The sequence below is a fragment of the Phragmites australis genome, chromosome 7, assembly GCF_958298935.1.
Source record: "Phragmites australis chromosome 7, lpPhrAust1.1, whole genome shotgun sequence".
Lineage (NCBI taxonomy): Eukaryota > Viridiplantae > Streptophyta > Magnoliopsida > Poales > Poaceae > Phragmites > Phragmites australis.
This window is the reverse complement of record NC_084927.1, coordinates 1,807,174-1,951,352: the sequence shown is the minus strand read 5'-3', so window position 1 is coordinate 1,951,352 and position 144,179 is coordinate 1,807,174. Positions and strand designations below refer to the sequence as shown.

Genomic DNA, 144,179 nt, shown 5'->3' with positions numbered 1-144,179 from the left:
GTTCAAATTCTAAAGGAATAGACACAATATTTCAATTTTTTATGATCTTATCCAGAAAAAGAATGGTTCCATACATGGGCACCCTCACCATCGAGAAGCAAGAGATATCATTACCATTTTTTTTCATATCATCCTGCTCATGGACGTCTTCTAACTATTGGTCTGGGCTGTCCATGATTTTGATGGAAGCAGAGGGAAATAGTTGTAAACATACACCTATCAGCTGAGGTTCATTGAATCAATTGCCAATACAAGATTTTCTTTGGTATCTTCGTCGCAGAATGGCGTCTTCAAAATGAATCTGGGATCACACTCCATTCAGAGACCTAAACAACACCAGCTGTAATGTTTATATCAAATAATGTCTAAAGTTCCCTTTTGATACTAAAGAACTAAATAAATGTTGCGTTTTCTTTATATGGTCTCAACATTACCGCAGTTGGTGGATCCACACAATCCGTTGTGCAGCCACCAATCCTAGATCCCAAAGAACGTAAGAGGCAAAGGGAAAGAGAATGTTATGTCCAAAACAAAGATGAATTACTAAAAAATGGTGTGAAGCACGCACATGGTTAAGCCCCAACCGAACTGTGAATTCTGTGACGTGAAGAAGTTCGAGTATGAGCCTAAGGGGTTTTGCTATTGTAAAGGAAAGATCAATCTGCCCAATCCAGATATGCCACCCGAACTTATGAGGCTATGGTCAAATGCAGATTCGGACGCCAAGCATTTTTAGGACAACATTAGGTTCTTCAGTGGCCATTTCTCATTCACTTCTCTTTATTGTAGCCTTGAAAGCGAGACCACCAACATGGCAAGTAGTGGTATCTACACGTTTCGAGCTCACGGCCAAATGTACCACAACATACATTCATTTGAAACTAATGGCTTGGACCCCCAGCATCTAGAGAAGTACTTCTATGATGCCGACCCAAGTCTAGAGCACCGGTATCGATGATGACACGAGAAACAATATCGGCAAGACCAAGGAGTCATCGCGAGGTTGGTTGGCATACTTCATGACAACCCATACTCTTAGCAGTTCACGAATATGGGACAGGTCGAAGACCTTGAGGATTACCGTGTGACACTAAATCTTGATAATAGGCTCGACCAAAGGATGTATAATGTACCACTCACTTCAGAGGTGGCAGTCGTGTGGGTCAAGGATAACAAGCAATGGAAAAACTTCGACTGTAGTGTTATCCTGTATAGGAACAACAATGAGACATATGGCATCCGGTCGTATCATGCATTCTATGGCATCCGGTCGTATCATGCATGCTATGACCCTCTGTCATACCCTCTCTTCTTCCCGAGAGGCCGAATTGGCTGGCATCCCGATATCCCAAAGGTTGGTGTATCCATGGATGCGGTTAGGGCGGCTCGTGCGGCCTGTGGTAACAATAACGAGGATCCAGGTTGATATTCTCGTATAATTAATGTTTTTAGCATGGGTTTTGCCTTTGCATTCATTTATATCTCGACTAACATATGTCATCCAACGCTCCACGCAGGTTCATATAGTAGGCTGTGCGCCTCTGTGAGGGACTACTACTGCTACAAATTCAAAATGAGGCTAGGGATATTCAACCCGATATTGTTCGGCAAAAGTCTTTTCCAGCAGTTCGCGGTCGACACTTACATCAAGATTGAGAGTTCACGGCTAGACTACATATGGAATCATCAGAAGGAGATAAGAGTGGACCTCTATAAGGCTTGGTGGACATCTTTAATGCTGGAGAGAGTAGAGTGGATGTGGTCGACAAATGGACCGCGCTGGCTACATCATTTATCGGAGGACCTTAAGATAGGAGGCGTCGATGCGTAGATGCTATAACATTGGTGCGGAAGTACGGGAAGCCGGACGTATTCATCACGATGACCTGCAACCTTAACTGGGAAGAGATCATGGGTGTGCTCAAGCATGGCTAGATACCCCAGGATCACCCGGATCCCGTCGTGCGTGTTTTCAAGGCGAAGCTTGAGGAACTAAACAAATAGTTGTTTAAGAAGCACATGCTTGGTAAGGTCCAGGCCTATGTCTATGTTGTGGATTTCTAGAAGAGGGGATTGTCACATGCTCACTTCTTGCTGATCATGCAGGGCAAGTACAAGCTCATGTGTTCGGAGCAATATGATTGTATCATCTCTGCCGAGCTCCCATACAAGCAAAAGTACCTAGAGCTATACAAGATGGTTGTCAAGCACATGAGGCATGGCCCTTGTGGTGTGCTGAACTCCCAGTGCCCATGCAAAAAGGATCGTTGGTCATGAAAGAACCATTATTCGCGTCCTTTTAAAGTGGCTACCATGCAGGGCAAGGATTCCTACCCGGTGTACAGGAGACACGATGACAGTCGCCACAACGGTTCAAAAATGCTTGCTAGACAACAAGTGGGTTGCCCCTTACAACCCTTACCTCTTGCCGCTGATTTTAAAGGAGTCAACAATGTTATCATGTGCAAATTAGCGGCTGCCGTTACAACACATGAGCATTCAACTATACAGTCTAATTTGCACACACATGCAGGGCAAAGCCATCCTTCATCCCCCGATGGTACTAGACATAAAAACAGTTACAAATGAGTAGCAGATCTGCCATGTGGCAGCACAGAGAATCACTTCTTAGATCCATTGAGGTAAGCAATATCTATGCATATGCTTGATGTCATCTTGTGCAAATTTTATTTCTGTTGCAACGCACGGTTACTCAACTAGTCAGTTTAATATACAATACGTAGGTCATATGCCTAATTTGATATTAGATTTTTTTTTGAGAGGATCCATCGTAGTGGCTTAACATTGGGGCCCTTGCGTATCACCTAGGGGGCGTTAAAATACATCCTAGGCCTGGCGCACCCCAACCAAAACAAATTAAAGTTAATAAGGCCAATCCTAGTGCATTAAGCTAATACTTAGTAATAATTGACACTTTGTAAATTGTTAATGACCATGTAATTACAATGAGAGCGACCCCAATGACCTTTTTTTTTTTCTGCATCTGCACTTAAAACCAAGTGGTGCCCACAGTAGCAGCTTGCAAAATAGAGTTCGGACATGAATTTGGCACAAAAGCTAGTTTCCTTCCAAATTAGTGGCTGGCCAGTATCGCTGGCGTGATAATATTTTCCTTTTTTTTCTAAACGTACATAAACTTTGTTATTTCCTTTATCAATATATTCATCAGTAGGGGATTTCCCTTGTTCTAAAAAAGAGATGTTGAGCACTTAATTTTGGTTCATTGAGAAAAGAGCAAAGACCAATCTGTATTTGGCCACAATATTTGATTCAGTATTTTCTCTAAGGGAACATTGACTTCATTCTATTTGGCCATTGTGCTTTCTTCTCGTGACAAAAAAAAGCAAGGCGAGAAATAAAAAGATAAGTCCATTTTGCTCTAACTGGATACGTAGCATCTGCACATGGGATGAGGAGGGACAGCTGAAGGTGCTGTTTAATTAGTACCACCTCGGTCAGCTAAGGTGCTGCGTAGCCGGAGGATGCTATTAAAGAAGGCACAGCTCTCCATTACAACTCATACCTTTCTCGGCCTTTTGGCTAAGATCAAGTGTAGTATCTGTTCTTATCAGTTTAATATCTGATATGTAGGCCATGTGTCTACTTTGATATTAAATTTATTTTTTGTGGGGAGGGTCCATCACAGTGGCTTGCCATTGGGGCCCTCGCGTGTCGTCTAGGCATTGCACTACAGTCTAGGCCTGGCGCACCTCAACCAAATCAAATTAATTTTTACAAGCTATGCATTAGAAGTTTAATTATTTCTGTGTGTTACCGAAAGAGTGGGCTTAATTCAATAGGTGATAGATTACGGTATAAAACACCACGCTGCTTTCAACGTGGGGTATCACACCAAACAGAGAGAGGGAGAGGAGAGGGTAGGGAGAGGAAAGCAGTCTTGCCGGAATCCATAGTTGCAGAAGGTAACTGTGGGAACCAAAGTCCCGAATAAGGAAAGCCTTCGCTCGAAGCCGAAGGCTCCTGGGTGTGACACGTGTTTAGAGGTCAACCTTTGGCTTCCGACCGAAGGCCTGCCGCAGGCTTCGCCAACGCGGGCAGCAGGAACTGCAGACGTGCCTTCGGGCTTCGACCAAAGGTCCGTCGTGGCCTTCGCTCGCACAGATGGAGGTCATGGTCCAACCTTCGGGCTTTGACTGAAGGTACACCATGGTCTTTGGTTGCATTTCATGAAACACCACTGCAACACCATGAGTGTTTAGCCACCGGTAGACTTCGACTTGCCAGCCACCGGTAGACTTCGACTTGCCATACGAAGGGGGGCGAGAGATCATCCCCAATAGTAGCCCCCTACAGGTAAGGTTCATCTTCGATGGGCCGAGCTTGTAAACTGAAAGATGTGTCTCAACGCCGTCCCCTTCGGCCCGTCGAAGGCTTGCTTGGGGCATGTTGCATTTTTGTAGATTCCCGTCTGAACTGTTGGTTGCGGTAACAATATGAATTTTATTATTAATATTTTATTTTGGTTTTGGTATGACCATCTTGCCCCTCAACAACCGTTACGTCAATGGGCATTAAATGTCTTCGCTGGACACCGAAACGTCTTTTCAGGCTTCGTTTCGATTTCCAACGCGTCTTGTTTTAACCGCTCTCCTTTTCACTACTATAAATACAGCTGCAAGGTGATTTCTTTTTAGGATGTGCCATTGCTCAAGCTATAGCTCTCGTACGAAGCGTCGCATTCTCTTGCTTCCGAGGTTCTCACCATCTTAGATTTTTGAACTCAGCGTGATGGCACCGAAGGCTACGTCGAACCGCCCGAAGACATATTGGATTGGGCAGTCAAAAGTAGATGATGAAGTGCTAGTCGGCCTTGTGAAGGAAGGACTGATCAACGACATTTTGAAGGTTAAGCTCCCAGGGAGCCATGAGACACCGAAGCCTGCTAATGACGAAGCTGTTGTCTTCGTTGACTATTTTCGCGCAGGCCTCAGCTTCCCTTGCGATGATATGGTGACCAAGGTATTGAAATTATTTGAAGTGTACTTACACCAGCTCACGCCCAATGCCATTGTGAGGCTAGGTCTATTCGCTTGGGCTGCTCGATCCGAAGGAGTGAAAGCGTCAGCCAGGGCCTTCGCCGCTGCCCGCCGACTTCATCACTAGCTGAAGCCCGTATTCGCCCGCAGCGTGCAGAGCGAAGCACATTACGGGTGTTTAAACTTCGCTTATCGCGCTGGATTGTCCACGCCCTCCATCGTGTACAAAAATAAATGGCCGAAGGACTGGACGCAATGGTGGTTCTACCACAAGGTGGACCAACAAGAATTTCTTGTTTCAAGATGCGAAGAGGTGAAGGGGAACTGCGCCCCCGATGTGCAGTTGAAGGCATCTCAGTGGCCTACTCTTGAAGCCTTTGCCAGATCCTTACCCTTGCTACTCCGAACGATAATGAGCTTTTTGGGCTGGCCGTTTCGGATAATCAGCTGTTTGGGTTGGCCCTTGCTATCAGTTCCTTGGCTTGCTACTCTGAACTATAATGAGCTGTTTGGGCTGGCCGTTTCGGATAATCAGCTGTTTGGGCTGTCCCTTGCTATCAGTTCCAATGTTAGACCATTTTTTTACTGCCCAACTGCATGTAATCTTCCTCCCAAAAAAATAAAAATAAAATCTTCATCTCATCTTTCCATTCTCGTAGTTTCTGTTTCCAAACACATATAGCAGCCAACATTGGTCTAGTAGTAAAACACTTACCCGCATCTAGAGCAATTTCTCCATCATATGCTGCATGAAAATACAACTTTTAGGTGAAATCGATGTAAGTTGAGGTGCTTAGCCCCCAAAGCATTTCTTAATTTCAATAACCAAAAAGACAGTAGCACAAACTGCTTTTTTCCGGTGACAAACACCAACAAGCCACAACAAAAGAGATAAGTCAATCTGGTCCAGCTGGGTACGACCTGTTAACTTTTGCCAAATTCGGCCCAAGTAGCCTGTGTGCATGGTATCGGGGGTAGGAAGGGCGGTGCAGAAGAGATATTTTTATTTTTTAACCAAAAATTGTAAATATATGCACCTGTTTTTTAATATTGCATATGTAGATTCCATAGGTTGATGTGGACGCTATTGTAGCCAACTCGATAGGTCCAACGGGCGATAGATTATGGTATAAAACACCATGCTTCTTTTCACCGCGGGGTATCACACCAAACAGAGAGAGATAGTTGTCACGTTTGGGCCTACTGTTTTAGGGATATTTGTAATTTTTTACATCGGTTTTTTAGGAATAGCAGTAATTGGTGGACCGTATTTTAGGGATAGTTGTACTGGTATTTGATAATACTTTTTTACTGCAACAATCGTGGGAAGTTATGGCTGCCGACCACCCAGAGTTGCTTGATCCACGCGTGGTTGAAAGGCACCGCTCTTACCTAATCACCATTAAGGTGGCTGAGCTCCCAGTACTCTGACTTTGGGTTTCATACAAGCTCATGAGGCAACTACAGATGCCATCTTCACCGGTTGCCTACTTCTTCTCCAGCTATGATCCTATGAGTGGTTCACCATTGGCTAACTAGTATTGGATCAGAGCCCCTACGACACGTAGCCAGATGACATGGATGGACCCACCGTGGGTTCATTGTGGAGCCGATGACAAGCAAGCTATATGTTTTGAAAATGTTGAATCTATTAATTTATGAGACTAATCTACGCAGCTGTTGGGGGAAGGCCCAGACCTACAAAGGAGCCTATGTAGTAAAGTAGCCCATGTAAAGGCCCAAGGGCCTCTTTGTAATATTTGTACCCCATCGAGGGGTGGAGAGGAAGTTTCACCTCCCCCTCACCTGTATAAGGGACCTAAGGGGTCAAGGGCATGGGTTGATTCCTCCTACCTCCACTCACTCTCTTTGCCTAGAATGAACCCATTCGGCACTGTAGCTGGAAATTGTTCGAACAGTTGGCACCGTCTGTGGGATCCAGTTTCAAAGAGTGGCACATTTTATCGCATTGACTATCTTCAAACCATGTGTGCCACATATGATAGCAGGCATAGGGCTTCGACGAGCACATCGTTTTTGTCTGATGTCGTATAGCTAGTGTTGTGCGTGGTATAGTTGTTGGCTAGGGAGTGATTTCCCTCACGTTGAAGCTTAGCTACTTGCCTTGGGCTTAGCGCTAGGGTGTTAGCTCATACTGGAGGTTGTTCTAAGTAGGGCGTGCCTTTTCGTCAGTTATTCGTGCAAGATTCTTACTTCGCCCAAGCCGACTAAGACTACATCAACTATGCAGTATCTTTCACCACCCACAAACATTGGCCAAGAGGGGCTACAGGGGCCATAATAACTGATACTTTGTAAATTGTTAATGACCTGTAGTTACAATGAGAGCGACCCCAGTGACCTTTTTTTTTTTCTGCATCCGCCCTTAAAACCAAGTGCTGCACACAGTAGCAGCTTGCAAGATAGAGTTCAGACATCAATTTGGCACAAAAGCTAGTTATTCCTTCCAAATTAGTGGCTGGCTAGTATTGCTGGCATGATACATATTTTCCTTTTTTTCTAAACGTACATAAACTTTGTTATTTCCTTTATCAATATATTCATCAGTAAGGGCTTTCCCTTGTTCTAAAAAAGAGATGTTGAGGACTTAATTTTGGTTCATTGAGAAAAGAGCAAGACCAATCTGTATTTGGCCACAATATTTGATTCAGTATTTTCTCTAAGGGAACATTGACTTCATTCTATTTGGCCATTGTGCTTTCTTCTCGTGACAAAAAAAACTAAGGCGAGAAATAAAAAGATAAGTCCATTTTGCTCTACGGCCTGTTAGGTTTGCCAAATTCCGCCCAAGTAGCATCTGCACATGGGATGAGGAGGGACAGCTGAAGGTGCTTTTTAATTAGTACCACCTTGGTCAGCTAAGGTGCCGCTTAGCCGGAGGATGCTATTAAAGAAGGCACAGCTCTCCATTACAACTCATACCTTTCTCGGCCTTTTGGCTAAGATCAAGTGTAGTATCTGTTCTTATCAGTTTAATATCTGATACGTAGGCCATGTGTCTACTTTGATATTAAATTTATTTTTTGTGGGGGAGGGTCCATCACAGTGGCTTGCCATTGGGGCCCTCGCGTGTCGTCTAGGCGTTGCACTACAGTCTAGGCCTGGCGCACCCCAACCAAATCAAATTAATTTTTACAAGCTATGCATTAGAAGTTTAATTATTTCTGTGTGTTGCCGAAAGAGTGGGCTTAATAAGAGCTATCTTTGAAACTATGTTGCCTGAACATCTATTTTTGGCGGTGGGCTCAAGCTAATGAGCTTTCACTCCTAACGATAATGAGCTATTTGGATTGGCCGTTTCGGATAATCAGCTGTTTTCGCTGGCCCTTGCTATCAGTTCCTTGGCCTTTGGGACACCAAACGTTAGACCATCTTTTACTACCCAACTGCATGCAATCTTCCTCTCAAAAAAATGAAAATAAAAACTTCATCTCATCTTTCCATTCTCGTAGTTTCTGTTTCCAAACAAGTAAAGCAGCAAACATAGGTCTAGAGCAATTTATCCATCATATGCTGCATGAAAACACAACTTTTACATGAAATTGATGTAAGTTGAGGTGCTTAGCCCCCAAAGCATTTATTAATTTCAATAACCAAAAAGACAGTAGCACAAAGTACACTGAGAGTAGAATTTTCCTCATCACTCAACCACCAACGAATCACAATAACATAAAACTATTTAAAATGTGACCACAATCTTAGAGTCATTAATTTTTCTAAGAAAACATTGACCACATTTTTTAGTCCACACTGCTTTCTTGAGGTGACAAACAATAGCAAGCCACAACAAAAGAGATAAGTTAATCTGCCCCAGTTGGGTACGGCCTGTTAACTTCTGCCAAATTCGGCCCAAGTAGCATGTGCGCATGGTATCAGGGGGACGAAGGGCGGTGCTTAAGAGATATTTTTATTTTTTAACTAAAAATTGACAATATATGCATCTGTTTTAAAATATTGTATATGTAGATTCGACAGGTCGATGTAGACATCATTGTAGCCAACTCGATAGGTCCTACGGTTGATAAGTTACGGTATAAAACACCACGCGGCTTTTGCCGTGGGGTATCACACCAAACAGAGGGAGGGAGGGGAAGGAGAGGAAAGCAGCCCTGCCAGAATCCATAGTTGCCTAAGGTAAATTTTCTATCTTAGTATTTTTTGAAAAGCCAATTAGTTAGCCATCGTATCTAGTTTTAGATATAGGTTAGCTATAAAATATAGGATTTAATGATATTATACCTATGATTTTTTTTGTCTATATTTTTATAACAATGTACATGTACGGTAAGATTAGTGTTTTAGGATACTTGTACTTTTTTTATGTAGTTTTTTTTATAGTTGTAACTATTGGTCTAGTGTTTTAAGGATAGTTGTACTTTTTTATGTATGTTTTTTAGATATAGTTGTATTTTTCTATAACATAGGTTTTTAGGGATAGTTGTAACTGTTGGACCGAATATTTTTGGGATAATTGTGCTTTTCTGAAGTATGACTTTTTATGAGTAGTTGTAACTGTTGGACCTAGTGGTTTATGGATTGTTGTACCTTTTGACGTAGGTTTTTTATGGTTAGTTGTAGGCTATCGTAGCCTACCATTCCCCAACACCCGAACACTGGTGGGCTTCTGCTATGCTTGCCGCGACCTACAGGGGTTTGTGCAATCCATGCATGAAGGCAACTACAGATGCCATCTTCACCAGTTGCCTACTTCTTCTCCAGCTATGATCCTTAGAGTGGTTCACCATTGGCTGACCAGTATTGGATCAGAGCCCCTACGACACGGAGCTAGATGACATGGACAAACCCACCATGGGTTCATTGTGGTGCCGATGACAGGAAAGATATATGTTATGAAAATGTTGAATCTATTAATTTATGAGTCTAATGAGGCTAACCTACACAGCTATTGGGGGAAAGGCCCAGGCCTACAAAGGAGCCCATGTAGCAAAGCAGCCCATGTAAAGGCCCAAGGGGCTCTTTGTAATATTTGTATCTCACCGAGGGCTGGAAAGAAAGTATCACCTCCCCCTCACCTATATAAAGGAGCTAAGGGGTCAATGGGAAGGGTTGATTCCTCCCACCTCCACTCTCTCTCTTTGCCTGGAATGAAACCCTTCATCACTGTAGCTGGAAATAGTTCCAACAGTTGGCGCCGTCCGTGGTGATCTGGTTCCAAAGAGTGAGAAGGCCTTCCGACCAAACTTTAAGCCCTCAGATCTGCTAGGCTTCACTCTACTCTCACAGCTCATCTGCACGTGGGCCTTCAGACAACAAGCCCTTTGCACCATTGGGCGTTAGTCTTCGTACCTGGCCTTCGGGCCACTGGGCCTTCGGAGCAGTGGTCGTTGGCCTTTGGCTCGGTGGGCCTTCAAATCAATGGGCGTTGTCCTTTCGACTGGGCATTCGGACTACCCAGCCTTTGGACAACCACGCCAATTCCACTGCACCAATACTTTGGATTAGGCCTTCGCGAGCCAGGCGCGGGCCTTCAGAACAGTGGGCTTCGCAACTATCACGCGTGTTGCGCATTAGACAGGCTTCGGGTAGGCCTTCGGATTACGCTCGCGGCTGGTGAGGCACAGTCAATCTTCAGCTGGCGGAGTAGGCCTTTGGCCGCCGAGGCCCATCCGGTAGGACTTCGGATGGAGGCCTGGACTTCGATGGGCGACGAGAGCCTACCTTCCAGCCGGTGCGGTGAGGGCCCAGCCGAGCTTCGGCTGGCGAAGGGGCGTGGTCCACACGCTCCTTCCCACCAGATCTTTTTGTGCTAAATCCTAATAGAGAACGCACCCCAGCCAGGAACCGAGCCCTGGTCTGCACTGCGGTAGGGTGACGTTCAACCACCAGACCGCTCGTGCTTCTGTCTGTCTAGGCACGTTTTATCGCATTGACTATCTTCATAGCGTGTGTGCCATGTATGATAGCAGGCATAGGACTCTGACGAGCACATCTTTTTTGTCTGATGTCGTATAGCTAGTGTCGTGTGTGGTATAGTTGTTGGCTAGGGAGTGATTTTCCCTCATGCTGAAGTTTAGTTGCTTGCCTTGGGCTTAGCGCAGGGTGTTAGCTCATACTGGAGGTTGTTCTAAGTAGGTTGTGTCTTCGTCAGTTATTCGTGCAAGATTCTTACCGCTGGGGATTTGTTTACGTGTTGTATGGCTTCGGCTTTCAGAACACTTGAGCTAGTCGGCAAGGGAGTTTTGCCCTTTTGGGCTTCGTTAGCACGTTTTACCTCGCTAGGGACTAAGAGTGCCTGCCCCCGTACTGAAGGCAAAAGAGACCTTCGGGAACAAAAAGCCAAAGTGCTGCTTGACCTTAAACAAAGGCAGCAACCTCTCAACTTAAAACAAAAGGCAGCGGCTAAGAGTGCTTGCGCCAGCACTGAAGGCAAAAGAGACCATCGGGAACAAACGGCCGAAGTGCTGATTGACCATAAACAAATGCAGTGCACCTCTCGACTTAAAACAAAAGACATGGGCTGAGACTGTCTGCCACCGCACCGAAGGCAAAAGAGACATTCGGGAACAAAAAGCCAAAATTATGCTTGACCTTAAACAAAGGCAGCGCACCTCTCGACTTAAAACAAAAGACAGGGGCTAAGAGTGCCTGCCCCCGCACTGAAGGAAAAAGGGACCATCTGGAACAAAAAAGCTAAAGTGCTGCTTGACCTTAAACGAAAGCAGCGCACCACTTGACTTAAAACAAAAGATGGGGGCCTAAGAGTGCCTGCCTCCGCACCAAAGGCAAAAGAGACCTTCAGATTACATTAATGCATTTATGTATTTCTCCATGCCGTTGCCAGGCTCCGATCTGGAGCCGGGCAGCGGCTAAGGACCAACGGGGTCGAGGACCGCCTCTCCGGTCTAGCAATGGGCCTCACCTCCAACACATTGTCGCCAAGCTTTAGATGGGTTGCGTCTAGAGCATGGCAACGGCTAAGAACCCGAAGCGTCGTGGACCACCTCCGGAGCTTATTCCCAAAGGTTCCAGATGGACTTCATTGGGTTAGAAATCAAGAACAAATTTGAAAAAAGGCCCTACCAATGCCGAACCCAAGGAGTACACGATGGCCGAGAACGACGAGTTCGCCACTGCTTCGCCTAGCCCTCCTTAGTTACCCTACGTATCTACCGCTACCAGATTCCTGAGGCCACCTCTCCCCATGAAGGAACAAAGCTGGCTACGATCTATGTGAAGTCTTGGTCCCTCGGTCATCCGAAAAAATAGCCATCGCCTATGAAGGGGACAAAGAAGCGTGGCACATAGGCATGAAGGCACACAGACAGGTCACCTGTTTGAAGGATCCCCTTACACTTTGTCCCAAAAAGATGTACAAGGTCCAAACTATAGTTTTAACAACTCATGCATCCGGAGGATGTGTACAAAAAAGCAACACTACAAAGGCAACTATGGCCCACAACAGGGCCATAGTTGAACGGCAAGACAGGGATGTCCCATGGCTCCACCAGAAGCTCCCCCTAAGGCCACCTTCACCTCCTACGGGTCTCGGCAGGGGCCGCGCATGGAGCGGCGTACACACATCATCTACGGCCTGCCGCCACGAAAGCTGATGCAGTAGCCGACCCCTGAGCTATTGAAAGATGAAGAAGAAAGCTAAGGAGCCACCATTGGGGCCTCCTCCCCCTTCTTCCGAGCCTCCTCCCTCGCTGCCGAAGCCATCGGCTTCTCCATAGACACCTACTCCTCCTCGTTATTCTCCCTCCACAGGAGATCCCAGTCGGTTTCCTCATCGTCATCAAAAATATCGATGATCTTAATAGGCGCGGTCTCCTGAACTAGGGGTTGAGCAGGGGCAAAGACGAAAGCAGGATACCCACCAGCACCACTGCCGGCAGTCGAGATGACCCAGCCCCAGTAGAAGAAGTGGAGATCATTGACATCTCTGAAGATGATGAGGAGGAAGACGATGCCAAATTCATGTCAAGGTTAAGTGCTCGCTCGTGCGCAAGTGGTAAATCCAACTAGATGACCCCAGCATTATATCCGGGCCAAGGAGCCACATACACCCAGGAGACGAAGAGGAACCAACGTGGCGTCGATGCATGGCATCCCCCATTAATACCTGGGGGGCTGTGGCCATATCCCGGTCGTTCCGCTGACACGTGGCAACATCTCACGGCAATGCCTCATTTTCTCACACGATCGTCCCGTCGCATTAATGACCTAGACTCCTTTTGGCGCATGGTAGGGACATCGGCACAAGACCCCGAATGAACCCACACATTATCCAGTCAAAACACGCCAGTGACACATCCCATCCTACCATCCTCAAACAGGTAAACGTGGGGAGTCCCTGATCCCACACGTAATCCCCACTCTGAAAAACTCAAATGGCAAGAAGACCCATCACCAAAGAAGTCCAAAGAATCTAAATCGGCATCAGCACAGACCCCGGAGTGCATCTCCTCCACCTATTCCCCTCCGGCCTCGAGTCCCGATACCTCATATACCAACTCCAACAGGCTCCGGAGCATGCCTCCTTTGCCAATATGTCTTCAGTCTTTGACTTCAACACCGGCTGCACCTTCGACCTCAGCATAAAGCCAGGGGCATGTCGCCACCACCAATGCACCATCAGCCTTGAGCTTCGCCATCAACACCCACGGTTCCCGCCGAAAAACTTCTTGGGGACAGGGAATTGCCTTCTGGCATTCTAGTTACTATACCAGGCTGGAGTGCATTTTCCTCTATTCTTCTCACCCCTCCGAATGTCAGGTCCTGAGAATGAGGGGGTACTGTTAGGGGGAAAATAGACTAGCCTGAGGACAACGGTTGAAGATTGCTACCAAATGTTCCTCTAGAGCCTTTAGTCTCCGGACCCTAAGTAGGAGGCCCGACTTTCAGAGGCTACGGGCCCCTTCGGGCCACCTCTCCAGAACATACGTGGACTTCCCAAAACTCAGAGCTACAGCAAGCCTCTCCAGAGCCTTCAGCCTCTGGACTCTCCGCAGGAGGCCTAGCCCATGAAGGCTACGAACCCCTTCAGGCCACCCCTTCGGTGCCTATGGGCCTTCCAAAGCCTAAAGATGCAGCATGTCTCCAGAGATAATTTTAGGGAAGAAAGGACACCCCCTGCAACTAACTTAACATGAGGTGATAGGCGATTAGTGACGGTGCAAGTGGAGCTTATCCTGACACCCCAGTGCGATGAAAGTCATCCTGACACCCCCGGCAGAGTAGCGCCGGGCCACAATTGGCGACCGGCTCCCCCTCAGGGGGCATGCACCACAATAGTTACCACGGTAGATATTTATCTTCTATGTAAGGTAAAAAGTAGTTATCCAGTATAAGACCCGGTAATTCGGCTAGGTCCTATATATTTGTATATTGTGATAACTTGTACACTAAGCTACATACCACCCTATAAACAGGGGGTCGTGATCATCTCGGTATCGACGGGTCACAAGGAGAACGTTCAATACAACACAAAGGGCAACACACAGGACACAGAGGTGCACAAACACAAAGTCACGCTATGATACTACCCCTAGATCGATCCATTTTTCTACTATCAATACATTTGTGGTGTTCCTTCGTCTCAAACTTCGTCTCCAATCTTGAGTCTCCTGCTTAGAAGAGACTCTTGTTGTACTTGCCAGGGCAAGACGATCTCTTGCTCCAACAATCCCTCTCTTTCAAGGTAGAGACATTTTGTACTGAAGGTACACCATGGTCTTTGGTTGCATTTCATGAAACACCACTGCAACACCTATGAGTGTTTAGCCACCGATAGACTTCGACTTGCCATACGAAGGGGGGCGAGAGATCATCCCCAACAATAGCCCCCTACAAGTAAGGTTCATCTTCGATGGGCCGAGCTTGTAAACTGAAAGATGTGTCTGAACGCCGTCCCCTTCGGCCCGTCGAAGGCTTGCGGGGGGCAGGTTGCATTTTTGTAGATTCCCGTCTGAATTGTTGGTTGCGGTAAAAATATGAATTTTATTATTATTATTATTTTTGGATTTGGTATGACCATCTTGCCCCTCAACAACCGTTACGTCAATGGGCATTAAATGTCTTTGCTGGACATCGAAACGTCTTTTCAGGCTTCGTTTCGATTTCCAACATGTCTCGTTTTAACTGCTCTCCTTTTCACTACTATAAATACAGCTGCAAGGTGATTTCTTTTTAGCACGTGCCATTGCTCAAGCTGTAGCTCTCGTACGAAGCGTCGCATTCTCTTGCTTCCGAGGTTCTCACCATCTTAGATTTTTGAACTCAGCGTGATGGCACCGAAGGCTAGGTCGAACCGCCCGAAGACATATTGGATTGGGCAGTCAAAAGTAGATGATGAAGTGCTAGTCGGCCTTGTGAAGGAAGGATTGATCAACGACATTTCGAAGGTTAAGCTCCCAGGGAGCCATGAGACACCGAAGCCTGCTAATGACGAAGCTGTTGTCTTTGTTGACTATTTTCGCGCAGGCCTCAGCTTCCCTTGCGATGATATGGTGACCAAGGTATTGAAATTATTTGAAGTGTACTTACACCAGCTCACGCCCAATGCCATTGTGAGGCTAGGTCTATTCGCTTGGGCTGCTCGATCCGAAGGAGCGAAAGCGTCAGCCTGGGCCTTCGCCGCTGCCCGCCGGCTTCATCACTAGCTGAAGCCCGTATTCGCCCGTAGCGTGCAGAGCGAAGCACATTACGGGTGTTTAAACTTCGCTTATTGCGCTGGATTGTCCACGCCCTCCATCGTGTACAAAAATAAATGGCCGAAGGACTGGACGCAATGGTGGTTCTACCACATGGTGGACCAACAGGAATTTCTTGTTTCAAGATGTGAAGAGGTGAAGGGGAACTGCGCCCCCGATGTGCAGTTGAAGGCATCTCAGTGGCCTACTCTTGAAGCCTTCGCCAGATCCTTATCCTTTCTACTCCGAACGATAATGAGCTTTTTGGGCTGGCCGTTTCGGATAATCAGCTGTTTGGGTTGGCCCTTGCTATCAGTTCCTTGGCTTGCTACTCTGAACTATAATGAGCTGTTTGGGCTGGCCGTTTCGGATAATCAGCTGTTTGGGCTGTCCCTTGCTATCAGTTCCAATGTTAGACCATTTTTTTACTGCCCAACTGCATGTAATCTTCCTCCCGAAAAAATAAAAATAAAATCTTCATCTCATCTTTCCATTCTCGTAGTTTCTGTTTACAAACACATATAGCAGCCAACATTGGTCTAGTAGTAAAACACTTACCCGCATCTAGAGCAATTTCTCCATCATATGCTGCATGAAAATACAACTTTTAGGTGAAATCGATGTAAGTTGAGGTGCTTAGCCCCCAAAGCATTTCTTAATTTCAATAACCAAAAAGACAGTAGCACAAACTGCTTTTTTCCGGTGACAAACAACAGCAAGCCACAACAAAAGAGATAAGTCAATCTGGTCCAGCTGGGTATGACCTGTTAACTTTTGCCAAATTCGGCCCAAGTAGCCTGTGTGCATGGTATCGGGGGTAGGAAGGGCGGTGCAGAAGAGATATTTTTATTTTTTAACTAAAAATTGTAAATATATGCACCTGTTTTTTAATATTGCATATGTAGATTCCATAGGTCGATGTGGACGCTATTGTAGCCAACTCGATAGGTCCAACGGGCGATAGATTATGGTATAAAACACCATGCTTCTTTCACCGCGGGGTATCACACCAAACAGAGAGAGGGAGAGGGGAGGGGAGGAGAGGGTAGGGAGAGGAAAGCAGCCTTGCCGGAATCCATAGTTGCTGAAGGTAACTTTTCTATCTTAGTATTTTTTTTTACAATCCAGTTAGTTAGCTATCGTCTCTAGTTTTAGATATAGGTTAGGTATAAAATATAGAATTTAATGATATTAGACCTATGATTTTTTGTCTAGACTTTTATAACAATGTACATGTACGGTAAGATTAGTGTTTTAGGGGTACTTCTACTTTTCTATGTAGGTTTTTAGGATAGTTGTAACGCTTGCATCCAATGTTTTAAGGATGCTTGTACTTTTTTATGTAGATTTTTTTAGAGATAGTTATACTTTTCTACAACATAGGTTTTTAAGGATAGTTGTAACTACTGGACCAAATATTATTTTAGGGATAATTGTGCTTTTTTGAAGAATGATTTTTTTATGAATAGTTGTAACTGTTTGACCTAGTGGTTTAGGGATTGTTGTACTTTTTGATGTAGGTTTTTTAGGGTTAGTTGTAATTGTTGGACCTAGTATTTTAGGGATAGTTGTACTTTTTTATGTACGTTTTTTAGGATAGTTGTAGTTTTTTGACATAGGTTTTTTTAGATAGTTGTCACGTTTGGGCCTACTGTTTTAGGGATATTTGTAATTTTTTACATTGGTTTTTTAGGAATAGCAGTAATTGTTGGACCTAGTATTTTAGGGATAGTTGTACTGGTATTTGATAATACTTTTTTACTGCAACAATCGTGGGAAGGTATGGCTACCGACCACCCAGAGTTGCTTGATCCACGCGTGGTTGAAAGGCACCGCTCTTACCTAATCACCATTAAGGTGGCTGAGCTCCCAGTACTCTGACTTTGGGTTTCATACGAGCTCATGAGGCAACTACAGATGCCATCTTCACCGGTTGCCTACTTCTTCTCCAGCTATGATCCTATGAGTGGTTCACCATTGGCTGACTAGTATTGGATCAGAGCCCCTACGACACGTAGCCAGATGACATGGATGGACCCAGTGTGGGTTCATTGTGGAGCCGATGACAAGCAAGCTATATGTTTTGAAAATGTTGAATCTATTAATTTATGAGGCTAATCTACGCAGCTGTTGGGGGAAGGCTCAGGCCTACAAAGGAGCCTATGTAGTAAAGTAGCCCATGTAAAGGCCCAAGGGCCTCTTTGTAATATTTGTACCCCATCGAGGGGTGGAGAGGAAGTTTCACCTCCCCCTCACCTGTATAAGGGACCTAAGGGGTCAAGGGCATGGGTTGATTCCTCCTACCTCCACTCACTCTCTTTGCCTAGAATGAACCCATTCGGCACTGTAGCTGGAAATTGTTCGAACAGTTGGCACCGTCTGTGGGATCCAGTTTCAAAGAGTGGCACATTTTATCGCATTGACTATCTTCAAACCATGTGTGCCACATATGATAGCAGGCATAGGGCTTCGACGAGCACATCGTTTTAGTCTGATGTCGTATAGCTAGTGTTGTGCGTGGTATAGTTGTTGGCTAGGGAGTGATTTCCCTCATGTTGAAGCTTAGCTACTTGCCTTGGGCTTAGCGCTAGGGTATTAGCTCATACTGGAGGTTGTTCTAAGTAGGGCGTGCCTTCATCAGTTATTCGTGCAAGATTCTTACGGCTGGGGATTTGTTTACATGTTGTATGGTTTCGGCTTTCAGAACACTTGAGCCAGTCGGCAAGGGAGTTTTGCCCTTTTAGGCTTCGTTAGCACGTTTTACCTCGATAGGGACTATTTTTCCTCCCGCATGCAGTCGAAGCTTGCCACATATTTGTTCATTACTCGCATTTCATTTTACATACTTGTTTTACTTAATCAATATTCATTGTGATGTGCCAAAGCAGGGGATCTTGCATACCTGTGTCGGAGTGTTTTCGTACACATGGCTATGCATCACAGCTATATGATGAAGCACTTAATTTTTGAGCATTTGCATTGTATAGATGCATCAAATTATTTATTCTTCGTTTATATGCCAAAGCATTTAAATGCGGTAATCTACACCTTTCACTCACAGAAGTATTTATTCTATGCACATGTTTATTTTCCGCACTCTTGCATTACGTGTGCATCAAAACACTAACATTATTCGTAGGTGCTGAAGCATTTACTTTTACGTGCGTGACGCGTCTATATGCCGAAGTGCTTATTTTTAGCACATTTGTGTTACATATGCACCGAATTAGTTACTCAAATGTTACCCTTCGTGTGCTCGCTTTACATACGCGCCGGAGCACACTACTCTTTCGAATGTGCATTTGCAGGATTCTTAAGCTCTGCAAAAATATTTATTATTCATATGCAGCTCTTTACCCTTTGCATGAGGGGATTTGTTTCTCAAAGTGCAGGATATACCGTTCAGGTGAATGAATAAACGTATGAGAGCTCTTTACCGAAGTATTTATCTCCACATGCGTGCATCGCATCTACCCATCGCTTGTATGTCGAAGCGCTTATTTTTCACGTGTTCATGTTACATTTGCATCAAAATACGTATTTTTCACATGAATGCCGAAGTATTCACCATCTACCTTTGCATAGCATAAATGAGTCGAAGTACTTGTTTTCATCCTTCGCAGGTATATGCGGGTTTTCATTTTCCACTTGAGGGGCTATTTCTCCCTCCCATGTAGGTACTTACCCTTTGCATGATATTGCTCAATATTACATGCTGAAGTGTCTACTCTTCACATACTTACATCACATGTGCTCATATTGCACACGTGTCAAAGCATTTACTCTTCCGAATACGTGTACTAACCCTACACTCGAGGAACTTCATTCCTCGCTTGCAGGTTTTGGCCCTTCGTATAGGGTCTTTACCATTTGCTTGACAGTTTTAATTCTTCTGTGCATGAAAGCATCCATCATTTATATGTGTTTTATATTTTATATTGCAAAAAATACGCTTCATACATCACATTTATGTGCCGAAGTGTTTATTTTTTGTGCATTTGCATGAATACATACTTCGCGCATATATACGCTTCGCATGTTTTGCATTTTATATGTGCATCGGGATATTTAGTCTCCGTGTATACTTACTTTTCCTTTACACTTGCATTACATATGCATCGAAGCGTTTATTCTTCACACAGTTGTTGAAGTATTCATTTTCTTTACGCTTGCATTTTGTGCATTGAAGCAGCTATTCTTACCCTCTGCACGTGCGAAGCAAGTGTTCTTCAGGCACTGGCATTACATATGCATCAAAATGTCCACCCTTCGTTTGTATAGCGAAGCTTTTTTTTTCGCACGCTCTCGTTACATTTGTGCCGAAGTACATATTCTTCACATGAATGTCGAAGCATTATCTTCAGTATACTTATTACATAAATGCATCGAAGCGTTTGTTTTACGCATATGCAGATTCTTACCCTTTGCTTGATGGAATATTTATTCCCCATACACAGGTTTTAACCTTCGCATAATTATCGAGGTGCTAATCTTTATGGCGCTTGTGTTATTTACATGCATCGAAACACCTCTTCATTGTGTATACAGGTGCCTCACCCTCCGTGCGAGGGAATATTTATTCATCATGCACAGGTTTAAGCCGATGCATGAGGAGACTCGTATTGCTCATATACATGAATTTTAAATCTTTACATATGAGGCTTATCCCTCATACCGAAGGTTTTATCCTTCGCTGCAACATTTATCATTATGCAGAAGCGTTTACTCTTCGATTGTACTTTTCGTGCATCTATTTAACACATGCATAAAAGACGAGGACTAAGAGTGCCTACCCCCGCACCGAAGACATAAGAGACCTTCGGGAACAAAAAGCCGAAGTGCTGCTTGACCTTAAACAAAGGCAGTGCACCTCTCGACTTAAAACAAAAGACGGGGGCTAAAAGTGCTTACCCCTGCACCGAAGGCAAAAGAGACCTTCGGGTACAAAAAGACAAAGTGCTACTTGACCTTAAACAAAGGCAGCACACCTCTCGACTTAAAATGAAAGACGGGGGCTAAGAGTGCTTGCCCCCGCACCGAAGGCAAAATAGACCTTCGGGAACAAAAAGCTAAAGTGCTGCTTGATCTTAAACAAAGGCAGCGCACCTCTTGACTTAAAGCAAAAGACAGGGGCTAAGAGTGCCTACCCCCGCACCGAAGGTAAAAGAGACCTTCGGATTACATTAATGCATTTAAGTATTTCTTCATGTCCACATACCGAACATACAGCGATTATAATGTGTATTTCATCTCTAGAAAGGGGTGCAAAGCACCCATTGTCCTACATGACAGGAAGTCGAAGTGCCACTGGTCCTTAGGTAAAGACAACACACCAATCAACTTAAAAGGTGGGCAAAGGCCCAGCAAAGAGGACCGAGATACATTCAGCTTCAGGTAAAGGCAACGCTCTACTCAGACTTCGCTGTAGCCACGACGATTTCACCTCCGTTGACTTCGACTACGTCGACCAAAGGGGCTTCAACCGTGATGACTTCGCCTCCGTCAACTCCGACTACATCTAGAGGTGCTTTGGCCGCGACTACTTCGCTTTGGCCGCGACGGTTTCGCCTCTGTCGACTCCGACTACGTCGACCAGAGGGGCTTTGGCCACAACTACTTCACTTCGGTCGCAACAACTTTGCCTCCATCGACTAGGTGTTGACTACAGCCGCGATGCCTTTGATTTGCCAACTTTGACATTGACTAGAGGGCCTCCAACACACCACTTTGCCTTTGGCAGCTTTGACATCGATAGAGGGTCATCGTCCATGACTACTTCACCTCCGTCAACTCTGACATCAACACAGGGGCTTCATCTTTGTCGACCATGATGTCGACCAGAGGGGCTTCACTCATGATGACTTCGCCCAAGCCGACTAAGACTACATCAACTATGCAGTATCTTTCACCACCCACAAACATCGGCCAAGAGGGGCTACAGGGGGCACCCGGATTAAAGTCTCATCCCAGGTCCCAAGAGTTTGGCCAGCGCACGTAACCGAAGACACGAGGACACCATGGACTTCAATGAGCCGCGATAGTAGTCTTCAAACTCGGCTACCTACGTTGAAGCTACTTTCATCGAAGCCTCGGCAGCAGCTTTCGCCGAGCACTTCACTGAAGACCCCTTCGCCGGAATCCCCTTCACCGACCAGGATGAAGAAGAATCTTCGACTTTCGCTGAGGAGGATCACCTCCTGAAGCCGTAGTGGTAGCCTTGTCCGAGCACTTCATCGAAGTCCCCTTCGCCGGAACCCCATTCACCAACAAGGACGAATTCTGTCCCGTCTAGGATAATATACTTCTTGTGCCAGAGAACAAAGTTCCTGATGGCTTCCCCTAAAGTTGTGATCTCATCATCTAGGGGAGTTCCAGCCTACCGCAAACGTAGTTGGGAAATACCATGTCCACATGTACCTTTCTAAAACCAGTTATTACAAGGGTAGTGTGAAACATCATCCCTTTCATGCATGATAAGGCTAGTTCCATGCCAACTTCAAACATAAAACTTATAAATGGTTGATATAGCTTGCACGTTTTGGCTTCCTGAATCTCATCGATAGGATATGCCTTGTGTTCAACTTCTGGAGCAATGGCTTACCTCTTTTTAGGGGAGGCTATTCACAATGACTGTAATTTCTGATAGATAGGTAGATATCGAACATCCTATATATAAAAATTGAGATTTTATTCATCATATTTAATGGACCTATCGCCTTCCAACTGGTGACATGTTAAAAAATATTATGTTCCAATGCTCTGAAAATTCAAAACACTATCGAAATAGTCAAAAAAAATTTAAAAAAATGGTGTAGAGGAAACTATTATCTAGCTCTTAATTTTTTTTAACTCAATCAATTATTGTATAGAGACCATTGCACTATTGTCGATGGCACCCTGTTGCATTGGTTATTTCCTAGTAAGGAACTTCATGATGGCCTTCGAATATTGGTAAATGACAAGGGTTGTCAGTATATGTCCAAGTGCATTGTGGAAGGAGGGGTTGCTGATATATATGTAGAAGATGTCTTTGTGCAAGCACTGTTAGATGAGGATGAGGGCCGAGGTGTTGAGGCCAGTGGCTTTAAGGATGAATGGAAGAGATGTCTCAGTGAAAATCAGATGAAAGTGATTACATGGTAGAAGAAATAGAGGCTGTACGTAATATTGTTGTGTATCCTACTGAAAGCAAAGATGAGATAGAGAAGGAGATAAAGACGCTAAAGGAGTTTTACAGTAGCCCAAGCAAGATGGGGAAGGAAGTAGTGGCAGAAGTTGCACAAGAAAATGATGAGGAAGTAGAAGACAAAAGCTCAGATAATGAGTACATGCCAGGAGATGCAGGGACATCAGATGCAAGAAGGAGGCATATGATATTTTGAAGAAATTCAGAAGGATGAAGAGGCAAATGAAGAATGGCCAAGCTGCGGATTTGGATGATGTTGTGCTAGATGGATTTACACGAAATACAACTAGTTCTGTAGGCATAGAGATTGATGATGATGGGAACGGCACCCCATATGACGACTCTAGTGATGAAGAAATGTCTTCGGAGGAGGTGGACAGTGAAGGGAATGTTAGGAAAATGAATGATGGGTACCTAACGTTTAACAAGAAGAATGCAATGCCCATATTTAGCTTAGGCATGAAGTTCAGTGGCAAGAAGCAGTTCAAGAAAGCAATAATCAAGTATGATTTGGCTGAGAAGAAGGTCATTAATTTTGTGAAGGATGAGCTAGGGAGGGTGAGGACAAAGTGTGATTGGGCAGGTTGTCCCTGGGTTTGTTTGCTTTCAAAAAACTCGAGGATTGATAGTTGGCAGATAGCTACTTTGAGAGATGAGCATGCATGCCCTCCAAGAAGGGATAACAAACATGCTACTTCTAGACGGATAGCTAAGAAGTATGAGAAGTTCATTATGGCTAACCTCATGTGGAAACTCAGTAGCATGAAGACAACTATCCAGGAAGATATGTTTGCTGATGTGAGCTTGTCAAAGTTGAAGAGGTCAAAATCAACAGTGATGCAGAAGTCTTTGGATGCAACCAAGGGTCAGTACCAAAGGATGTATGACTACCAGCTAGAGTTATTGAGGAGTAATCCTTGCAGTATAGTAATAGTGACAAAGGAGCCAGATATGGAGTAGATAGGAGAACCTTGCCTTGTATTTTCATGCTTTGAAGTAGAGGTGCTGGGTGAGTCAAAACCCCAGTCTTTTCAAACAAGTAACAAATGAGCTATGGTTTAGGCATTGCACGTATTTGGGGATAACAAAGGGATTCCTTTCATCTATTTGCTTCTGACTTTAGTTCCATAAACTTCCTAGTGTACAAACTCTCAATGTTTTTTTTAATTCAATCGGTGCTCTGTATTTCCCTGCTCCTTTGCAATTTGATCTCTTTACTTCTGTTATGTTCAAAGAAATTTCATGCCATTGTGTGTGTTCCACGCGAGGATTGACTTCATAATTTGACAAGGAGGGGAAAGTGTTAAAATTAGAGATATCTCTTTACCTTTGCAACTTTGTGTGCCACAATCATCATCTGATTTACACATACAGCTATTGTTTCATATGAGTGTTTCGTAGCGCATAATGTCCAATATAGGTGAAAGGTTCTGTCAGGATTATGCAAACACCGCAATCAGATCAATAGGCTAATGGCAATAATCGAGTCTATTATCCAAGAATTCCTTGAGAATTCACCATCTTTATTTGTCACGTACTGTTGATACAATTTGGTTTGTAAGCACTGAGCAGTAAGTAGTGCCTTCATTCCATCTCCATGGCTGGTGATGCACATTCATGTTCTCCATCATTTAGATGGCAGTGGCGCAATCTTGAGTGAGTCTTGAGTGTTGATACATGATCAAAGTGTTGAACAGAAACAGCAAAATAATGGTGTGAGTATTATTGGATAAGCATATGGCGTGAGTATTATTTGATAAGCACTCCAATTCAGTTGTGCTTCATGTCTAATTTGGTAATGAGCCCTTATGGTTCGAATTCTAAAGAATAGACACAACATTTCAATTTTTTATGATCTTATCAAGAAAAAAGGATGGTTCCATCCATGGGCCTAAGGGGTTCTGCTGTCGTAAAGGAAAGATCAGTCTGTCCAACCCAGATATGCCACCCGAACTTACGAGGCTATGGTCAAACGTAGATTCGGATGCCAAGCATTTTCAGGACATCATTAGGTTCTTCAATGGCCATTTCTCATTCACTTCTCTTTATTGTCGCCTTGACAGCGAGACCACCAACATGGCAAGTAGTGGTATCTACACTTTTCGAGCTCACGATCAAATGTACCACAACATACATTCATTTGAAACTAATGGCTTGGACCCCCAGCATCTATAGAAGTACTTCTACGATGACGACCCAAGTCTAGAGCACCAGTATCGGTGATGCCACGAGAAGCAACACCGGCAAGACCAAGAAGTCATCGCGAGGCTGGTTGGCATACTTCGTGACAACCCATACTCTTAGCAGTTCAGGAGTATGGGACAGGTCACAGACCTTGAGGATTACTGTGTGACACTAAATCTTGATAATAGGCTCAACCAAAGGATGTATAATGTACCGCTCACTTCAGAGGTGGTAGCCGTGTGGGTCGAGGACAACAGGCAACGGAAAAACTTCGACTGTAGCGTTATCCTGCATAGGAACAACAGTGAGACATATGGCATCCGGTCGTATCATGCATGCTATGACCCTCTGTCATACCCTCTCTTCTTCCCGAGAGGCGAAATTGGTCGGCATCCCGATATCCCAAAGGTTGGTGTATCCATGGATGCGGTTAGGGCGGCTCGTGCTGCTCGTGGTAACAATAACGAGGATCCAGGTTGATATTCTCGTATAATTAATGTTTTTAGCACGGGTTTTGCCTTTGCATTAATTTATATCTCGATTAACATATGTCATCCAACGCTCCACGCAGGTTCAAATAGTAGGTTGTGCGTCTGTGTGAGGGACTACTACTGCTACAAATTCAAAATGAGGCCAGGGATATTCAACCCGATATTGTTTGGCAAAAGTCTTTTCCAGCAGTTCACGGTCAATACTTACATCAAGATCGAGAGTTCACGGCTAGGCTAAATATGGAATCATCAGAAGGAGATAAGGGCGGACCTCTATCAAGGCTTGGTGGACATCTTTTATGCTAGAGAGAGTAGAGAGGATGTGGTTGACAAACGGACCGTGCTGGCCACATTGTTTATCGGAGGACCTCAAGATAGGAGGTATCGATGCATAGATGCTATAACATTGGTGCGGAAGTCGGGAAGCCGGACGTCTTCCTCACGATGACCTGCAACCCTTACTGGGAAGAGATCACGGGTGTGCTCAAGCATGGCTAGATACCCCAGGATCACCCGGATCTCGCCGTGCGTGTTTTCAAGGCGAAGCTCGAGGAACTAAACAAATAGTTGTTTGAGAAGCACATGCTTGGTAAGGTCCAGGCCTATGTCTATGTTGTGGATTTCTAGAAGAGGGGATTGTTGCAAGCCCACTTCTTGCTGATCATGCAGGTCAAGTACAAGCTCGTGTGTCCGGAGTAGTATGATTGTATCATCTCTGTCGAGCTCCCAGATAAGCATAAGTACCTAGAGCTATACAAGATGGTTGTCAAGCACATGATGCATGGCCCTTGTGGTGTGCTGAACTCCCAGTGCCCGTGCAAAAAAGATCGTAGGTCATGTAAGAACCATTATTCACGTCCTTTCAATGCAGCTACCATGCAAGGCAAGGATTCCTACCCGGTGTACAGGAGACGGCAATGACGGTCGCCATGCAACGGTTCAAAAATGCCAGCTAGACAACAGGTAGGTTGTCCCTTACATCCCTTACCTCTTGCGGCTGATTTTGGAGGAGTCAAAAATGTTATCATGTGCAAATTAGCGGCTCCCATTACAACACACGAGCATTCAATTATACGGTCTAATTTGCACACACATGCAGGGCAAAGCCATCCTTCATCCCCCAAAGGTACTAGACATAAAAACAGTTACAAATGAGCAGCAGATCTGCCATGTGGCAGCACAGAGAATCACTTTGGTATTAGATTTTTTTTTTATATTAGATTTTTTTTATATTAGATTTTTTTTTGAGAGGATCTATCATAGTGGCTTAACATCGGGGTCCTTGCGTATCACCTAGGCGGCGTTAAAATACATCCTAGCAGCTATTCTTACCCTCTGCTCATGCGAAGCAAGTGTTCTTCAGGCGCTTGCATTACATATGCATCAAAATGTTCACCCTTCGCTCGTATGGCAAAGCTTTTATTTTTTGCGCGCTCTCCTTACATTTGCGCCGAAGTACATATTCTTCACATGAATGTAGAAGCGGCTAACAGTGCTTGCGCCAGCACTGAAGGCAAAAGAGACCATCGGGAACAAATGGCCGAAGTGCTGATTGACCATAAACAAATGCAGTGCACCTCTCGACTTAAAACAAAAGACAGGGGCTGAGACTGTCTGCCACCGCACCGAAGGCAAAAGAGACATTCGGGAACAAAAAGCCAAAATTATGCTTGACCTTAAACAAAGGCAGCGTACCTCTCGACTTAAAACAAAAGATAGTGGCTAAGAGTGCCTGCCCCCGCACTGAAGGAAAAAGGGACCATCTGGAACAAAAAGCTAAAGTGCTGCTTGACCTTAAACGAAGGCAGCGCACCACTTAACTTAAAACAAAAGATGGGGGCCTAAGAGTGCCTGCCCCAGCACCGAAGGCAAAAGAGACTTTCAGATTACATTAATGCATTTACGTATTTCTCCATAACGTTGCCAGGCTCCAGTCTGGAGCCGGGTAGCGGCTAAGGACCAACGGGGTCGAGGACCGCCTCTTCGGTCTAGCATTTGGCCTCACCTCCAACACATTGTCGCCAAGCTTTAGACGGGTTGCCTCTGGAGCATGGCAACGGCTAAGAACCCGAAGCATTGCGCACCACCTCCGTTGCTTATTCCCAAAGGTTCCAGATGGACTTCGTTGGGTTAGAAATCTAGAACAAATTTGAAAGAAGGCCCTACCAACGCCGAACCCAAGGAGTACACGATGGCCGAGAACGACGAGTGCGCCACTGCTTCGCCCAGCCCTCCTTAGTTACCCTACGTATGTACCGCTACCAGATTCCTGAGGCCACCTCTCCCCATGAAGGAACAAAGCTGGCTACGATCTATGTGAAGTCTTGGTACCTCGGTCATCCGAAAAAATAGCCATCACCTACGAAGGGGACAAAGAAGCGTGGCACAAAGGCATGAAGGCACACAGACATACGGTTACCTGTTTGAAGGATCCCCTTACACTTTGTCCCAAAACGAGATACAAGGTCCAAACTATAGTTTTAACAACTTGTGCATCCGGAGGATGCGTACAAAAAAGCAACACTACAATGGCAACTATGGCCCACAGTACGGCCATAGTTGAACGGCAAGACAGGGATGTCCCATGGCTCCACAAGAAGCTCCCCCTAAGGCCACCTTCACCTCCTACTGGTCTCGGCAGGGGCCGCGCATGGAGCGGCGTATGCACATCATCTACGGCCTACCTCCGCAGAAGCTGATGCAGTAGCTGGCCCCTGTGCTGTTGAAAGTTGAAGAAGAAAGCTAAGGAGCCACCATCGGGGCCTCCTCCCCCTTCTTCTGAGCCTCCTCCCTCGCTGCCGAAGCCATCAGCTTCTCCGTAGACACCTACTCCTCCTCGTTGTTCTCCATCCACAGGAGATCCCAGTCGGTTTCCTCATCGTCATCAAAAATATCGATGATCTTAGCAGGCGCGGTCTCCTGAACTAGGGGTTGAGCAGGGGCAGAGACGAAAGCAGGATAGCCACCGGCACCAGTGCCGGCAGTCGAGATGACCCAGCCCCAGTAGAAGAAGTGGAGATCATTGACATCTCCGAAGACTATGAGGAGGAAGACGATGCCACATTCATGTCAAGGTTAAGTGCTTGCTTGTGCGAAAGTGGTAAATCCAACTAGATGACCCCAGCTTTATATCCGAGCCAAGCAGCCACATACACCCAGGAGACGAAGCGGAACCAACGCGGTGTCGATCCATGGCATCCCCCATTAATCCCTGGGGGGCTGTGGCCATATCCCGGTCGTTCCGCTGACACGTGGAAACATCTCACGGCAACGTCTCATTTTCTCACACGATCGTCCCGTCACGTTAATGACCTAGACTCCTTTCGGCGCATGCCAGGGACATCGGCACAAGACCCCGAATGAACCCACGCATTATCCAGTCAAAACACGCCAGTGACACATCCCATCCTGCCATCCTCAAACAGGTAAACGTGGGGAGTCCCCGATCCCACACGTAATCTCCACTCTGAAAAACTCAAATGGCAAGAAGACCCATCACCAAAGAAGTCCAAAGAATCTAAATCGGCATCAGCACAGACCCCAGAGTGCATCTCCTCCACCTATTCCCCTCCGGCCTCGAGTCCCGATACCTCATATACCAACTCCAATAGGCTCCAGAGCATGCCTCCTTTGCCAAAACGTCTTCAGTCTTTGACTTCAACGCCGGCTGCACCTTCGACCCCGGCATAAAGCCCGGGGCGTGTCGCCACCACCAATGCACCATCAGCCTTGAGCTTCGCCATCAACACCCACGGTTCCCACCAAAAAACTTCTCGGGGACAGGGAATTGCCTTCGGGCATTCTAGTTACTATACCAGGCTGCAGTTCGTTTTCCTCTATTCTTCTCACCCCCCCGAACGTCAGGGCCAGAGAATGATGGGGTACTGTTAGGGGGAAAATAGACTACCCTGAGGATAACGGTTGAAGATTGCTACCAAATGTCCCTCTAGAGCCTTCGGTCTCCGGACCCTCAGTAGGAGGCTCGACTTTCAGAGGCTACGGGCCCCTTCGGGCCAACTCTCCAGAACGTACGTGGCCTTCCCAAAACTCGGAGCTACAGCAAGCCTCTCTAGAGCCTTCAGGCTCTGGACTCTCCGCAGGAGGCCTAGCCCGCGGAGGCTACGAACCCCTTCAGGCCACCCAAAGCCTAAAGATGCAGCATGTCTCCATAGATAATTTTAGGGAAGAAAGGACGCCCCCTGCAACTGACTTAACACAAGGTGATAGGCGATTAGTGCCGGTGCAAGTGGAGCTTATCCTGACACCCCAGTGCGGTGAAAGTCATCCTGACACCCCCGGCAGAGTAGCGTCGGGCCACAATTGGCGACCGGCTCCCCCTCAGGGGGCATGCACCACAATTGTTACCATGGTAGATATTTATCTTCTATGAAAGGTAAAAAGAAGTTATCCAGTATAAGACCCGGTAATTCGGCTAGGTCCTATATATTTGTATATTGTGATAACTTGTACACTAAGCTACATACCACCCTATAAACAGGGGGTCGTGATCATCTCGGTATCGACGGGTCACAAGGAGAACATTCAATACAACACAAAGGGCAACACACAGGACACAGAGGTGCACAAACACAAAGTCACGCTATGATACTCCCCCTAGATCGATCCATTTTTCTACTATCAATACATTTGTGGTGTTCCTTCCTCTCAAACTTCGTCTCCAATCTTGAGTCTCCTGCAAGACGATCTCCTCCTCCAACAATCCCTCTCTTTCAAGGTAGAGACATTTTGTACAGGAAGGTGCGTATGGAGACTTACCTTTTGAGCCAAGGAAATGCAACATGGGAGATTGTGGATTCAAATTATGAGATCCTTGCTGCTCATACTTCTTAGGCCCAAATTGAACAATATGAAGCCAACAAAAGGCTAGAAATATACTGTTCACCAGCTTGAGTCGTAATTAGTTTGACAGAGTCCAGCTCTTCCATACTACTAGAGAGATTTAGACCACTCTTACCGTCTTTCATGAGGGCACTAACCAAATCAAGGCTCAGCGCCAGAGCACGTACAAACAAAAATATGAGATGTTCATGTATGGCCATGGTGAGTCTTTGGATGCACTGAAGGCCTTTTTCAACCAGCACTAAATGAGTATTTTGTAGTAGTGATGAGGACTTGGCATTGATCGTGGAGAAGTTCACCCACTTCTACAACAACTGACAAGATCGGAGAAGAGGGGGCTCTCGCACATGTTATGAGTGTGGTGACACTACTCACTTCAAGGTAGTCTACCCCAAGCTCAAAAAGAGGGAAGACCGTAACCATGACCACGACAAACACATGAAGAACAAGAAGTATTTTCTCAAGAACCACGACAAGATGGCCAAGAAGGCGGCCAAGGCGGCATCATGAGCATTTGTGGTAGTGCTCAGCGACTTCGACACGTCCTCAAGCGAGGATGAGAGCTCAGAGGAGGAGGAGCCATCCATAAAGAACAAGAAGAAGATCAAGGACTTCACTGGCCTTTGCTTCATGGCGGACAACAATGACAATGACCCTGAGCTTGATTCTTCCGAGGTATCATGGCGGACAACAATGACAATGACCCTGAGATTAATTTTTACAAGCTATGCATTAGAAGTTTAATTATTTCTGTGTGTTGCCGAAAGAGTGGGCTTAATTCAACAGGTGATAGATTACGGTATAAAACACCATGCTGCTTTCAACGTGGGGTATCACACCAAATAGAGGGAGAGGAGAGGGTAGGGAGAGGAAAGCAATCTTGCCGGAATCCATATTTGCAGAAGGTAACTGTTGGAACCAAAGTCCCGAATAAGGAAAGCCTTCGCTCTAAGGGAAGCCGAAGGCTCCTGGGTGTGTGACACGTGTTTAGAGGTCAACCTTTGGCTTCCGACCGAAGGCCTGCCGCAGGCTTCGCCAACGCGGGCGGCAGGAACTGCAGACGTGCCTTCGGGCTTCGACTGAAGGTCCGTCGTGGCCTTCGCTCGCACAGATGGAGGTCATGGTCCAACCTTCGGGTTTTGACTGAAGGTACACCATGGTCTTTGGTTGCATTTCATGAAACACCACTGCAACACCTATGAGTGTTTAGCCACTGGTAGACTTCGACTTGCCATACGAAGGGGGGCGAGAGATCATCCCCAACAATAGCCCCCTACAAGTAAGGTTCATCTTCGATGGGCCGAGCTTGTAAACTGAAAGATGTGTCTCAACGCCGTCCCCTTCGGCCCGTCGAAGGCTTGCGGGGGGCAGGTTGCATTTTTGTAGATTCCCGTCTGAATTGTTGGTTGCGGTAAAAATATGAATTTTTTTTTTTTTTTGGTTTCGGTATGACCATCTTGCCCCTCAACAACCGTTACGTCAATGGGCATTAAATGTCTTCGCTGGACATCGAAACGTCTTTTCAGGCTTCGTTTCGATTTCCAACATGTCTCGTTTTAACCGCTCTCCTTTTCACTACTATAAATACAGCTGCAAGGTGATTTCTTTTTAGGACGTGCCATTGCTCAAGCTATAGCTCTCGTACGAAGCGTCGCATTCTCTTGCTTCCGAGGTTCTCACCATCTTAGATTTTTGAACTCAGCGTGATGGCACCGAAGGCTACGTCGAACCGCCCGAAGACATATTGGATTGGGCAGTCAAAAGTAGATGATGAAGTGCTAGTCGGCCTTGTGAAGGAAGGACTGATCAACGACATTTCGAAGGTTAAGATCCCAGGGAGCCATGAGACACCGAAGCCTGCTAATGACGAAGCTGTTGTCTTTGTTGACTATTTTCGCGCAGGCCTCAGCTTCCCTTGCGATGATATGGTGACCAAGGTATTGAAATTATTTGAAGTGTACTTACACCAGCTCACGCCCAATGCCATTGTGAGGCTAGGTCTATTCGCTTGGGCTGCTCGATCCGAAGGAGCGAAAGCGTCAGCCAGGGCCTTCGCCGCTGCCCGCCGGCTTCATCACTAGCTGAAGCCCGTATTCGCCCGCAGCGTGCAGAGCGAAGCACATTACGGGTGTTTAAACTTCGCTTATTGCGCTGGATTGTCCACGCCCTCCATCGTGTACAAAATAAATGGCCGAAGGACTGGACGCAATGGTGGTTCTACCACATGGTGGACCAACAGGAATTTCTTGTTTCAAGATGCGAAGAGGTGAAGGGGAACTGCGCCCCCGATGTGCAGTTGAAGGCGTCTCAGTGGCCTACTCTTGAAGCCTTCGCCAGATCCTTATCCTTTCTACTCCGAACGATAATGAGCTTTTTGGGCTGGCCGTTTCGGATAATCAGCTGTTTGGGTTGGCCCTTGCTATCAGTTCCTTGGCTTGCTACTCTGAACTATAATGAGCTGTTTGGGCTGGCCGTTTCGGATAATTAGCTGTTTGGGCTGTCCCTTGCTATCAGTTCCAATGTTAGACCATTTTTTTACTGCCCAACTGCATGTAATCTTCCTCCCGAAAAAATAAAAATAAAATCTTCATCTCATCTTTCCATTCTCGTAGTTTCTGTTTACAAACACATATTGCAGCCAACATTAGTCTAGTAGTAAAACACTTACCCGCATCTAGAGCAATTTCTCCATCATTTTTTGTCTAGACTTTTATAACAATGTACATGTACGGTAAGATTAGTGTTTTAGGGGTACTTCTACTTTTCTATGTAGGTTTTTAGGATAGTTGTAACGCTTGCATCCAATGTTTTAAGGATGCTTGTACTTTTTTATGTAGATTTTTTAGAGATAGTTATACTTTTCTACAACATAGGTTTTTAAGGATAGTTGTAACTACTGGACCAAATATTATTTTAGGGATAATTGTGCTTTTTTGAAGAATGATTTTTTATGAATAGTTGTAACTGTTTGACCTAGTGGTTTAGGGATTGTTGTACTTTTTGATGTAGGTTTTTTAGGGTTAGTTGTAATTGTTGGACCTAGTATTTTAGGGATAGTTGTACTTTTTTATGTTCGTTTTTTAGGATAGTTGTAGTTTTTTGACATAGGTTTTTTTAGATAGTTGTCACGTTTGGGCCTACTGTTTTAGGGATATTTGTAATTTTTTACATTGGTTTTTTAGGAATAGCAGTAATTGTTGGACCTAGTATTTTAGGGATAGTTGTACTGGTATTTGATAATACTGTTTTACTGCAACAATCGTGGGAAGGTATGTCTACCGACCACCCAGAGTTGCTTGATCCACGCGTGGTTGAAAGGCACCGCTCTTACCTAATCACCATTAAGGTGGCTGAGCTCCCAGTACTCTGACTTTGGGTTTCATACGAGCTCATGAGGCAACTACAGATGCCATCTTCACCGGTTGCCTACTTCTTCTCCAGCTATGATCCTATGAGTGGTTCACCATTGGCTGACTAGTATTGGATCAGAGCCCCTACAACACGTAGCCAGATGACATGGATGGACCCACTGTGGGTTCATTGTGGAGCCGATGACAAGCAAGCTATATGTTTTGAAAATGTTGAATCTATTAATTTATGAGGCTAATCTACGCAGCTGTTGGGGGAAGGCCCAGGCCTACAAAGGAGCCTATGTAGTAAAGTAGCCCATGTAAAGGCCCAAGGGCCTCTTTGTAATATTTGTACCCCATCGAGGGGTGGAGAGGAAGTTTCACCTCCCCCTCACCTGTATAAGGGACCTAAGGGGTCAAGGGCATGGGTTGATTCCTCCTACCTCCACTCACTCTCTTTGCCTAGAATAAACCCATTCGGCACTGTAGCTGGAAATTGTTCGAACAGTTGGCACCGTCTGTGGGATCCAGTTTCAAAGAGTGGCACATTTTATCGCATTGACTATCTTCAAACCATGTGTGCCACATATGATAGCAGGCATAGGGCTTCGACGAGCACATCGTTTTAGTCTGATGTCGTATAGCTAGTGTTGTGCGTGGTATAGTTGTTTGCTAGGGAGTGATTTCCCTCATGTTGAAGCTTAGCTACTTGCCTTGGGCTTAGCGCTAGGGTATTAGCTCATACTGGAGGTTGTTCTAAGTAGGGCGTGCCTTCGTCAGTTATTCGTGCAAGATTCTTACGGCTGGGGATTTGTTTACATGTTGTATGGTTTCGGCTTTCAGAACACTTGAGCCAGTCGGCAAGGGAGTTTTGCCCTTTTAGGCTTCGTTATCACGTTTTACCTCGATAGGGACTATTTTTCCTCCCGCATGCAGTCGAAGCTTGCCACATATTTGTTCATTACTCGCATTTCGTTTTACATACTTGTTTTACTTAATCAATATTCATTGTGATGTGCCAAAGCAGGGGATCTTGCATACCTGTGTCGGAGTGTTTTCGTACACATGGCTATGCATCATAGCTATATGATGAAGCACTTAATTTTTGAGCATTTGCATTGTATAGATGCATCAAATTATTTATTCTTCGTTTATACGCCAAAGCATTTAAATGCGGTAATCTACACCTTTCACTCACAGAAGTATTTATTCTATGCACATGTTTATTTTCCGCACTCTTGCATTACGTGTGCATCAAAACACTAACATTATTCGTAGGTGCTGAAGCATTTACTTTTACGTGCGTGACGCGTCTATATGCCAAAGTGCTTATTTTTTGCACATTTGTGTTACATATGCACCGAATTAGTTACTCAAATGTTACCCTTCGTGTGCTCGCTTTACATACGCGCTGGAGCACACTACTCTTTCGAATGTGCATTTGCAGGATTCTTAAGCTCTGCAAAAATATTTATTATTCATATGCAGATCTTTACCCTTTGCATGAGGGGATTTGTTTCTCAAAGTGCAGGATATACCGTTCGCGTGAATGAATAAACGTATGAGAGCTCTTTACCGAAGTATTTATCTCCACATGCGTGCATCGCATCTACCCATCGCTTGTATGTCAAAGCGCTTATTTTTCACGTGTTCATGTTACATTTGCATCAAAATACGTATTTTTCACATGAATGCCGAAGTATTCACCATCTACCTTTGCATAGCATAAATGAGTCGAAGTACTTGTTTTCATCCTTCGCAAGTATATGCGGGTTTTCATTTTCCACTTGAGGGGCTATTTCTCCCTCCCATGTAGGTACTTACCCTTTGCATGATATTGCTCAATATTACATGTTGAAGTGTCTACTCTTCACATACTTACATCACATGTGCTCATATTGCACACGTGTCAAAGCATTTACTCTTCCGAATACGTGTACTAACCCTACACTCGAGGAACTTCATTCCTCACTTGCAGGTTTTGGCCCTTCGTATAGGGTCTTTACCATTTGCTTGACAGTTTTAATTCTTCTGTGCAAGAAAGCATCCATCATTTGCATGAATACATACTTCGCGCATATATACGCTTCGCATGTTTTGCATTTTATAAGTGCATCGGGATATTTAGTCTCCGTGTATATTTACTTTTCCTTTACACTTGCATTACATATGCATCGAAGCGTTTATTCTTCACACAGTTGCTGAAGTATTCATTTTCTTTACGCTTGCATTTTGTGCATTGAAGCAGCTATTCTTACCCTCTGCACGTGCGAAGCAAGTGTTCTTCAGGCACTGGCATTACATATGCATCAAAATGTCCACCCTTCGCTTGTATAGCGAAGCTTTTTTTTTTCGCACGCTCTCGTTACATTTGTGCCGAAGTACATATTCTTCACATGAATGTCGAAGCATTATCTTCAGTATACTTATTACATAAATGCATCGAAGCGTTTGTTTTACGCATATGCAGATTCTTACCCTTTGCTCGATGGAATATTTATTCCCCATACACAGGTTTTAACCTTCGCATAATTGTCGAGGTGCTAATCTTTATGGTGCTTGTGTTATTTACATGCATCGAAACACCTCTTCATTGTGTATACAGGTGCGTCACCCTCCGTGCGAGGGAATATTTATTCATCATGCACAGGTTTAAGCCTATGCATGAGGAGACTCGTATTGCTCATATACATGAATTTTAAATCTTTATAGATGAGGCATATCCCTCATACCGAAGGTTTTATCCTTCGCTGCTACATTTATCATTATGCAGAAGCGTTTACTCTTCGATTGTACTTTTCGTGCATCTATTTAACACATGCATAAAAGACGAGGACTAAGAGTGCCTACCCCCGCACCGAAGACATAAGAGACCTTCGGGAACAAAAAGCCGAAGTGCTGCTTGACCTTAAACAAAGGCAGTGCACCTCTCGACTTAAAACAAAAGACGGGGGCTAAAAGTGCTTACCCCTGCACCGAAGGCAAAAGAGACCTTCAGGTACAAAAAGACAAAGTGCTACTTGACCTTAAACAAAGGCAGCACTCCTCTCGACTTAAAACAAAAGACGGGGGCTAAGAGTGCTTGCCCCCGCACCGAAGGCAAAATAGACCTTCGGGAACAAAAAGCTAAAGTGCTGCTTGATCTTAAACAAAGGCAGCGCACCTCTTGACTTAAAGCAAAAGACAGGGGCTAAGAGTGCCTACCCCCGCACCGAAGGTAAAAGAGACCTTCGGATTACATTAATGCATTTAAGTATTTCTTCATGTCCACATACCGAACATACAACGATTATAATGTGTATTTCATCTCTAGAAAGGGGTGCAAAGCACCCATTGTCCTACATGACAGGAAGTCGAAGTGCCACTGGTCCTTAGGTAAAAACAAACACACCAATCAACTTAAAAGGTGGGCAAAGGCCCAGCAAAGAGGACCGAGATACATTCAGCTTCAGGTAAAGGCAACGCTCTACTCAGACTTCGCTGCAGCCACGACGATTTCACCTCCGTCGACTTCGACTACGTCGACCAAAGGGGCTTCAACCGTGATGACTTCGCCTCCGTCAACTCCGACTACATCTAGAGGTGCTTTGGCCGCGACTACTTCGCTTTGGCCGCGACGGTTTCGCCTCTGTCGACTCCGACTACATCGACCAGAGGGGCTTTGGCCACAACTACTTCACTTCGGTCGCAACAACTTTGCCTCCATCGACTAGGTGTTGACTACGGCCGCGATGCCTTTGATTTGCCGACTTTGACATTGACTAGAGGGCCTCCAACACACGACTTTGCCTTTGGCAGCTTTGACGTCGATAGAGGGTCATCGTCCATGACTACTTCACCTCCGTCAACTCTGACATCAACACAGGGGCTTCATCTTTGTCGACCATGATGTCGACCAGAGGGGCTTCACTCATGATGACTTCGCCCAAGCCGACTAAGACTACATCAACTATGCAGTATCTTTCACCACCCACAAACATCGGCCAAGAGGGGCTACGGGGGGCACCCGGATTAAAGTCTCATCCCAGGTCCCAAGAGTTTGGCCAGCGCACGTAACCGAAGACACGAGGACACCATGGACTTCAATGAGCCGCGATAGTAGTCTTCAAACTCGGCTACCTACGTTGAAGCTACTTTCATCGAAGCCTCGGCAGCAGCTTTCGCCGAGCACTTCACTGAAGACCCCTTCACCGGAATCCCATTCACCGACCAGGATGAAGAAGAATCTTCGACTTTCGCTGAGGAGGATCACCTCCTGAAGCCGTAGTGGTAGCCTTGTCCGAGCACTTCATCGAAGTCCCCTTCGCCGGAACCCCATTCACCAACAAGGACGAATTCTGTCCCGTCTAGGATAATATACTTCTTGCGCCAGAGAACAAAGTTCCTGATGGCTTCCCCTAAAGTTGTGATCTCATCATCTAGGGGAGTTCCAGCCTACCGCAAACGTAGTTGGGAAATACCATGTCCACATGTACCTTTCTAAAACCAGTTATTACAAGGGTAGTGTGAAACATCATCCCTTTCATGCATGATAAGGCTAGTTCCATGCCAACTTCAAACATAAAACTTATAAATGGTTGATATAGCTTGCACGTTTTGGCTTCCTGAATCTCATCGATAGGATATGCCTTGTGTTCAACTTCTGGAGCAATGGCTTACCTCTTTTTAGGGGAGGCTATTCACAATGACTGTAATTTCTGATAGATAGGTAGATATCGAACATCCTATAAATAAAAATTGAGATTTTATTCATCATATTTAATGGACCTATCGCCTTCCAACTGGTGACATGTTAAAAAATATTATGTTCCAATGCTCTGAAAATTCAAAACACTATCAAAATAGTCAAAAAAAATTTAAAAAAATGGTGTAGAGGAAACTATTATCTAGCTCTTAATTTTTTTTTAACTCAATCAATTATTGTATAGAGACCATTGCACTATTGTCGATGGCACCCTGTTGCATTGGTTATTTCCTAGTAAGGAACTTCATGATGGCCTTCGAATATTGGTAAATGACAAGGGTTGTCAGTATATGTCCAAGTGCATTGTGGAAGGAGGGGTTGCTGATATATATGTAGAAGATGTCTTTGTGCATGCACTGTTAGATGAGGATGAGGGCCGAGGTGTTGAGGCCAGTGGCTTTGAGGATGAATGGAAGAGATGTCTCAGTGAAAATCAGATGAAAGTGGTTACATGGTAGAAGAAATAGAGGCTGTACGTAATATTGTTGTGTATCCTACTGAAAGCAAAGATGAGATAGAGAAGGAGATAAAGACGCTAAAGGAGTTTTACAGTAGCCCAAGCAAGATGGGGAAGGAAGTAGTGGCAGAAGTTGCACAAGAAAATGATGAGGAAGCAGAAGACAAAAGCTCAGATAATGAGTACATGCCAGGAGATGCAGGGACATCAGATGCAAATGAGGAGGCATATGATATTTTGAAGAAATTCAGAAGGTTGTAGAGGCAAATGAAGAATGGCCAAGCTGCGGATTTGGATGATGTTGTGCTAGATGGATTTACACGAAATACAACTGGTTCTGTAGGCATAGAGATTGATGATGATGGGAACGACACCCCATATGACGACTCTAGTGATGAAGAAATGTCTTCGGAGGAGGTGGACAGTGAAGGGAATGTTAGGAAAATGAATGATGGGTACCTAAGGTTTAACAAGAAGAATGCAATGCCCATATTTAGCTTAGGCATGAAGTTCAGTGGCAAGAAGCAGTTCAAGAAAGCAATAATCAAGTATGATTTGGCTGAGAAGAAGGTCATTAATTTTGTGAAGGATGAGCTAGGGAGGGTGAGGACAAAGTGTGATTGGGCAGGTTGTCCCTGGGTTTGTTTGCTTTCAAAAAACTCAAGGATTGATAGTTGGCAGATAGCTACTTTGAGAGATGAGCATGCATGCCCTCCAAGAAGGGATAACAAACATGCTACTTCTAGACGGATAGCTAAGAAGTATGAGAAGTTCATTATGGCTAACCTCATGTGGAAACTCAGTAGCATGAAGACAACTATCTAGGAAGATATGTTTGCTGATGTGAGCTTGTCAAAGTTGAAGAGGTCAAAATCAATAGTGATGCAGAAGTCTTTGGATGCAACCAAGGGTCAGTACCAAAGGATGTATGACTACCAGCTAGAGTTATTGAGCAGTAATCCTTGCAGTATAGTAATAGTGACAAAGGAGCCAGATATGGAGCAGATAGGAGAACCTTGCCTTGTATTTTCATGCTTTGAAGTAGAGGTGCTGGGTGAGTCAAAACCCCAGTCTTTTCAAACAAGTAACAAATGAGCTATGGTTTAGGCATTGCACGTATTTGGGGATAACAAAGGGATTCCTTTCATCTATTTGCTTCTGACTTTAGTTCCATAAACTTCCTAGTGTACAAACTCTCAATGTTTTTTTTTTAATTCAATCGGTGCTCTGTATTTCCCTGCTCCTTTGCAATTTGATCTCTTTACTTCTGTTATGTTCAAAGAAATTTCATGCCATTGTGTGTGTTCCACGTGAGGATTGACTTCATAATTTGACAAGGAGGGGAAAGTGTTAAAATTAGAGATATCTCTTTACCTTTGCAACTTTGTGTGCCACAATCATCATCTGATTTACACATACAGCTATTGTTTCATATGAGTGTTTCGTAGCGCATAATATCCAATATAGGTGAAAGGTTCTCTCAGGATTATGCAAACACCGCAATCAGATCAATAGGCTAATGGCAATAATCGAGTCTATTATCCAAGAATTCCTTGAGAATTCACCATCTTTATTTGTCACGTACTGTTGATACAATTTGGTTTGTAAGCACTGAGTAGTAAGTAGTGCCTTCATTCCATCTCCATGGCTGGTGATGCACATTCATGTTCTCCATCATTTAGATGGCAGTGGCGCAATCTTGAGTGAGTCTTGAGTGTTGATACATGATCAAAGTGTTGAACAGAAACAGCAAAATAATGGTGTGAGTATTATTGGATAAGCATATGGCGTGAGTATTATTTGATAAGCACTCCAATTCAGTTGTGCTTCATGTCTAATTTGGTAATGAGCCCTTATGGTTCGAATTCTAAAAGAATAGACACAACATTTCAATTTTTTATGATCTTATCAAGAAAAAAGGATGGTTCCATCCATGGGCCTAAGGGGTTCTGCTGTCGTAAAGGAAAGATCAGTCTGTCCAACCCAGGTATGCCACCCGAACTTACGAGGCTATGGTCAAACGTAGATTCGGATGCCAAGCATTTTCAGGACATCATTAGGTTCTTCAATGGCCATTTCTCATTCACTTCTCTTTATTGTCGCCTTGACAGCGAGACCACCAACATGGCAAGTAGTGGTATCTACACTTTTCGAGCTCACGGTCAAATGTACCACAACATACATTCATTTGAAACTAATGGCTTGGACCCCCAGCATCTATAGAAGTACTTCTACGATGACGACCCAAGTCTAGAGCACCAGTATCAGTGATGCCATGAGAAGCAACACCGGCAAGACCAAGAAGTCATCGCGAGGCTTGTTGGCATACTTTGTGACAACCCATACTCTTAGCAGTTCAGGAGTATGGGACAGGTCACAGACCTTGAGGATTACTGTGTGACACTAAATCTTGATAATAGGCTCAACCAAAGGATGTATAATGTACCGCTCACTTCAGAGGTGGTAGCCGTGTGGGTCGAGGACAACAGGCAACGGAAAAACTTCGACTGTAGGCCTTCGGATCGCGCTCGCGGCTGGTGAGGCACATTCAATCTTCAGCTGGCGGAGTAGGCCTTTGGCCGGCGAGGCCCATCCGGTAGGACTTCGGATGGAGACCTGGACTTCGATGGGCGACGCGAGCCTACCTTCCAGCCGGTGCGGTGAGGGCCCAGCTGGGCTTCGGTTGGCGAAGGGGCGTGGTCCACACGCTCCTTCCCACCAGATCTTTTTGTGCTAAATCCTAATAGAGAACGCACCCCAGCCAGGAACCGAGCCCTGTTCTGCACTGCGGTAGGGTGACGTTCAACCACCAGACCGCTCGTGCTTCTGTCTGTCTAGGCACGTTTTATCGCATTGACTATCTTCATAGCGTGTGTGCCATGTATGATAGCAGGCATAGGACTCTGACGAGCACATATTTTTTGTCTGATGTCGTATAGCTAGTGTCGTGTGTGGTATAGTTGTTGGCTAGGGAGTGATTTTCCCTCATGCTGAAGTTTAGTTGCTTGCCTTGGGCTTAGCGCAGGGTGTTAGCTCATACTGGAGGTTGTTCTAAGTAGGGTGTGTCTTTGTCAGTTATTCGTGCAAGATTCTTACCGGTGGGGATTTGTTTACGTGTTGTATGGCTTCGGCTTTCAGAACACTTGAGCTAGTCGGCAAGGGAGTTTTGCCCTTTTGAACTTCGTTAGCACGTTTTACCTCGCTAGGGACTATTTTTCCTCCCGCATGCAGTCGAAACCTGGCACATATTTGTTCATTACTCACATTTCATTTTACATACTTGTTTTACTTAATCATTATTCATTGTGATGTGCCGAAGCAGGGGATCTTGCATACCTGTGTCGGAGTGATTTCGTACACATGCCTATGCATGCATCAAATTATTTATTCTTCATTTACATGCCGAACCATTTAAATGCGGTAATCAACACCTTTCATGCATACAACTATTTATACTACGCACATGTTTATTTTCTGCAAGCTTGCATTACGTGTGCATCGAAGCACTAACATTATTTGCAGGTGTTGAAGCATTTACTTTTATGCGCGCGACGTGTCTATAAGCGAAAGTGCTTATTTTTCATGCATTTTTGTTACATATACACCGAATTAGTTACTCAAATATTAACCTTCATGTGCTCACTTTACACACGCGCCGAAGCACACTATTCTTCCGAATGTGCATTTGCAGGATTCTTAACCTCTGCAAAAATATTTATTATTCGTATGCAGCTCTTTACCCTTCGCATGAGGAGATTTGTTTCTCAAAGTGCAGGATATATCCTTCGCGTGAATGAATAAACGAATGAGAGCTCTTTACTGAAGTATTTATCTCCACATGTGTGCATTGCGTCTACCCATCGCTTGTATGTCGAAGCGCTTATTTTTCATGTGTTCGCATTACATTTGCATCAAAACACGTATTTTTCGCATGAATGTTGAAGTATTCACCTTCTGCGTTTGCATAGCATAAACGAGTCGAAGTACTTGTTTTTATCCTTCACAAGTATATGCGGGTTTTTATTTTCCACTTCAGGGGCTATTTCTCCCTCCCAAGCAGGTACTTACCCTTTTCATGATATTGCTCAATATTACATGCCAAAGTGTCTACTCTTTGCATACTCACATCCTATGTTCTCGTATTGCACGCGTGCCAAAGCATTTACTCTTCCAAATACGTGTGCTAACCCTTCGTTCGAGGAACTTCATTCCTCGCTTGCAGGTTTTGGCCCTTCGTTTCAGGTCTTTACCCTTCGCTTGAGAGTTTTAATTCTTCGGTGCATCGAATCATCCATCATTCATATGTGTTTTATTTTTCATATGGCAAAATATACGCTTCATACATCACATTAATGTGCCGAAGTGTTTAGCTTTTTGTGCATTTGCATGAATACATACTTCACGCATATATACACTTCACACGTTTTTCATTGTATAAGTGCATCGGGATATTTAGTCTCCGTGTATATATCCATCGAACGTTTATTCTTTGCACAGTTGCCGAAGTATTCATTTTCTTTACGCTTGCATTATGTGCATCGAAGCAGCTATTCTTACCCTCTGCTCGTGCGAAGCAAGTGTTCTTCAAGCGCTTGCATTACATATGCATCAAAATGTTCACCCTTCGCTCGTATGGCAAAGCTTTTATTTTTCGCGCGCTCTCCTTACATTTGCGCCAAAGTACATATTCTTCACATGAATGCAAAAGCATTATCTTCTGTATACTTATTACATAAATGCATCGAAGCATTTGTTTTACGCATATGCAGATTCTTACCCTTTGCTAATGGGAATATTTATTCCCCATACACAGGTTTTAACCTTCGCATAGTTGTCGAGGTGCTAATCTTTATGGCGCTTGCGTTTTTTAATGCAACAAAGCACCTCTTAGTTGTGTATACAGGTGCCTCACCCTCCGTGCGAGGGCATATTTATTCATCATGCGCAGGTTTAAGCCTTTGCATGAGAAGACTCTTATTGCTCATTTACATGAATTTTACATCTTTGCAGATGGGGCTTATCCCTCATATTGAATGTTTCATCCTTCGCTGCTACATTTATCATTATACCAAAGCGTTTACTCTTCAATTGTACTTTCCGTGCATCTATTTAACACATGCACAAAAGACGGGGGCTAAGAGTGCCTGCCCCCGTACCGAAGGGAAAAGAGACCTTCAGGAACAAAAAGTCGAAGTGCTGCTTGACCTTAAACAAAGGCAGCAGACCTCTCGACTTAAAACAAAAGGCAGCGGCTAAGAGTGCTTGCGCCAGCACTGAAGGCAAAAGACACCATCGGGAACAAAACGCCGAAGTGCTGATTGACCATAAACAAATGCAGTGCACCTCTCGACTTAAAACAAAAGACAGGGGCTGAGACTGTCTGCCACCGCACCGAAGGCAAAAGAGACATTCGGGAACAAAAAGCCAAAATTATGCTTGACCTTAAACAAAGGCAGCGCACCTCTCGACTTAAAACAAAAGACAGGGGCTAAGAGTGCCTACCCCCGCACTGAAGGAAAAAGGGACCTTCTGGAACAAAAAGCTAAAGTGCTGCTTGACCTTAAACGAAGGCAGCGCACCACTTGACTTAAAACAAAAGATGGGGGCCTAAGAGTGTCTGCCCCCGCACCGAAGGCAAAAGAGACCTTCAGATTACATTAATGCATTTATGTATTTCTCCATGCCGTTGCCAGGCTCCGGTCTGGAGCCGGGCAGCGGCTAAGGACCAAGGGGGTCGAGGATTGCCTCTCCGGTCTAGCATTTGGCCTCACCTCCGACACATTGTTGCTAAGCTTTAGATGGGTTGCCTCTGGAGCATGGCAATGGCTAAGAACCCGAAGCGTCGCGGACCACCTCCGGAGCTTATTCCCAAAGGTTCCAGATGGACTTCGTTGGGTTAGAAATTTAGAACAAATTTGAAAGAAGGCCATACCAACGCCGAACCCAAGTAGTACACGTTGGCCGAGAACGATGAGTTTGCCACTACTTCGCCCAGACCTCCTTAGTTACCCTACATATGTACCCCTACCAGATTCCTGAGGCCACCTCTCCCCATGAAGGAACAAAGCTGGCTACGATCTATGTCAAGTCTTGGTACCTCGGTCATCCGAAAAAATAGCCATCGCCTACGAAGGGGACAAAGAAGCGCGACGCAAAGGCATGAAGGCACACAGACATGCGGTCACCTGTTTGAAGGATCCCCTTACACTTTGTCCCAAAAAGAGATACAAGGTCCAAACTATAGTTTTAACAACTCGTGCATCCGAAGGATGCGTACAAAAAAGCAACACTACAAAGCCAACTATGGCCCACAGCAGGGCCATAGTTGAACGACAAGACAGGGATGTCCCATGGCTCCACTAGAAGATCCCCCTAAGGCCACCTTCACCTCCTACGGGTCTCGGCAGGGGCCGCGCATGGAGTGGCGTACGCACATCATCTACGGCCTGCCGCCACGAAAGCTGATGCAGTAGCCGACCCCTGAGCTGTTGAAAGATGAAGAAGAAAGCTAAGGAGCCACCATCAGGGCCTCCTCCCTCTTCTTCGGACCCTCCTCCCTCGCTGCCGAAGCCATCGGCTTCTCCATAGACACCTACTCCTCCTCGTTGTTCTCCCTCCATAGGAGATCCCAGTCGGTTTCCTCATCGTCATCAAAAATATCGATGATCTTAACAGGCGCGGTCTCCTGAACTATGGGTTGAGCAGGGGCAGAGACGAAAGCAGGATAGCCACTGGCACCACTGCCGGCAGTCGAGACGACCCAGCCCCAGTAGAAGAAGTGGAGATCATTGACATCTCCGAAGACGATGAGGAGGAAGACGATGCCATATTCATGTCAAGGTTAAGTGCTCGCTCGTGCGCAAGTGGTAAATCCAACTAGATGACCCCAGCATTATATCCGGGCTAAGGAGCCACATACATCCAGGAGACGAAGCGGAACCAACGCGGCGTCGATGCATGGCATCCCCCATTAATACCTGGGGGGCTGTGGCCATATCCTGGTCGTTCCGCTGACACGTGGCAACATCTCACGGCAATGCCTCATTTTCTTACACGATCGTCCCGTCGCATTAATGACCTAGACTCCTTTTGGCGCATGCTAGGGACATCGGCACAAGACCCCGAATGAACCCACGCATTATCCAGTCAAAACACGCCAGTGACACATCCCATCCTGCCATCCTCAAACAGGTAAACATGGGGAGTCCCTGATCCCACACGTAATCCCCACTCTGAAAAACTCAAATGGCAAGAAGACCCATCACCAAAGAAGTCCAAAGAATCTAAATCGGCATCAGCACAGACCCCGGAGTGCATCTCCTCCACCTATTCCCCTCCGGCCTCGAGTCCCGATACCTCATATACCAACTCCAACAGGCTCCGAAGCATGCCTCCTTTGCCAATATGTCTTCAGTCTTTGACTTCAACACCGGCTGCACCTTCGACCTCAGCATAAAGCCAGGGGCATGTCGCCACCACCAATGCACCATCAGCCTTGAGCTTCGCCATCAACACCCACGGTTCCCGCCGAAAAACTTCTTGGGGACAGGGAATTGCCTTCTGGCATTCTAGTTACTATACCAGGCTGGAGTGCATTTTCCTCTATTCTTCTCACCCCTCCGAATGTCAGGGCCAGAGAATGAGGGGTACTGTTAGGGGGAAAATAGACTAGCCTGAGGACAACGGTTGAAGATTGCTACCAAATGTCCCTCTAGAGCCTTCGGTCTCCGGACCCTCAGTAGGAGGCCCGACTTTCAGAGGCTACGGGCCCCTTCGGGCCACCTCTCCAGAACATACGTGGACTTCCCAAAACTCAGAGCTACAGCAAGCCTCTCCAGAGCCTTCAGCCTCCGGACTCTCCGCAGGAGGCCTAGCCCATGAAGGCTACGAACCCCTTCAGGCCACCCCTTCGGTGCCTATGGGCCTTCCAAAGCCTAAAGATGCAGCATGTCTCCAGAGATAATTTTAGGGAAGAAAGGACACCCCCTGCAACTAACTTAACATGAGGTGATAGGCGATTAGTGCCGGTGCAAGTGGAGCTTATCCTGACACCCCAGTGCGATGAAAGTCATCCTGACACCCCCGGCAGAGTAGCGCCGGGCCACAATTGGCGATCGGCTCCCCCTCAGGGGGCATGCACCACAATAGTTACCACGGTAGATATTTATCTTCTATGTAAGGTAAAAAGTAGTTATCCAGTATAAGACCCGGTAATTCGGCTAGGTCCTATATATTTGTATATTGTGATAACTTGTACACTAAGCTACATACCACCCTATAAACAGGGGATCGTGATCATCTTGGTATCGACGGGTCACAAGGAGAACGTTCAATACAACACAAAGGGCAACACACAAGACACAGATGTGCACAAACACAATGTCACGCTATGATACTCCCCCTAGATCGATCCATTTTTCTACTATCAATACATTTGTGGTGTTCCTTCCTCTCAAACTTCGTCTCCAATCTTGAGTCTCCTGCTTAGAAGAGACTCTTGCTGTACTTGCCAGGGCAAGACGATCTCCTGCTCCAACAATCCCACTCTTTCAAGGTAGAGACATTTTGTACTGGAAGGTGCGTATGGAGACTTACCTTTTGAGCCAAGGAAATGCAACATGGGAGATTGTGGATTCAAATTATGAGATCCTTGCTGCTCATACTTCTTAGGCCCAAATTGAACAATATGAAGCCAACAAAAGGCTAGAAATATACTGTTCACCAGCTTGAGTCGTAATTAGTTTGACAGAGTCCAGCTCTTCCATACTACTAGAGAGATTTAGACCACTCTTACCGTCTTTCATGAGGGCACTAACCAAATCAAGGCTCAGCGCCAGAGCACGTACAAACAAAAATATGAGATGTTCGTGTATGGCCATGGTGAGTCTTTGGATGCACTGAAGGCCTTTTTCAACCAGCACTAAATGGGTATTTTGTAGTAGTGATGAGGACCTGGCATTGATCGTGGAGAAGTTCACCCACTTCTACAACAACTGACAAGATCTGAGGAGAGGGGGCTCTCGCACATGTTATGAGTGTGGTGACACTACTCACTTCAAGGCAGTCTACCCCAAGCTCAAAAAGAGGGAAGACCGTAACCATGACCACGACAAACACATGAAGAACAAGAAGTATTTTCTCAAGAACCATGACAAGATGGCCAAGAAGGCAGCCATGGCGGCATCTTGAGCATTTGTGGTAGCGCTCAGTGACATCGACACGTCCTCAAGCGAGGATGAGAGCTCAGAGGAGGAGGAGCCATCCATAAAGAACAAGAAGAAGATCAAGGACTTCACTGGCCTTTGCTTCATGGCGGACAACAACGACAATGACCCTGAGCTTGATTCTTCCGAGGTATCACCTTCCTACAACTAGCTTTCTATTCAGGTCGATACCTTGAATGATGCACTTGTTAGCCAGGTTACATTGCTCAAGAAAGCGGTTCTTGAAGTCAAAGAAATCAAGTCTAGACTAGAATGTTCATCTTCTGAGCTTGAGTTGCTTATGTCTAGAGCCAAAGATGAAGAGTGTGATAGTTGCATTGTGGTCATAAGTGAGCTTGCTAAGCTTCAGACTTTACATGTGCCACAATTGTATGCCATCTCTAATTGATCGATGTTTATATACTACATAGGTAATGGATGTCCAAACCAGTCAAAACACATGGCCGCTTCAGGGATTGAACATATCATGGCATCATCATGAGAAATCTTAGCTATCAAAAGATAACCAAAAGGAACGATATGTGAACCAAACCGGATGGGCCTCACCTATAACACTATGACATCTTGGGCTTGCTGATATGTTCGGCTAAATAATTAGAATGCCCACGTAAGGAACGGGGTTGTTTAATTATTTAGTACCACATGGAGCACCATCACACATTCCAATTCATTCCTTTTCTCGGTCTTTTGGCTAACATCAGGTGTAGTATATGTGTTCTTATAATTTTAATATATGATAAGTAGGTTATTTGCCTACTTTGATATTAGATTTTTTTTTTAGGAGAATCCATCATAGTGGCTTAACATCGAGGCCCTCACATGTCACTAGGCGTTGCAATACAGCCCAACCAAAACAAATTAAAGTTAATAAGTCTATGTCTTAGAAGCTTAATGAACTCCATATGTTACACGAAAGAGTGAGCTTAATAATAATTTTTTTATATATTTTTTACTTTTTTATTTAGCGGAATTAGATGCCCATTTCAAAATAAACCCCTATCGCCCGTTCAGGTATAAACCTCACCCGTTCAGTGGGGAAAAATAAATCTCGCCGTCTAGGAGGGCGATCAATATCATCGCCCAATTAGAGAACAAGGAGAGTCCGCCTGACCTACCACCGCGGTTTGCACGGCGGCCATCGAGGCCAAGAAATAGACCTTCTATTAAGAGGGTGAGATTTATAAAAATCCGCTCTCCTGGTGGGTCTGGGAAACAAATCTCCCACTGAGAGGGTGATATGTAATCATCGGGTTCTTTTGACCCTGGTGACTTAATGCTAATCCTAGTGAATTATGCAAATACTTAGTAATAACTGATACTTTGTAAATTGTTAATGACCATGTAGTTACAATGAGAGCGACCCCAATGACCTTTTTTTTTTTCTGCATCCGCCCTTAAAACCAAGTGCTGCACACAGTAGCAGCTTGCAAGATAGAGTTCAGACATCAATTTGGCACAAAAGCTAGTTATTCCTTCCAAATTAGTGGCTGGCTAGTATTGCTGGCGTGATACATATTTTCCTTTTTTTTCTAAACGTACATAAACTTTGTTATTTCCTTTATCAATATATTCATCAGTAAGGGCTTTCCCTTGTTCTAAAAAAGAGATGTTGAGGACTTAATTTTGGTTCATTGAGAAAAGAGCAAGACCAATCTGTATTTGGCCACAATATTTGATTCAGTATTTTCTCTAAGGGAACATTGACTTCATTCTATCTGGCCATTGTGCTTTCTTCTCGTGACAAAAAAAAAAGCAAGGCGAGAAATAAAAAGATAAGTCCATTTTGCTCTAACTGGATACGGCCTGTTAGGTTTGCCAAATTCCGCCCAAGTGGCATCTGCACATGGGATGAGGAGGGACAGCTGAAGGTGCTGTTTAATTAGTACCACCTTGGTCAGCTAAGGTGCCGCTTAGCCGGAGGATGCTATTAAAGAAGGCACAACTCTCCATTACAACTCATACCTTTCTCGGCCTTTTGGCTAAGATCAAGTGTAGTATCTGTTCTTATCAGTTTAATATCTGATACGTAGGCCATGTGTCTACTTTGATATTAAATTTATTTTTTGTGGGGGAGGGTCCATCACAGTGGCTTGCCATTGGGGCCCTCGCGTGTCGTCTAGGCGTTGCACTACAGTCTAGGCCTGGCGCACCCCAACCAAATCAAATTAATTTTTACAAGCTATGCATTAGAAGTTTAATTATTTTTGTGTGTTGCCGAAAGAGTGGGCTTAATTCAACAGGTCATAGATTACGGTATAAAACACCACGCTGCTTTCAACGTGGGGTATCACACCAAACAGAGGGAGAGGAGAGGGTAGGGAGAGGAAAGCAGTCTTGCCGGAATCCATAGTTGCAGAAGGTAACTGTTGGAACCGAAGTCCCGAATAAGGAAAGCCTTCGCTCTAAGGGAAGCCGAAGGCTCCTGGGTGTGTGACACGTGTTTAGAGGTCAACCTTTGGCTTCCGATCGAAGGCCCGCCGCAGGCTTCGCCAACGCGGGCGGCAGGAACTGCAGACGTGCCTTCGGGCTTCGATTGAAGGTCCGTCGTGGCCTTCGCTCGCACAGATGGAGGTCATGGTCCAACCTTCGGGCTTTGACTGAAGGTACACCATGGTCTTTGGTTGCATTTCATGAAACACCACTGCAACACCTATGAGTGTTTAGCCACCGATAGACTTCGACTTGCCATACGAAGGGGGGCGAGAGATCATCCCCAACAATAGCCCCCTACAAGTAAGGTTCATCTTCGATGGGCCGAGCTTGTAAACTGAAAGATGTGTCTCAACGCCATCCCCTTCGGCCCGTCGAAGGCTTGCGGGGGGCAGGTTGCATTTTTGTAGATTCCTGTCTGAATTGTTGGTTGTGGTAAAAATATGAATTTTATTATTATTTTTTTTTTTGGTTTTGGTATGACCATCTTGCCCCTCAACAACCGTTACGTCAATGGGCATTAAATGTCTTCGCTGGACATCGAAACGTGTTTTCAGGCTTCGTTTCGATTTCCAACATGTCTCGTTTTAACTGCTCTCCTTTTCACTACTATAAATACAGCTGCAAGGTGATTTCTTTTTAGCACGTGCCATTGCTCAAGCTGTAGCTCTCGTACGAAGCGTCGCATTCTCTTGCTTCCGAGGTTCTCACCATCTTAGATTTTCGAACTCAGCGTGATGGCACCGAAGGCTAGGTCGAACCGCCCGAAGACATATTGGATTGGGCAGTCAAAAGTAGATGATGAAGTGCTAGTCGGCCTTGTGAAGGAAGGATTGATCAACGACATTTCGATGGTTAAGCTCCCAGGGAGCCATGAGACACCGAAGCCTGCAAATGACGAAGCTGTTGTCTTTGTTGACTATTTTCGCGCAGGCCTCAGCTTCCCTTGTGATGATATGGTGACCAAGGTATTGAAATTATTTGAAGTGTACGCCCAATGCCATTGTGAGGCTAGGTCTATTCGCTTGGGCTGCTCGATCCGAAGGAGCGAAAGCGTCAGCCTGGGCCTTCGCCGCTGCCTGCCGGCTTCATCACTAGCTGAAGCCCGTATTCGCCCGCAGCGTGCAGAGCGAAGCACATTACGGGTGTTTAAACTTCGCTTATTGCGCTGGATTGTCCACGCCCTCCATCGTGTACAAAAATAAATGGCCGAAGGACTGGACGCAATGGTGGTTCTACCACATGGTGGACCAACAGGAATTTCTTGTTTCAAGATGTGAAGAGGTGAAGGGGAACTGCGCCCCCGATGTGCAGTTGAAGGCGTCTCAGTGGCCTACTCTTGAAGCCTTCGCCAGATCCTTATCCTTTCTACTCCGAACGATAATGAGCTTTTTGGGCTGGCCGTTTCGGATAATCAGCTGTTTGGGTTGGCCCTTGCTATCAGTTCGTTGGCTTGCTACTCTGAACTATAATGAGCTGTTTGGGCTGGCCGTTTCGGATAATCAGCTGTTTGGGCTGGCCGTTTCGGATAATCAGCTGTTTGGGCTGTCCCTTGCTATCAGTTCCAATGTTAGACCATTTTTTTACTGCCCAACTGCATGTAATCTTCCTCCCGAAAAATAAAAATAAAATCTTCATCTCATCTTTCCATTCTCGTAGTTTCTGTTTACAAACACATATAGCAGCCAACATTGGTCTAGTAGTAAAACACTTACCCGCATCTAGAGCAATTTCTCCATCATATGCTGCATGAAAATACAACTTTTAGGTGAAATCGATGTAAGTTGAGGTGCTTAGCCCCCAAAGCATTTCTTAATTTCAATAACCAAAAAGACAGTAGCACAAACTGCTTTCTTCCGGTGACAAACAACAGCAAGCCACAACAAAAGAGATAAGTCAATCTGGTCCAGCTGGGTACGACCTGTTAACTTTTGCCAAATTCGGCCCAAGTAGCCTGTGTGCATGGTATCGGGGGTAGGAAGGGCGGTGCAGAAGAGATATTTTTATTTTTTAACTAAAATATGCACCTGTTTTTTAATATTGCATATGTAGATTCCATAGGTCGATGTGGACGCTATTGTAGCCAACTCGATAGGTCCAACGGGCGATAGATTATGGTATAAAACACCATGCTTCTTTCACCGCGGGGTATCACACCAAACAGAGAGAGGGAGAGGGGAGGGGAGGAGAGGGTAGGGAGAGGAAAGCAGCCTTGCCGGAATCCATAGTTGCTGAAGGTAACTTTTCTATCTTAGTATTTTTTTTTTACAATCCAGTTAGTTAGCTATCATCTCTAGTTTTAGATATAGGTTAGGTATAAAATATAGAATTTAATGATATTAGACCTATGATTTTTTGTCTAGACTTTTATAACAATGTACATGTACGGTAAGATTAGTGTCTTAGGGGTACTTCTACTTTTCTATGTAGGTTTTTAGGATAGTTGTAACGCTTGCATCCAATGTTTTAAGGATGCTTGTACTTTTTTATGTAGATTTTTTAGAGATAGTTATACTTTTCTACAACATAGGTTTTTAAGGATAGTTGTAACTACTGGACCAAATATTATTTTAGGGATAATTGTGCTTTTTTGAAGAATGATTTTTTTATGAATAGTTGTAACTGTTTGACCTAGTGGTTTAGGGATTGTTGTACTTTTTGATGTAGGTTTTTTAGGGTTAGTTGTAATTGTTGGACCTAGTATTTTAGGGATAGTTGTACTTTTTTATGTACGTTTTTTAGGATAGTTGTAGTTTTTTGACATAGGTTTTTTTAGATAGTTGTCACGTTTGGGCCTACTGTTTTAGGGATATTTGTAATTTTTTACATTGGTTTTTTAGGAATAGCAGTAATTGTTGGACCTAGTATTTTAGGGATAGTTGTACTGGTATTTGATAATACTTTTTTACTGCAACAATCGTGGGAAGGTATGGCTACCGACCACCCAGAGTTGCTTGATCCACGCGTGGTTGAAAGGCACCGCTCTTACCTAATCACCATTAAGGTGGCTGAGCTCCCAGTACTCTGACTTTGGGTTTCATACGAGCTCATGAGGCAACTACAGATGCCATCTTCACCGGTTGCCTACTTCTTCTCCAGCTATGATCCTATGAGTGGTTCACCATTGGCTGACTAGTATTGGATCAGAGCCCCTACGACACGTAGCCAGATGACATGGATGGACCCAGTGTGGGTTCATTGTGGAGCCGATGACAAGCAAGCTATATGTTTTGAAAATGTTGAATCTATTAATTTATGAGGCTAATCTACGCAGCTGTTGGGGGAAGGCTCAGGCCTACAAAGGAGCCTATGTAGTAAAGTAGCCCATGTAAAGGCCCAAGGGCCTCTTTGTAATATTTGTACCCCATCGAGGGGTGGAGAGGAAGTTTCACCTCCCCCTCACCTGTATAAGGGACCTAAGGGGTCAAGGGCATGGGTTGATTCCTCCTACCTCCACTCACTCTCTTTGCCTAGAATGAACCCATTCGGCACTGTAGCTGGAAATTGTTCGAACAGTTGGCACCGTCTGTGGGATCCAGTTTCAAAGAGTGGCACATTTTATCGCATTGACTATCTTCAAACCATGTGTGCCACATATGATAGCAGGCATAGGGCTTCGACGAGCACATCGTTTTAGTCTGATGTCGTATAGCTAGTGTTGTGCGTGGTATAGTTGTTGGCTAGGGAGTGATTTCCCTCATGTTGAAGCTTAGCTACTTGCCTTGGGCTTAGCGCTAGGGTATTAGCTCATACTGGAGGTTGTTCTAAGTAGGGCGTGCCTTCGTCAGTTATTCGTGCAAGATTCTTACGGCTGGGGATTTGTTTACATGTTGTATGGTTTCGGCTTTCAGAACACTTGAGCCAGTCGGCAAGGAAGTTTTGGCCTTTTAGGCTTCGTTAGCACGTTTTACCTCGATAGGGACTATTTTTCCTCCCGCATGCAGTCGAAGCTTGCCACATATTTGTTCATTACTCGCATTTCGTTTTACATACTTGTTTTACTTAATCAATATTCATTGTGATGTGCCAAAGCAGGGGATCTTGCATACCTGTGTCGGAGTGTTTTCGTACACATGGCTATGCATCACAGCTATATGATGAAGCACTTAATTTTTGAGCATTTGCATTGTATAGATGCATCAAATTATTTATTCTTCGTTTATATGCCAAAGCATTTAAATGCGGTAATCTACACCTTTCACTCACAGAAGTATTTATTCTATGCACATGTTTATTTTCCGCACTCTTGCATTACGTGTGCATCAAAACACTAACATTATTCGTAGGTGCTGAAGCATTTACTTTTACGTGCGTGATGCGTCTATATGCCGAAGTGCTTATTTTTTGCACATTTGTGTTACATATAAACCGAATTAGTTACTCAAATGTTACCCTTCGTGTGCTCGCTTTACATACGCGCCGGAGCACACTACTCTTTCGAATGTGCATTTGCAGGATTCTTAAGCTCTGCAAAAATATTTATTATTCATATGCAGCTCTTTACCCTTTGCATGAGGGGATTTGTTTCTCAAAGTGCAGGATATACCGTTCACGTGAATGAATAAACGTATGAGAGCTCTTTACCGAAGTATTTATCTCCACATGCGTGCATCGCATCTACCCATCGCTTGTATGTCGAAGCGCTTATTTTTCACGTGTTCATGTTACATTTGCATCAAAATACGTATTTTTCACATGAATGCCGAAGTATTCACCATCTACCTTTGCATAGCATAAATGAGTCGAAGTACTTGTTTTCATCCTTTGCAGGTATATGCGGGTTTTCATTTTCCACTTGAGGGGCTATTTCTCCCTCCCATGTAGGTACTTACCCTTTGCATGATATTGCTCAATATTACATGCTGAAGTGTCTACTCTTCACATACTTACATCACATGTGCTCATATTGCACACGTGTCAAAGCATTTACTCTTCCGAATACGTGTACTAACCCTACACTCGAGGAACTTCATTCCTCGCTTGCAGGTTTTGGCCCTTCGTATAGGGTCTTTACCATTTGCTTGACAGTTTTAATTCTTCTGTGCATGAAAGCATCCATCATTTATATGTGTTTTATTTTTTATATTGCAAAAAATACGCTTCATACATCACATTTATGTGCCGAAGTGTTTATTTTTTGTGCATTTGCATGAATACATACTTCGCGCATATATACGCTTCGCATGTTTTGCATTTTATAAGTGCATCGGGATATTTAGTCTCCGTGTATATTTACTTTTCCTTTACACTTGCATTACATATGCATCGAAGCGTTTATTCTTCACACAGTTGTTGAAGTATTCATTTTCTTTACACTTGCATTTTGTGCATTGAAGCAGCTATTCTTACCCTCTGCACGTGCGAAGCAAGTTTTCTTCAGGCACTGGCATTACATATGCATCAAAATGTTCACCCTTCGCTTGTATAGCGAAGCTTTTTTTTCCGCACGCTCTCGTTACATTTGTGCCGAAGTACATATTCTTCACATGAATGTCGAAGCATTATCTTCAGTATACTTATTACATAAATGCATCAAAGCGTTTGTTTTACGCATATGCAGATTCTTACCCTTTGCTCGATGGAATATTTATTCCCCATACACAGGTTTTAACCTTCGCATAATTATCGAGGTGCTAATCTTTATGGCGCTTGTGTTATTTACATGCATCGAAACACCTCTTCATTGTGTATACAGGTGCGTCACCCTCCGTGCGAGGGAATATTTATTCATCATGCACAGGTTTAAGCCTATGCATGAGGAGACTTGTATTGCTCATATACATGAATTTTAAATCTTTACAGATGAGGCTTATCCCACATACCGAAGGTTTTATCCTTCGCTGCTACATTTATCATTATGCAGAAGCGTTTACTCTTCGATTGTACTTTTCGTGCATCTATTTAACACATGTATAAAAGACGAGGACTAAGAGTGCCTACCCCCGCACCGAAGACATAAGAGACCTTCGGGAACAAAAAGCCGAAGTGCTGCTTGACCTTAAACAAAGGCAGTGCACCTCTCGACTTAAAACAAAAGACGGGGGCTAAAAGTGCTTACCCCTGCACCGAAGGCAAAAGAGACCTTCGGGTACAAAAAGACAAAGTGCTACTTGACCTTAAACAAAGGCAGCACACCTCTCGACTTAAAACGAAAGACGGGGGCTAAGAGTGCTTGCCCCCGCACCGAAGGCAAAATAGACCTTCGGGAACAAAAAGCTAAAGTGCTGCTTGATCTTAAACAAAGGCAGCGCACCTCTTGACTTAAAGCAAAAGACAGGGGCTAAGAGTGCCTGCCCCCGCACCGAAGGTAAAAGAGACCTTCGGATTACATTAATGCATTTAAGTATTTCTTCATATCCACATACCGAACATACAGCGATTATAATGTGTATTTCATCTCTAGAAAGGGGTGCAAAGCACCCATTGTCCTACATGACAGGAAGTCGAAGTGCCACTGGTCCTTAGGTAAAGACAACACACCAATCAACTTAAAAGGTGGGCAAAGGCCCAGCAAAGAGGACCGAGATACATTCAGCTTTAGGTAAAGGCAACGCTCTACTCAGACTTCGCTGTAGCCACGACGATTTCACCTCCGTCGACTTCGACTACGTCAACCAAAGGGGCTTCAACCGTGATGACTTCGCCTCCGTCAACTCCGACTACATCTAGAGGTGCTTTGGCCGCGACTACTTCGCTTTGGCCGCGACGGTTTCGCCTCTGTCGACTCCGACTACGTCGACCAGAGGGGCTTTGGCCACAACTACTTCACTTCGGTCGCAACAACTTTGCCTCCATCGACTAGGTGTTGACTACAGCCGCGATGCCTTTGATTTGCCAACTTTGACATTGACTAGAGGGCCTCCAACACACAACTTTGCCTTTGGCAGCTTTGAAATCGATAGAGTGTCATCGTCCATGACTACTTCACCTCCGTCAACTCTGACATCAACACAGGGGCTTCATCTTTGTCGACCATGATGTCGACCAGAGGGGCTTCACTCATGATGACTTCGCCCAAGCCGACTAAGACTACATCAACTATGCAGTATCTTTCACCACCCACAAACATCGGCCAAGAGGGGCTACAGGGGGCACCCGGATTAAAGTCTCATCCCAGGTCCCAAGAGTTTGGCCAGCGCACGTAACCGAAGACACGAGGACACCATGGACTTCAATGAGCCGCGATAGTAGTCTTCAAACTCGGCTACCTACGTTGAAGCTACTTTCATCGAAGCCTCGGCAGCAGCTTTCGCCGAGCACTTCACTGAAGACCCCTTCGCCGGAATCCCCTTCACCGACCAGGATGAAGAAGAATCTTCGACTTTCGCTGAGGAGGATCACCTCCTGAAGCCGTAGTGGTAGCCTTGTCCGAGCACTTCATCGAAGTCCCCTTCGCCGGAACCCCATTCACCAACAAGGACGAATTCTGTCCCGTCTAGGATAATATACTTCTTGCGCCAGAGAACAAAGTTCCTGATGGCTTCCCCTAAAGTTGTGATCTCATCATCTAGGGGAGTTCCAGCCTACCGCAAACGTAGTTGGGAAATACCATGTCCACATGTACCTTTCTAAAACCAGTTATTACAAGGGTAGTGTGAAACATCATCCCTTTCATGCATGATAAGGCTAGTTCCATGCCAACTTCAAACATAAAACTTATAAATGGTTGATATAGCTTGCACGTTTTGGCTTCCTGAATCTCATCGGTAGGATATGCCTTGTGTTCAACTTCCGGAGCAATGGCTTACCTCTTTTTAGGGGAGGCTATTCACAATGACTGTAATTTCTGATAGATAGGTAGATATCGAACATCCTATAAATAAAAATTGAGATTTTATTCATCATATTTAATGGACCTATCGCCTTCCAACTGGTGACATGTTAAAAAATATTATGTTCCAATGCTCTGAAAATTCAAAACACTATCGAAATAGTCAAAAAAATTTAAAAAAAATGGTGTAGAGGAAACTATTATCTAGCTCTTAATTTTTTTTTAACTCAATCAATTATTGTATAGAGACCATTGCACTATTGTCGATGGCACCCTGTTGCATTGGTTATTTCCTAGTAAGGAACTTCATGATGGCCTTCGAATATTGGTAAATGACAAGGGTTGTCAGTATATGTCCAAGTGCATTGTGGAAGGAGGGGTTGCTGATATATATGTAGAAGATGTCTTTGTGCAAGCACTGTTAGATGAGGATGAGGGCCGAGGTGTTGAGGCCAGTGGCTTTGAGGATGAATGGAAGAGATGTCTCAGTGAAAATCAGATGAAAGTGATTACATGGTAGAAGAAATAGAGGCTGTACGTAATATTGTTGTGTATCCTACTGAAAGCAAAGATGAGATAGAGAAGGAGATAAAGACGCTAAAGGAGTTTTACAGTAGCCCAAGCAAGATGGGGAAGGAAGTAGTGGCAGAAGTTGCACAAGAAAATGATGAGGAAGTAGAAGACAAAAGCTCAGATAATGAGTACATGCCAGGAGATGCAGGGACATCAGATGCAAATGAGGAGGCATATGATATTTTGAAGAAATTCAGAAGGTTGAAGAGGCAAATGAAGAATGGCCAAGCTGCGGATTTGGATGATGTTGTGCTAGATGGATTTACACGAAATACAACTGGTTCTGTAGGCATAGAGATTGATGATGATGGGAACGGCACCCCATATGATGACTCTAGTGATGAAGAAATGTCTTCGGAGGAGGTGGACAGTGAAGGGAATGTTAGGAAAATGAATGATGGGTACCTAAGGTTTAACAAGAAGAATGCAATGCCCATATTTAGCTTAGGCATGAAGTTCAGTGGTAAGAAGCAGTTCAAGAAAGCAATAATCAAGTATGATTTGGCTGAGAAGAAGGTCATTAATTTTGTGAAGGATGAGCTAGGGAGGGTGAGGACAAAGTGTGATTGGGCAGGTTGTCCCTGGGTTTGTTTGCTTTCAAAAAACTCGGGGATTGATAATTGGCAGATAGCTACTTTGAGAGATGAGCATGCATGCCCTCCAAGAAGGGATAACAAACATGCTACTTCTAGACGGATAGCTAAGAAGTATGAGAAGTTCATTATGGCTAACCTCATGTGGAAACTCAGTAGCATGAAGACAACTATCCAGGAAGATATGTTTGCTGATGTGAGCTTGTCAAAGTTGAAGAGGTCAAAATCAACAGTGATGCAGAAGTCTTTGGATGCAACCAAGGGTCAGTACCAAAGGATGTATGACTACCAGCTAGAGTTATTGAGGAGTAATCCTTGCAGTATAGTAATAGTGACAAAGGAGCCAGATATGGAGTAGATAGGAGAACCTTGCCTTGTATTTTCATGCTTTGAAGTAGAGGTGCTGGGTGAGTCAAAACCCCAGTCTTTTCAAACAAGTAACAAATGAGCTTTGGTTTAGGCATTGCACATATTAGGGGATAACAAAGGGATTCCTTTCATCTATTTGCTTCTGACTTTAGTTCCATAAACTTCCTAGTGTACAAACTCTCAATGTTTTTTTTAATTCAATCGGTGCTCTGTATTTCCCTGCTCCTTTGCAATTTGATCTCTTTACTTCTGTTATGTTCAAAGAAATTTCATGCCATTGTGTGTGTTCCACGCGAGGATTGACTTCATAATTTGACAAGGAGGGGAAAGTGTTAAAATTAGAGATATCTCTTTACCTTTGCAACTTTGTGTGCCACAATCATCATCTGATTTACACATACAGCTATTGTTTCATATGAGTGTTTCGTAGCGCATAATGTCCAATATAGGTGAAAGGTTCTGTCAGGATTATGCAAACACCGCAATCAGATCAATAGGCTAATGGCAATAATCGAGTCTATTATCCAAGAATTCCTTGAGAATTCACCATCTTTATTTGTCACGTACTGTTGATACAATTTGGTTTGTAAGCACTGAGCAGTAAGTAGTGCCTTCATTCCATCTCCATGGCTGGTGATGCACATTCATGTTCTCCATCATTTAGATGGCAGTGGCGCAATCTTGAGTGAGTCTTGAGTGTTGATACATGATCAAAGTGTTGAACAGAAACAGCAAAATAATGGTGTGAGTATTATTGGATAAGCATATGGCGTGAGTATTATTTGATAAGCACTCCAATTCAGTTGTGCTTCATGTCTAATTTGGTAATGAGCCCTTATGGTTCGAATTCTAAAAGAATAGACACAACATTTCAATTTTTTATGATCTTATCAAGAAAAGAGGATGGTTCCATCCATGGGCCTAAGGGGTTCTGCTGTCGTAAAGGAAAGATCAGTCTGTCCAACCCAGATATGCCACCCGAACTTATGAGGCTATGGTCAAATGTAGATTCGGATGCCAAGCATTTTCAGGACATCATTAGGTTCTTCAATGGCCATTTCTCATTCACTTCTCTTTATTGTCACCTTGACAGCGAGACCACCAACATGGCAAGTAGTGGTATCTACACTTTTCGAGCTCACGGTCAAATGTACCACAACATACATTCATTTGAAACTAATGGCTTGGACCCCCAGCATCTATAGAAGTACTTCTACGATGACGACCCAAGTCTAGAGCACCAGTATCGGTGATGCCACGAGAAGCAACACCGGCAAGACCAAGAAGTCATCGCGAGGCTGGTTGGCATACTTCGTGACAACCCATACTCTTAGCAGTTCAGGAGTATGGGACAGGTCACAGACCTTGAGGATTACTGTGTGACACTAAATCTTGATAATAGGCTCAACCAAAGGATGTATAATGTACCGCTCACTTCAGAGGTGGTAGCCGTGTGGGTCGAGGACAACAAGCAACGGAAAAACTTCGACTGTAGCGTTATCCTGCATAGGAACAACAGTGAGACATATGGCATCTGGTCGTATCATGCATGCTATGACCCTCTGTCATACCCTCTCTTCTTCCCGAGAGGCAAAATTGGTCGGCATCCCGATATCCCAAAGGTTGGTGTATCCATGGATGCGGTTAGGGCGGCTCGTGCGGCTCGTGGTAACAATAGCGAGGATCCAGGTTGATATTCTCGTATAATTAATGTTTTTAGCACGGGTTTTGCCTTTGCATTAATTTATATCTCGATTAACATATGTCATCCAACGCTCCACGCAGGTTCAAATAGTAGGTTGTGCGTCTCTGTGAGGGACTACTACTGCTACAAATTCAAAATGAGGCCAGGGATATTCAACCCGATATTGTTTGGCAAAATGAGGCCAGGGACTACTACTGCTACAAATTCAAAATGAGGCCAGGGATATACAAATTCTCGAGGAACTAAACAAATAGTTGTTGGAGAAGCACATGCTTGGTAAGGTCCTCGCCTATGTCTATGTTGTGGATTTCTAGAAGAGGGGATTGTTGCAAGCCCACTTCTTGCTGATCATGCAGGTCAAGTACAAGCTCGTGTGTCCGGAGTAGTATGATTGTATCATCTCTGTCGAGCTCCCAGATAAGCATAAGTAGCTAGAGCTATACAAGATGGTTGTCAAGCACATGATGCATGGCCCTTGTGGTGTGCTGAACTCCCAGTGCCCGTGCAAAAAAGATCGTAGGTCATGCAAGAACCATTATTCGCGTCCTTTCAATGCAGCTACCATGCAAGGCAAGGATTCCTACCCGGTGTACAGGAGACGGCAATGACGGTCGCCATGCAACGGTTCAAAAATGCCAGCTAGACAACAGGTAGGTTGTCCCTTACATCCCTTACCTCTTGCGGCTGATTTTGGAGGAGTCAAAAATGTTATCATGTGCAAATTAGCGGCTCCCATTACAACACACGAGCATTCAATTATACGGTCTAATTTGCACACACATGCAGGGCAAAGCCATCCTTCATCCCCCAAAGGTACTAGACATAAAAACAGTTACAAATGAGCAGCAGATCTGCCATGTGGCAGCACAGAGAATCACTTTGGTATTAGATTTTTTTTTTTGATATTAGATTTTTTTTTGATATTAGATTTTTTTTTTTTGAGAGGATCTATCATAGTGGCTTAACATCGGGGTCCTTGCGTATCACCTAGGCGGCGTTAAAATACATCCTAGGCTTGGCGCACCCCAACCAAAACAAATTAAAGTTAATAAGGCCAATCCTAGTGAATTATGCTAATAGTTAGTAATAACTGATACTTTGTAAATTGTTAATGACCATGTAGTTACAATGAGAGCGACCCCAGTGACCTTTTTTTTTCTGCATCCGCCCTTAAAACCAAGTGCTGCACACAGTAGCAGCTTGCAAGATAGAGTTCAGACATCAATTTGGCACAAAAGCTAGTTATTCCTTCCAAATTAGTGGCTGGCTAGTATTGCTGGCGTGATACATATTTTCCTTTTTTTTCTAAACGTACATAAACTTTGTTATTTCCTTTATCAATATATTCATCAGTAAGGGCTTTCCCTTGTTCTAAAAAAGAGATGTTGAGGACTTAATTTTGGTTCATTGAGAAAAGAGCAAGACCAATCTGTATTTGGCCACAATATTTGATTCAGTATTTTCTCTAAGGGAACATTGACTTCATTCTATTTGGCCATTGTGCTTTCTTCTCGTGACAAAAAAAAGCAAGGCGAGAAATAAAAAGATAAGTCCATTTTGCTCTACGGCCTGTTAGGTTTGCCAAATTCCGCCCAAGTAGCATCTGCACATGGGATGAGGAGGGACAGCTGAAGGTGCTGTTTAATTAGTACCACCTTGGTCAGCTAAGGTGCCGCTTAGCCGGAGGATGCTATTAAAGAAGGCACAGCTCTCCATTACAACTCATACCTTTCTCGGCCTTTTGGCTAAGATCAAGTGTAGTATCTGTTCTTATCAGTTTAATATCTGATACGTAGGCTATGTGTCTACTTTGATATTAAATTTATTTTTTGTGGGGGAGGGTCCATCACAGTGGCTTGCCATTGGGGCCCTCGCGTGTCGTCTAGGCGTTGCACTACAGTCTAGGCCTGGCGCACCCCAACCAAATCAAATTAATTTTTACAAGCTATGCATTAGAAGTTTAATTATTTCTGTGTGTTGCCGAAAGAGTGGGCTTAATAAGAGCTATCTTTGAAACTATGTTGCCTGAACATCTATTTTTCGCGGTGGGCTCAAGCGAATGAGCTTTCACTCCTAACGATAATGAGCTATTTGGGCTGGCCGTTTTGGATAATCAGCTGTTTTCGCTGGCCCTTGCTATCAGTTCCTTGGTCTTTGGGACACCAAACGTTAGACCATCTTTTACTACCCAACTGCATGCAATCTTCCTCTCAAAAAAATGAAAATAAAAACTTCGTCTCATCTTTCCATTCTCGTAGTTTCTGTTTCCAAACAAGTAAAGCAGCAAACATAGGTCTAGAGCAATTTATCCATCATATGCTGCATGAAAATACAACTTTTACATGAAATTGATGTAAGTTGAGGTGCTTAGCCCCCAAAGCATTTATTAATTTCAATAACCAAAAAGACAGTAGCACAAACTACACTGAGAGTAGAATTTTCCTCATCACTCAACCACCAACTAGCAACTGGCGAACAGGCCAAGGTGACCAACTAGAAAGAATTTGCACAACAAGAGAACTTAACAGACAGCTGTAAAAAAAAAAGATTTCATGGACTTAATTTCTGTCCATTGAGAAAAGAGCAAAACGAATCACAATAACATAAAACTTTTTAAAATGTGACCACAATCTTAGAGTCATTAATTTTTCTAAGAAAACATTGACCACATTTTTTAGTCCACACTGCTTTCTTCAGGTGACAAACAATAGCAAGCCACAACAAAAGAGATAAGTTAATCTGCTCCTGTTGGGTACGGCCTGTTAACTTCTGCCAAATTCGGCCCAAGTAGCATGTGCGCATGGTATCAGGGAGAGGAAGGGCGGCGCATAAGAGATATTTTTATTTTTTAACTAAAAATTGACAATATATGCATCTGTTTTATAATATTGTATATGTAGATTCGACAGGTCGATGTAGACGTCATTGTAGCCAACTCGATAGGTCCAACGGTTGATAACTTACGGTATAAAACACCACGCTGCTTTTGTCGTAGGGTATCACACCAAACAGAGAGAGGGAGGGGAAGGAGAGGAAAGCAGCCCTGCCAGAATCCATAGTTGCCTAAGGTAAATTTTCTATCTTAGTATTTTTTGAAAAGCCAATTAGTTAGCCATCGTATCTAGTTTCAGATATAGGTTAGCGATAAAATATAGGATTTAATGATATTATACCTATGATTTTTTGTCTATATATTTATTACAATGTACATGTACGGTAAGATTAGTGTTTTAGGATACTTGTACTTTTTTACGTAGTTTTTTTATAGTTGTAACTATTGGTCCAGTGTTTTAAGGATAGTTGTACTTTTTTATGTATGTTTTTTAGATATAGTTGTATTTTTCTATAACATAGGTTTTTAGGATAGTTGTAACTGTTGGACCGAATATTTTTGGGATAATTGTGCTTTTCTGAAGTATGACTTTTTATGAGTAGTTGTAACTGTTGGACCTAGTGGTTTATGGATTGTTGTACCTTTTGACGTAGGTTTTTTATGGTTAGTTGTAGGCTATCGTAGCCTACCATTCCCCAACACCCGAACACTGGTGGGCTTCTGCTATGCTTGCCGCGACCTACAGGGGTTTGTGCAATCCATGCATGAAGGCAACTACAGATGCCATCTTCACCAGTTGCCTACTTCTTCTCCAGCTATGATCCTTAGAGTGGTTCACCATTGGCTGACCAGTGTTGGATCAGAGCCCCTACGACACGGAGCTAGATGACATGGACAAACCCACCATGGGTTCATTGTGGTGCCGATGACAGGAAAGATATATGTTATGAAAATGTTGAATCTATTAATTTATGAGTCTAATGAGGCTAACCTACACAGCTATTGGGGGAAAGACCCAGGCCTACAAAGGAGCCCATGTAGCAAAGCAGCCCATGTAAAGGCCCAAGGGGCTCTTTGTAATATTTGTATCCCACTGAGGGCTGGAAAGAAAGTATCACCTCCCCCCTCACCTATATAAAGGAGCTCAGGGGTCAATGGGAAGGGTTGATTCCTCCCACCTCCACTCTCTCTCTTTGCCTGGAATGAAACCCTTCGTCACTGTAGCTGGAAATAGTTCCAACAGTTGGCGCCGTCTGTGGTGATCTGGTTCCAAAGAGTGAGAAGGCCTTCCGACCAAACTTTAAGCCCTCAGATCTGCTAGGCTTCACTCTACTCTCACAACCCATCTGCACATGGGCCTTCAGACAACAAGCCCTTTGCACCATTGGGCGTTAGTCTTCGTACCTGGCCTTTGGGCCAGTGGGCCTTCGGAGCAGTGGTCGTTGGCCTTTGGCCCTGTGGGCCTTCAAATCAGTGGGCGTTGTCCTTTCGACTGGGCATTCGGACTACCCAGCCTTTGGACAACCACGCCAATTCCACCGCACCAATACTTTGGATTAGGCCTTCGCGAGCCAGGCGCGGGCCTTCGGAACAGTGGGCTTCGCAACTATCACGCGTGTTGCGCATTAGACAGGCTTCGGGTAGGCCTTCGGATCGCGCTCGCGGCTGGTGAGGCACAGTCAATCTTCAGCTGGCGGAGTAGGCCTTTGGCCGGCGAGGCCCATCCGGTAGGACTTCGGATGGAGACCCGGACTTCGATGGGCGACGCGAGCCTACCTTCCAGCCGGTGCGGTGAGGGCCCAGCCGGGCTTCGGTTGGCGAAGGGGCGTGGTCCACACGCTCCTTCCCACCTGATCTTTTTGTGCTAAATCCTAATAGAGAACGCACCCCAGCCAGGAACCGAGCCCTGGTCTGCACTGCAGTAGGGTGACATTCAACCACCAGACCGCTCGTGCTTTTGTCTGTCTAGGCACGTTTTATCGCATTGACTATCTTTATAGCGTGTGTGCCATGTATGATAGCATGCATAGGACTCTGACGAGCATATCATTTTTGTCTGATGTCGTATAGCTAGTGTCATGTGTGGTATAGTTGTTGGCTAGGGAGTGATTTTCCCTCACGCTGAAGTTTAGTTGCTTGCCTTGGGCTTAGCGTAGGGTGTTAGCTCATACTGGAGGTTGTTCTAAGTAGGGTGTGCCTTCGTCAGTTATTCGTGCAAGATTCTTACCGCTGGGGATTTGTTTACGTGTTGTATGGCTTCGGCTTTCAGAACACTTGAGCTAGTCGGCAAGGGAGTTTTGCCCTTTTGGGCTTCGTTAGCACGTTTTACCTCGCTAGGGACTATTTTTCCTCCCGCATGCAGTCGAAGCCTGGCACATATTTGTTCATTACTCACATGTCATTTTACATACTTGTTTTACTTAATCATTATTCATTGTGATGTGCCGAAGCAGGGGATCTTGCATACCTGTGTCGGAGTGATTTCGTACACATGCCTATGCATGCATCAAATTATTTATTCTTCATTTACATGCCGAAGCATTTAAATGCGGTAATCAACACCTTTCACGCATACAACTATTTATTCTACGCACATGTTTATTTTCCGCAAGCTTGCATTATGTGTGCATCGAAGCACTAACATTATTCGCAGGTGTTGAAGCATCTACTTTTATGCGCGCGACGTGTCTATAAGCGAAAGTGCTTATTTTTCATGCATTTTTGTTACATATACACCGAATTAGTTACTCAAATGTTATCCTTCATGTGCTCACTTTACACACGCGCCGGAGCACACTACTCTTTCGAATGTGAATTTGCAGGATTCTTAGCCTCTGCAAAAATATTTATTATTCGTATGCAGCTCTTTACCCTTCGCATGAGGAGATTTGTTTCTCAAAGTGCAGGATATATCCTTCGCGTGAATGAATAAACGAATGAGAGCTCTTTACTGAAGTATTTATCTCCACATGTGTGCATCGGCGTCTACCCATCTCTTGTATGTCGAAGCGCTTATTTTTCACGTGTTCGCATTACATTTGCATCGAAGCACGTATTTTTCGCATGAATGCTGAAGTATTCACCTTCTACGTTTGCAAAGCATAAACGAGTCAAAGTACTTGTTTTTATCCTTCACAAGTATATGCGGGTTTTTATTTTCCACTTCAGGGGCTATTTCTCCCTCCCATGCAGGTACTTACCCTTTGCATGATATTGCTCAATATTACATGCCGAAGTGTCTACTCTTTGCATACTCGCATCCTATGTTCTCGTATTGCACGCTGCCAAAGCATTTACTCTTCCAAATATGTGTGCTAACCCTTAGTTCGAGGAACTTCATTCCTCGCTTGCAGGTTTTGGCCCTTCGTTTCAGGTCTTTACCCTTCGCTTGAGAGTTTTAATTCTTCGGTGCATCGAATCATCCATCATTCATATGTGTTTTATTTTTCATATGGCAAAATATACGCTTCATACACCACATTAATGTGCCGAAGTGTTTAGCTTTTTGTGCATTTGCATGAATACATACTTCGCGCATATATACACTTCACACGTTTTTCATTGTATAAGTGCATCGGGATATTTAGTCTTCGCGTATATATGCATCGAACGTTTATTCTTTGCACAGTTGCCGAAGTATTCATTTTCTTTACGCTTGCATTATGTGCATCGAAGCAGCTATTCTTACCCTCTGCTCATGCGAAGCAAGTGTTCTTCAGGTGCTTGCATTACAATTGCATCAAAATGTTCACCCTTCGCTCGTATGGCAAAGCTTTTATTTTTTGCGCGCTCTCCTTACATTTGCGCCGAAGTACATATTCTTCACATGAATGCAGAAGCGGCTAACAGTGCTTGCGCCAGCACTGAAGGCAAAAGAGACCATCAGGAACAAATGGACGAAGTGCTGATTGACCATAAACAAATGCAGTGCACCTCTCGACTTAAAACAAAAGACAGGGGCTGAGACTGTCTGCCACCGCACCGAAGGCAAAAGAGACATTCGGGAACAAAAAGCCAAAATTATGCTTGACCTTAAACAAAGGCAGCGTACCTCTCGACTTAAAACAAAAGATAGTGGCTAAGAGTGCCTGCCCCCGCACTGAAGGAAAAAGGGACCATCTGGAACAAAAAGCTAAAGTGCTGCTTGACCTTAAACGAAGGCAGCGCACCACTTAACTTAAAACAAAAGATGGGGGCCTAAGAGTGCCTGCCCCAGCACCGAAGGCAAAAGAGACTTTCAGATTACATTAATGCATTTATGTATTTCTCCATGCCGTTGCCAGGCTCCGGTCTGGAGCCGACCAGCGGCTAAGGACCAACGGGGTCGAGGACCGCCTCTCCGGTCTAGCATTTGGCCTCACCTCCAACACATTGTCGCCAAGCTTTAGATGGGTTGCCTCTGGAGCATGGCAACGGCTAAGAACCCAAAGCGTCACGCACCACCTCCGGAGCTTATTCCCAAAGGTTCCAGATGGACTTCGTTGGGTTAGAAATCTAGAACAAATTTGAAAGAAGGCCCTACCAACGCTGAACCCAAGGAGTACATGATGGCCGAGAACGACGAGTGCGCCACTGCTTCGCCCAGCCCTCCTTAGTTACCCTACGTATGTACCGCTACCAGATTCCTGAGGCCACCTCTCCCCATGAAGGAACAAAGCTGGCTACGATCTATGTGAAGTCTTGGTACCTCGGTCATCCGAAAAAATAGCCATCACCTACGAAGGGGACAAAGAAGCGTGGCACAAAGGCATGAAGGCACACAGACATGCGGTCACCTGTTTGAAGGATCCCCTTACACTTTGTCCCAAAAAGAGATACAAGGTCCAAACTATAGTTTTAACAACTCGTGCATCCGGAGGATGCGTACAAAAAAGCAACACTACAATGGCAACTACGGCCCATAGTACGGCCATAGTTGAACGGCAAGACAGGGATGTCCCACGGCTCCACAAGAAGCTCCCCCTAAGGCCACCTTCACCTCCTACTGGTCTCGGTAGGGGCCGCGCATGGAGCGGCGTATGCACATCATCTACGGCCTACCTCCGCAGAAGCTGATGCAGTAGCTGGCCCCTGAGCTGTTGAAAGTTGAAGAAGAAAGCTAAGGAGCCACCATCGGGGCCTCCTCCCCCTTCTTCTGAGCCTCCTCCCTCGCTGCCGAAGCCATCAGCTTCTCCGTAGACACCTACTCCTCCTCGTTGTTCTCCATCCACAGGAGATCCCAGTCGGTTTCCTCATCGTCATCAAAAATATCGATGATCTTAACAGGCGCGGTCTCCTGAACTAGGGGTTGAGCAGGGGCAGAGACGAAAGCAGGATACCCACCGGCACCAGTGCCGGCAGTCGAGACGACCCAGCCCCAGTAGAAGAAGTGGAGATCATTGACATCTCCGAAGACTATGAGGAGGAAGACGATGCCACATTCATGTCAAGGTTAAGTGCTCGCTTGTGCGGAAGTGGTAAATCCAACTAGATGACCCCAGCTTTATATCCGAGCCAAGCAGCCACATACACCCAGGAGACAAAGCGGAACCAACGCGGGGTCGATCCATGGCATCCCCCATTAATCCCTGGGGGGCTATGGCCATATCCCGGTCGTTCCGCTGACACGTGGAAACATCTCACGGCAACGTCTCATTTTCTCACATGATTGTCCCGTCACGTTAGTGACCTAGACTCCTTTCGGCGCATGCCAGGGACATCGGCACAAGACCCCGAATGAACCCACGCATTATCCAGTCAAAACACGCCAGTGACACATCCCATCCTGCCATCCTCAAACAGGTAAACGTGGGGAGTCCCCGATCCCACACGTAATCTCCACTCTGAAAAACTCAAATGGCAAGAAGACCCATCACCAAAGAAGTCCAAAGAATCTAAATCGGCATCAGCACAGACCCCAGAGTGCATCTCCTCCACCTATTCCCCTCCGGCCTCGAGTCCCGATACCTCATATACCAACTCCAATAGGCTCCAGAGCATGCCTCCTTTGCCAATACGTCTTCAGTCTTTGACTTCAACGCCGGCTGCACCTTCGACCCCGGCATAAAGCCCGAGGCGTGTCGCCACCACCAATGCACCATCAGCCTTGAGCTTCGCCATCAACACCCACAGTTCCCGCCGAAAAACTTCTCGGGGACAGGGAATTGCCTTCGGGCATTCTAGTTACTATACCAGGCTGCAGTTCGTTTTCCTCTATTCTTCTCACCCCTCCGAACGTCGGGGCCAGAGAATGATGGGGTACTGTTAGGGGGAAAATAGACTACCCTGAGGACAACAGTTGAAGATTTCTACCAAATGTCCCTCTAGAGCCTTCGGTCTCCGGACCCTCAGTAGGAGGCTCGACTTTCAGAGGCTACGGGCCCCTTCGGGCCAACTCTCCAGAACGTACGTGGCCTTCCCAAAACTCGGAGCTACAGCAAGCCTCTCTAGAGCCTTGAGGCTCTGGACTCTCTGCAGGAGGCCTAGCCCGCGGAGGCTACGAACCCCTTCAGGCCACCCCTTCGGTGCCTGTGGGCCTTCCAAAGCCTAAAGATGCAGCATGTCTCCAGAGATAATTTTAGAGAAGAAAGGACACCCCCTGCAACTGACTTAACACAAGGTGATAGGCGATTAGTGCCGGTGCAAGTGGAGCTTATCCTGACACCCCAGTGCGATGAAAGTCATCCTGACACCCCCGACAGAGTAGCGTCGGGCCACAATTAGCGACCGGCTCCCCCTCAGGGGGCATGCACCACAATAGTTACCACAGTAGATATTTATCTTCTATGTAAGGTAAAAAGTAGTTATCCAGTATAAGACCCGGTAATTCGGCTAGGTCCTATATATTTGTATATTGTGATAACTTGTACACTAAGCTACATACCACCCTATAAACAGGGGGTCGTGATCATCTCGGTATCGACGGGTCACAAGGAGAACGTTCAATACAACACAAAGGGCAACACACAGGACACAGAGGTGCACAAACACAAAGTCACGCTATGATACTACCCCTAGATCGATCCATTTTTCTACTATCAATACATTTGTGGTGTTCCTTCGTCTCAAACTTCGTCTCCAATCTTGAGTCTCCTGCTTAGAAGAGACTCTTGTTGTACTTGCCAGGGCAAGACGATCTCTTGCTCCAACAATCCCTCTCTTTCAAGGTAGAGACATTTTGTACTGGAAGGTGCGTATGGAGACTTACCTTTTGAGCCAAGGAAATGCAACATGGGAGATTGTGGATTCAAATTATGAGATCCTTGCTGCTCATACTTCTTAGGCCCAAATTGAACAATATGAAGCCAACAAAAGGCTAGAAATATACTGTTCACCAGCTTGAGTCGTAATTAGTTTGACAGAGTCCAGCTCTTCCATACTACTAGAGAGATTTAGACCACTCTTACCGTCTTTCATGAGGGCACTAACCAAATCAAGGCTCAGCGCCAGAGCACGTACAAACAAAAATATGAGATGTTCATGTATGGCCATGGTGAGTCTTTGGATGCACTGAAGGCCTTTTTCAACCAGCACTAAATGAGTATTTTGTAGTAGTGATGAGGACTTGGCATTGATCGTGGAGAAGTTCACCCACTTCTACAATAACTGACAAGATCGGAGGAGAGGGGGCTCTCGCACATGTTATGAGTGTGGTGACACTACTCACTTCAAGGTAGTCTACCCCAAGCTCAAAAAGAGGGAAGACCGTAACCATGACCACGACAAACACATGAAGAACAAGAAGTATTTTCTCAAGAACCACGACAAGATGGCCAAGAAGGTGGCCAAGGCGGCATCATGAGCATTTGTGGTAGTGCTCAGCGACTTCGACACGTCCTCAAGCGAGGATGAGAGCTCAGAGGAGGAGGAGCCATCCATAAAGAACAAGAAGAAGATCAAGGACTTCACTGGCCTTTGCTTCATGGCGGACAACAATGACAATGACCCTGAGCTTGATTCTTCCGAGGTATCACCTTCCTACGACTAGCTTTCTATTCAGGTCGATACCTTGAATGATGCACTTGTTAGCCAGGTTACATTGCTCAAGAAAGCGGTTCGTGAAGTCAAAGAAATCAAGTCTAGGCTAGAATGTTCATCTTCTGAGCTTGAGTTGCTTAGGTCTAGAGCCAAAGATGAAGAGTGTGATAGTTGCGTTGTGGTCATAAGTGAGCTTGCTAAGCTTCAGACTTTACATGCGCCACAATTGTATGCCATCTCTAATTGATCGATGTTTATATACTACATAGGTAATGCATGTCCAAACCAGTCAAAACACTACATAGGTAATGCATGTCCAAACCAGTCAAAACACATGGCCGCTTCAGGGATTGAACATATCATGGCATCATCATGAGAAATCTTAGCTATCAAAAGATAACCAAAAGGAACGATATGTGAACCAAACCGGATGGGCCTCACCTATAACACTATGACATCTTGGGCTTGCTGATATGTTCGGCTAAATAATTAGAATGCCCACGTAAGGAACGGGGTTGTTTAATTATTTAGTACCACATGGAGCACCATCACACATTCCAATTCATTCCTTTTCTCGGTCTTTTGGCTAACATCAGGTGTAGTATATGTGTTCTTATAATTTTAATATATGATAAGTAGGTTATTTGCCTACTTTGATATTAGATTTTTTTTTTAGGAGAATCCATCATAGTGGCTTAACATCGAGGCCCTCACATGTCACTAGGCGTTGCAATACAGCCCAACCAAAACAAATTAAAGTTAATAAGTCTATGTCTTAGAAGCTTAATGAACTCCATATGTTACACGAAAGAGTGAGCTTAATAATAATTTTTTTATATATTTTTTACTTTTTTATTTAGCGGAATTAGATGCCCATTTCAAAATAAACCCCTATCGCCCGTTCAGGTATAAACCTCACCCGTTCAGTGGGGAAAAATAAATCTCGCCGTCTAGGAGGGCGATCAATATCATCGCCCAATTAGAGAACAAGGAGAGTCCGCCTGACCTACCACCGCGGTTTGCACGGCGGCCATCGAGGCCAAGAAATAGACCTTCTATTAAGAGGGTGAGATTTATAAAAATCCGCTCTCCTGGTGGGTCTGGGAAACAAATCTCCCACTGAGAGGGTGATATGTAATCATCGGGTTCTTTTGACCCTGGTGACTTAATGCTAATCCTAGTGAATTATGCAAATACTTAGTAATAACTGATACTTTGTAAATTGTTAATGACCATGTAGTTACAATGAGAGCGACCCCAATGACCTTTTTTTTTTCTGCATCCGCCCTTAAAACCAAGTGCTGCACACAGTAGCAGCTTGCAAGATAGAGTTCAGACATCAATTTGGCACAAAAGCTAGTTATTCCTTCCAAATTAGTGGCTGGCTAGTATTGCTGGCGTGATACATATTTTCCTTTTTTTTCTAAACGTACATAAACTTTGTTATTTCCTTTATCAATATATTCATCAGTAAGGGCTTTCCCTTGTTCTAAAAAAGAGATGTTGAGGACTTAATTTTGGTTCATTGAGAAAAGAGCAAGACCAATCTGTATTTGGCCACAATATTTGATTCAGTATTTTCTCTAAGGGAACATTGACTTCATTCTATCTGGCCATTGTGCTTTCTTCTCGTGACAAAAAAAAAAGCAAGGCGAGAAATAAAAAGATAAGTCCATTTTGCTCTAACTGGATACGGCCTGTTAGGTTTGCCAAATTCCGCCCAAGTGGCATCTGCACATGGGATGAGGAGGGACAGCTGAAGGTGCTGTTTAATTAGTACCACCTTGGTCAGCTAAGGTGCCGCTTAGCCGGAGGATGCTATTAAAGAAGGCACAACTCTCCATTACAACTCATACCTTTCTCGGCCTTTTGGCTAAGATCAAGTGTAGTATCTGTTCTTATCAGTTTAATATCTGATACGTAGGCCATGTGTCTACTTTGATATTAAATTTATTTTTTGTGGGGGAGGGTCCATCACAGTGGCTTGCCATTGGGGCCCTCGCGTGTCGTCTAGGCGTTGCACTACAGTCTAGGCCTGGCGCACCCCAACCAAATCAAATTAATTTTTACAAGCTATGCATTAGAAGTTTAATTATTTCTGTGTGTTGCCGAAAGAGTGGGCTTAATTCAACAGGTCATAGATTACGGTATAAAACACCACGCTGCTTTCAACGTGGGGTATCACACCAAACAGAGGGAGAGGCGAGGGTAGGGAGAGGAAAGCAGTCTTGCCGGAATCCATAGTTCCAGAAGGTAACTGTTGGAACCGAAGTCCCGAATAAGGAAAGCCTTCGCTCTAAGGGAAGCCGAAGGCTCCTGGGTGTGTGACACGTGTTTAGAGGTCAACCTTTGGCTTCCGACCGAAGGCCTGCCGCAGGCTTCGCCAACGCGGGCGGCAGGAACTGCAGACGTGCCTTCGGGCTTCGACTGAAGGTCCGTCGTGGCCTTCGCTCGCACAGATGGAGGTCATGGTCCAACCTTCGGGCTTTGACTGAAGGTACACCATGGTCTTTGGTTGCATTTCATGAAACACCACTGCAACACCTATGAGTGTTTAGCCACTGGTAGACTTCGACTTGCCATACGAAGGGGGGCGAGAGATCATCCCCAACAATAGCCCCCTACAAGTAAGGTTCATCTTCGATGGGCCGAGCTTGTAAACTGAAAGATGTGTCTCAACGCCGTCCCCTTCGGCCCGTCGAAGGCTTGCGGGGGGCAGGTTGCATTTTTGTAGATTCCCGTCTGAATTGTTGGTTGCGGTAAAAATATGAATTTTATTATTATTTTTTTTTGGTTTTGGTATGACCATCTTGCCCCTCAACAACCGTTACGTCAATGGGCATTAAATGTCTTCGTTGGACATCGAAACGTCTTTTCAGGCTTCGTTTTGATTTCCAACATGTCTCGTTTTAACCGCTCTCCTTTTCACTACTATAAATACAGCTGCAAGGTGATTTCTTTTTAGCACGTGCCATTGCTCAAGCTGTCGCTCTCGTACGAAGCGTCGCATTCTCTTGCTTCCGAGGTTCTCACCATCTTAGATTTTTGAACTCAGCGTGATGGCACCGAAGGCTAGGTCGAACCGCCTGAAGACATATTGGATTGGGCAGTCAAAAGTAGATGATGAAGTGCTAGTCGGCCTTGTGAAGGAAGGACTGATCAACGACATTTCGAAGGTTAAGCTCCCAGGGAGCCATGAGACACCGAAGCCTGCTAATGACGAAGCTGTTGTCTTTGTTGACTATTTTCGCGCAGGCCTCAGCTTCCCTTGCGATGATATGGTGACCAAGGTATTGAAATTATTTGAAGTGTAGTTACACCAGCTCACGCCCAATGCCATTGTGAGGCTAGGTCTATTCGCTTGGGCTGCTCGATCCGAAGGAGCGAAAGCGTCAGCCAGGGCCTTCGCCGCTGCCCGCCGGCTTCATCACTAGCTGAAGCCCGTATTCGCCCGCAGCGTGCAGAGCGAAGCACATTACGGGTGTTTAAACTTCGCTTATTGCGCTGGATTGTCCAAGCCCTCCATCGTGTACAAAAATAAATGGCCGAAGGACTAGACGCAATGGTGGTTCTACCACATGGTGGACCAACAGGAATTTCTTGTTTCAAGATGTGAAGAGGTGAAGGGGAACTGCGCCCCCGATGTGCAGTTGAAGGCGTCTCAGTGGCCTACTCTTGAAGCCTTCGCCAGATCCTTATCCTTTCTACTCCGAACGATAATGAGCTTTTTGGGCTGGCCGTTTCGGATAATCAGATGTTTGGGTTGGTCCTTGCTATCAGTTCCTTGGCTTGCTACTCTGAACTATAATGAGCTGTTTGGGCTGGCCGTTTCGGATAATCAGCTGTTTGGGCTGGCCGTTTCGGATAATCAGCTGTTTGGGCTGTCCCTTGCTATCAGTTCCAATGTTAGACCATTTTTTTACTGCCCAACTGCATGTAATCTTCCTCCCAACAAAATAAAAATAAAATCTTCATCTCATCTTTCCATTCTCGTAGTTTCTGTTTCCAAACACATATAGCAGCCAACATTGGTCTAGTAGTAAAACACTTACCCGCATCTAGAGCAATTTCTCCATCATATGCTGCATGAAAATACAACTTTTATGTAAGTTGCGGTGCTTAGCCCCCAAAGCATTTCTTAATTTCAATAACCAAAAAGACAGTAGCACAAACTGCTTTCTTCCGGTGACAAACAACAGCAAGCCACAACAAAAGAGATAAGTCAATCTGGTCCAGCTGGGTACGACCTGTTAACTTTTGCCAAATTCGGCCCAAGTAGCCTGTGTGCATGGTATCTGGGGTAGGAAGGGCGGTGCAGAAGAGATATTTTTATTTTTTAACTAAAAGTTGTAAATATATGCACCTGTTTTTTAATATTGCATATGTAGATTCCATAGGTCGATGTGGATGCTATTGTAGCCAACTCGATAGGTCCAACAGGCGATAGATTATGGTATAAAACACCATGCTTCTTTCACCGCGGGGTATCACACCAAACAGAGAGAGGGAGAGGGGAGGGGAGGAGAGGGTAGGGAGAGGAAAGCAGCCTTGCCGGAATCCATAGTTGCTGAAGGTAACTTTTCTATCTTAGTATTTTTTTTTACAATCCAGTTAGTTAGCTATCGTCTCTAGTTTTAGATATAGGTTAGGTATAAAATATAGAATTTAATGATATTAGACCTATGATTTTTTGTCTAGACTTTTATAACAATGTACATGTACGGTAAGATTAGTGTTTTAGGGGTACTTCTACTTTTCTATGTAGGTTTTTAGGATAGTTGTAACGCTTGCATCCAATGTTTTAAGGATGCTTGTACTTTTTTATGTAGATTTTTTAGAGATAGTTATACTTTTCTACAACATAGGTTTTTAAGGATAGTTGTAACTACTGGACCAAATATTATTTTAGGGATAATTGTGCTTTTTTGAAGAATGATTTTTTATGAATAGTTGTAACTGTTTGACCTAGTGGTTTAGGGATTGTTGTACTTTTTGATGTAGGTTTTTTAGGGTTAGTTGTAATTGTTGGACCTAGTATTTTAGGGATAGTTGTACTTTTTTATGTACGTTTTTTAGGATAGTTGTAGTTTTTTGACATAGGTTTTTTTAGATAGTTGTCACGTTTGGGCCTACTGTTTTAGGGATATTTGTAATTTTTTACATTGGTTTTTTAGGAATAGCAGTAATTGTTGGACCTAGTATTTTAGGGATAGTTGTACTGGTATTTGATAATACTTTTTTACTGCAACAATCGTGGGAAGGTATGGCTACCGACCACCCAGAGTTGCTTGATCCACGCGTGGTTGAAAGGCACCGCTCTTACCTAATCACCATTAAGGTGGCTGAGCTCCCAGTACTCTGACTTTGGGTTTCATACGAGTTCATGAGGCAACTACAGATGCCATCTTCACCGGTTGCCTACTTCTTCTCCAGCTATGATCCTATGAGTGGTTCACCATTGGCTGACTAGTATTGGATCAGAGCCCCTACAACACGTAGCCAGATGACATGGATGGACCCACTGTGGGTTCATTGTGGAGCCGATGACAAGCAAGCTATATGTTTTGAAAATGTTGAATCTATTAATTTATGAGGCTAATCTACGCAGCTGTTGGGGGAAGGCCCAGGCCTACAAAGGAGCCTATGTAGTAAAGTAGCCCATGTAAAGGCCCAAGGGCCTCTTTGTAATATTTGTACCCCATCGAGGGGTGGAGAGGAAGTTTCACCTCCCCCTCACCTGTATAAGGGACCTAAGGGGTCAAGGGCATGGGTTGATTCCTCCTACCTCCACTCACTCTCTTTGCCTAGAATGAACCCATTCGGCACTGTAGCTGGAAATTGTTCGAACAGTTGGCACCGTCTGTGGGATCCAGTTTCAAAGAGTGGCACATTTTATCGCATTGACTATCTTCAAACCATGTGTGCCACATATGATAGCAGGCATAGGGCTTCGACGAGCACATCGTTTTTGTCTGATGTCGTATAGCTAGTGTTGTGCGTGGTATAGTTGTTGGCTAGGGAGTGATTTCCCTCATGTTGAAGCTTAGCTACTTGCCTTGGGCTTAGCGCTAGGGTATTAGCTCATACTAGAGGTTGTTCTAAGTAGGGCGTGCCTTCGTCAGTTATTCGTGCAAGATTCTTACGGCTGGGGATTTGTTTACATGTTGTATGGTTTCGGCTTTCAGAACACTTGAGCCAGTCGGCAAGGGAGTTTTGCCCTTTTAGGTTTCGTTATCACGTTTTACCTCGATAGGGACTATTTTTCCTCCCGCATGCAGTCGAAGCTTGCCACATATTTGTTCATTACTCGCATTTCATTTTACATACTTGTTTTACTTAATCAATATTCATTGTGATGTGCCAAAGCAGGGGATCTTGCATACCTTTGTCGGAGTGTTTTCGTACACGTGGCTATGCATCACAGCTATATGATGAAGCACTTAATTTTTGAGCATTTGCATTGTATAGATGCATCAAATTATTTATTCTTCATTTATATGCCAAAGCATTTAAATGCGGTAATCTATACCTTTCACTCACAGAAGTATTTATTCTATGCACATGTTTATTTTCCGCACTCTTGCATTACGTGTGCATCAAAACACTAACATTATTCGTAGGTGCTGAAGCATTAACTTTTTACGTGCGTGACGCGTCTATATGCCGAAGTGCTTATTTTTTGCACATTTGTGTTACATATGCACCGAATTAGTTACTCAAATGTTACCCTTCGTGTGCTCGCTTTACATACGCGCCGGAGCACACTACTCTTTCGAATGTGCATTTGCAGGATTCTTAAGCTCTGCAAAAATATTTATTATTCATATGCAGCTCTTTACCCTTTGCATGAGGGGATTTGTTTCTCAAAGTGCAGGATATACCGTTCACGTGAATGAATAAACGTATGAGAGCTCTTTACCGAAGTATTTATCTCCACATGCGTGCATCGCATCTACCCATCGCTTGTATGTCGAAGCGCTTATTTTTCACGTGTTCATGTTACATTTGCATCAAAATACGTATTTTTCACATGAATGCCGAAGTATTCACCATCTACCTTTGCATAGCATAAATGAGTCGAAGTACTTGTTTTCATCCTTTGCAGGTATATGCGGGTTTTCATTTTCCACTTGAGGGGCTATTTCTCCCTCCCATGTAGGTACTTACCCTTTGCATGATATTGCTCAATATTACATGCTGAAGTGTCTACTCTTCACATACTTACATCACATGTGCTCATATTGCACACGTGTCAAAGCATTTACTCTTCCGAATACGTGTACTAACCCTACACTCGAGGAACTTCATTCCTCGCTTGCAGGTTTTGGCCCTTCGTATAGGGTCTTTACCATTTGCTTGACAGTTTTAATTCTTCTGTGCATGAAAGCATCCATCATTTATATGTGTTTTATTTTTTATATTGCAAAAAATACGCTTCATACATCACATTTATGTGCCGAAGTGTTTATTTTTTGTGCATTTGCATGAATACATACTTCGCGCATATATACGCTTCGCATGTTTTGCATTTTATAAGTGCATCGGGATATTTAGTCTCCGTGTATATTTACTTTTCCTTTACACTTGCATTACATATGCATCGAAGCGTTTATTCTTCACACAGTTGTTGAAGTATTCATTTTCTTTACACTTGCATTTTGTGCATTGAAGCAGCTATTCTTACCCTCTGCACGTGCGAAGCAAGTTTTCTTCAGGCACTGGCATTACATATGCATCAAAATGTTCACCCTTCGCTTGTATAGCGAAGCTTTTTTTCCGGACGCTCTCGTTACATTTGTGCCGAAGTACATATTCTTCACATGAATGTCGAAGCATTATCTTCAGTATACTTATTACATAAATGCATCAAAGCGTTTGTTTTACGCATATGCAGATTCTTACCCTTTGCTCGATGGAATATTTATTCCCCATACACAGGTTTTAACCTTCGCATAATTATCGAGGTGCTAATCTTTATGGCGCTTGTGTTATTTACATGCATCGAAACACCTCTTCATTGTGTATACAGGTGCGTCACCCTCCGTGCGAGGGAATATTTATTCATCATGCACAGGTTTAAGCCTATGCATGAGGAGACTTGTATTGCTCATATACATGAATTTTAAATCTTTACAGATGAGGCTTATCCCACATACCGAAGGTTTTATCCTTCGCTGCTACATTTATCATTATGCAGAAGCGTTTACTCTTCGATTGTACTTTTCGTGCATCTATTTAACACATGTATAAAAGACGAGGACTAAGAGTGCCTACCCCCGCACCGAAGACATAAGAGACCTTCGGGAACAAAAAGCCGAAGTGCTGCTTGACCTTAAACAAAGGCAGTGCACCTCTCGACTTAAAACAAAAGACGGGGGCTAAAAGTGCTTACCCCTGCACCGAAGGCAAAAGAGACCTTCGGGTACAAAAAGACAAAGTGCTACTTGACCTTAAACAAAGGCAGCACACCTCTCGACTTAAAACGAAAGACGGGGGCTAAGAGTGCTTGCCCCCGCACCGAAGGCAAAATAGACCTTCGGGAACAAAAAGCTAAAGTGCTGCTTGATCTTAAACAAAGGCAGCGCACCTCTTGACTTAAAGCAAAAGACAGGGGCTAAGAGTGCCTGCCCCCGCACCGAAGGTAAAAGAGACCTTCGGATTACATTAATGCATTTAAGTATTTCTTCATATCCACATACCGAACATACAGCGATTATAATGTGTATTTCATCTCTAGAAAGGGGTGCAAAGCACCCATTGTCCTACATGACAGGAAGTCGAAGTGCCACTGGTCCTTAGGTAAAGACAACACACCAATCAACTTAAAAGGTGGGCAAAGGCCCAGCAAAGAGGACCGAGATACATTCAGCTTTAGGTAAAGGCAACGCTCTACTCAGACTTCGCTGTAGCCACGACGATTTCACCTCCGTCGACTTCGACTACGTCAACCAAAGGGGCTTCAACCGTGATGACTTCGCCTCCGTCAACTCCGACTACATCTAGAGGTGCTTTGGCCGCGACTACTTCGCTTTGGCCGCGACGGTTTCGCCTCTGTCGACTCCGACTACGTCGACCAGAGGGGCTTTGGCCACAACTACTTCACTTCGGTCGCAACAACTTTGCCTCCATCGACTAGGTGTTGACTACAGCCGCGATGCCTTTGATTTGCCAACTTTGACATTGACTAGAGGGCCTCCAACACACAACTTTGCCTTTGGCAGCTTTGAAATCGATAGAGTGTCATCGTCCATGACTACTTCACCTCCGTCAACTCTGACATCAACACAGGGGCTTCATCTTTGTCGACCATGATGTCGACCAGAGGGGCTTCACTCATGATGACTTCGCCCAAGCCGACTAAGACTACATCAACTATGCAGTATCTTTCACCACCCACAAACATCGGCCAAGAGGGGCTACAGGGGGCACCCGGATTAAAGTCTCATCCCAGGTCCCAAGAGTTTGGCCAGCGCACGTAACCGAAGACACGAGGACACCATGGACTTCAATGAGCCGCGATAGTAGTCTTCAAACTCGGCTACCTACGTTGAAGCTACTTTCATCGAAGCCTCGACAGCAGCTTTCGCCGAGCACTTCACTGAAGACCCCTTCGCCGGAATCCCCTTCACCGACCAGGATGAAGAAGAATCTTCGACTTTCGCTGAGGAGGATCACCTCCTGAAGCCGTAGTGGTAGCCTTGTCCGAGCACTTCATCGAAGTCCCCTTCGCCGGAACCCCATTCACCAACAAGGACGAATTCTGTCCCGTCTAGGATAATATACTTCTTGCGCCAGAGAACAAAGTTCCTGATGGCTTCCCCTAAAGTTGTGATCTCATCATCTAGGGGAGTTCCAGCCTACCGCAAACGTAGTTGGGAAATACCATGTCCACATGTACCTTTCTAAAACCAGTTATTACAAGGGTAGTGTGAAACATCATCCCTTTCATGCATGATAAGGCTAGTTCCATGCCAACTTCAAACATAAAACTTATAAATGGTTGATATAGCTTGCACGTTTTGGCTTCCTGAATCTCATCGGTAGGATATGCCTTGTGTTCAACTTCCGGAGCAATGGCTTACCTCTTTTTAGGGGAGGCTATTCACAATGACTGTAATTTCTGATAGATAGGTAGATATCGAACATCCTATAAATAAAAATTGAGATTTTATTCATCATATTTAATGGACCTATCGCCTTCCAACTGGTGACATGTTAAAAAATATTATGTTCCAATGCTCTGAAAATTCAAAACACTATCGAAATAGTCAAAAAAATTTAAAAAAAATGGTGTAGAGGAAACTATTATCTAGCTCTTAATTTTTTTTTAACTCAATCAATTATTGTATAGAGACCATTGCACTATTGTCGATGGCACCCTGTTGCATTGGTTATTTCCTAGTAAGGAACTTCATGATGGCCTTCGAATATTGGTAAATGACAAGGGTTGTCAGTATATGTCCAAGTGCATTGTGGAAGGAGGGGTTGCTGATATATATGTAGAAGATGTCTTTGTGCAAGCACTGTTAGATGAGGATGAGGGCCGAGGTGTTGAGGCCAGTGGCTTTGAGGATGAATGGAAGAGATGTCTCAGTGAAAATCAGATGAAAGTGATTACATGGTAGAAGAAATAGAGGCTGTACGTAATATTGTTGTGTATCCTACTGAAAGCAAAGATGAGATAGAGAAGGAGATAAAGACGCTAAAGGAGTTTTACAGTAGCCCAAGCAAGATGGGGAAGGAAGTAGTGGCAGAAGTTGCACAAGAAAATGATGAGGAAGTAGAAGACAAAAGCTCAGATAATGAGTACATGCCAGGAGATGCAGGGACATCAGATGCAAATGAGGAGGCATATGATATTTTGAAGAAATTCAAAAGGTTGAAGAGGCAAATGAAGAATGGCCAAGCTGCGGATTTGGATGATGTTGTGCTAGATGGATTTACACGAAATACAACTGGTTCTGTAGGCATAGAGATTGATGATGATGGGAACGGCACCCCATATGACGACTCTAGTGATGAAGAAATGTCTTCGGAGGAGGTGGACAGTGAAGGGAATGTTAGGAAAATGAATGATGGGTACCTAAGGTTTAACAAGAAGAATGCAATGCCCATATTTAGCTTAGGCATGAAGTTGAGTGGCAAGAAGCAGTTCAAGAAAGCAATAATCAAGTATGATTTGGCTGAGAAGAAGGTCATTAATTTTGTGAAGGATGAGCTAGGGAGGGTGAGGACAAAGTGTGATTGGGCAGGTTGTCCCTGGGTTTGTTTGCTTTCAAAAAACTCGAGGATTGATAGTTGGCAGATAGCTACTTTGAGAGATGAGCATGCATGCCCTCCAAGAAGGGATAACAAACATGCTACTTCTAGACGGATAGCTAAGAAGTATGAGAAGTTCATTATGGCTAACCTCATGTGGAAACTCAGTAGCATGAAGACAACTATCCAGGAAGATATGTTTGCTGATGTGAGCTTGTCAAAGTTGAAGAGGTCAAAATCAACAGTGATGCAGAAGTCTTTGGATGCAACCAAGGGTCAGTACCAAAGGATGTATGACTACCAGCTAGAGTTATTGAGGAGTAATCCTTGCAGTATAGTAATAGTGACAAAGGAGCCAGATATGGAGTAGATAGGAGAACCTTGCCTTGTATTTTCATGCTTTGAAGTAGAGGTGCTGGGTGAGTCAAAACCCCAGTCTTTTCAAACAAGTAACAAATGAGCTATGGTTTAGGCATTGCACGTATTTGGGGATAACAAAGGGATTCCTTTCATCTATTTGCTTCTGACTTTAGTTCCATAAACTTCCTAGTGTACAAACTCTCAATGTTTTTTTTTTTAATTCAATCGGTGCTCTGTATTTCCCTGCTCCTTTGCAATTTGATCTCTTTACTTCTGTTATGTTCAAAGAAATTTCATGCCATTGTGTGTGTTCGACGCGAGGATTGACTTCATAATTTGACAAGGAGGGGAAAGTGTTAAAATTAGAGATATCTCTTTACCTTTGCAACTTTGTGTGCCACAATCATCATCTGATTTACACATACAGCTATTGTTTCATATGAGTGTTTCGTAGCGCATAATGTCCAATATAGGTGAAAGGTTCTGTCAGGATTATGCAAACACCGCAATCAGATCAATAGGCTAATGGCAATAATCGAGTCTATTATCCAAGAATTCCTTGAGAATTCACCATCTTTATTTGTCACGTACTGTTGATACAATTTGGTTTGTAAGCACTGAGCAGTAAGTAGTGCCTTCATTCCATCTCCATGGCTGGTGATGCACATTCATGTTCTCCATCATTTAGATGGCAGTGGCGCAATCTTGAGTGAGTCTTGAGTGTTGATACATGATCAAAGTGTTGAACAGAAACAGCAAAATAATGGTGTGAGTATTATTGGATAAGCATATGGCGTGAGTATTATTTGATAAGCACTCCAATTCAGTTGTGCTTCATGTCTAATTTGGTAATGAGCCCTTATGGTTCGAATTCTAAAAGAATAGACACAACATTTCAATTTTTTATGATCTTATCAAGAAAAAAGGATGGTTCCATCCATGGGCCTAAGGGGTTCTGCTGTCGTAAAGGAAAGATCAGTCTGTCCAACCCAGATATGCCACCCGAACTTACGAGGCTATGGTCAAACGTAGATTCGGATGCCAAGCATTTTCAGGACATCATTAGGTTCTTCAATGGCCATTTCTCATTCACTTCTCTTTATTGTCGCCTTGACAGCGAGACCACCAACATGGCAAGTAGTGGTATCTACACTTTTCAAGCTCACGGTCAAATGTACCACAACATACATTCATTTGAAACTAATGGCTTGGACCCCCAGCATCTATAGAAGTACTTCTACGATGACGACCCAAGTCTAGAGCACCAGTATCGGTGATGCTACGAGAAGCAACACCGGCAAGACCAAGAAGTCATCGCGAGGCTGGTTGGCATACTTTGTGACAACCCATACTCTTAGCAGTTCAGGAGTATGGGACAGGTCACAGACCTTGAGGATTACTGTGTGACACTAAATCTTGATAATAGGCTCAACCAAAGGATGTATAATGTACCGCTCACTTCAGAGGTGGTAGCCGTGTGGGTCGAGGACAACAGGCAACGGAAAAACTTCGACTGTAGCGTTATCCTGCATAGGAACAACAGTGAGACATATGGCATCCGGTCGTATCATGAATGCTATGACCCTCTGTCATACCCTCTCTTCTTCCCGAGAGGCGAAATTGGTCGGCATCCCGATATCCCAAAGGTTGGTGTATCCATGGATGCGGTTAGGGTGGCTCGTGCGGCTCGTGGTAACAATAACGAGGATCCAGGTTGATATTCTCGTATAATTAATGTTTTTAGCACGGGTTTTGCCTTTGCATTAATTTATATCTCGATTAACATATGTCATCCAACGCTCCACGCAGGTTCAAATAGTAGGTTGTGCGTCTCTGTGAGGGACTACTACTGCTACAAATTCAAAATGAGGCCAGGGATATTCAACCCGATATTGTTTGGCAAAAGTCTTTTCCAGCAGTTCACGGTCAATACTTACATCAAGATCGAGAGTTCACAGCTAGGCTAAATATGGAATCATCAGAAGGAGATAAGGGCGGACCTCTATCAAGGCTTGGTGGACATCTTTTATGCTAGAGAGAGTAGAGAGGATGTGGTTGACAAACGGACCGTGCTGGCCACATTGTTTATCGGAGGACCTCAAGATAGGAGGTATCGATGCATAGATGCTATAACATTGGTGCGGAAGTACGGGAAGCCGGACGTCTTCCTCACGATGACCTGCAACCCTTACTGGGAAGAGATAACGGGTGTGCTCAAGCATGGCTAGATACCCCAGGATCACCCGGATCTCGCCGTGCGTGTTTTCAAGGCGAAGCTCGAGGAACTAAACAAATAGTTGTTTGAGAAGCACATGCTTGGTAAGGTCCAGGCCTATGTCTATGTTGTGGATTTCTAGAAGAGGGGATTGTTGCAAGCCCACTTCTTGCTGATCATGCAGGTCAAGTACAAGCTCGTGTGTCCGGAGTAGTATGATTGTATCATCTCTGTCGAGCTCCCAGATAAGCATAAGTACCTAGAGCTATACAAGATGGTTGTCAAGCACATGATGCATGGCCCTTGTGGTGTGCTGAACTCCCAGTGCCCGTGCAAAAAAGATCGTAGGTCATGCAAGAACCATTATTCGCGTCCTTTCAATGCAGCTACCATGCAAGGCAAGGATTCCTACCCGGTGTACAGGAGACGGCAATGACGGTCGCCATGCAACGGTTCAAAAATGCCAGCTAGACAACAGGTAGGTTGTCCCTTACATCCCTTACCTCTTGCGGCTGATTTTGGAGGAGTCAAAAATGTTATCATGTGCAAATTAGCAGCTCCCATTACAACACACGAGCATTCAATTATACGGTCTAATTTGCACACACATGCAGGGCAAAGCCATCCTTCATCCCCCAAAGGTACTAGACATAAAAACAGTTACAAATGAGCAGCAGATCTGCCATGTGGCAGCACAGAGAATCACTTTGGTATTAGATTTTTTTTTTGATATTAGATTTTTTTTTGATATTAGATTTTTTTTTGAGAGGATCTATGATAGTGGCTTAACATCGGGGTCCTTGCGTATCACCTAGGCGGCGTTAAAATACATCCTAGGCTTGGCACACCCCAACCAAAACAAATTAAAGTTAATAAGGCCAATCCTAGTGAATTATGCTAATAGTTAGTAATAACTGATACTTTGTAAATTGTTAATGACCATGTAGTTACAATGAGAGCGACCCCAGTGACCTTTTTTTTTCTGCATCCGCCCTTAAAACCAAGTGCTGCACACAGTAGCAGCTTGCAAGATAGAGTTCAGACATCAATTTGGCACAAAAGCTAGTTATTCCTTCCAAATTAGTGGCTGGCTAGTATTGCTGGCGTGATACATATTTTCCTTTTTTTTCTAAACGTACATAAACTTTGTTATTTCCTTTATCAATATATTCATCAGTAAGGGCTTTCCCTTGTTCTAAAAAAGAGATGTTGAGGACTTAATTTTGGTTCATTGAGAAAAGAGCAAGACCAATCTGTATTTGGCCACAATATTTGATTCAGTATTTTCTCTAAGGGAACATTGACTTCATTCTATCTGGCCATTGTGCTTTCTTCTCGTGACAAAAAAAAAAAGCAAGGCGAGAAATAAAAAGATAAGTCCATTTTGCTCTAACTGGATACGGCCTGTTAGGTTTGCCAAATTCCGCCCAAGTAGCATCTGCACATGGGATGAGGAGGGACAGCTGAAGGTGCTGTTTAATTAGTACCACCTTGGTCAGCTAAGGTGCCGCTTAGCCGGAGGATGCTATTAAAGAAGGCACAGCTCTCCATTACAACTCATACCTTTCTCGGCCTTTTGGCTAAGATCAAGTGTAGTATCTGTTCTTATCAGTTTAATATCTGATACGTAGGCCATGTGTCTACTTTGATATTAAATTTATTTTTTGTGGGGGAGGGTCCATCACAGTGGCTTGCCATTGGGGCCCTCGCGTGTCGTCTAGGCGTTGCACTACAGTCTAGGCCTGGCGCACCCCAACCAAATCAAATTAATTTTTACAAGCTATGCATTAGAAGTTGGGTACGGCCTGTTAACTTCTGCCAAATTCGGCCCAAGTAGCATGTGCGCATGGTATCAGGGAGAGGAAGGGCGGCGCATAAGAGATATTTTTATTTTTTAACTAAAAATTGACAATATATGCATCTGTTTTATAATATTGTATATGTAGATTCGACAGGTCGATGTAGACGTCATTGTAGCCAACTCGATAGGTCCAACGGTTGATAACTTACGGTATAAAACACCATGCTGCTTTTGCCGTGGGGTATCACACCAAACAGAGAGAGGGAGGGGAAGGAGAGGAAAGCAGCCCTGCCAGAATCCATAGTTGCCTAAGGTAAATTTTCTATCTTAGTATTTTTTGAAAAGCCAATTAGTTAGCCATCGTATCTAGTTTTAGATATAGGTTAGCTATAAAATATAGGATTTAATGATATTATACCTATGATTTTTTGTCTATATTTTTATTACAATGTACATGTACGGTAAGATTTTTGTTTTAGGATACTTGTACTTTTTTACGTAGTTTTTTTATATTTGTAACTATTGGTCCAGTGTTTTAAGGATAGTTGTAGGGAAGCAATGAAAGTCTTTATCAATGCTTAGCGCCCTTATCCCGGCTTGTGAAAGAAAAGGCTTTTCTATGTATGTTTTTAGATATAGTTGTATTTTTCTATAACATAGGTTTTTAGGGATAGTTGTAACTGTTGGACCGAATATTTTAGGGATAATTGTGCTTTTCTGAAGTATGACTTTTTATGAGTAGTTGTAACTGTTGGACCTAGTGGTTTATGGATTGTTGTACCTTTTGACGTAGGTTTTTTATGGTTAGTTGTAGGCTATCGTAGCCTACCATTCCCCAACACCCCAATACTGGTGGGCTTCTGCTATGCTTGCCGCGACCTACAGGGGTTTGTGCAATCCATGCATGAAGGCAACTACAGATGCCATCTTCACCAGTTGCCTACTTCTTCTCCAGCTATGATCCTTAGAGTGGTTCACCATTGGCTGACCTGTATTGGATCAGAGCCCCTACGACACGGAGCTAGATGACATGGACAAACCCACCATGGGTTCATTGTGGTGCCGATGACAGGAAAGATATATGTTATGAAAATGTTGAATCTATTAATTTATGAGTCTAATGAAGCTAACCTACACAGCTATTGGGGGAAAGGCCCAGGCCTACAAAGGAGCCCATGTAGCAAAGCAGCGCATGTAAAGGCCCAAAGGGCTCTTTGTAATGTTTGTATCCCACCGAGGGCTGGAAAGAAAGTATCACCTCCCCCCTCACCTATATAAAGGATCTAAGGGGTCAATGGGAAGGGTTGATTCCTCCCACCTCCACTCTCTCTCTTTGCCTGGAATGAAACCCTTCGTCACTGTAGCTGGAAATAGTTCCAACAGTTGGCGCCATCTGTGGTGATCTGGTTCCAAAGAGTGAGAAGGCCTTCCGACCAAACTTTAAACCCTCGGATCTGCTAGGCTTCACTCTACTCTCACAGCCCATCTGCACGTGGGCCTTCAGACAACAAGCCATTTGCACCATTGGGCGTTAGTCTTTGTACCTGGCCTTCGGGCCACTGGGCCTTCGGAGCAGTGGTCGTTGGCCTTTGGCCCGGTGGGCCTTCAAATCAGTGGGCGTTGTCCTTTTGACTGGGCATTCGGACTACCCAGCCTTTGGACAACCACGCCAATTCCACCGCACAAAATACTTTGGATTAGGCCTTCGCGAGCCAGGCGCGGGCCTTCGGAACAGTGGGCTTCGCAACTATCACGCGTGTTGCGCATTAGACAGGCTTCGGGTAGGCCTTCGGATCGTGCTCGCGGCTGGTTAGGCATAGTCAATCTTCAGCTGGAGGAGTAGGCCTTTGGCCGGCGAGGTCCATCCGGTAGGACTTCGGATGGAGGCCCAGACTTCGATGGGCGATGCGAGCCTACCTTCAAGCCGGTGTGGTGAAGTCCCAGCCGGGCTTCGGCTGGCGAAGGGGTGTGGTCCACACACTCCTTCCCACCAAATCTTTTTGTGCTAAATCCTAATAGAGAACACACCCCAGTCAGGAACCGAGCCCTGGTCTGCACTGCGGTAGGGTGACGTTCAACCACCAGACCGCTCGTGCTTTTGTCTGTCTAGGCACGTTTTATCACATTGACTATCTTCATAACGTGTGTGCCAAGTATGATAGCATGCATAGGACTCTGACGAGCATATCGTTTTTGTCTGATGTCGTATAGCTAGTGTCGTGTGTGGTATAGTTGTTGGCTCGGGAGTGATTTTCCCTCACGCTGAAGTTTAGTTGCTTGCCTTGGGCTTAGCGTAGGGTGCTAGCTCATACTGGAGGTTGTTCTAAGTAGGGTGTGCCTTCGTCAGTTATTCGTGCAAGATTCTTACCGCTGGGGATTTGTTTACGTGTTGTATGGCTTTGGCTTTCAGAACACTTGAGCTAGTCGGCAAGGGAGTTTTGCCCTTTTGGGCTTCGTTAGCACGTTTTACCTCGCTAGGGACTATTTTTCCTCCCGCATGTAGTCGAAGCCTGGCACATATTTGTTCATTACTCACATGTCATTTTACATACTTGTTTTACTTAATCATTATTCATTGTGATGTGCCGAAGCAAGGGATCTTGCATACCTGTGTCGGAGTGATTTCGTACACATGCCTATGCATGCATCAAATTATTTATTCTTCATTTACATGCCGAAGCATTTAAATGCGGTAATCAACACCTTTCATGCATACAACTATTTATTCTACGCACATGTTTATTTTCCGCAAGCTTGCATTACGTGTGCATCGAAGCACTAACATTATTCGCAGGTGTTGAAGCATTTAGTTTTATGCGCGCGACGTGTCTATAAGCGAAAGTGCTTATTTTTCATGCATTTTTGTTACATATACACCGAATTAGTTACTCAAATGTTATCCTTCATTTGCTCACTTTACACACGCGCCAGAGCACACTACTCTTTCGAATGTGAATTTGCAGGATTCTTAACCTCTGCAAAAATATTTATTATTCGTATGCAGCTCTTTACCCTTCGCATGAGGAGATTTGTTTCTCAAAGTGCAGGATATATCCTTCGCGTGAATGAATAAATGAATGAGAGCTCTTTACTGAAGTATTTATCTCCACATGTGTGCATCGGCGTCTACCCATCTCTTGTATGTCGAAGCGCTTATTTTTCACGTGTTCGCATTACATTTGTATCGAAACACGTATTTTTCGCATGAATGCTGAAGTATTCACCTTCTGCGTTTGCATGGCATAAACGAGTCAAAGTACTTGTTTTTATCCTTCACAAGTATATGCGGTTTTTTATTTTCCACTTCAGGGGCTATTTCTCCCTCCCATGCAGGTACTTACCCTTTGCATGATATTGCTCAATATTACATGCCGAAGTGTCTACTCTTTGCATACTCGCATCCTATGTTCTCGTATTGCACGCTGCCAAAGCATTTACTCTTCCAAATATGTGTGCTAACCCTTAGTTCGAGGAACTTCATTCCTCGCTTGCAGGTTTTGGCCCTTCGTTTCAGGTCTTTACCCTTCGCTTGAGAGTTTTAATTCTTCGGTGCATCGAATCATCCATCATTCATATGTGTTTTATTTTTCATATGGCAAAATATACGCTTCATACACCACATTAATGTGCCGAAGTGTTTAGCTTTTTGTGCATTTGCATGAATACATACTTCGCGCATATATACACTTCACACGTTTTTCATTGTATAAGTGCATCGGGATATTTAGTCTTCGCGTATATATGCATCGAACGTTTATTCTTTGCACAGTTGCCGAAGTATTCATTTTCTTTACGCTTGCATTATGTGCATCGAAGCAGCTATTCTTACCCTCTGCTCATGCGAAGTAAGTGTTCTTCAGGCGCTTGCATTACATATGCATCAAAATGTTCACCCTTCGCTCGTATGGCAAAGCTTTTATTTTTTGCGCGCTCTCCTTACATTTGCGCCGAAGTACATATTCTTCACATGAATGCAGAAGCGGCTAACAGTGCTTGCGCCAGCACTGAAGGCAAAAGAGACCATCAGGAACAAATGGCCGAAGTGCTGATTGACCATAAACAAATGCAGTGCACCTCTCGACTTAAAACAAAAGACAGGGGCTGAGACTGTCTGCCACCGCACCGAAGGCAAAAGAGACATTCGGGAACAAAAAGCCAAAATTATGCTTGACCTTAAACAAAGGCAGCGTACCTCTCGACTTAAAACAAAAGATAGTGGCTAAGAGTGCCTGCCCCCGCACTGAAGGAAAAAGGGACCATCTGGAACAAAAAGCTAAAGTGCTGCTTGACCTTAAACGAAGGCAGCGCACCACTTAACTTAAAACAAAAGATGGGGGCCTAAGAGTGCCTGCCCCAGCACCGAAGGCAAAAGAGACTTTCAGATTACATTAATGCATTTATGTATTTCTCCATGCCGTTGCCAGGCTCTGGTCTGGAGCCGGGCAGCGGCTAAGGACCAACGGGGTCGAGGACCGCCTCTTCGGTCTAGCATTTGGCCTCACCTCCAACACATTGTCGCCAAGCTTTAGACGGGTTGCCTCTGGAGCATGGCAACGGCTAAGAACCCGAAGCGTTGCGCACCACCTCCGTTGCTTATTCCCAAAGGTTCCAGATGGACTTCGTTGGGTTAGAAATCTAGAACAAATTTGAAAGAAGGCCCTACCAACGCCGAACCCAAGGAGTACACGATGGCCGAGAACGACGAGTGCGCCACTGCTTCGCCAAGCCCTCCTTAGTTACCCTACGTATGTACCGCAACCAGATTCCTGAGGCCACCTCTCCCCATGAAGGAACAAAGCTGGCTACGATCTATGTGAAGTCTTGGTACCTCGGTCATCCGAAAAAATAGCCATCACCTACGAAGGGGACAAAGAAGCGTGGCACAAAGGCATGAAGGCACACAGACATGCGGTCACCTGTTTGAAGGATCCCCTTACACTTTGTCCCAAATCGAGATACAAGGTCCAAACTATAGTTTTAACAACTGGTGCATCCGGAGGATAAGTACAAAAAAGCAACACTACAATGGCAACTATGGCCCACAGTACGGCCATAGTTGAACGGCAAGACAGGGATGTCCCATGGCTCCACAAGAAGCTCCCCCTAAGGCCACCTTCACCTCCTACTGGTCTCGGCAGGGGCCGCGCATGGAGCGGCGTATGCACATCATCTACGGCCTACCTCCGCAGAAGCTGATGCAGTAGCTGGCCCCTGAGCTGTTGAAAGTTGAAGAAGAAAGCTAAGGAGCCACCATCGGGGCCTCCTCCCCCTTCTTCTGAGCCTCCTCCCTCGCTGCCGAAGCCATCAGCTTCTCCGTAGACACCTACTCCTCCTCGTTGTTCTCCATCCACAGGAGATCCCAGTCGGTTTCCTCATCGTCATCAAAAATATCGATGATCTTAACAGGCGCGGTCTCCTAAACTAGGGGTTGAGCAGGGGCAGAGACGAAAGCAGGACAGCCACCGGCACCAGTGCCGGCAGTCGAGACGACCCAGCCCCACTAAAAGAAGTGGAGATCATTGACATCTCCGAAGACTATGAGGAGGAAGACGATGCCACATTCATGTCAAGGTTAAGTGCTCGCTTGTGCGGAAGTGGTAAATCCAACTAGATGACCCCAACTTTATATCCGAGCCAAGCAGCCACATACACCCAGGAGACAAAGCGGAACCAACGCGGTGTCGATCCATGGCATCCCCCATTAATCCCTGGGGGGCTGTGGCCATATCCCGGTCGTTCCGCTGACACGTGGAAACATCTCACGGCAACGTCTCATTTTCTCACACGATTGTCCCGTCACGTTAGTGACCTAGACTCCTTTCGGCGCATGCCAGGGACATCGGCACAAGACCCCGAATGAACCCACGCATTATCCAGTCAAAACACGCCAGTGACACATCCCATCCTGCCATCCTCAAACAGGTAAACGTGGGGAGTCCCCGATCCCACACGTAATCTCCACTCTGAAAAACTCAAATGGCAAGAAGACCCATCACCAAAGAAGTCCAAAGAATCTAAATCGGCATCAGCACAGACCCCAGAGTGCATCTCCTCCACCTATTCCCCTCCGGCCTCGAGTCCCGATACCTCATATACCAACTCCAATAGGCTCCAGAGCATGCCTCCTTTGCCAATACGTCTTCAGTCTTTGACTTCAACGCCGGCTGCACCTTCGACCCCGGCATAAAGCCCGAGGCGTGTCGCCACCACCAATGCACCATCAGCCTTGAGCTTCGCCATCAACACCCACGGTTCCCGCCGAAAAACTTCTCGGGGACAGGGAATTGCCTTCGGGCATTCTAGTTACTATACCAGGCTGCAGTTCATTTCCTCTATTCTTCTCACCCCTCCGAACGTCGGGGCCAGAGAATGATGGGGTACTGTTAGGGGGAAAATAGACTACCCTGAGGACAACAGTTGAAGATTTCTACCAAATGTCCCCCTAGAGCCTTCGGTCTCCGGACCCTCAGTAGGAGGCTCGACTTTCAGAGGCTACGGGCCCCTTCGGGCCAACTCTCCAGAACGTACGTGGTCTTCCCAAAACTCGGAGCTACAGCAAGCCTCTCTAGAGCCTTGAGGCTCTGGACTCTCTGCAGGAGGCCTAGCCCGCGGAGGCTACGAACCCCTTCAGGCCACCCCTTCGGTGCCTGTGGGCCTTCCAAAGCCTAAAGATGCAGCATGTCTCCAGAGATAATTTTAGAGAAGAAAGGACACCCCCTGCAACTGACTTAACACAAGGTGATAGGCGATTAGTGCCGGTGCAAGTGGAGCTTATCCTGACACCCCAGTGCGATGAAAGTCATCCTGACACCCCCGACAGAGTAGCGTCGGGCCACAATTAGCGACCGGCTCCCCCTCAGGGGGCATGCACCACAATAGTTACCACAGTAGATATTTATCTTCTATGTAAGGTAAAAAGTAGTTATCCAGTATAAGACCCGGTAATTCGGCTAGGTCCTATATATTTGTATATTGTGATAACTTGTACACTAAGCTACATACCACCCTATAAACAGGGGGTCGTGATCATCTCGGTATCGACGGGTCACAAGGAGAACGTTCAATACAACACAAAGGGCAACACACAGGACACAGAGGTGCACAAACACAAAGTCACGCTATGATACTACCCCTAGATCGATCTATTTTTCTACTATCAATACATTTGTGGTGTTCCTTCCTCTCAAACTTCGTCTCCAATCTTGAGTCTCCTGCTTAGAAGAGACTCTTGTTGTACTTGCCAGGGCAAGACGATCTCTTGCTCCAACAATCCCTCTCTTTCAAGGTAGAGACATTTTGTACTGGAAGGTGCGTATGGAGACTTACCTTTTGAGCCAAGGAAATGCAACATGGGAGATTGTGGATTCAAATTATGAGATCCTTGCTGCTCATACTTCTTAGGCCCAAATTGAACAATATGAAGCCAACAAAAGGCTAGAAATATACTGTTCACCAGCTTGAGTCGTAATTAGTTTGACAGAGTCCAGCTCTTCCATACTACTAGAGAGATTTAGACCACTCTTACCGTCTTTCATGAGGGCACTAACCAAATCAAGGCTCAGCGCCAGAGCACGTACAAACAAAAATATGAGATGTTCATGTATGGCCATGGTGAGTCTTTGGATGCACTGAAGGCCTTTTTCAACCAGCACTAAATGAGTATTTTGTAGTAGTGATGAGGACTTGGCATTGATCGTGGAGAAGTTCACCCACTTCTACAATAACTGACAAGATCGGAGGAGAGGGGGCTCTCGCACATGTTATGAGTGTGGTGACACTACTCACTTCAAGGTAGTCTACCCCAAGCTCAAAAAGAGGGAAGACCGTAACCATGACCACGACAAACACATGAAGAACAAGAAGTATTTTCTCAAGAACCACGACAAGATGGCCAAGAAGGTGGCCAAGGCGGCATCATGAGCATTTGTGGTAGTGCTCAGCGACTTCGACACGTCCTCAAGCGAGGATGAGAGCTCAGAGGAGGAGGAGCCATCCATAAAGAACAAGAAGAAGATCAAGGACTTCACTGGCCTTTGCTTCATGGCGGACAACAATGACAATGACCCTGAGCTTGATTCTTCCGAGGTATCACCTTCCTACGACTAGCTTTCTATTCAGGTCGATACCTTGAATGATGCACTTGTTAGCCAGGTTACATTGCTCAAGAAAGCGGTTCGTGAAGTCAAAGAAATCAAGTCTAGGCTAGAATGTTCATCTTCTGAGCTTGAGTTGCTTAGGTCTAGAGCCAAAGATGAAGAGTGTGATAGTTGCGTTGTGGTCATAAGTGAGCTTGCTAAGCTTCAGACTTTACATGCGCCACAATTGTATGCCATCTCTAATTGATCGATGTTTATATACTACATAGGTAATGCATGTCCAAACCAGTCAAAACACTACATAGGTAATGCATGTCCAAACCAGTCAAAACACATGGCCGCTTCAGGGATTGAACATATCATGGCATCATCATGAGAAATCTTAGCTATCAAAAGATAACCAAAAGGAACGATATGTGAACCAAACCGGATGGGCCTCACCTATAACACTATGACATCTTGGGCTTGCTGATATGTTCGGCTAAATAATTAGAATGCCCACGTAAGGAACGGGGTTGTTTAATTATTTAGTACCACATGGAGCACCATCACACATTCCAATTCATTCCTTTTCTCGGTCTTTTGGCTAACATCAGGTATAGTATATGTGTTCTTATAATTTTAATATATGATAAGTAGGTTATTTGCCTACTTTGATATTAGATTTTTTTTTTTAGGAGAATCCATCATAGTGGCTTAACATCGAGGCCCTCACATGTCACTAGGCGTTGCAATACAGCCCAACCAAAACAAATTAAAGTTAATAAGTCTATGTCTTAGAAGCTTAATGAACTCCATATGTTACACGAAAGAGTGAGCTTAATAATAATTTTTTTATATATTTTTTACTTTTTTATTTAGCGGAATTAGATGCCCATTTCAAAATAAACCCCTATCGCCCGTTCAGGTATAAACCTCACCCGTTCAGTGGGGAAAAATAAATCTCGCCGTCTAGGAGGGCGATCAATATCATCGCCCAATTAGAGAACAAGGAGAGTCCGCCTGACCTACCACCGCGGTTTGCACGGCGCCCATCGAGGCCAAGAAATAGACCTTCTATTAAGAGGGTGAGATTTATAAAAATCCGCTCTCCTGGTGGGTCTGGGAAACAAATCTCCCACTGAGAGGGTGATATGTAATCATCGGGTTCTTTTGACCCTGGTGACTTAATGCTAATCCTAGTGAATTATGCAAATACTTAGTAATAACTGATACTTTGTAAATTGTTAATGACCATGTAGTTACAATGAGAGCGACCCCAATGACCTTTTTTTTTTCTGCATCCGCCCTTAAAACCAAGTGCTGCACACAGTAGCAGCTTGCAAGATAGAGTTCAGACATCAATTTGGCACAAAAGCTAGTTATTCCTTCCAAATTAGTGGCTGGCTAGTATTGCTGGCGTGATACATATTTTCCTTTTTTTTCTAAACGTACATAAACTTTGTTATTTCCTTTATCAATATATTCATCAGTAAGGGCTTTCCCTTGTTCTAAAAAAGAGATGTTGAGGACTTAATTTTGGTTCATTGAGAAAAGAGCAAGACCAATCTGTATTTGGCCACAATATTTGATTCAGTATTTTCTCTAAGGGAACATTGACTTCATTCTATTTGGCCATTGTGCTTTCTTCTCGTGACAAAAAAAAGCAAGGCGAGAAATAAAAAGATAAGTCCATTTTGCTCTACGGCCTGTTAGGTTTGCCAAATTCCGCCCAAGTAGCATCTGCACATGGGATGAGGAGGGACAGCTGAAGGTGCTGTTTAATTAGTACCACCTTGGTCAGCTAAGGTGCCGCTTAGCCGGAGGATGCTATTAAAGAAGGCACAGCTCTCCATTACAACTCATACCTTTCTCGGCCTTTTGGCTAAGATCAAGTGTAGTATCTGTTCTTATCAGTTTAATATCTGATACGTAGGCCATGTGTCTACTTTGATATTAAATTTATTTTTTGTGGGGGAGGGTCCATCACAGTGGCTTGCCATTGGGGCCCACGCGTGTCGTCTAGGCGTTGCACTACAGTCTAGGCCTGGCGCACCCCAACCAAATCAAATTAATTTTTACAAGCTATGCATTAGAAGTTTAATTATTTCTGTGTGTTGCCGAAAGAGTGGGCTTAATTCAACAGGTCATAGATTACGGTATAAAACACCAAGCTGCTTTCAACGTGGGGTATCACACCAAACAGAGGGAGAGGCGAGGGTAGGGAGAGGAAAGCAGTCTTGCCGGAATCCATAGTTCCAGAAGGTAACTGTTGGAACCGAAGTCCCGAATAAGGAAAGCCTTCGCTCTAAGGGAAGCCGAAGGCTCCTGGGTGTGTGACACGTGTTTAGAGGTCAACCTTTGGCTTCCGACCGAAGGCCTGCCGCAGGCTTCGCCAACGCGGGCGGCAGGAACTGCAGACGTGCCTTCGGGCTTCGACTGAAGGTCCGTCGTGGCCTTCGCTCGCACAGATGGAGGTCATGGTCCAACCTTCGGGCTTTGACTGAAGGTACACCATGGTCTTTGGTTGCATTTCATGAAACACCACTGCAACACCTATGAGTGTTTAGCCACTGGTAGACTTCGACTTGCCATACGAAGGGGGGCGAGAGATCATCCCCAACAATAGCCCCCTACAAGTAAGGTTCATCTTCGATGGGCCGAGCTTGTAAATTGAAAGATGTGTCTCAACGCCGTCCCCTTCGGCCCGTCGAAGGCTTGCGGGGGGCAGGTTGCATTTTTGTAGATTCCCGTCTGAATTGTTGGTTGCGGTAAAAATATGAATTTTATTATTATTTTTTTTTGGTTTTGGTATGACCATCTTGCCCCTCAACAACCGTTACGTCAATGGGCATTAAATGTCTTCGTTGGACATCGAAACGTCTTTTCAGGCTTCGTTTTGATTTCCAACATGTCTCGTTTTAACCGCTCTCCTTTTCACTACTATAAATACAGCTGCAAGGTGATTTGTTTTTAGCACGTGCCATTGCTCAAGCTGTAGCTCTCGTACGAAGCGTCGCATTCTCTTGCTTCCGAGGTTCTCACCATCTTAGATTTTTGAACTCAGCGTGATGGCACCGAAGGCTAGGTCGAACCGCCTGAAGACATATTGGATTGGGCAGTCAAAAGTAGATGATGAAGTGCTAGTCGGCCTTGTGAAGGAAGGACTGATCAACGACATTTCAAAGGTTAAGCTCCCAGGGAGCCATGAGACACCGAAGCCTGCTAATGACGAAGCTGTTGTCTTTGTTGACTATTTTCGCGCAGGCCTCAGCTTCCCTTGCGATGATATGGTGACCAAGGTATTGAAATTATTTGAAGTGTAGTTACACCAGCTCACGCCCAATGCCATTGTGAGGCTAGGTCTATTCGCTTGGGCTGCTCGATCCGAAGGAGCGAAAGCGTCAGCCAGGGCCTTCGCCGCTGCCCGCCGGCTTCATCACTAGCTGAAGCCCGTATTCGCCCGCAGCGTGCAGAGCGAAGCACATTACGGGTGTTTAAACTTCGCTTATTGCGCTGGATTGTCCACGCCCTCCATCGTGTACAAAATAAATGGCCGAAGGACTGGACGCAATGGTGGTTCTACCACATGGTGGACCAACAGGAATTTCTTGTTTCAAGATGCGAAGAGGTGAAGGGGAACTGCGCCCCCGATGTGCAGTTGAAGGCGTCTCAGTGGCCTACTCTTGAAGCCTTCGCCAGATCCTTATCCTTTCTACTCCGAACGATAATGAGCTTTTTGGGCTGGCCGTTTCGGATAATCAGCTGTTTGGGTTGGCCCTTGCTATCAGTTCCTTGGCTTGCTACTCTGAACTATACTGAGCTGTTTGGGCTGGCCGTTTCGGATAATCAGCTGTTTGGGCTGTCCCTTGCTATCAGTTCCAATGTTAGACCATTTTTTTACTGCCCAACTGCATGTAATCTTCCTCCCAACAAAATAAAAATAAAATCTTCATCTCATCTTTCCATTCTCGTAGTTTCTGTTTCCAAACACATATAGCAGCCAACATTGGTCTAGTAGTAAAACACTTACCCGCATCTAGAGCAATTTCTCCATCATATGCTGCATGAAAATACAACTTTTATGTAAGTTGCGGTGCTTAGCCCCCAAAGCATTTCTTAATTTCAATAACCAAAAAGACAGTAGCACAAACTGCTTTCTTCCGGTGACAAACAACAGCAAGCCACAACAAAAGAGATAAGTCAATCTGGTCCAGCTGGGTACGACCTGTTAACTTTTGCCAAATTCGGCCCAAGTAGCCTGTGTGCATGGTATCTGGGGTAGGAAGGGCGGTGCAGAAGAGATATTTTTATTTTTTAACTAAAAGTTGTAAATATATGCACCTGTTTTTTAATATTGCATATGTAGATTCCATAGGTCGATGTGGATGCTATTGTAGCCAACTCGATAGGTCCAAAGGGCGATAGATTATGGTATAAAACACCATGCTTCTTTCACCGCGGGGTATCACACCAAACAGAGAGAGGGAGAGGGGAGGGGAGGAGAGGGTAGGGAGAGGAAAGCAGCCTTGCCGGAATCCATAGTTGCTGAAGGTAACTTTTCTATCTTAGTATTTTTTTTTTTTACAATCCAGTTAGTTAGCTATCGTCTCTAGTTTTAGATATAGGTTAGGTATAAAATATAGAATTTAATGATATTAGACCTATGATTTTTTGTCTAGACTTTTATAACAATGTACATGTACGGTAAGATTAGTGTTTTAGGGGTACTTCTACTTTTCTATGTAGGTTTTTAGGATAGTTGTAACGCTTGCATCCAATGTTTTAAGGATGCTTGTACTTTTTTATGTAGATTTTTTAGAGATAGTTATACTTTTCTACAACATAGGTTTTTAAGGATAGTTGTAACTACTGGACCAAATATTATTTTAGGGATAATTGTGCTTTTTTGAAGAATGATTTTTTATGAATAGTTGTAACTGTTTGACCTAGTGGTTTAGGGATTGTTGTACTTTTTGATGTAGGTTTTTTAGGGTTAGTTGTAATTGTTGGACCTAGTACTTTAGGGATAGTTGTACTTTTTTATGTACGTTTTTTAGGATAGTTGTAGTTTTTTGACATAGGTTTTTTTAGATAGTTGTCACGTTTGGGCCTACTGTTTTAGGGATATTTGTAATTTTTTACATTGGTTTTTTAGGAATAGCAGTAATTGTTGGACCTAGTATTTTAGGGATAGTTGTACTGGTATTTGATAATACTTTTTTACTGCAACAATCGTGGGAAGGTATGGCTACCGACCACCCAGAGTTGCTTGATCCACGCGTGGTTGAAAGGCACCGCTCTTACCTAATCACCATTAAGGTGGCTGAGCTCCCAGTACTCTGACTTTGGGTTTCATACGAGTTCATGAGGCAACTACAGATGCCATCTTCACCGGTTGCCTACTTCTTCTCCAGCTATGATCCTATGAGTGGTTCACCATTGGCTGACTAGTATTGGATCAGAGCCCCTACAACACGTAGCCAGATGACATGGATGGACCCACTGTGGGTTCATTGTGGAGCCGATGACAAGCAAGCTATATGTTTTGAAAATGTTGAATCTATTAATTTATGAGGCTAATCTACGCAGCTGTTGGGGGAAGGCCCAGGCCTACAAAGGAGCCTATGTAGTAAAGTAGCCCATGTAAAGGCCCAAGGGCCTCTTTGTAATATTTGTACCCCATCGAGGGGTGGAGAGGAAGTTTCACCTCCCCCTCACCTGTATAAGGGACCTAAGGGGTCAAGGGCATGGGTTGATTCCTCCTACCTCCACTCACTCTCTTTGCCTAGAATGAACCCATTCGGCACTGTAGCTGGAAATTGTTCGAACAGTTGGCACCGTCTGTGGGATCCAGTTTCAAAGAGTGGCACATTTTATCGCATTGACTATCTTCAAACCATGTGTGCCACATATGATAGCAGGCATAGGGCTTCGACGAGCACATCGTTTTTGTCTGATGTCGTATAGCTAGTGTTGTGCGTGGTATAGTTGTTGGCTAGGGAGTGATTTCCCTCATGTTGAAGCTTAGCTACTTGCCTTGGGCTTAGCGCTAGGGTATTAGCTCATACTAGAGGTTGTTCTAAGTAGGGCGTGCCTTCGTCAGTTATTCGTGCAAGATTCTTACGGCTGGGGATTTGTTTACATGTTGTATGGTTTCGGCTTTCAGAACACTTGAGCCAGTCGGCAAGGGAGTTTTGCCCTTTTAGGTTTCGTTATCACGTTTTACCTCGATAGGGACTATTTTTCCTCCCGCATGCAGTCGAAGCTTGCCACATATTTGTTCATTACTCGCATTTCATTTTACATACTTGTTTTACTTAATCAATATTCATTGTGATGTGCCAAAGCAGGGGATCTTGCATACCTTTGTCGGAGTGTTTTCGTACACGTGGCTATGCATCACAGCTATATGATGAAGCACTTAATTTTTGAGCATTTGCATTGTATAGATGCATCAAATTATTTATTCTTCATTTATATGCCAAAGCATTTAAATGCGGTAATCTATACCTTTCACTCACAGAAGTATTTATTCTATGCACATGTTTATTTTCCGCACTCTTGCATTACGTGTGCATCAAAACACTAACATTATTCGTAGGTGCTGAAGCATTAACTTTTTACGTGCGTGACGCGTCTATATGCCGAAGTGCTTATTTTTTGCACATTTGTGTTACATATGCACCGAATTAGTTACTCAAATGTTACCCTTCGTGTGCTCGCTTTACATACGCGCCGGAGCACACTACTCTTTCGAATGTGCATTTGCAGGATTCTTAAGCTCTGCAAAAATATTTATTATTCATATGCAGCTCTTTACCCTTTGCATGAGGGGATTTGTTTCTCAAAGTGCAGGATATACCGTTCACGTGAATGAATAAACGTATGAGAGCTCTTTACCGAAGTATTTATCTCCACATGCGTGCATCGCATCTACCCATCGCTTGTATGTCGAAGCGCTTATTTTTCACGTGTTCATGTTACATTTGCATCAAAATACGTATTTTTCACATGAATGCCGAAGTATTCACCATCTACCTTTGCATAGCATAAATGAGTCGAAGTACTTGTTTTCATCCTTCGCAGGTATATGCGGGTTTTCATTTTCCACTTGAGGGGCTATTTCTCCCTCCCATGTAGGTACTTACCCTTTGCATGATATTGCTCAATATTACATGCTGAAGTGTCTACTCTTCACATACTTACATCACATGTGCTCATATTGCACACGTGTCAAAGCATTTACTCTTCCGAATACGTGTACTAACCCTACACTCGAGGAACTTCATTCCTCGCTTGGAGGTTTTGGCCCTTCGTATAGGGTCTTTACCATTTGCTTGACAGTTTTAATTCTTCTGTGCATGAAAGCATCCATCATTTATATGTGTTTTATTTTTTATATTGCAAAAAATACGCTTCATACATCACATTTATGTGCCGAAGTGTTTATTTTTTGTGCATTTGCATGAATACATACTTCGCGCATATATACGCTTCGCATGTTTTGCATTTTATAAGTGCATCGGGATATTTAGTCTCCGTGTATATTTACTTTTCCTTTACACTTGCATTACATATGCATCGAAGCGTTTATTCTTCACACAGTTGTTGAAGTATTCATTTTCTTTATGCTTGCATTTTGTGCATTGAAGCAACTATTCTTACCCTCTGCACGTGCGAAGCAAGTGTTCTTCAGGCACTGGCATTACATATGCATCAAAATGTTCACCCTTCGCTTGTATAGCGAAGCTTTTTTTTTCGCACGCTCTCGTTACATTTGTGCCGAAGTACATATTCTTCACATGAATGTCGAAGCATTATCTTCAGTATACTTATTACATAAATGCATCGAAGCGTTTGTTTTACGCATATGCAGATTCTTACCCTTTGCTCGATGGAATATTTATTCCCCGTACACAGGTTTTAACCTTCGCATAATTGTCGAGGTGCTAATCTTTATGGCGCTTGTGTTATTTACATGCATCGAAACACCTCTTCATTGTGTATACAGGTGCCTCACCCTCCGTGCGAGGGAATATTTATTCATCATGCACAGGTTTAAGCCTATGCATGAGGAGACTCGTATTGCTCATATACATGAATTTTAAATCTTTACAGATGAGGCTTATCCCTCATACCGAAGGTTTTATCCTTCGCTGCTACATTTATCATTATGCAGAAGCGTTTACTCTTCGATTGTACTTTTCGTGCATCTATTTAACACATGCATAAAAGACGAGGACTAAGAGTGCCTACCCCCGCACCGAAGACATAAGAGACCTTCGGGAACAAAAAGCCGAAGTGCTGCTTGACCTTAAACAAAGGCAGTGCACCTCTCGACTTAAAACAAAAGACGGGGGCTAAAAGTGCTTACCCCTGCACCGAAGGCAAAAGAGACCTTCGGGTACAAAAAGACAAAGTGCTACTTGACCTTAAACAAAGCCAGCACACCTCTCAACTTAAAACAAAAGACGGGGGCTAAGAGTGCTTGCCCCCGCACCGAAGGCAAAATAGACCTTCGAGAACAAAAAGCTAAAGTGCTGCTTGATCTTAAACAAAGGCAGTGCACCTCTTGACTTAAAGCAAAAGACAGGGGCTAAGAGTGCCTGCCCCCGCACCGAAGGTAAAAGAGACCTTCGGATTACATTAATGCATTTAAGTATTTCTTCATGTCCACATACCGAACATACCATGATTATAATGTGTATTTCATCTCTAGAAAGGGGTGCAAAGCACCCATTGTCCTACATGACAGGAAGTCGAAGTGCCACTGGTCCTTAGGTAAAGACAACACACCAATCAACTTAAAAGGTGGGCAAAGGCCCAGCAAAGAGGACCTAGATACATTCAGCTTCAGGTAAAGGCAACGCTCTACTCAGACTTCGTTGTAGCCACGACGATTTCACCTCCGTCGACTTCGACTACGTCGACCAAAGAGGCTTCAACCGTGATGACTTCGCCTCCGTCAACTCCGACTACATCTAGAGGTGCTTTGGCCGCGACTACTTCGCTTTGGCCGCGACGGTTTCGCCTCTGTCGACTCCGACTACGTCGACCAGAGGGGCTTTGGCCACAACTACTTCACTTCGGTCGCAACAACTTTGCCTCCATCGACTAAGTGTTGACTACGGCCGCGATGCCTTTGATTTGCCGACTTTGACATTGACTAGAGGGCCTCCAACACACAACTTTGCCTTTGGCAGCTTTGACATCGATAGAGGGTCATCGTCCATGACTACTTCACCTCCGTCAACTCTGACATCAACACAGGGGCTTCATCTTTGTCGACCATGATGTCGACCAGAGGGGCTTCACTCATGATGACTTCGCCCAAGCCGACTAAGACTACATCAACTATGCAGTATCTTTCACCACCCACAAACATCGGCCAAGAGGGGCTACAGGGGGCACCCGGATTAAAGTCTCATCCCAGGTCCCAAGAGTTTGGCCAGCGCACGTAACCAAAGACACGAGGACACCATGGACTTCAATGAGCCGCGATAGTAGTCTTCAAACTCGGCTACCTACGTTGAAGCTACTTTCATCGAAGCCTCGGCAGCAGCTTTCGCCGAGCACTTCACTGAAGACCCCTTCGCCGGAATCCCCTTCACCGACCAGGATGAAGAAGAATCTTCGACTTTCGCTGAGGAGGATCACCTCCTGAAGCCGTAGTGGTAGCCTTGTCCGAGCACTTCATCGAAGTCCCCTTCGCCGGAACCCCATTCACCAACAAGGACGAATTCTGTCCCGTCTAGGATAATATACTTCTTGCGCCAGAGAACAAAGTTCCTGATGGCTTCCCCTAAAGTTGTGATCTCATCATCTAGGGGAGTTCCAGCCTACCGCAAACGTAGTTGGGAAATACCATGTCCACATGTACCTTTCTAAAACCAGTTATTACAAGGGTAGTGTGAAACATCATCCCTTTCATGCATGATAAGGCTAGTTCCATGCCAACTTCAAACATAAAACTTATAAATGGTTGATATAGCTTGCACGTTTTGGCTTCCTGAATCTCATCGGTAGGATATGCCTTGTGTTCAACTTCCGGAGCAATGGCTTACCTCTTTTTAGGGGAGGCTATTCACAATGACTGTAATTTCTGATAGATAGGTAGATATCGAACATCCTATAAATAAAAATTGAGATTTTATTCATCATATTTAATGGACCTATCGCCTTCCAACTGGTGACATGTTAAAAAATATTATGTTCCAATGCTCTGAAAATTCAAAACACTATCGAAATAGTCAAAAAAATTTAAAAAAAATGGTGTAGAGGAAACTATTATCTAGCTCTTAATTTTTTTTTAACTCAATCAATTATTGTATAGAGACCATTGAACTATTGTCGATGGCACCCTGTTGCATTGGTTATTTCCTAGTAAGGAACTTCATGATGGCCTTCGAATATTGGTAAATGACAAGGGTTGTCAGTATATGTCCAAGTGCATTGTGGAAGGAGGGGTTGCTGATATATATGTAGAAGATGTCTTTGTGCAAGCACTGTTAGATGAGGATGAGGGCCGAGGTGTTGAGGCCAGTGGCTTTGAGGATGAATGGAAGAGATGTCTCAGTGAAAATCAGATGAAAGTGATTACATGGTAGAAGAAATAGAGGCTGTATGTAATATTGTTGTGTATCCTACTGAAAGCAAAGATGAGATAGAGAAGGAGATAAAGACGCTAAAGGAGTTTTACAGTAGCCCAAGCAAGATGGGGAAGGAAGTAGTGGCAGAAGTTGCACAAGAAAATGATGAGGAAGTAGAAGACAAAAGCTCAGATAATGAGTACATGCCAGGAGATGCAGGGACATCAGATGCAAATGAGGAGGCATATGATATTTTGAAGAAATTCAAAAGGTTGAAGAGGCAAATGAAGAATGGCCAAGCTGCGGATTTGGATGATGTTGTGCTAGATGGATTTACACGAAATACAACTGGTTCTGTAGGCATAGAGATTGATGATGATGGGAACGGCACCCCATATGACGACTCTAGTGATGAAGAAATGTCTTCGGAGGAGGTGGACAGTGAAGGGAATGTTAGGAAAATGAATGATGGGTACCTAAGGTTTAACAAGAAGAATGCAATGCCCATATTTAGCTTAGGCATGAAGTTTAGTGGCAAGAAGCAGTTCAAGAAAGCAATAATCAAGTATGATTTGGCTGAGAAGAAGGTCATTAATTTTGTGAAGGATGAGCTAGGGAGGGTGAGGACAAAGTGTGATTGGGCAGGTTGTCCCTGGGTTTGTTTGCTTTCAAAAAACTCGAGGATTTATAGTTGGCAGATAGCTACTTTGAGAGATGAGCATGCATGCCCTCCAAGAAGGGATAACAAACATGCTACTTCTAGACGGATAGCTAAGAAGTATGAGAAGTTCATTATGGCTAACCTCATGTGGAAACTCAGTAGCATGAAGACAACTATCCAGGAAGATATGTTTGCTGATGTGAGCTTGTCAAAGTTGAAGAGGTCAAAATCAACAGTGATGCAGAAGTCTTTGGATGCAACCAAGGGTCAGTACCAAAGGATGTATGACTACCAGCTAGAGTTATTGAGGAGTAATCCTTGCAGTATAGTAATAGTGACAAAGGAGCCAGATATGGAGTAGATAGGAGAACCTTGCCTTGTATTTTCATGCTTTGAAGTAGAGGTGCTGGGTGAGTCAAAACCCCAGTCTTTTCAAACAAGTAACAAATGAGCTATGGTTTAGGCATTGCACGTATTTGGGGATAACAAAGGGATTCCTTTCATCTATTTGCTTCTGACTTTAGTTCCATAAACTTCCTAGTGTACAAACTCTCAATGTTTTTTTTTAATTCAATCGGTGCTCTGTATTTCCCTGCTCCTTTGCAATTTGATCTCTTTACTTCTGTTATGTTCAAAGAAATTTCATGCCATTGTGTGTGTTCGACGCGAGGATTGACTTCATAATTTGACAAGGAGGGGAAAGTGTTAAAATTAGAGATATCTCTTTACCTTTGCAACTTTGTGTGCCACAATCATCATCTGATTTACACATACAGCTATTGTTTCATATGAGTGTTTCGTAGCGCATAATGTCCAATATAGGTGAAAGGTTCTGTCAGGATTATGCAAACACCGCAATCAGATCAATAGGCTAATGGCAATAATCGAGTCTATTATCCAAGAATTCCTTGAGAATTCACCATCTTTATTTGTCACGTACTGTTGATACAATTTGGTTTGTAAGCACTGAGCAGTAAGTAGTGCCTTCATTCCATCTCCATGGCTGGTGATGCACATTCATGTTCTCCATCATTTAGATGGCAGTGGCGCAATCTTGAGTGAGTCTTGAGTGTTGATACATGATCAAAGTGTTGAACAGAAACAGCAAAATAATGGTGTGAGTATTATTGGATAAGCATATGGCGTGAGTATTATTTGATAAGCACTCCAATTCAGTTGTGCTTCATGTCTAATTTGGTAATGAGCCCTTATGGTTCGAATTCTAAAAGAATAGACACAACATTTCAATTTTTTATGATCTTATCAAGAAAAAAGGATGGTTCCATCCATGGGCCTAAGGGGTTCTGCTGTCGTAAAGGAAAGATCAGTCTGTCCAACCCAGATATGCCACCCGAACTTACGAGGCTATGGTCAAACGTAGATTCGGATGCCAAGCATTTTCAGGACATCATTAGGTTCTTCAATGGCCATTTCTCATTCACTTCTCTTTATTGTCGCCTCGACAGCGAGACCACCAACATGGCAAGTAGTGGTATCTACACTTTTCAAGCTCACGGTCAAATGTACCACAACATACATTCATTTGAAACTAATGGCTTGGACCCCCAGCATCTATAGAAGTACTTCTACGATGACGACCCAAGTCTAGAGCACCAGTATCGGTGATGCCACGAGAAGCAACACCGGCAAGACCAAGAAGTCATCGCGAGGCTGGTTGGCATACTTTGTGACAACCCATACTCTTAGCAGTTCAGGAGTATGGGACAGGTCACAGACCTTGAGGATTACTGTGTGACACTAAATCTTGATAATAGGCTCAACCAAAGGATGTATAATGTACCGCTCACTTCAGAGGTGGTAGCCGTGTGGGTCGAGGACAACAGGCAACGGAAAAACTTCGACTGTAGCGTTATCCTGCATAGGAACAACAGTGAGACATATGGCATCCGGTCGTATCATGAATGCTATGACCCTCTGTCATACCCTCTCTTCTTCCCGAGAGGCGAAATTGGTCGGCATCCCGATATCCCAAAGGTTGGTGTATCCATGGATGCGGTTAGGGCGGCTCGTGCGGCTCGTGGTAACAATAACGAGGATCCAGGTTGATATTCTCGTATAATTAATGTTTTTAGCACGGGTTTTGCCTTTGCATTAATTTATATCTCGATTAACATATGTCATCCAACGCTCCACGCAAGTTCAAATAGTAGGTTGTGCGTCTCTGTGAGGGACTACTACTGCTACAAATTCAAAATGAGGCCAGGGATATTCAACCCGATATTGTTTGGCAAAAGTCTTTTCCAGCAGTTCACGGTCAATACTTACATCAAGATCGAGAGTTCACAGCTAGGCTAAATATGGAATCATCAGAAGGAGATAAGGGCGGACCTCTATCAAGGCTTGGTGGACATCTTTTATGCTAGAGAGAGTAGAGAGGATGTGGTTGACAAACGGACCGTGCTGGCCACATTGTTTATCGGAGGACCTCAAGATAGGAGGTATCGATGCATAGATGCTATAACATTGGTGCGGAAGTACGGGAAGCCGGACGTCTTCCTCACGATGACCTGCAACCCTTACTGGGAAGAGATAACGGGTGTGCTCAAGCATGGCTAGATACCCCAGGATCACCCGGATCTCGCCGTGCGTGTTTTCAAGGCGAAGCTCGAGGAACTAAACAAATAGTTGTTTGAGAAGCACATGCTTGGTAAGGTCCAGGCCTATGTCTATGTTGTGGATTTCTAGAAGAGGGGATTGTTGCAATCCCACTTCTTGCTGATCATGCAGGTCAAGTACAAGCTCGTGTGTCCAGAGTAGTATGATTGTATCATCTCTGTCGAGCTCCCAGATAAGCATAAGTACCTAGAGCTATACAAGATGGTTGTCAAGCACATGATGCATGGCCCTTGTGGTGTGCTGAACTCCCAGTGCCCGTGCAAAAAAGATCGTAGGTCATGCAAGAACCATTATTCGCGTCCTTTCAATGCAGCTACCATGCAAGGCAAGGATTCCTACCCGGTGTACAGGAGACGGCAATGACGGTCGCCATGCAACGGTTCAAAAATGCCAGCTAGACAACAGGTAGGTTGTCCCTTACATCCCTTACCTCTTGCGGCTGATTTTGGAGGAGTCAAAAATGTTATCATGTGCAAATTAGCGGCTCCCATTACAACACACGAGCATTCAATTATACGGTCTAATTTGCACACACATGCAGGGCAAAGCCATCCTTCATCCCCCAAAGGTACTAGACATAAAAACAGTTACAAATGAGCAGCAGATCTGCCATGTGGCAGCACAGAGAATCACTTTGGTATTAGATTTTTTTTTGATATTAGATTTTTTTTTTTTTATATTAGATTTTTTTTTTAGAGGATCTATCATAGTGGCTTAACATCGGGGTCCTTGCGTATCACCTAGGCGGCGTTAAAATACATCCTAGGCTTGGCGCACCCCAACCAAAACAAATTAAAGTTAATAAGGCCAATCCTAGTGAATTATGCTAATAGTTAGTAATAACTGATACTTTGTAAATTGTTAATGACCATGTAGTTACAATGAGAGCGACCCCAGTGACCTTTTTTTTTCTGCATCCGCCCTTAAAACCAAGTGCTGCACACAGTAGCAGCTTGCAAGATAGAGTTCAGACATCAATTTGGCACAAAAGCTAGTTATTCCTTCCAAATTAGTGGCTGGCTAGTATTGCTGGCGTGATACATATTTTCCTTTTTTTTCTAAACGTACATAAACTTTGTTATTTCCTTTATCAATATATTCATCAGTAAGGGCTTTCCCTTGTTCTAAAAAAGAGATGTTGAGGACTTAATTTTGGTTCATTGAGAAAAGAGCAAGACCAATCTGTATTTGGCCACAATATTTGATTCAGTATTTTCTCTAAGGGAACATTGACTTCATTCTATTTGGCCATTGTGCTTTCTTCTCGTGACAAAAAAAAGCAAGGCGAGAAATAAAAAGATAAGTCCATTTTGCTCTACGGCCTGTTAGGTTTGCCAAATTCCGCCCAAGTAGCATCTGCACATGGGATGAGGAGGGACAGCTGAAGGTGCTGTTTAATTAGTACCACCTTGGTCAGCTAAGGTGCCGCTTAGCCGGAGGATGCTATTAAAGAAGGCACAGCTCTCCATTACAACTCATACCTTTCTCGGCCTTTTGGCTAAGATCAAGTGTAGTATCTGTTCTTATCAGTTTAATATCTGATACGTAGGCCATGTGTCTACTTTGATATTAAATTTATTTTTTGTGGGGGAGGGTCCATCACAGTGGCTTGCCATTGGGGCCCACGCGTGTCGTCTAGGCGTTGCACTACAGTCTAGGCCTGGCGCACCCCAACCAAATCAAATTAATTTTTACAAGCTATGCATTAGAAGTTTAATTATTTCTGTGTGTTGCCGAAAGAGTGGGCTTAATAAGAGCTATCTTTGAAACTATGTTGCCTGAACATCTATTTTTCGCGGTGGGCTCAAGCGAATGAGCTTTCACTCCTAACGATAATGAGCTATTTGGGCTGGCCGTTTTGGATAATCAGCTGTTTTCGCTGGCCCTTGCTATCAGTTCCTTGGTCTTTGGGACACCAAACGTTAGACCATCTTTTACTACCCAACTGCATGCAATCTTCCTCTCAAAAAAATGAAAATAAAAACTTCGTCTCATCTTTCCATTCTCGTAGTTTCTGTTTCCAAACAAGTAAAGCAGCAAACATAGGTCTAGAGCAATTTATCCATCATATGCTGCATGAAAATACAACTTTTACATGAAATTGATGTAAGTTGAGGTGCTTAGCCCCCAAAGCATTTATTAATTTCAATAACCAAAAAGACAGTAGCACAAACTACACTGAGAGTAGAATTTTCCTCATCACTCAACCACCAACTAGCAACTGGCGAACAGGCCAAGGTGACCAACTAGAAAGAATTTGCACAACAAGAGAACTTAACAGACAGCTGTAAAAAAAAAAAGATTTCATGGACTTAATTTCTGTCCATTGAGAAAAGAGCAAAACGAATCACAATAACATAAAACTTTTTAAAATGTGACCACAATCTTAGAGTCATTAATTTTTCTAAGAAAACATTGACCACATTTTTTAGTCCACACTGCTTTCTTCAGGTGACAAACAATAGCAAGCCACAACAAAAGAGATAAGTTAATCTGCTCCTGTTGGGTACGGCCTGTTAACTTCTGCCAAATTCGGCCCAAGTAGCATGTGCGCATGGTATCAGGGAGAGGAAGGGCGGCGCATAAGAGATATTTTTATTTTTTAACTAAAAATTGACAATATATGCATCTGTTTTATAATATTGTATATGTAGATTCGACAGGTCGATGTAGACGTCATTGTAGCCAACTCGATAGGTCCAACGGTTGATAACTTACGGTATAAAACACCACGCTGCTTTTGCCGTGGGGTATCACACCAAACAGAGAGAGGGAGGGGAAGGAGAGGAAAGCAGCCCTGCCAGAATCCATAGTTGCCTAAGGTAAATTTTCTATCTTAGTATTTTTTGAAAAGCCAATTAGTTAGCCATCGTATCTAGTTTTAGATATAGGTTAGCTATAAAATATAGGATTTAATGATATTATACCTATGATTTTTTGTCTATATTTTTATTACAATGTACATGTACGGTAAGATTAGTGTTTTAGGATACTTGTACTTTTTTACGTAGTTTTTTTATATTTGTAACTATTGGTCCAGTGTTTTAAGGATAGTTGTAGGGAAGCAATGAAAGTCTTTATCAATGCTTAGCGCCCTTATCCCGGCTTGTGAAAGGAAAGGCTTTTCTATGTATGTTTTTAGATATAGTTGTATTTTTCTATAACATAGGTTTTTAGGGATAGTTGTAACTGTTGGACCGAATATTTTAGGGATAATTGTGCTTTTCTGAAGTATGACTTTTTATGAGTAGTTGTAACTGTTGGACCTAGTGGTTTATGGATTGTTGTACCTTTTGACGTAGGTTTTTTATGGTTAGTTGTAGGCTATCGTAGCCTACCATTCCCCAACACCCCAATACTGGTGGGCTTCTGCTATGCTTGCCGCGACCTACAGGGGTTTGTGCAATCCATGCATGAAGGCAACTACAGATGCCATCTTCACCAGTTGCCTACTTCTTCTCCAGCTATGATCCTTAGAGTGGTTCACCATTGGCTGACCTGTATTGGATCAGAGCCCCTACGACACGGAGCTAGATGACATGGACAAACCCACCATGGGTTCATTGTGGTGCCGATGACAGGAAAGATATATGTTATGAAAATGTTGAATCTATTAATTTATGAGTCTAATGAGGCTAACCTACACAGCTATTGGGGGAAAGGCCCAGGCCTACAAAGGAGCCCATGTAGCAAAGCAGCGCATGTAAAGGCCCAAAGGGCTCTTTGTAATGTTTGTATCCCACCGAGGGCTGGAAAGAAAGTATCACCTCCCCCCTCACCTATATAAAGGATCTAAGGGGTCAATGGGAAGGGCTGATTCCTCCCACCTCCACTCTCTCTCTCTTTGCCTGGAATGAAACCCTTCGTCACTGTAGCTGGAAATAGTTCCAACAGTTGGCGCCGTCTGTGGTGATCTGGTTCCAAAGAGTGAGAAGGCCTTCCGACCAAACTTTAAACCCTCGGATCTGCTAGGCTTCACTCTACTCTCACAGCCCATCTGCACGTGGGCCTTCAGACAACAAGCCATTTGCACCATTGGGCGTTAGTCTTTGTACCTGGCCTTCGGGCCACTGGGCCTTCGGAGCAGTGGTCGTTGGCCTTTGGCCCGGTGGGCCTTCAAATCAGTGGGCGTTGTCCTTTTGACTGGGCATTCGGACTACCCAGCCTTTGGACAACCACGCCAATTCCACCGCACAAAATACTTTGGATTAGGCCTTCGCGAGCCAGGCGCGGGCCTTCGGAACAGTGGGCTTCGCAACTATCACGCGTGTTGCGCATTAGACAGGCTTCGGGTAGGCCTTCGGATCGTGCTCGCGGCTGGTTAGGCATAGTCAATCTTCAGCTGGAGGAGTAGGCCTTTGGCCGGCGAGGTCCATCCGGTAGGACTTCGGATGGAGGCCCAGACTTCGATGGGCGATGCAAGCCTACCTTCAAGCCGGTGTGGTGAAGTCCCAGCCGGGCTTCGGCTGGCGAAGGGGCGTGGTCCACACACTCCTTCCCACCAAATCTTTTTGTGCTAAATCCTAATAGAGAACACACCCCAGTCAGGAACCGAGCCCTGGTCTGCACTGCGGTAGGGTGACGTTCAACCACCAGACCGCTCGTGCTTTTGTCTGTCTAGGCACGTTTTATCACATTGACTATCTTCATAGCGTGTGTGCCAAGTATGATAGCATGCATAGGACTCTGACGAGCATATCGTTTTTGTCTGATGTCGTATAGCTAGTGTCGTGTGTGGTATAGTTGTTGGCTCGGGAGTGATTTTCCCTCACGCTGAAGTTTAGTTGCTTGCCTTGGGCTTAGCGTAGGGTGCTAGCTCATACTGGAGGTTGTTCTAAGTAGGGTGTGCCTTCGTCAGTTATTCGTGCAAGATTCTTACCGCTGGGGATTTGTTTACGTGTTGTATGGCTTTGGCTTTCAGAACACTTGAGCTAGTCGGCAAGGGAGTTTTGCCCTTTTGGGCTTCGTTAGCACGTTTTACCTCGCTAGGGACTATTTTTCCTCCCGCATGTAGTCGAAGCCTGGCACATATTTGTTCATTACTCACATGTCATTTTACATACTTGTTTTACTTAATCATTATTCATTGTGATGTGCCGAAGCAAGGGATCTTGCATACCTGTGTCGGAGTGATTTCGTACACATGCCTATGCATGCATCAAATTATTTATTCTTCATTTACATGCCGAAGCATTTAAATGCGGTAATCAACACCTTTCATGCATACAACTATTTATTCTACGCACATGTTTATTTTCCGCAAGCTTGCATTACGTGTGCATCGAAGCACTAACATTATTCGCAGGTGTTGAAGCATTTAGTTTTATGCGCGCGACGTGTCTATAAGCGAAAGTGCTTATTTTTCATGCATTTTTGTTACATATACACCGAATTAGTTACTCAAATGTTATCCTTCATTTGCTCACTTTACACACGCGCCAGAGCACACTACTCTTTTGAATGTGAATTTGCAGGATTCTTAACCTCTGCAAAAATATTTATTATTCGTATGCAGCTCTTTACCCTTCGCATGAGGAGATTTGTTTCTCAAAGTGCAGGATATATCCTTCGCGTGAATGAATAAATGAATGAGAGCTCTTTACTGAAGTATTTATCTCCACATGTGTGCATCGGCGTCTACCCATCTCTTGTATGTCGAAGCGCTTATTTTTCACGTGTTCGCATTACATTTGTATCGAAACACGTATTTTTCGCATGAATGCTGAAGTATTCACCTTCTGCGTTTGCATGGCATAAACGAGTCAAAGTACTTGTTTTTATCCTTCACAAGTATATGCGGGTTTTTATTTTCCACTTGAGGGGCTATTTCTCCCTCCCATGCAGGTACTTACCCTTTGCATGATATTGCTCAATATTACATGCCGAAGTGTCTACTCTTTGCATACTCGCATCCTATGTTCTCGTATTGCACGCTGCCAAAGCATTTACTCTTCCAAATATGTGTGCTAACCCTTAGTTCGAGGAACTTCATTCCTCGCTTGCAGGTTTTGGCCCTTCGTTTCAGGTCTTTACCCTTCGCTTGAGAGTTTTAATTCTTCGGTGCATCGAATCATCCATCATTCATATGTGTTTTATTTTTCATATGGCAAAATATACGCTTCATACACCACATTAATGTGCCGAAGTGTTTAGCTTTTTGTGCATTTGCATGAATACATACTTCGCGCATATATACACTTCACACGTTTTTCATTGTATAAGTGCATCGGGATATTTAGTCTTCGCGTATATATGCATCGAACGTTTATTCTTTGCACAGTTGCCGAAGTATTCATTTTCTTTACGCTTGCATTATGTGCATCGAAGCAGCTATTCTTACCCTCTGCTCATGCGAAGTAAGTGTTCTTCAGGCGCTTGCATTACATATGCATCAAAATGTTCACCCTTCGCTCGTATGGCAAAGCTTTTATTTTTTGCGCGCTCTCCTTACATTTGCGCCGAAGTACATATTCTTCACATGAATGCAGAAGCGGCTAACAGTGCTTGCGCCAGCACTGAAGGCAAAAGAGACCATCAGGAACAAATGGCCGAAGTGCTGATTGACCATAAACAAATGCAGTGCACCTCTCGACTTAAAACAAAAGACAGGGGCTGAGACTGTCTGCCACCGCACCGAAGGCAAAAGAGACATTCGGGAACAAAAAGCCAAAATTATGCTTGACCTTAAACAAAGGCAGCGTACCTCTCGACTTAAAACAAAAGATAGTGGCTAAGAGTGCCTGCCCCCGCACTGAAGGAAAAAGGGACCATCTGGAACAAAAAGCTAAAGTGCTGCTTGACCTTAAACGAAGGCAGCGCACCACTTAACTTAAAACAAAAGATGGGGGCCTAAGAGTGCCTGCCCCAGCACCGAAGGCAAAAGAGACTTTCAGATTACATTAATGCATTTATGTATTTCTCCATGCTGTTGCTAGGCTCCGGTCTGGAGCCGGGCAGCGGCTAAGGACCAACGGGGTCGAGGACCGCCTCTTTGGTCTAGCATTTGGCCTCACCTCCAACACATTGTCGCCAAGCTTTAGACGGGTTGCCTCTGGAGCATGGCAACGGCTAAGAACCCGAAGCGTTGCGCACCACCTCCGTTGCTTATTCCCAAAGGTTCCAGATGGACTTCGTTGGGTTAGAAATCTAGAACAAATTTGAAAGAAGGCCCTACCAACGCCGAACCCAAGGAGTACACGATGGCCGAGAACGACGAGTGCGCCACTGCTTCGCCAAGCCCTCCTTAGTTACCCTACGTATGTACCGCAACCAGATTCCTGAGGCCACCTCTCCCCATGAAGGAACAAAGCTGGCTACGATCTATGTGAAGTCTTGGTACCTCGGTCATCCGAAAAAATAGCCATCACCTACGAAGGGGACAAAGAAGCGTGGCACAAAGGCATGAAGGCACACAGACATGCGGTCACCTGTTTGAAGGATCCCCTTACACTTTGTCCCAAAACGAGATACAAGGTCCAAACTATAGTTTTAACAACTGGTGCATCCGGAGGATGCGTACAAAAAAGCAACACTACAATGGCAACTATGGCCCACAGTACGGCCATAGTTGAACGGCAAGACAGGGATGTCCCATGGCTCCACAAGAAGCTCCCCCTAAGGCCACCTTCACCTCCTACTGGTCTCGGCAGGGGCCGCGCATGGAGCGGCGTATGCACATCATCTACAGCCTACCTCCGCAGAAGCTGATGCAGTAGCTGGCCCCTGAGCTGTTGAAAGTTGAAGAAGAAAGCTAAGGAGCCACCATCGGGGCCTCCTCCCCCTTCTTCTGAGCCTCCTCCCTCGCTGCCGAAGCCATCAGCTTCTCCGTAGACACCTACTCCTCCTCGTTGTTCTCCATCCACAGGAGATCCCAGTCGGTTTCCTCATCGTCATCAAAAATATCGATGATCTTAACAGGCGCGGTCTCCTAAACTAGGGGTTGAGCAGGGGCAGAGACGAAAGCAGGACAGCCACCGGCACCAGTGCCGGCAGTCGAGACGACCCAGCCCCACTAAAAGAAGTGGAGATCATTGACATCTCCGAAGACTATGAGGAGGAAGACGATGCCACATTCATGTCAAGGTTAAGTGCTCGCTTGTGCGGAAGTGGTAAATCCAACTAGATGACCCCAGCTTTATATCCGAGCCAAGCAGCCACATACACCCAGGAGACAAAGCGGAACCAACGCGGTGTCGATCCATGGCATCCCCCATTAATCCCTGGGGGGCTGTGGCCATATCCCGGTCGTTCCGCTGACACGTGGAAACATCTCACGGCAACGTCTCATTTTCTCACACGATTGTCCCGTCACGTTAGTGACCTAGACTCCTTTCGGCGCATGCCAGGGACATCGGCACAAGACCCCGAATGAACCCACGCATTATCCAGTCAAAACACGCCAGTGACACATCCCATCCTGCCATCCTCAAACAGGTAAACGTGGGGAGTCCCCGATCCCACACGTAATCTCCACTCTGAAAAACTCAAATGGCAAGAAGACCCATCACCAAAGAAGTCCAAAGAATCTAAATCGGCATTAGCACAGACCCCAGAGTGCATCTCCTCCACCTATTCCCCTCCGGCCTCGAGTCCCGATACCTCATATACCAACTCCAATAGGCTCCAGAGCATGCCTCCTTTGCCAATACGTCTTCAGTCTTTGACTTCAACGCCGGCTGCACCTTCGACCCCGGCATAAAGCCCGAGGCGTGTCGCCACCACCAATGCACCATCAGCCTTGAGCTTCGCCATCAACACCCACGGTTCCCGCCGAAAAACTTCTCGGGGACAGGGAATTGCCTTCGGGCATTCTAGTTACTATACCAGGCTGCAGTTCGTTTTCCTCTATTCTTCTCACCCCTCCGAACGTCGGGGCCAGAGAATGATGGGGTACTGTTAGGGGGAAAATAGACTACCCTGAGGACAACAGTTGAAGATTTCTACCAAATGTCCCTCTAGAGCCTTCGGTCTCCGGACCCTCAGTAGGAGGCTCGACTTTCAGAGGCTACGGGCCCCTTCGGGCCAACTCTCCAGAACGTACGTGGCCTTCCCAAAACTCGGAGCTACAGCAAGCCTCTCTAGAGCCTTGAGGCTCTGGACTCTCTGCAGGAGGCCTAGCCCGCGGAGGCTACGAACCCCTTCAGGCCACCCCTTCGGTGCCTGTGGGCCTTCCAAAGCCTAAAGATGCAGCATGTCTCCAGAGATAATTTTAGAGAAGAAAGGACACCCCCTGCAACTGACTTAACACAAGGTGATAGGCGATTAGTGCCGGTGCAAGTGGAGCTTATCCTGACACCCCAGTGCGATGAAAGTCATCCTGACACCCCCGACAGAGTAGCGTCGGGCCACAATTAGCGACCGGCTCCCCCTCAGGGGGCATGCACTACAATAGTTACCACAGTAGATATTTATCTTCTATGTAAGGTAAAAAGTAGTTATCCAGTATAAGACCCGGTAATTCGGCTAGGTCCTATATATTTGTATATTGTGATAACTTGTACACTAAGCTACATACCACCCTATAAACAGGGGGTCGTGATCATCTCGGTATCGACGGGTCACAAGGAGAACGTTCAATACAACACAAAGGGCAACACACAGGACACAGAGGTGCACAAACACAAAGTCACGCTATGATACTACCCCTAGATCGATCCATTTTTCTACTATCAATACATTTGTGGTGTTCCTTCGTCTCAAACTTCGTCTCCAATCTTGAGTCTCCTGCTTAGAAGAGACTCTTGTTGTACTTGCCAGGGCAAGACGATCTCTTGCTCCAACAATCCCTCTCTTTCAAGGTAGAGACATTTTGTACTGGAAGGTGCGTATGGAGACTTACCTTTTGAGCCAAGGAAATGCAACATGGGAGATTGTGGATTCAAATTATGAGATCCTTGCTGCTCATACTTCTTAGGCCCAAATTGAACAATATGAAGCCAACAAAAGGCTAGAAATATACTGTTCACCAGCTTGAGTCGTAATTAGTTTGACAGAGTCCAGCTCTTCCATACTACTAGAGAGATTTAGACCACTCTTACCGTCTTTCATGAGGGCACTAACCAAATCAAGGCTCAGCGCCAGAGCACGTACAAACAAAAATATGAGATGTTCATGTATGGCCATGGTGAGTCTTTGGATGCACTGAAGGCCTTTTTCAACCAGCACTAAATGAGTATTTTGTAGTAGTGATGAGGACTTGGCATTGATCGTGGAGAAGTTCACCCACTTCTACAATAACTGACAAGATCGGAGGAGAGGGGGCTCTCGCACATGTTATGAGTGTGGTGACACTACTCACTTCAAGGTAGTCTACCCCAAGCTCAAAAAGAGGGAAGACCGTAACCATGACCACGACAAACACATGAAGAACAAGAAGTATTTTCTCAAGAACCACGACAAGATGGCCAAGAAGGCGGCCAAGGCGGCATCATGAGCATTTGTGGTAGTGCTCAGCGACTTCGACACGTCCTCAAGCGAGGATGAGAGCTCAGAGGAGGAGGAGCCATCCATAAAGAACAAGAAGAAGATCAAGGACTTCACTGGCCTTTGCTTCATGGCGGACAACAATGACAATGACCCTGAGCTTGATTCTTCCGAGGTATCACCTTCCTACGACTAGCTTTCTATTCAGGTCGATACCTTGAATGATGCACTTGTTAGCCAGGTTACATTGCTCAAGAAAGCGGTTCGTGAAGTCAAAGAAATCGAGTCTAGGCTAGAATGTTCATCTTCTGAGCTTGAGTTGCTTAGGTCTAGAGCCAAAGATGAAGAGTGTGATAGTTGCGTTGTGGTCATAAGTGAGCTTGCTAAGCTTCAGACTTTACATGCGCCACAATTGTATGCCATCTCTAATTGATCGATGTTTATATACTACATAGGTAATGCATGTCCAAACCAGTCAAAACACATGGCCGCTTCAGGGATTGAACATATCATGGCATCATCATGAGAAATCTTAGCTATCAAAAGATAACCAAAAGGAACGATATGTGAACCAAACCGGATGGGCCTCACCTATAACACTATGACATCTTGGGCTTGCTGATATGTTCGGCTAAATAATTAGAATGCCCACGTAAGGAACGGGGTTGTTTAATTATTTAGTACCACATGGAGCACCATCACACATTCCAATTCATTCCTTTTCTCGGTCTTTTGGCTAACATCAGGTGTAGTATATGTGTTCTTATAATTTTAATATATGATAAGTAGGTTATTTGCCTACTTTGATATTAGATTTTTTTTTTAGGAGAATCCATCATAGTGGCTTAACATCGAGGCCCTCACATGTCACTAGGCGTTGCAATACAGCCCAACCAAAACAAATTAAAGTTAATAAGTCTATGTCTTAGAAGTTTAATGAACTCCATATGTTACACGAAAGTGTGAGCTTAATAATAATTTTTTATATATTTTTTACTTTTTTATTTAGCGGAATTAGATGCCCATTTCAAAATAAACCCCTATCGCCCGTTCAGGTATAAACCTCACCCGTTCAGTGGGGAAAAATAAATCTCGCCGTCTAGGAGGGCGATCAATATCATCGCCCAATTAGAGAACAAGGAGAGTCCGCCTGACCTACCACCGCGGTTTGCACGGCGGCCATCGAGGCCAAGAAATAGACCTTCTATTAAGAGGGTGAGATTTATAAAAATCCGCTCTCCTGGTGGGTCTGGGAAACAAATCTCCCACTGAGAGGGTGATATGTAATCATCGGGTTCTTTTGACCCTGGTGACTTAATGCTAATCCTAGTGAATTATGCAAATACTTAGTAATAACTGATACTTTGTAAATTGTTAATGACCATATAGTTACAATGAGAGCGACCCCAATGACCTTTTTTTTTCTGCATCCGCCCTTAAAACCAAGTGCTGCACACAGTAGCAGCTTGCAAGATAGAGTTCAGACATCAATTTGGCACAAAAGCTAGTTATTCCTTCCAAATTAGTGGCTGGCTAGTATTGCTGGCGTGATACATATTTTCCTTTTTTTTCTAAACGTACATAAACTTTGTTATTTCCTTTATCAATATATTCATCAGTAAGGGCTTTCCCTTGTTCTAAAAAAGAGATGTTGAGGACTTAATTTTGGTTCATTGAGAAAAGAGCAAGACCAATCTGTATTTGGCCACAATATTATATTCAGTATTTTCTCTAAGGGAACATTGACTTCATTCTATCTGGCCATTGTGCTTTCTTCTCGTGACAAAAAAAAGCAAGGCGAGAAATAAAAAGATAAGTCCATTTTGCTCTAACTGGATACGGCCTGTTAGGTTTGCCAAATTCCGCCCAAGTAGCATCTGCACATGGGATGAGGAGGGACAGCTGAAGGTGCTGTTTAATTAGTACCACCTTGGTCAGCTAAGGTGCCGCTTAGCCGGAGGATGCTATTAAAGAAGGCACAACTCTCCATTACAACTCATACCTTTCTCGGCCTTTTGGCTAAGATCAAGTGTAGTATCTGTTCTTATCAGTTTAATATCTGATACGTAGGCCATGTGTCTACTTTGATATTAAATTTATTTTTTGTGGGGGAGGGTCCATCACAGTGGCCCTCGCGTGTCGTCAAGGCGTTGCACTACAGTCTAGGCCTGGCGCACCCCAACCAAATCAAATTAATTTTTACAAGCTATGCATTAGAAGTTTAATTATTTCTGTCTGTTGCCGAAAGAGTGGGCTTAATTCAACAGGTGATAGATTACGGTATAAAACACCATGCTGCTTTCAACGTGGGGTATCACACCAAACAGAGGGAGAGGAGAGGGTAGGGAGAGGAAAGCAATCTTGCCAGAATCCATAGTTGCAGAAGGTAACTGTTGGAACCAAAGTCCCGAATAAGGAAAGCCTTCGCTCTAAGGGAAGCCGAAGGCTCCTGGGTGTGTGACACGTGTTTAGAGGTCAACCTTTGGCTTCCGACCGAAGGCCTGCCGCAGGCTTCGCCAACGCGGGCGGCAGGAACTGCAGACGTACCTTCGGGCTTCGACTGAAGGTCCGTCGTGGCCTTCGCTCGCACAGATGGAGGTCATGGTCCAACCTTCGGGCTTTGACTGAAGGTACACCATGGTCTTTGGTTGCATTTCATGAAACACCACTGCAACACCTATGAGTGTTTAGCCACTGGTAGACTTCGACTTGCCATACGAAGGGGGGCGAGAGATCATCCCCAACAATAGCCGCCTACAAGTAAGGTTCATCTTTGATGGGCCGAGCTTGTAAACTGAAAGATGTGTCTCAACGCCGTCCCCTTCGGCCCGTCGAAGGCTTGCGGGGGGCAGGTTGCATTTTTGTAGATTCCCGTCTGAATTGTTGGTTGCGGTAAAAATATGAATTTTATTATTATTATTTTTTTTGGTTTTGGTATGACCATCTTGCCCCTCAACAACCGTTACGTCAATGGGCATTAAATGTCTTCGCTGGACATCGAAACGTCTTTTCAGGCTTCGTTTCGATTTCCAACATGTCTCGTTTTAACCGCTCTCCTTTTCACTACTATAAATACAGCTGCAAGGTGATTTCTTTTTAGCACGTGCCATTGCTCAAGCTATAGCTCTCGTACGAAGCGTCGCATTCTCTTGCTTCCGAGGTTCTCACCATCTTAGATTTTTGAACTCAGCGTGATGGCACCGAAGGCTACGTCGAACCGCCCGAAGACATATTGGATTGGGCAGTCAAAAGTAGATGATGAAGTGCTAGTCGGCCTTGTGAAGGAAGGACTGATCAACGACATTTCGAAGGTTAAGCTCCCAGGGAGCCATGAGACACCGAAGCCTGCTAATGACGAAGCTGTTGTCTTTGTTGACTATTTTCGCGCAGGCCTCAGCTTCCCTTGCGATGATATGGTGACCAAGGTATTGAAATTATTTGAAGTGTACTTACACCAGCTCACGCCCAATGCCATTGTGAGGCTAGGTCTATTCGCTTGGGCTGCTCGATCCGAAGGAGCGAAAGCGTCAGCCAGGGCCTTCGCCACTGCCCGCCGGCTTCATCACTAGCTGAAGCCCGTATTCGCCCGCAGCGTGCAGAGCGAAGCACATTACGGGTGTTTAAACTTCACTTATTGCGCTGGATTGTCCATGCCCTCCATCGTGTACAAAATAAATGGCCGAAGGACTGGACGCAATGGTGGTTCTACCACATGGTGGACCAACAGGAATTTCTTGTTTCAAGATGCGAAGAGGTGAAGGGGAACTGCGCCCCCGATGTGCAGTTGAAGGCGTCTCAGTGGCCTACTCTTGAAGCCTTCGCCAGATCCTTATCCTTTCTACTCCGAACGATAATGAGCTTTTTGGGCTGGCCGTTTTGGATAATCAGCTGTTTGGGTTGGCCCTTGCTATCAGTTCCTTGGCTTGCTACTCTGAACTATAATGAGCTGTTTGGGCTGGCCGTTTTGGATAATCAGCTGTTTGGGCTGGCCGTTTCGGATAATCAGCTGTTTGGGCTGTCCCTTGCTATCAGTTCCAATGTTAGACCATTTTTTTACTGCCCAACTGCATGTAATCTTCCTCCCGAAAAAATAAAAATAAAATCTTCATCTCATCTTTCCATTCTCGTAGTTTCTGTTTACAAACACATATAGCAGCCAACATTGGTCTAGTAGTAAAACACTTACCCGCATCTAGAGCAATTTCTCCATCATATGCTGCATGAAAATACAAGTTTTAGGTGAAATCGATGTAAGTTGAGGTGCTTAGCCCCCAAAGCATTTCTTAATTTCAATAACCAAAAAGACAGTAGCACAAACTGCTTTCTTCCGGTGACAAACAACAGCAAGCCACAACAAAAGAGATAAGTCAATCTGGTCCAGCTGGGTACGACCTGTTAACTTTTGCCAAGTTCGGCCCAAGTAGCCTGTGTGCATGGTATCGGGGGTAGGAAGGGCGGTGCAGAAGAGATATTTTTATTTTTTAACTAAAAATTGTAAATATATGCACCCGTTTTTTAATATTGCATATGTAGATTCCATAGGTCGATGTGGACGCTATTGTAGCCAACTCGATAGGTCCAACGGGCGATAGATTATGGTATAAAACACCATGCTTCTTTCACCGTGGGGTATCACACCAAACAGAGAGAGGGAGATGGGAGGGGAGGAGAGGGTAGGGAGAGGAAAGCAGCCTTGCCGGAATCCATAGTTGCTGAAGGTAACTTTTCTATCTTAGTATTTTTTTTTTACAATCGAGTTAGTTAGCTATCGTCTCTAGTTTTAGATATAGGTTAGGTATAAAATATAGAATTTAATGATATTAGACCTATGATTTTTTGTCTAGACTTTTATAACAATGTACATGTACGGTAAGATTAGTGTTTTAGGGGTACTTCTACTTTTCTATGTAGGTTTTTAGGATAGTTGTAACGCTTGCATCCAATGTTTTAAGGATGCTTGTACTTTTTTATGTAGATTTTTTAGAGATAGTTATACTTTTCTACAACATAGGTTTTTAAGAATAGTTGTAACTACTGGACCAAATATTATTTTAGGGATAATTGTGCTTTTTTGAAGAATGATTTTTTATGAATAGTTGTAACTGTTTGACCTAGTGGTTTAGGGATTGTTGTACTTTTTGATGTAGGTTTTTTAGGGTTAGTTGTAATTGTTGGGCCTAGTATTTTAGGGATAGTTGTACTTTTTTATGTTCGTTTTTTAGGATAGTTGTAGTTTTTTGACATAGGTTTTTTTAGATAGTTGTCACGTTTGGGCCTACTGTTTTAGGGATATTTGTAATTTTTTACATTGGTTTTTTAGGAATAGCAGTAATTGTTGGACCTAGTATTTTAGGGATAGTTGTACTGGTATTTGATAATACTTTTTTACTGCAACAATCGTGGGAAGGTATGTCTACCGACCACCCAGAGTTGCTTGATCCACGCGTGGTTGAAAGGCACCGCTCTTACCTAATCACCATTAAGGTGGCTGAGCTCCCAGTACTCTGACTTTGGGTTTCATACGAGCTCATGAGGCAACTACAGATGCCATCTTCACCGGTTGCCTACTTCTTCTCCAGCTATGATCCTATGAGTGGTTCACCATTGGCTGACTAGTATTGGATCAGAGCCCCTACGACACGTAGCCAGATGACATGGATGGACCCACTGTGGGTTCATTGTGGAGCCGATGACAAGCAAGCTATATGTTTTGAAAATGTTGAATCTATTAATTTATGAGGCTAATCTACGCAGCTGTTGGGGGAAGGCCCAGGCCTACAAAGGAGCCTATGTAGTAAAGTAGCCCATGTAAAGGCCCAAGGGCCTCTTTGTAATATTTGTACCCCATCGAGGGGTGGAGAGGAAGTTTCACCTCCCCCTCACCTGTATAAGGGACATAAGGGGTCAAGGGCATGGGTTGATTCCTCCTACCTCCACTCACTCTCTTTGCCTAGAATGAACCCATTCGGCACTGTAGCTGGAAATTGTTCGAACAGTTGGCACCGTCTGTGGGATCCAGTTTCAAAGAGTGGCACATTTTATCGCATTGACTATCTTCAAACCATGTGTGCCACATATGATAGCAGGCATAGGGCTTCGACGAGCACATCGTTTTTGTCTGATGTCGTATAGCTAGTGTTGTGCGTGGTATAGTTGTTGGCTAGGGAGTGATTTCCCTCATGTTGAAGCTTAGCTACTTGCCTTGGGCTTAGCGCTAGGGTATTAGCTCATACTGGAGGTTGTTCTAAGTAGGGCGTGCCTTCGTCAGTTATTCGTGCAAGATTTTTACGGCTGGGGATTTGTTTACATGTTGTATGGTTTCGGCTTTCAGAACACTTGAGCCAGTCGGCAAGGGAGTTTTGCCCTTTTAGGCTTCGTTATCACGTTTTACCTCGATAGGGACTATTTTTCCTCCCGCATGCAGTCGAAGCTTGCCACATATTTGTTCATTACTCGCATTTCGTTTTACATACTTGTTTTACTTAATCAATATTCATTGTGATGTGCCAAAGCAGGGGATCTTGCATACCTGTGTCGGAGTGTTTTCGTACACATGGCTATGCATCACAGCTATATGATGAAGCACTTAATTTTTGAGCATTTGCATTGTATAGATGCATCAAATTATTTATTCTTCATTTATATGCCAAAGCATTTAAATGCGGTAATCTACACCTTTCACTCACAGAAGTATTTATTCTATGCACATGTTTATTTTCCGCACTCTTGCATTACGTGTGCATCAAAACACTAACATTATTCGTAGGTGCTGAAGCATTTACTTTTACGTGCGTGACGCGTCTATATACCGAAGTGCTTATTTTTTGCACATTTGTGTTACATATGCACCGAATTAGTTACTCAAATGTTACCCTTCGTGTGCTCGCTTTACATACGCGCCGGAGCACACTACTCTTTCGAATGTGCATTTGCAGGATTCTTAAGCTCTGCAAAAATATTTATTATTCATATGCAGATCTTTACCCTTTGCATGAGGGGATTTGTTTCTCAAAGTGCAGGATATACCGTTCGCGTGAATGAATAAACGTATGAGAGCTCTTTACCGAAGTATTTATCTCCACATGCGTGCATCGCATCTACCCATCGCTTGTATGTCGAAGCGCTTATTTTTCACGTGTTCATGTTACATTTGCATCAAAATACGTATTTTTCACATGAATGCCGAAGTATTCACCATCTACCTTTGCATAGCATAAATGAGTCGAAGTACTTGTTTTCATCCTTCGCAAGTATATGCGGGTTTTCATTTTCCACTTGAGGGGCTATTTCTCCCTCCCATGTAGGTACTTACCCTTTGCATGATATTGCTCAATATTACATGTTGAAGTGTCTACTCTTCACATACTTACATCACATGTGCTCATATTGCACACGTGTCAAAGCATTTACTCTTCCGAATACGTGTACTAACCCTACACTCGAGGAACTTCATTCCTCACTTGCAGGTTTTGGCCCTTCGTATAGGGTCTTTACCATTTGCTTGACAGTTTTAATTCTTCTGTGCATGAAAGCATCCATCATTTGCATGAATACATACTTCGCGCATATATACGCTTTGCATGTTTTGCATTTTATAAGTGCATCGGGATATTTAGTCTCCGTGTATATTTACTTTTCCTTTACACTTGCATTACATATGCATCGAAGCGTTTATTCTTCACACAGTTGTTGAAGTATTCATTTTCTTTACGCTTGCATTTTGTGCATTGAAGAAGCTATTCTTACCCTCTGCACGTGCGAAGCAAGTGTTCTTCAGGCACTGGCATTACATATGCATCAAAATGTTCACCCTTCGCTTGTATAGCGAAGCTTTTTTTTTCGCACGCTCTCGTTACATTTGTGCCGAAGTACATATTCTTCACATGAATGTCGAAGCATTATCTTCAGTATACTTATTACATAAATGCATCGAAGCGTTTGTTTTACGCATATGCAGATTCTTACCCTTTGCTCGATGGAATATTTATTCCCCGTACACAGGTTTTAACCTTCGCATAATTGTCGAGGTGCTAATCTTTATGGCGCTTGTGTTATTTACATGCTTCGAAACACCTCTTCATTGTGTATACAGGTGCCTCACCCTCCGTGCGAGGGAATATTTATTCATCATGCACAGGTTTAAGCCTATGCATGAGGAGACTCGTATTGCTCATATACATGAATTTTAAATCTTTACAGATGAGGCTTATCCCTCATACCGAAGGTTTTATCCTTCGCTGCTACATTTATCATTATGCAGAAGCGTTTACTCTTCGATTGTACTTTTCGTGCATCAATTTAACACATGCATAAAAGACGAGGACTAAGAGTGCCTACCCCCACAACGAAGACATAAGAGACCTTCGGGAACAAAAAGCCGAAGTGCTGCTTGACCTTAAACAAAGGCAGTGCACCTCTCGACTTAAAACAAAAGACGGGGGCTAAAAGTGCTTACCCCTGCACCGAAGGCAAAAGAGACCTTCGGGTACAAAAAGACAAAGTGCTACTTGACCTTAAACAAAGGCAGCACACCTCTCAACTTAAAACGAAAGACGGGGGGGCTAAGAGTGCTTGCCCCCGCACCGAAGGCAAAATAGACCTTCGGGAACAAAAAGCTAATGTGCTGCTTGATCTTAAACAAAGGCAGCGCACCTCTTGACTTAAAGCAAAAGACAGGGGCTAAGAGTGCCTACCCCCGCACCGAAGGTAAAAGAGACCTTCGGATTACATTAATGCATTTAAGTATTTCTTCATGTCCACATACCGAACATACAACGATTATAATGTGTATTTCATCTCTAGAAAGGGGTGCAAAGCACCCATTGTCCTACATGATAGGAAGTCGAAGTGCCACTGGTCCTTAGGTAAAGACAAACACACCAATCAACTTAAAAGGTGGGCAAAGGCCCAGCAAAGAGGACCGAGATACATTCAGCTTCAGGTAAAGGCAACGCTCTACTCAGACTTCGCTGTAGCCACGACGATTTCACCTCCGTCGACTTCGACTACGTCGACCAAAGGGGCTTCAACCGTGATGACTTCGCCTCCGTCAACTCTGACTACATCTAGAGGTGCTTTGGCCGCGACTACTTTGCTTTGGCCGCGACGGTTTCGACTCTGTCGACTCCGACTACATCGACCAGAGGGGCTTTGGCCACAACTACTTCACTTCGGTCGCAACAACTTTGCCTCCATCGACTAGGTGTTGACTACGGCCGCGATGCCTTTGATTTGCCGACTTTGACATTGACTAGAGGGCCTCCAACACACGACTTTGCCTTTGGCAGCTTTGACGTCGATAGAGGGTCATCGTCCATGACTACTTCACCTCCGTCAACTCTGACATCAACATAGGGGCTTCATCTTTGTCGACCATGATGTCGATCAGAGGGGCTTCACTCATGATGACTTCGCCCAAGCCGACTAAGACTACATCAACTATGCAGTATCTTTCACCACCCACAAACATCGGCCAAGAGGGGCTACAGGGGGCACCCGGATTAAAGTCTCATCCCAGGTCCCAAGAGTTTGGCCAGCGCACGTAACCGAAGACACGAGGACACCATGGACTTCAATGAGCCGCGATAGTAGTCTTCAAACTCGGCACTCCAATTCAGTTGTGCTTCATGTCTAATTTGGTAATGAGCCCTTATGGTTCGAATTCTAAAAGAATAGACACAACATTTCAATTTTTTATGATCTTATCAAGAAAAAAGGATGGTTCCATCCATGGGCCTAAGGGGTTCTGCTGTCGTAAAGGAAAGATCAGTCTGTCCAACCCGGGTATGCCACCCGAACTTACGAGGCTATGGTCAAACGTAGATTCGGATGCCAAGCATTTTCAGGACATCATTAGGTTCTTCAATGGCCATTTCTCATTCACTTCTCTTTATTGTCGCCTTGACAGCGAGACCACCAACATGGCAAGTAGTGGTATCTACACTTTTCGAGCTCACGGTCAAATGTACCACAACATACATTCATTTGAAACTAATGGCTTGGACCCCCAGCATCTATAGAAGTACTTCTACGATGACGACCCAAGTCTAGAGCACCAGTATCGGTGATACCACGAGAAGCAACACCGGCAAGACCAAGAAGTCATCGCGAGGCTTGTTGGCATACTTCGTGACAACCCATACTCTTAGCAGTTCAGGAGTATGGGACAGGTCACAGACCTTGAGGATTACTGTGTGACACTAAATCTTGATAATAGGCTCAACCAAAGGATGTATAATGTACCGCTCACTTCAGAGGTGGTAGCCGTGTGGGTCGAGGACAACAGGCAACGGAAAAACTTCGACTGTAGGCCTTCGGATCGCGCTCGCGGCTGGTGAGGCACATTCAATCTTCAGCTGGCGGAGTAGGCCTTTGGCCGGCGAGGCCCATCCGGTAGGACTTCGGATGGAGACCCGGACTTCGATGGGCGACGCGAGCCTACCTTCCAGCCGGTGCGGTGAGGGCCCAGCTGGGCTTCGGTTGGCGAAGGGGCGTGGTCCACACGCTCCTTCCCACCAGATCTTTTTGTGCTAAATCCTAATAGAGAACGCACCCCAGCCAGGAACCGAGCCCTGGTCTGCACTGCGGTAGGGTGACGTTCAACCACCAGACCGCTCGTGCTTCTGTCTGTCTAGGCACGTTTTATCGTATTGACTATCTTCATAGCGTGTGTGCCATGTATGATAGCAGGCATAGGACTCTGACGAGCACATCTTTTTTGTCTGATGTCGTATAGCTAGTGTCGTGTGTTGTATAGTTGTTGGCTAGGTAGTGATTTTCCCTCATGCTGAAGTTTAGTTGCTTGCCTTGGGCTTAGCGCAGGGTGTTAGCTCATACTGGAGGTTGTTCTAAGTAGGGTGTGTCTTTGTCAGTTATTCGTGCAAGATTCTTACCGCTGGGGATTTATTTACGTGTTGTATGGCTTCGGCTTTCAGAACACTTGAGCTAGTCGGCAAGGGAGTTTTGCCCTTTTGGGCTTCGTTAGCACGTTTTACCTCGCTAGGGACTATTTTTCCTCCCGCATGCAGTCGAAGCCTGGCACATATTTGTTCATTACTCACATTTCATTTTACATACTTGTTTTACTTAATCATTATTCATTGTGATGTGCCGAAGCAGGGGATCTTGCATACCTGTGTCGGAGTGATTTCGTACACATGCCTATGCATGCATCAAATTATTTATTCTTCATTTACATGCCGAAGCATTTAAATGCGGTAATCAACACCTTTCACGCATACAACTAGTTATACTACGCACATGTTTATTTTCTGCAAGCTTGCATTACGTGTGCATCGAAGCACTAACATTATTTGCAGGTGTTGAAGCATTTACTTTTATGCGCGCGACGTGTCTATAAGCGAAAGTGCTTATTTTTCATGCATTTTTGTTACATATACACCGAATTAGTTACTCAAATATTAACCTTCATGTGCTCACTTTACACACGTGCCGAAGCACACTATTCTTCCGAATGTGCATTTGCAGGATTCTTAACCTCTGCAAAAATATTTATTATTCGTATGCAGCTCTTTACCCTTCGCATGAGGAGATTTGTTTCTCAAAGTGCAGGATATATCCTTCGCGTGAATGAATAAACGAATGAGAGCTCTTTACTGAAGTATTTATCTCCACATGTGTGCATTGCGTCTACCCATCGCTTGTATGTCGAAGCGCTTATTTTTCATGTGTTCGCATTACATTTGCATCAAAACACGTATTTTTCGCATGAATGTTGAAGTATTCACCTTCTGCGTTTGCATAGCATAAATGAGTCGAAGTACTTGTTTTTATCCTTCACAAGTATATGCGGGTTTTTATTTTCCACTTCAGGGGCTATTTCTCCCTCCCAAGCAGGTACTTACCCTTTTCATGATATTGCTCAATATTACATGCCAAAGTGTCTACTCTTTGCATACTCACATCCTATGTTCTCGTATTGCACGCGTGCCAAAGCATTTACTCTTCCAAATACGTGTGCTAACCCTTTGTTCGAGGAACTTCATTCCTCGCTTGCAGGTTTTGGCCCTTCGTTTCAGGTCTTTACCCTTCGCTTGAGAGTTTTAATTCTTTGGTGCATCGAATCATCCATCATTCATATGTGTTTTATTTTTCATATGGCAAAATATACGCTTCATACATCACATTAATGTGCCGAAGTGTTTAGCTTTTTGTGCATTTGCATGAATACATACTTCACGCATATATACACTTCACACGTTTTTCATTGTATAAGTGCATCGGGATATTTAGTCTCCGTGTATATATCCATCGAACGTTTATTCTTTGCACTGTTGCCGAAGTATTCATTTTCTTTACGCTTGCATTATGTGCATCGAAGCAGCTATTCTTACCCTCTGCTCGTGCGAAGCAAGTGTTCTTCAAGCGCTTGCATTACATATGCATCAAAATGTTCACCCTTCGCTCGTATGGCAAAGCTTTTATTTTTCGCGCGCTCTCCTTACATTTGCACCAAAGTACATATTCTTCACATGAATGCAAAAGCATTATCTTCTGTATACTTATTACAAAAATGCATCGAAGCATTTGTTTTACGCATATGCAGATTCTTACCCTTTGCTAATGGGAATATTTATTCCCCATACACAGGTTTTAACCTTCGCATAGTTGTCGAGGTGCTAATCTTTATGGCGCTTGCGTTTTTTAATGCAACGAAGCACCTCTTCGTTGTGTATACAGGTGCCTCACCCTCCGTGCGAGGGCATATTTATTCATCATGCACAGGTTTAAGCCTTTGCATGAGAAGACTCTTATTGCTCATTTACATGAATTTTACATCTTTGCAGATGGGGCTTATCCCTCATATCGAATGTTTCATCCTTCGCTGCTACATTTATCATTATACCGAAGCGTTTACTCTTCAATTGTACTTTCCGTGCATCTATTTAACACATGCACAAAAGACGGGGGCTAAGAGTGCCTGCCCCCGTACCGAAGGGAAAAGAGACCTTCAGGAACAAAAAGTCGAAGTGCTGCTTGACCTTAAACAAAGGCAGCAGACCTCTCGACTTAAAACAAAAGGCAGCGGCTAAGAGTGCTTGCGCTAGCACTGAAGGCAAAAGAGACCATCGGGAACAAAATGCCGAAGTGCTGATTGACCATAAACAAATGCAGTGCACCTCTCGACTTAAAACAAAAGACAGGGGCTGAGACTGTCTGCCACCGCACCGAAGGCAAAAGAGACATTCGGGAACAAAAAGCCAAAATTATGCTTGACCTTAAACAAAGGCAGCGCACCTCTCGACTTAAAACAAAAGACAGGGGCTAAGAGTGCCTACCCCCGCACTGAAGGAAAAAGGGACCTTCTGTTACAAAAAGCTAAAGTGCTGCTTGACCTTAAACAAAGGCAGCGCACCACTTGACTTAAAACAAAAGATGGAGGCCTAAGAGTGTCTGCCCCCACACCGAAGGCAAAAGAGACCTTCAGATTACATTAATGCATTTATGTATTTCTCCATGCCGTTGCCAGGCTCCGGTCTGGAGCCGAGCAGCGGCTAAGGACCAAGGGGGTCGAGGATCGCCTCTCCGGTCTAGCATTTGGCCTCACCTCTGACACATTGTCGCTAAGCTTTAGATGGGTTGCCTCTGGAGCATGGCAATGGCTAAGAACCCGAAGCGTCGCGGACCACCTCCGGAGCTTATTCCCAAAGGTTCCAGATGGACTTCGTTGGGTTAGAAATTTAGAACAAATTTGAAAGAAGGCCATACCAACGCCGAACCCAAGGAGTACACGTTGGCCGAGAACGATGAGTTTGCCACTACTTCGCCCAAACCTCCTTAGTTACCCTACATATGTACCCCTACCAGATTCCTGAGGCCACCTCTCCCCATGAAGGAACAAAGCTGGCTACGATCTATGTCAAGTCTTGGTACCTCGGTCATCCGAAAAAATAGCCATCGCCTACGAAGGGGACAAAGAAGCGCGATGCAAAGGCATGAAGGCACACAGACATACGGTCACCTGTTTGAAGGATCCCCTTACACTTTGTCCCAAAAAGAGATACAAGGTCCAAACTATAGTTTTAACAACTCGTGCATCCGGAGGATGCGTACAAAAAAGCAACACTACAAAGCCAACTATGGCCCACAGCAGGGCCATAGTTGAATGACAAGACAGGGATGTCCCATGGCTCCACCAGAAGATCCCCCTAAGGCCACCTTCACCTCCTACGGGTCTCGGCAGGGGCCGCGCATGGAGCGGCATATGCACATCATCTACGACCTGCCGCCACAAAAGCTGATGCAGTAGCCGACCCCTGAGCTGTTGAAAGATGAAGAAGAAAGCTAAGGAGCCACCATCAGGGCCTCCTCTCTCTTCTTCGGACCCTCCTCCCTCGCTGCCGAAGCCATCGGCTTCTCCATAGACACCTACTCCTCCTCGTTGTTCTCCCTCCACAGGAGATCCCAGTCGGTTTCCTCATCGTCATCAAAAATATCGATGATCTTAACAGGCGCGGTCTCCTGAACTATGGGTTGAGCAGGGGCAGAGACGAAAGCAGGATAGCCACTGGCACCACTGCCGGCAGTCGAGACGACCCAGCCCCAGTAGAAGAAGTGGAGATCATTGACATCTCCGAAGACTATGAGGAGGAGGACGATGCCATATTCATGTCAAGGTTAAGTGCTCGCTCGTGCGCAAGTTGTAAATCCAACTAGATGACCCCAGCATTATATCCGGGCTAAGGAGCCACATACATCCAGGAGACGAAGCGGAACCAACGCGGCATCGATGCATGGCATCCCCCATTAATACCTGGGGGGCTGTGGCCATATCCTGGTCGTTCCGCTGACACGTGGCAACATCTCACGGCAATGCCTCATTTTCTTACACGATCGTCCCGTCGCATTAATGACCTAGACTCCTTTTGGCGCATGCTAGGGACATCGGCACAAGACCCCGAATGAACCCACGCATTATCCAGTCAAAACACGCCAGTGACACATCCCATCCTGCCATCCTCAAACAGGTAAACGTGGGGAGTCCTTGATCCCACACGTAATCCCCACTCTGAAAAACTCAAATGGCAAGAAGACCCATCACCAAAGAAGTCCAAAGAATCTAAATCGGCATCAGCACAGACCCCGGAGTGCATCTCCTCCACCTATTCCCCTCCGGCCTCGAGTCCTGATACCTCATATACCAACTCCAACAGGCTCCGGAGCATGCCTCCTTTGCCAATATGTCTTCAGTCTTTGACTTCAACACTGGCTGCACCTTCGACCTCAGCATAAAGCCAGGGGCATGTCGCCACCACCAATGCACCATCAGCCTTGAGTTTCGCCATCAACACCCACGGTTCCCGCCGAAAAACTTCTTGGGGACAGGGAATTGCCTTCTGGCATTCTAGTTACTATACCAGGCTGGAGTGCATTTTCCTCTATTCTTCTCACCCCTCCGAATGTCAGGGCCAGAGAATGAGGGGGTACTGTTAGGGGGGAAATAGACTAGCCTGAGGACAACGGTTGAAGATTGCTACCAAATATCCCTCTAGAGCCTTCGGTCTCCGGACCCTCAGTAGGAGGCTCGACTTTCAGAGGCTAGGGCCCCTTCGGGCCAACTCTCCAGAACATACGTGGACTTCCCAAAACTCAGAGCTACAGCAAGCCTCTCCAGAGCCTTCAGCCTCCGGACTCTCCGCAGGAGGCCTAGCCCATGAAGGCTACGAACCCCTTCAGGCCACCCCTTCGATGCCTATGGGCCTTCCAAAGCCTAAAGATGCAGCATGTCTCCAGAGATAATTTTAGGGAAGAAAGGACACCCCCTGCAACTAACTTAACATGAGGTGATAGGCAATTAGTGCCGGTGCAAGTGGAGCTTATCCTGACACCCCAGTGCGATGAAAGTCATCCTGACACCCCCGACAGAGTAGCGCCGGGCCACAATTGGCGACCGGCTCCCCCTCAGGGGGCATGCACCACAATAGTTACCACGATAGATATTTATCTTCTATGTAAGGTAAAAAGTAGTTATCCAGTATAAGACCCGGTAATTCGGCTAGGTCCTATATATTTGTATATTGTGATAACTTGTACACTAAGCTACATACCCCCCTATAAACAGGGGGTCGTGATCATCTCGGTATCGACGGGTCACAAGGAGAACGTTCAATACAACACAAAGGGCAACACACAGGACACAGAGGTGCACAAACACAAAGTCACACCATGATACTCCCCCTAGATCGATCCATTTTTCTATTATCAATACATTTGTGGTGTTCCTTCCTCTCAAACTTCGTCTCCAATCTTGAGTCTCCTACTTAGAAGAGACTCTTGCTGTACTTGCCAGGGCAAAACGATCTCCTCCTCCAACAATCCCTCTCTTTCAAGGTAGAGACATTTTGTACTGGAAGGTGCGTATGGAGACTTACCTTTTGAGCCAAGGAAATGCAACATGGGAGATTGTGGATTCAAATTATGAGATCCTTGCTGCTCATACTTCTTAGGCCCAAATTGAACAATATGAAGCCAACAAAAGGCTAGAAATATACTGTTCACCAGCTTGAGTCGTAATTAGTTTGACAGAGTCTAGCTCTTCCATACTACTAGAGAGATTTAGACCACTCTTACCGTCTTTCATGAGGGCACTAACCAAATCATGGCTCAGCGCCAGAGCACGTACAAACAAAAATATGAGATGTTCATGTATGGCCATGGTGAGTCTTTGGATGCACTGAAGGCCTTTTTCAACCAACACTAAATGAGTATTTTGTAGTAGTGATGAGGACTTGGCATTGATCGTGGAGAAGTTCACCCACTTCTACAACAACTGACAAGATCGGAGGAGAGGGGGCTCTCGCACATGTTATGAGTGTGGTGACACTACTCACTTCAAGGTAGTCTACCCCAAGCTCAAAAATAGGGAAGACCGTAACCATGACCACGACAAACACATGAAGAACAAGAAGTATTTTCTCAAGAACCACGACAAGATGGCCAAGAAGGCAGCCTAAGCGGCATCATGAGCATTTGTGGTAGTGCTCAGCGACTTCGACACATCATCAAGCGAGGATGAGAGCTCAGAGGAGGTGGAGCCATCCATAAAGAACAAGAAGAAGATCAAGGACTTCACTGGCCTTTGCTTCATGGCGGACAACAATGACAATGACCCTGAGCTTGATTCTTCCGAGGTATCACCTTCCTACGACTAGCTTTCTATTCAGGTCGATACCATGAATGATGCACTTGTTAGCCAGGTTACATTGCTCAAGAAAGCGGTTCGTGAAGTCAAAGAAATCAAGTCTAGGCTAGAATGTTCATCTTCTGAGCTTGAGTTGCTTAGGTCTAGAGCCAAAGATGAAGAGTGTGATAGTTGCATTGTGGTCATAAGTGAGCTTGCTAAGCTTCAGACTTTACATGCGCCACAATTGTATGCCATCTCTAATTGATCGATGTATATATACTACATAGGTAATGCATGTCCAAACCAGTCAAAACACATGGCCGCTTCAGGGATTGAACATATCATGGCATCATCATGAGAAATCTTAGCTATCAAAAGATAACCAAAAGGAACGATATGTGAACCAAACCGGATGGGCCTCACCTATAACACTATGACATCTTGGGCTTGCTGATATGTTTGGCTAAATAATTAGAATGCCCACGTAAGGAACGGGGTTGTTTAATTATTTAGTACCACATGGAGCACCATCACACATTCCAATTCATTCCTTTTCTCGGTCTTTTGGCTAACATCAGGTGTAGTATATGTGTTCTTATAATTTTAATATATGATAAGTAGGTTATTTGCCTACTTTGATATTAGATTTTTTTTTTAGGAGAATCCATCATAGTGGCTTAACATCGAGGCCCTCACATGTCACTAGGCGTTGCAATACAGCCCAACCAAAACAAATTAAAGTTAATAAGTCTATGTCTTAGAAGCTTAATGAACTCCATATGTTACACGAAAGAGTGAGCTTAATAATATTTTTTAATATATTTTTTACTTTTTTATTTAGCGGAATTAGATGCCCATTTCAAAATAAACCCCTATCGCCCGTTCAAGTATAAACCTCACCCGTTCAGTGGGGAAAAATAAATCTCGCCGTCTAGGAGGGCGATCAATATCATCGCCCAATTAGAGAACAAGGAGAGTCCGCCTGACCTACCACCGCGGTTTGCACGGCGGCCATCGAGGCCAAGGAATAGACCTTCTATTAAGAGGGTGAGATTTATAAAAATCCGCTCTCCTGGTGGGTCTGGGAAACAAATCTCCCACTGAGAGGGTGATATGTAATCATCGGGTTCTTTTGACCCTGGTGACTTAATGCTAATCCTAGTGAATTATGCAAATACTTAGTAATAACTGATACTTTGTAAATTGTTAATGACCATGTAGTTACAATGAGAGCGACCCCAATGACCTTTTTTTTTCTGCATCCGCCCTTAAAACCAAGTGCTGCACACAGTAGCAGCTTGCAAGATAGAGTTCAGGCATCAATTTGGCACAAAAGCTAGTTATTCCTTCCAAATTAGTGGCTGGCTAGTATTGCTGGCGTGATACATATTTTCCTTTTTTTTCTAAACGTACATAAACTTTGTTATTTCCTTTATCAATATATTCATCAGTAAGGGCTTTCCCTTGTTCTAAAAAAGAGATGTTGAGGACTTAATTTTGGTTCATTGAGAAAAGAGCAATACCAATCTGTATTTGGCCACAATATTTGATTCAGTATTTTCTCTAAGGGAACATTGACTTCATTCTATCTGGCCATTGTGCTTTCTTCTCATGACAAAAAAAAAAGCAAGGCGAGAAATAAAAAGATAAGTCCATTTTGCTCTAACTGGATACGGCCTGTTAGGTTTGCCAAATTCCGCCCAAGTGGCATCTGCACATGGGATGAGGAGGGACAGCTGAAGGTGCTGTTTAATTAGTACCACCTTGGTCAGCTAAGGTGCCGCTTAGCCGGAGGATGCTATTAAAGAAGGCACAACTCTCCATTACAACTCATACCTTTCTCGGCCTTTTGGCTAAGATCAAGTGTAGTATCTGTTCTTATCAGTTTAATATCTGATACGTAGGCCATGTGTCTACTTTGATATTAAATTTATTTTTTGTGGGGGAGGGTCCATCACAGTGGCTTGCCATTGGGGCCCTCGCGTGTCGTCTAGGCGTTGCACTACAGTCTAGGCCTGGCGCACCCCAACCAAATCAAATTAATTTTTACAAGCTATGCATTAGAAGTTTAATTATTTCTGTGTGTTGCCGAAAGAGTGGGCTTAATTCAACAGGTGATAGATTATGGTATAAAACACCACGCTGCTTTCAACGTGGGGTATCACACCAAACAGAGGGAGAGGAGAGGGTAGGGAGAGGAAAGCAGTCTTGCCGGAATCCATAGTTCCAGAAGGTAACTGTTGGAACCAAAGTCCCGAATAAGGAAAGCCTTCGCTCTAAGGGAAGCCGAAGGCTCCTGGGTGTGTGACACGTGTTTAGAGGTCAACCTTTGGCTTCCGACCGAAGGCCTGCCACAGGCTTCGCCAACGCGGGCGGCAGGAACTGCAGACGTGCCTTCGGGCTTCGACTGAAGGTCCGTCGTGGCCTTCGCTCGCACAGATGGAGGTCATGGTCCAACCTTCGGGCTTTGACTGAAGGTACACCATGGTCTTTGGTTGCATTTCATGAAACACCACTGCAACACCTATGAGTGTTTAGCCACTGGTAGATTTCGACTTGCCATACGAAGGGGGGCGAGAGATCATCCCCAACAATAGCCCCCTACAAGTAAGGTTCATCTTCGATGGGCCGAGCTTGTAAACTGAAAGATGTGTCTCAACGCCGTCCCCTTCGGCCCGTCGAAGGCTTGCGGGGGGCAGGTTGCATTTTTGTAGATTCCCGTCTGAATTGTTGGTTGCGGTAAAAATATGAATTTTATTATTATTATTTTTTTTGGTTTTGGTATGACCATCTTGCCCCTCAACAACCGTTACGTCAATGGGCATTAAATGTCTTCGCTGGACATCGAAACGTCTTTTCAGGCTTCGTTTCGATTTCCAACATGTCTCGTTTTAACCGCTCTCCTTTTCACTACTATAAATACAGCTGCAAGGTGATTTCTTTTTAGCACGTGCCATTGCTCAAGCTATAGCTCTCGTACGAAGCGTCGCATTCTCTTGCTTCCGAGGTTCTCACCATCTTAGATTTTTGAACTCAGCGTGATGGCACCGAAGGCTACGTCGAACCGCCCGAAGACATATTGGATTGGGCAGTCAAAAGTAGATGATGAAGTGCTAGTCGGCCTTGTGAAGGAAGGACTGATCAACGACATTTCGAAGGTTAAGCTCCCAGGGAGCCATGAGACACCGAAGCCTGCTAATGACGAAGCTGTTGTCTTTGTTGACTATTTTCGCGCAGGCCTCAGCTTCCCTTGCGATGATATGGTGACCAAGGTATTGAAATTATTTGAAGTGTACTTACACCAGCTCACGCCCAATGCCATTGTGAGGCTAGGTCTATTCGCTTGGGCTGCTCGATCCGAAGGAGCGAAAGCGTCAGCCAGGGCCTTCGCCGCTGCTCGCCGGCTTCATCACTAGCTGAAGCCCGTATTCGCCCGCAGCGTGCAGAGCGAAGCACATTACGGGTGTTTAAACTTCGCTTATTGCGCTGGATTGTCCACGCCCTCCATCGTGTACAAAAATAAATGGCCGAAGGACTGGACGCAATGGTGGTTCTACCACATGGTGGACCAACAGGAATTTCTTGTTTCAAGATGCGAAGAGGTGAAGGGGAACTGCGCCCCCGATGTGCAGTTGAAGGCGTCTCAGTGGCCTACTCTTGAAGCCTTCGCCAGATCCTTATCCTTTCTACTCCGAACGATAATGAGCTTTTTGGGCTGGCCGTTTCGGATAATCAGCTGTTTGGGTTGGCCCTTGCTATCAGTTCCTTGGCTTGCTACTCTGAACTATAATGAGCTGTTTGGGCTGGCCGTTTCGGATAATCAGCTGTTTGGGCTGGCCGTTTCGGATAATCAGCTGTTTGGGCTGTCCCTTGCTATCAGTTCCAATGTTAGACCATTTTTTTACTGCCCAACTGCATGTAATCTTCCTCCCGAAAAAATAAAAATAAAATCTTCATATCATCTTTCCATTCTCGTAGTTTCTGTTTACAAACACATATAGCAGCCAACATTGGTCTAGTAGTAAAACACTTACCCGCATCTAGAGCAATTTCTCCATCATATGCTGCATGAAAATACAACTTTTAGGTGAAATCGATGTAAGTTGAGGTGCTTAGCCCCCAAAGCATTTCTTAATTTCAATAACCAAAAAGACAGTAGCACAAACTGCTTTTTTCCGGTGACAAACGACTGCAAGCCACAACAAAAGAGATAAGTCAATCTGGTCCAGCTGGGTATGACCTGTTAACTTTTGCCAAATTCGGCCCAAGTAGCCTGTGTGCATGGTATCGGGGGTAGGAAGGGCGGTGCAGAAGAGATATTTTTATTTTTTAACTAAAAATTGTAAATATATGCACCTGTTTTTTAATATTGCATATGTAGATTCCATAGGTCGATGTGGACGCTATTGTAGCCAACTCGATAGGTCCAACGGGCGATAGATTATGGTATAAAACACCATGCTTCTTTCACCGCGGGGTATCACACCAAACAGAGAGAGGGAGAGGGGAGGGGAGGAGAGGGTAGGGAGAGGAAAGCAGCCTTGCCGGAATCCATAGTTGCTGAAGGTAACTTTTCTATCTTAGTATTTTTTTTTTACAATCCAGTTAGTTAGCTATCGTCTCTAGTTTTAGATATAGGTTAGGTATAAAATATAGAATTTAATGATATTAGACCTATGATTTTTTGTCTAGACTTTTATAACAATGTACATGTACGGTAAGATTAGTGTTTTAGGGGTACTTCTACTTTCCTATGTAGGTTTTTAGGATAGTTGTAACGCTTGCATCCAATGTTTTAAGGATGCTTGTACTTTTTTATGTAGATTTTTTAGAGATAGTTATACTTTTCTACAACATAGGTTTTTAAGGATAGTTGTAACTACTGGACCAAATTATTTTAGGGATAATTGTGCTTTTTTCAAGAATGATTTTTTATGAATAGTTGTAACTGTTTGACCTAGTGGTTTAGGGATTGTTGTACTTTTTGATATAGGTTTTTTAGGGTTAGTTGTAATTGTTGGACCTAGTATTTTAGGGGTAGTTGTACTTTTTTATGTTCGTTTTTTAGGATAGTTGTAGTTTTTTGACATAGGTTTTTTTAAGATAGTTGTCACGTTTGGGCCTACTGTTTTAGGGATATTTGTAATTTTTTACATTGGTTTTTTAGGAATAGCAGTAATTGTTGGACCTAGTATTTTAGGGATAGTTGTACTGGTATTTGATAATACTTTTTTACTGCAACAATCGTGGGAAGGTATGGCTACCGACCACCCAGAGTTGCTTGATCCACACGTGGTTGAAAGGCACCGCTCTTACCTAATCACCATTAAGGTGGCTGAGCTCCCAGTACTCTGACTTTGGGTTTCATACGAGCTCATGAGGCAACTACAAATGCCATCTTCACCGGTTGCCTACTTCTTCTCCAGCTATGATCCTATGAGTGGTTCACCATTGGCTGACTAGTATTGGATCAGAGCCCCTACGACACGTAGCCAGATGACATGGATGGACCCACCGTGGGTTCATTGTGGAGCCGATGACAAGCAAGCTATATGTTTTGAAAATGTTGAATCTATTAATTTATGAGGCTAATCTACGCAGCTGTTGGGGGAAGGCCCAGGCCTACAAAGGAGCCTATGTAGTAAAGTAGCCCATGTAAAGGCCCAAGGGCCTCTTTGTAATATTTGTACCCCATCGAGGGGTGGAGAGGAAGTTTCACCTCCTCCTCACCTGTATAAGGGACCTAAGGGGTCAAGGGCATGGGTTGATTCCTCCTACCTCCACTCACTCTCTTTGCCTAGAATGAACCCATTCGGCACTGTAGCTGGAAATTGTTCGAACAGTTGGCACCGTCTGTGGGATCCAGTTTCAAAGAGTGGCACATTTTATCGCATTGACTATCTTCAAACCATGTGTGCCACATATGATAGCAGGCATAGGGCTTCGACGAGCACATCATTTTTGTCTGATGTCGTATAGCTAGTGTTGTGCGTGGTATAGTTGTTGGCTAGGGAGTGATTTCCCTCATGTTGAAGCTTAGCTACTTGCCTTGGGCTTAGCGCTAGGGTATTAGCTCATACTGGAGGTTGTTCTAAGTAGGGCGTGCCTTCGTCAGTTATTCGTGCAAGATTCTTACGGCTGGGGATTTGTTTACATGTTGTATGGTTTCGGCTTTCAGAACACTTGAGCCAGTCGGCAAGGGAGTTTTGCCCTTTTAGGCTTCGTTAGCACGTTTTACCTCGATAGGGACTATTTTTCCTCCCGCATGCAGTCGAAGCTTGCCACATATTTGTTCATTACTCGCATTTCGTTTTACATACTTGTTTTACTTAATCAATATTCATTGTGATGTGCCAAAGCAGTGGATCTTGCATACCTGTGTCGGAGTGTTTTCGTACACATGGCTATGCATCACAGCTATATGATGAAGCACTTAATTTTTGAGCATTTGCATTGTATAGATGCATCAAATTATTTATTCTTCGTTTATATGCCAAAGCATTTAAATGCGGTAATCTACACCTTTCACTCACAGAAGTATTTATTCTATGCACAAGTTTATTTTCCGCACTCTTGCATTACGTGTGCATCAAAACA

The 144,179-nt window shown here is 44.5% G+C and overlaps 14 non-coding genes and 1 pseudogene across 14 annotated transcripts; all 15 read left to right on the top strand.

Moving 5' to 3' along the window:
* The first annotated feature begins 3,540 nt into the window (after nucleotides 1-3,540).
* Nucleotides 3,541-3,736, top strand: LOC133925707 (U2 spliceosomal RNA). Its single transcript, XR_009910978.1, has one exon. It is a non-coding gene; the product is annotated as a U2 spliceosomal RNA (small nuclear RNA).
* A 4,221-nt stretch (nucleotides 3,737-7,957) lies between these two features.
* Nucleotides 7,958-8,154, top strand: LOC133925702 (U2 spliceosomal RNA). Its single transcript, XR_009910973.1, has one exon. It is a non-coding gene; the product is annotated as a U2 spliceosomal RNA (small nuclear RNA).
* Nucleotides 8,155-48,857: 40,703 nt separating this feature from the next.
* Nucleotides 48,858-49,051, top strand: LOC133925721 (U2 spliceosomal RNA). Its single transcript, XR_009910990.1, has one exon. It is a non-coding gene; the product is annotated as a U2 spliceosomal RNA (small nuclear RNA).
* A 1,094-nt stretch (nucleotides 49,052-50,145) lies between these two features.
* LOC133925701 (U2 spliceosomal RNA) lies at nucleotides 50,146-50,342 on the top strand. Its single transcript, XR_009910972.1, has one exon. It is a non-coding gene; the product is annotated as a U2 spliceosomal RNA (small nuclear RNA).
* A 13,010-nt stretch (nucleotides 50,343-63,352) lies between these two features.
* On the top strand, nucleotides 63,353-63,549 carry LOC133925681 (U2 spliceosomal RNA). Its single transcript, XR_009910955.1, has one exon. It is a non-coding gene; the product is annotated as a U2 spliceosomal RNA (small nuclear RNA).
* A 9,433-nt stretch (nucleotides 63,550-72,982) lies between these two features.
* Nucleotides 72,983-73,176, top strand: LOC133925720 (U2 spliceosomal RNA). The gene has a single exon (XR_009910989.1). It is a non-coding gene; the product is annotated as a U2 spliceosomal RNA (small nuclear RNA).
* A 1,093-nt stretch (nucleotides 73,177-74,269) lies between these two features.
* LOC133925699 (U2 spliceosomal RNA) lies at nucleotides 74,270-74,466 on the top strand. The gene has a single exon (XR_009910971.1). It is a non-coding gene; the product is annotated as a U2 spliceosomal RNA (small nuclear RNA).
* Nucleotides 74,467-87,810: 13,344 nt separating this feature from the next.
* Nucleotides 87,811-88,007, top strand: LOC133925698 (U2 spliceosomal RNA). The gene has a single exon (XR_009910970.1). It is a non-coding gene; the product is annotated as a U2 spliceosomal RNA (small nuclear RNA).
* Nucleotides 88,008-96,714: 8,707 nt separating this feature from the next.
* On the top strand, nucleotides 96,715-96,908 carry LOC133925723 (U2 spliceosomal RNA). The gene has a single exon (XR_009910991.1). It is a non-coding gene; the product is annotated as a U2 spliceosomal RNA (small nuclear RNA).
* Nucleotides 96,909-97,991: 1,083 nt separating this feature from the next.
* Nucleotides 97,992-98,188, top strand: LOC133925705 (U2 spliceosomal RNA). The gene has a single exon (XR_009910976.1). It is a non-coding gene; the product is annotated as a U2 spliceosomal RNA (small nuclear RNA).
* A 13,306-nt stretch (nucleotides 98,189-111,494) lies between these two features.
* Nucleotides 111,495-111,691, top strand: LOC133925704 (U2 spliceosomal RNA). Its single transcript, XR_009910975.1, has one exon. It is a non-coding gene; the product is annotated as a U2 spliceosomal RNA (small nuclear RNA).
* A 9,463-nt stretch (nucleotides 111,692-121,154) lies between these two features.
* Nucleotides 121,155-121,348, top strand: LOC133925719 (U2 spliceosomal RNA). Its single transcript, XR_009910988.1, has one exon. It is a non-coding gene; the product is annotated as a U2 spliceosomal RNA (small nuclear RNA).
* A 1,089-nt stretch (nucleotides 121,349-122,437) lies between these two features.
* LOC133925710 (U2 spliceosomal RNA) lies at nucleotides 122,438-122,621 on the top strand (annotated as a pseudogene).
* A 15,508-nt stretch (nucleotides 122,622-138,129) lies between these two features.
* On the top strand, nucleotides 138,130-138,323 carry LOC133925717 (U2 spliceosomal RNA). Its single transcript, XR_009910986.1, has one exon. It is a non-coding gene; the product is annotated as a U2 spliceosomal RNA (small nuclear RNA).
* A 1,091-nt stretch (nucleotides 138,324-139,414) lies between these two features.
* On the top strand, nucleotides 139,415-139,611 carry LOC133925693 (U2 spliceosomal RNA). The gene has a single exon (XR_009910965.1). It is a non-coding gene; the product is annotated as a U2 spliceosomal RNA (small nuclear RNA).
* The last annotated feature ends 4,568 nt before the right edge of the window (nucleotides 139,612-144,179 follow it).